General features: G+C 37.5%; 9 protein-coding genes across 12 annotated transcripts; 6 read left to right on the forward strand and 3 right to left on the reverse strand.

The window, feature by feature from the left end:
- Positions 1 to 11,496: 11,496 nt before the first annotated feature.
- Positions 11,497 to 18,362, forward strand: LOC137966168 (uncharacterized). The gene is made up of 10 exons (XM_068812712.1): positions 11,497 to 11,835; positions 11,938 to 12,013; positions 12,269 to 12,366; positions 15,823 to 15,924; positions 16,096 to 16,182; positions 16,256 to 16,372; positions 16,649 to 16,752; positions 16,993 to 17,132; positions 17,220 to 17,356; positions 17,728 to 18,362. The coding sequence occupies exons 1-10, from the start codon at positions 11,590 to 11,592 to the stop codon at positions 17,899 to 17,901; spliced, it is 1,281 nt and encodes a 426-aa protein (XP_068668813.1). The 5' UTR covers positions 11,497 to 11,589; the 3' UTR covers positions 17,902 to 18,362.
- A 2,201-nt stretch (positions 18,363 to 20,563) lies between these two features.
- Positions 20,564 to 24,786, reverse strand: LOC137965816 (serine/arginine-rich SC35-like splicing factor SCL30). Of its 2 annotated transcripts, none has more exons than XM_068812171.1 (9): positions 24,678 to 24,786; positions 23,353 to 23,514; positions 23,160 to 23,237; positions 21,971 to 22,123; positions 21,831 to 21,868; positions 21,563 to 21,641; positions 21,257 to 21,436; positions 20,895 to 21,047; positions 20,564 to 20,810 (listed from the first exon to the last, which is right to left on the reverse strand). In XM_068812171.1, the coding sequence occupies exons 2-8, from the start codon at positions 23,505 to 23,507 to the stop codon at positions 20,903 to 20,905; spliced, it is 828 nt and encodes a 275-aa protein (XP_068668272.1). In that variant the 5' UTR covers positions 23,508 to 23,514; positions 24,678 to 24,786; the 3' UTR covers positions 20,564 to 20,810; positions 20,895 to 20,902. The 2 variants fall into 2 exon arrangements, with proteins under 2 accessions (XP_068668272.1, XP_068668271.1); XM_068812170.1 differs by having other exon boundaries at positions 21,959 to 22,123.
- An 8,709-nt stretch (positions 24,787 to 33,495) lies between these two features.
- Positions 33,496 to 37,476, reverse strand: LOC137965553 (serine/threonine-protein kinase PCRK1). Of its 2 annotated transcripts, XM_068811819.1 has the most exons (5): positions 37,252 to 37,476; positions 36,776 to 37,141; positions 35,316 to 35,579; positions 34,769 to 34,891; positions 33,496 to 34,295 (listed from the first exon to the last, which is right to left on the reverse strand). In XM_068811819.1, exons 1-5 carry the CDS (start codon positions 37,252 to 37,254, stop codon positions 33,741 to 33,743), a joined length of 1,311 nt encoding a protein of 436 aa, XP_068667920.1. In that variant the 5' UTR covers positions 37,255 to 37,476; the 3' UTR covers positions 33,496 to 33,740. The 2 variants fall into 2 exon arrangements, with proteins under 2 accessions (XP_068667920.1, XP_068667919.1); XM_068811818.1 differs by having other exon boundaries at positions 36,776 to 37,476.
- Positions 37,477 to 58,070: 20,594 nt separating this feature from the next.
- LOC137965199 (elicitor-responsive protein 1-like) lies at positions 58,071 to 59,168 on the forward strand. The gene is made up of 5 exons (XM_068811567.1): positions 58,071 to 58,147; positions 58,424 to 58,489; positions 58,653 to 58,791; positions 58,888 to 59,023; positions 59,106 to 59,168. The coding sequence occupies exons 1-5, from the start codon at positions 58,081 to 58,083 to the stop codon at positions 59,166 to 59,168; spliced, it is 471 nt and encodes a 156-aa protein (XP_068667668.1). The 5' UTR covers positions 58,071 to 58,080.
- Positions 59,169 to 66,019: 6,851 nt separating this feature from the next.
- On the forward strand, positions 66,020 to 71,526 carry LOC137965200 (uncharacterized). Its single transcript, XM_068811568.1, has 10 exons — positions 66,020 to 66,088; positions 66,176 to 66,292; positions 66,443 to 66,502; positions 66,586 to 66,868; positions 67,155 to 67,593; positions 67,972 to 68,071; positions 68,196 to 68,255; positions 69,923 to 70,015; positions 70,138 to 70,245; positions 71,218 to 71,526. The coding sequence occupies exons 1-10, from the start codon at positions 66,020 to 66,022 to the stop codon at positions 71,524 to 71,526; spliced, it is 1,638 nt and encodes a 545-aa protein (XP_068667669.1).
- Positions 71,527 to 73,358: 1,832 nt separating this feature from the next.
- On the forward strand, positions 73,359 to 73,877 carry LOC137965202 (secreted RxLR effector protein 161-like). Its single transcript, XM_068811569.1, has one exon. The coding sequence runs from the start codon at positions 73,359 to 73,361 to the stop codon at positions 73,875 to 73,877; it is 519 nt and encodes a 172-aa protein (XP_068667670.1).
- Positions 73,878 to 79,799: 5,922 nt separating this feature from the next.
- Positions 79,800 to 114,249, reverse strand: LOC137966040 (AP3-complex subunit beta-A). 2 transcript variants are annotated; one of them, XR_011116176.1, is made up of 12 exons: positions 113,963 to 114,249; positions 112,742 to 112,818; positions 112,272 to 112,521; positions 111,258 to 111,878; positions 102,169 to 102,342; positions 92,779 to 92,905; positions 92,581 to 92,690; positions 92,272 to 92,472; positions 90,474 to 91,468; positions 81,507 to 81,773; positions 79,942 to 81,290; positions 79,800 to 79,861 (listed from the first exon to the last, which is right to left on the reverse strand). XR_011116176.1 is itself a non-coding variant. In XM_068812494.1 (11 exons), the coding sequence occupies exons 1-11, from the start codon at positions 114,176 to 114,178 to the stop codon at positions 80,930 to 80,932; spliced, it is 3,399 nt and encodes a 1,132-aa protein (XP_068668595.1). In that variant the 5' UTR covers positions 114,179 to 114,249; the 3' UTR covers positions 79,806 to 80,929. The 2 variants fall into 2 exon arrangements, 1 of the variants encoding a protein (XP_068668595.1); XM_068812494.1 differs by having other exon boundaries at positions 79,806 to 81,290.
- A 375-nt stretch (positions 114,250 to 114,624) lies between these two features.
- Positions 114,625 to 118,258, forward strand: LOC137966475 (uncharacterized). The gene is made up of 4 exons (XM_068813099.1): positions 114,625 to 115,028; positions 115,378 to 115,481; positions 117,546 to 117,675; positions 117,908 to 118,258. The coding sequence occupies exons 1-4, from the start codon at positions 114,927 to 114,929 to the stop codon at positions 117,944 to 117,946; spliced, it is 375 nt and encodes a 124-aa protein (XP_068669200.1). The 5' UTR covers positions 114,625 to 114,926; the 3' UTR covers positions 117,947 to 118,258.
- A 9,858-nt stretch (positions 118,259 to 128,116) lies between these two features.
- Positions 128,117 to 130,636, forward strand: LOC137966048 (rho GDP-dissociation inhibitor 1-like). Its single transcript, XM_068812506.1, has 5 exons — positions 128,117 to 128,820; positions 128,901 to 128,967; positions 129,545 to 129,763; positions 129,887 to 130,011; positions 130,218 to 130,636. The coding sequence occupies exons 1-5, from the start codon at positions 128,560 to 128,562 to the stop codon at positions 130,296 to 130,298; spliced, it is 753 nt and encodes a 250-aa protein (XP_068668607.1). The 5' UTR covers positions 128,117 to 128,559; the 3' UTR covers positions 130,299 to 130,636.
- The last annotated feature ends 13,543 nt before the right edge of the window (positions 130,637 to 144,179 follow it).

Below are 144,179 nucleotides of genomic sequence, written 5' to 3' on the forward strand. Positions count from 1 at the left end.
AAACCAAATGAAGAAATAACATCATGAAATTTTAGATACCACTGATGGAAGACTTGTTTTAGTCCATATATAGATTTCTTAAGTCTACAAACCAAGTGATCATTCTCCTTTGAAATGAAACCTTCAGGTTGTTTCATGTAAACTTCATCTTCTAGGTCTCCATTGAGGAAAACCGTTTTCACATCCATTTGATGTAACTCCATATCATAATGAACTACTAATGCCATAATTATCCGAAATGAATCATTCGTTGAAACAGGAGATAAAATATCGTGATAATCAATTTTTTTTTGTTGAATAAATCCTTTGGCTACAAGTCTTTCCTTATATCTTTCAATTGTCTAAAGAGTTTCTTTTGGTTTTACCCATTTACAACCAATGGTCTTCACCCCTTTAGGCAATTCAACAAGATCCCAAACTTGGTTTTTAGCCATTGAATCCAACTTTCCTTCATGGCATCATTCCATAATGTGGATTTATGTCCACTCATGGCCTGTGAAAACGTAATAGGATCATCTTCAGCACAAATGTCCATGTTAGACTCTTGAAAGTACACTTCATATTCTGAAGAGATTGCAGGTTTCTTAACTCTTGAAGATCTTCTTAATGGTACTACAACATTTTCAGGTTAAGAATGTTGAGGAACCTAATCTATAGGAGTATCCTCATGATGAGATGCTTCTTCAACTATTGGTTGTACTTGAATAATCGAATCCTGATGATTATCATGAACAACAACCTATGCAAAAATGTAGAAGCAGGTTGAGAACTTGTGTGGTCCTCAAATACTAAATTTCAAGGTTGGCTACTCCTACTAATCTCATCATTCTCAAGGAACCTTGCATTTTTAGATTCAAAAATTCTTGTTGAACGAGATGGACAATAAAATGTGGACAACCCTAAACATGTACATAATTAATGAAATGTCCACTAACTGTTCTAGAATCTAACTTTTTCTCATGTGGATTGTAAAGCCGAACTTCAACTGGACAACCCCAAACATGTACATGCCTTAAACTAGGTTTCCAACCTTTCCATAACCCTAATGGTATTTTATGAACCACTTTGGTTGGAACCCTATTGAGTACATAGATGGCAGTTTTGAGAGTTTCACTCCACAAAGACAATGTGAAATCAGAGTTACTAATCATACTCCTCACCATGTCCATTAATGTTTTGTTTCTTATTTCAGCTACACCATTTTGAGACGATGAGTCAAGCATTGTGTATTGTGACACAATACCTTGTTCCTCAAGAAACCTTGCTAAAGGATCGAGCAATTGTCCTCTTTTAGTGTACCTTCCATAATATTCATCACCTCTATTTGATCTCATGATTTTGATTTGTTTGCTTAATTGTTTCTCTACTTCTGCTTTATAGACCTTAAAAGCATGTAGTGCTTCACTTTTATCATAAAACAGATAGAGATACATATATCGTGTTTGGTCATCAATAAAGGTAATGGAATACTTTTGACCATTGAAACATGCATCATAAGGACCTGTTGGAAGACAGGGCCCAAGCCCACACGACCAAGGAAGGCCCACATATCAAAGTGTATTAGAAGATGGGCCCAAATCCATAAGACCAAGGAAGACCCATGGATCTAAGAGAAATAGAAGACGGGCTCAAGACCCACAAATCAAGGAGAAGACCCATAGGCCCACATACAGTGATGGCAGGATGGTAAATAAAAAGGTCATCTCATAGAGATGACATTGATGTAATTATGTTAAGTTCCAGGGTTAAAACCCTAAACCCTAAACCTTACGTTCAGAGGTATTATTATAATATTATAGTTTCATAAATCTATAAATAGAGCTTCAAGGGGAAGGTTAGGAATAATCAATTCCATAGCCCTTTTTCCTCCTGTTTTCTCCCAATGGGTTTCTTTCCTTTTTTCTCCATGAGCTAAATTCATGGAGTCCTGAAAATCAACAGGACTTGAAATATCAGTGTGTATAATTTCTAAGACATCAAAAGTCCTCCTGGCACCTTTCTTGTACTTGTCGGTTTGTTTTCCTTTAATACAATCCACACATGTATTAAAATCAGTAAAATCAAGAGCCTCAAAGACTCCATCATTAACTAATCTTTCAATTCTATCAATGGAGATATGACCTAATCTCCTATACCACAACATGGAGGATTTTTCATTCATAACACTTCTCTTAATGCCAACATTAATACCATGCACAGTAGTAAGACCGCAATCAAATGTAGGTTTTAAAAGAAGTTTGAACAATCCTTCTTCCAAAATGCCATTTCCAACAAGAACATGGTCTTTATACAATTGAAGGGAATTTCCAAAGAAATTAAAACTGAATCCAAAGGGTGAAAGTTTGGAAACTGAGATAAGGTTTTTAGAAAAAGATGGAACATAGAATGTCCTTTCTAGGTCTAAGACAAAGCCATTATTTAAGACAAGTCTATAAGTTCCAACTACCTCCACATGTGAACCCATCTTGTTTCCTGAATAGATGGAGCATTCACTTGGCGTCGGTTTTAGTTCGTTCAAGAAAACCCTGCATGGTGTTGGCAACATGGATTATAGTACCAAATTAATCCACCAAGTGTTATAAGAAGCATGAGTCATATTAGATTCAAAACACACTAAGGAACACATTTGGGTTATCAGGGTGCTTGCTAATGCCTTATCTGAATTCTCAAACTGTTCCTGAATAGCTTGAAGATAGTCCTTGGCTTTGGCACATTCAGGAATAGATCCACAAATACACTTCCCAATATGAGACTTAATAAACATCAAACTTAATCGTTTGAATCTCTCCCAAAGTTCAAATGATATGTTCTCAATTTGGGTACTGGATTTTGTGGGTTTCGGAGGTTCATCCACTCCAAGTGCCAAGTCAAGATCCATGCACCCTAATGACAAGAGAAATTTCTCCTTCCACTCAATATAATTTTCTCCATTTAGAGGAACAATAGAAGAATCAAAGTTTGGGACAGACAAAGTTTGAAGAGCTGCAAAACTAACAACAAACTTATTAAACATGTAATGAAGCCAATTTTTTTGCATATTTACCCATGTAAATAATCCAAACAAATAAATCAGCATATCATTATAATCTTTCATATGGGTTTAGATTATAACACATATGCGATTTATGCTCTTTATGATGGGACCAAAATTTTGTTTGTAAAGGAATATTCTAGGCCTGTAGGCAATCTAGAATTTTTTTTTAAAATATTTCGTTCCTATCCTGATTAATCACTTAAATATAATATTTACTCAGATGGGTTAAATTATTATATCTCCATGATGAATCACAATTTTTTTATGTCATTAACTTTATGTGACTAAACTTAATGTCACTAGACATTTGCATAATTAAGAATGTTGTAACAATTACTCAACTATTCAAATGTATACCAAAAAATAATACATAAAAATAATTGACTAAAATGAATGTCAATTAATAATCCTTGTATTTAGGTCAACATAAAATATGCATAAAAAAACTGAAGTATGCATAAAACCTAATTAATTTTTTTCACAATTGAAAAATCAACAAAATATGCACAATATGTAATTATATGTGCATGCACAATTAATCACTTAAATATAACATTTACCCTGTGGGGTTAAATTATTATATCTCCATGATTAATCACAATTTTTATGTCATTAACTTTATGTGACTAAACTTAATGTCACTAGACATTTGCATCATTAAGAATGTTGAGGCAATTATTCAATTATTCAAAAGTATACAAAAAATATGACATAAAAATAATTGACTAAAATTGATGTTAATTAATAATCCTCATATTTAGGTCAACATAAAATATGCATAAAAAATTGAAGTATGCATAAACCTAAATAAATTTTGCACAAATATTGAAATTACATAAAAATAGATTACTACAATTTAAATATATATTTTATGTGTATCCAAGGATAACACATAAAGCCAGTCGGGCTTAGTGGTTACAAGCGCCAAAACTTATTTCCAGTGCACGGGCTCGAATCCTCGCTGGCGTAAAATTGATTTTGAGAATTGAGTCAGCTTGGTCTTCACTCGGGCGACTCGCTTTAGTGACTTGGAATGGGCGAGCCAACCCAATCCACCCGAGTTGACCCGAACTGCCCGATTCATCCCTTAATGTCTGACTCATCTCAACTAGTCCGATCTTGCGCAACCTGTATGAGTCGACTTAGCTGAGTGGTTGAGTTGACTCGTTATTTAAATAAAACTTACATACCTAAGTTTAATTTTTTTTAATTTCGTGCGCTTGAGGTCGTCTTCAACCTCCAGCCACAGGCAGAGGGGACGCTCGACTTCCACTATCAACCCTCTATCAAACGTCGCATCCCGTTGGACGTCAATCGCCGTCGTCCGACGACAACGCCGGCCAACAGATCTCCATAGAGGTTCGAGAACGGACACCGAAGAGCGTACACAAAGTGTCGCTCTTCACGAAATGTTGCCATATTAGAGAGGGAAGCTCTGATACCACATGTAGGATCTTTATATCATGAATTTATCAATAAAAACATAAATGAAACTCATGAACATACCTCCTGACATGGCGTCAATTTCCGGCGTGCGCCGTCTATCGTCTTCGACTAATAGAGTGAATGGCGTTGTCTCATCTATCACAGAGGCTCATTGATGGCAACATTCAGACACACCTTTACTAGACCAGACCCCCTCTTATAGCATCCTCTCCATCAAAGGAGACCACCAAACCGACGAAAAATCGTAAGGTTGTCACTGGTGACCACCATCAATGGAAAACCGACGACGAATGGGTCACTTAAGTGACGGTTTGTGAACCATCTTATAGGAAACACTTGACCCAGATTTCTTGGGTCTAACTTCTGTTATGAAGCAGGAAGATAGGGAGACCTTTTAAAAAATCTTCTATGACATCCAACAATGGTTTTTGCAGCATATTATTGCTCCCAAAATTTGACTTCAAGAGTAATTACAAGCATTGGAGATTGCAAATGATGTCTATTTGTGTATCAAGATTGGCTAGATGTAGAAGAGAATAGCTACAAGGAACCAGAGAAAGATAAACGTCACACTTCAGAGGAGCATAAGAATCTGAGACAGAAAAGAGATATGAAGGCTCTCTACTGCATCATGCAAGTAGTAGAGAAATTCATCTTGCACATGGTACACAAGGCAAAAACGTCCAAAAGGTGAAATTGCAATCTTTACAACTTCAGTTTGAAACTAGGCAAAGAGCGTCTCCAATGCTTTAAGTATGACTAGTATCAAGAGCGTCTCTTAGTATTCTGATAGGCTCAATGTTATAGTTGATCAAATGAAGAAGGATGAAATCATTGACAATGAAATGTTAGTGGAGAAAGCTCTTACATCGGCCACAAAGAAGCTTCAGCCTAAAACTAGCACCATTGAAGAATTAAAGGATTTGAATAAGAAACTCCTAAACTCTTTACTTGGATGGTTACAATGTATGAGATTAGGTTGAAGGATAATGAAGAAGAAGAAGATACAAAAAATCCTTGCAGAGTTTGTTGACCTTGAAGAGTGATACAAGCAAGTCGCCTAGTAACTATGGAAGGTTCACGCCATAGTACGTACACTATAAATCTTCGTGTCCAAGCTAGACCAGTGAAGGTTCAAGCCAACTTGCCAAGATGGCAAGAGTAGGAAACAATGATTTTGACCTAGAAAAGGCATTGTTACTCAAATGCAATGTTGCAATGGAGGACCAAACAAATATTTGATTCTTGGACTCAAGGTATAGCAATCACATGTGTGGCCGAAAAGAACTCTTTGCATCACTAGACAACACAATTTGTTCCAACTTGAAGTTAGGCAGCTAAAGCCAAATTCTAACCATGGGAAAGGGGTACATCAATATTTCAGCCAATGATGGGTCCGCTAGAAGCATCACAAATGTTTACTATGTACCTTGGCTACATTAGAACTTAAACTCAGCACAGGGTAGTTGTAAGAGAAGGGGTATTGTCTTTGCACCATTCAAAAGGTCATAAGCAACTTACTACAAAAGTACATAGTCATCTAATAGATTTTTTCCTTTGCATATTACCTGCTCTACATGTTTGAGTAGCTATGCGAGAGATGATGCATGGTTGTGGCATTGGCAATTTGGGCATGTAAATTTTGATAGCCTAGATATGTTATCTAGGAAAGATATGGTACATGGGTTACTTCTCATTTGTTCTCCCAAGTCTATACGTGAAATGTGTGCATGGTAAAGAAAGCTAGACATGTATTCCCATCTGATAGTTTTGGTATATTTTTGTTTCTTATGATTCCATGATAATAATGTTTGTGATGTAAGGTAAAGAAAGAAGGAAGAAGGAAGAAGGAAGAAGAAAGAGAGAAGGGAAGGAAAGAAAGATAGAAGGAAAGAAGGAGAGAAGGGAAGGAAAGAAAGATAGAAGGAAAGAAGGAGAGAAGGATAGAAGGAAGATTTGGTTAGATGAGGAGAGTAGATGAGAGTGAGGATTAGTGTTGTGAGAGTAATCCCTAATCCCCCGATTTAAAATTTATTTATAGATGTCAAAAATATAATAATTATAATCACACCCTTCACCTTGGTAGGTGTGAATAAAAGACAAAAGATCATAGGCTTATTACATCAAAGACACTCAAGCTTGATTATATCTTCTAACATGTGCCAATAAACTTTTAGAGTTGATTCATTTAGATTTATGTTCACCACTAGAAATATCCTCTAATAGGGGATATAAATACTCCATCGCTTTTATTAAGGACTTTAGCAAGAAGACATGAGTTTATTTTCTTAAAAGAAGTTTGAAACTATGGAGTAAACACATGAATAGAATGTGGTAGCAGAGAGGAAGACATAACCATTATGAAGATGGTTAGTTGAATGCTTAAGGCTAAGCATATTCCAAGTCGATTTTGGGCTGAAGTGGTAGCATGTGCGATTTATGCTCTTAACAGGTGTCCCACCAAGGGACTTGACTTCAACACACCTTTTGAAGTTTGAAATCTCTGAATCCCTAATGTTAAACACTTTCATGTTTTTTGGGAGTATAGCATATGTGCATGTTTCTAAAGAGGGACTTGACTTCAAGACTCCTTTTGAAGTTTGGATTCGTTGAATCCCTAATGTTAAAAAATTTCATCTTTTTGGGAGTACAACATATGTGCATGTTGCTAAAGAGCTTCAAAAGAAGTTAGATGACAAAAGTGAGAAGTAATCCATTTAGTCCAAAAAATCAACACAATATCAGAGCATTGATTTTTAAGACTCGTAGCTATGGTGTTTTAGAATTTCTATCTTGCTATCTACTTGGATTATCACTGCTGCCCATTCTAAGTTGCTCTACCCATATTGTGGGTTCTTTAATCCTTTTTATCCGTTTAATCATTTTCTTCATGACTGCCTTGATGGATCGCAAAGATTCTTGGAATATGACAAAATTTGCATTGTCGGAATGCTCCCGAGAAGGTTGACATTCTGGTTTTTACGTGATCTAAAGTAGAGTTCAAGAGGAGCTCTCTGGTTCTCAGACTCCAACATTGGTGCCAGTATTGATCTCGTTAGCTTTTCTAGCTCACATCGAGCACCATGTAAGCATCTGAGAGATGATTGTTGAAGACCATGAATGGTGGTGGAGGTCGTTTTTATGTGGGGGATCAACTAGCTTGTCTATGTATGGTTACTATTTATATAACTACTAGCTCGGTGGGACATGGTCTAATTTCTTGCAAACGAAGTCCTTCTTCGGATATAAGGCTTGCATCTACTATGGTTTTTTTCCTATTGCTTGGATTGGTTTTGGTCACTGTTGTTGGTAATCGTTCTCTGGTCGTCAGAAGATCTTACTACTATTTTTTGTACAAACTAATTTTTGCTTTCAATTTGGAAATCCGGCTTCCTTCTCTGTTTTGGACGTTGCTGATCTCTCGGGTTAACACATTCGGAAACCATCCTGGTTGCAAGCTTCCGTAACTTGCTCTGTTACTTGGTCATTCGTCAATTCTCGTCAATCCATTTATCTTTGTACCTTGCTTTTGTAACAATCTATTGATTGTTGGACAATTGTTGTTATCTTACTTTGATTGTTGGATGATCGTTATTACTTTGCATTGCCATATTTAAACGTTCTCCGCCAGATCATTATTATCCAGCTGATCTGGCTTACTGCTTGTCAATGATCCGACCAACTTGTCCAACCTGATATTTCGTGTATCATTTCTCTCTAGAATCTTTTTGTTGCTATCGATTTCCAACTAGCATCCAACAATATTTACGTTACTACCTCTACGAGATCATTGTTCTATCTTCAGAAGGCTTATTGCTATTAATCAAGGAAAGTTTTTGCTGGTTAATCTGAGTCACATCTCTTGCTATTTTTTTTTTTTTTTTTTTTTTTGGAAACTCTGCAGGCTCGTCTCTACGCTGGAATTGGATCTGGATTGATATTCCTAGAGTTTCACTATTCGTTATTGTGAATCCACACATGCCCAACTAGAACAACCAACCTTAAGGGATAACGCCTATTCACCAAGATGTAGAAGAGAAACTATTTAAAATGAGTAGCATTCCTTACACATATATTGATGCAATCCCTTCCTCCTCATTACTTCAAACGAGGATTCATGAATTGAGAAACAACTATGCATCATGTGTTTTTGGAGTGTCTAAGCAATAAGTCACTCTTGGACATTTAAAACCATCTACCTTATGGTATCAGTGATTGAATTTGATCCTGAAATTACAAACATTCCTCTTTTATCAATTGGATAGATAATACTTTGGAATTCCTATAACACATCCAATAAAGGTAGCCTTGGGTGACTCTCTATGAGCCAAATTAATTTCTCAAGAATCTTTGATTTATTACTTTTGTTGCAAATCATCTTGATATTGTTATCCAAAGAAATACTATAATACTCACTCCAAGATAGTTGCTTTATCTTTCACTACTTAGCCTAAAAATAAATTCGACTGATTTAGAGTATGCTAAGATATGTGAAATAAAGCTAAGTGTTTTACTTCCAAGGACTTAGATCAAGAGTTGATTAATTAAGACCTTGGAAGATTAGGTGTCTCCAACCTCAAACTAAGAGTTGAAATTCAAAGCCTTGTAGTTTGAGAAACTTGAGCTAAATTGATGATTCAATAAATTTTGGAGACAAGCCAAAACAAGTTCGTTATGAGAATTAAAAAGTTAAATCACCTTACCTCATTAACCAATCTTGAAATTTGTTCTTGTGGAACTAAGCCATCTTAGTAAATTAAACCTTTCACATCAACAAAGTTTTGCTTAGCTGAGGATTGAGAAATTAGATAAATCTGGAACCTCAAGCTTAGATTGTTAAATCTATTACCCTTAGTGCTACTTGTGTGAATTTATGATTTAGAGCATATTTGAAAATTGAACGCACAACAATAAAATCAAACTTAATGTATAGTTATACCCACAACAAAGTGAATTCAATCAACTATTAATATCAACAAGTCGAAGAATTAACTACTTTCTTGGCATGAGTTTAATTGACAATCATTGATTTGCTACTTGTGCATGTCATGATATCTGACACACTTGGATAAACTATAAGTTTGCATTAGGTATTTCCCTAAAATAAGAATTGGTTGAAATTTAAGGGAAATATTAGCTTGTTAAGACATGAAATTCAAATTATGTGTCTTCATACAAATTAATCAAGCCTAATGTGATAGGAGTGGATTAGGACCCAATTAAAAAGTAATTAGAAAATCTTTAGGTCCCACTACCCTTAGAGCCTATGTACCAAAAAATAGAATTAAAAATAACATAGATATTTGGCTACATTGGATGCCTTTTGCCTATAAAGCGTGTTGAAAATCTCTTAGTTTAGGCAAATTAGGTTCATATTGCCATTAACCTTACTTATACCGTAATAGCTAATGAGTTGGGTGAATTAAAAAGAACAATATTTGAGTAAATGCATGCTAGGCATTATTACTTAGGTAGCCTTATTATGGAACAAATGTACTTGTGTTGTTTGGATCTCTATCAAGATCTTGAGAATCTCACCTCAGGGCTATGAATCACTTTTCACTTGCAAAGTTGATCCTATGCCTGATTCATATGTTTGATTCTTATGCTTGTATAGAAACCTACACATAAGAAATTTTCATTTAGTTGGGTACAATGGTGATGACAATGGGTTCAAAAATATGTGATTCAGAGAGACGTCGTCCCACAACAAGTTAAATTCGGAGACAAGATGAGTCCTAAGCCTCAAGCGGATAAATTCAAGTTCACAAAGAGGAGGAGAATGGAAGAAACTACATCTTCATCCACTGATCAACTCTCATCACTTGAGGCTATGGATGATGTCAAGGCTACCCAGGTAGCGATTCTTTCTATGGAAGAACAATTGAATGTAGGGTAGTTTAAACTTCAACAAACTCAACAAAGGATTGAGAGTCTACTAGAGACTATCCTCAGCCTCCTCCCCCCTCCAGCCTAGCTACCCCTCTTTCTAGTCTTTAGGACCACCCTACTTTTTTACTCATGCATGCTTTTATACTTGTATCTCTTTTGCTTGAAGCATTGTAATTAAGTACACATTTTGTAAAGCATTGACTATATATATGATATGACCTCGAACCACTCTTTTGCTTATACTTGTGCATTTCTTGAATATCTTTTTGAGCATGACAAAAAAGGGGAGAAAAAAATGGGAACTTGGACCGAAATCCTTAGGCACTCTAAAAATTGTAATTTGACACTTAAAAGGACGTAAACATACTATACAAAGATTAAGGGGGAACATATGTTGAAATTGAATAATTAATTTAGCTCTGAACATTAGGCATTGTATATGATTTTTATTTTTCAAAGTTAGGTTTTGTCATCATCAAAACGAGGGAGATTGTTGACCTTAGGTTGGCTCCCTTATTGATTTTGATGATAACAAAATTTAATAGAACTAACAATTTGTAAACTAAAGTATTTTAGGTACTTTACCTTCAAGAAACAATGCACCACAAGGTCTAAAGCTTCAAAACTCTCAAACAACATTGGAGGATATCTCTCGAAGAAAGAAGAAGACAACGACAAGACTAGATTGTATTATCCAATTCAAAAGTGGCAATTGATCCTCGACAATTGATTTTTTTTTTTGTGATACAAAAATTGTATTATCCAATTCAAAATGATCTTTAAACTTGGTGGAATAAGCCTAGTTGGTTTTTATGAAATTGATTCTTATAAAATTTTAAATATTCTAAATATTCATATATAATATTATATTATATTATTTAAAAATATTTTAATAATTTTTATACTTATATAGCACATTAAGTGTTATATATTGGTTAATAAATAATGTACTTTTTTAAAAGTCATATGGGTTTAAGGTTTTGCGAGTGTAAGGTCAATATTTAATAATTTTTTTCCCCTGCCCGCGTGAATGGACGAAACCTGGCCCGTGTGAGCTGGCTACGAAACTAATACCCTTTTTAGATCGTTATAGATATTTCGTTAATTCGTCAAGATAAATTCCGAGGAGCTCAAGAGGCCGGAACTGTTGCGCGCGGCCGCCCTCTCAACTACGAACTCTGTTCCCGGTGGCGACAAGGGAATCGACCGGCTGAGAGATGGTGCCAGCTTCAATGGCTCTATTTCAGCACGTGAGTACGGCACCCATAGCACGTGCCATCCGCGTTCACGCCATGGCAGTTTCCTCCTCGGCAAGCCTACCCCTCGTCCAGTCCGCAGCCGCGCTTCCGTCTCTCACTCTCCTAGACTCTAAGCTCGCTAGTTCGCCACCTCACGTAGATCCTCAAGTGCTCATTGGCATGTCTGAATCGGAGTTGCAGCAACTCGCAGTCGACTTTGGACAGGTAATACTGAAAAATAGCAACAACTGCACACAGTTTGTTTTTTCTTTTTCCCTCTTTGCTTAATTTTTATTGCTTTGTGTTTTTAATCTTTCGCTTAATCAGCAAAAGTACAGAGGTAAACAGCTGCATCACCTCTTGTATAAAGCAAAAGTCAAAGAAATTCAAGGATTCAGTCATTGTAAGTTTTTCCTACTATTGTCTTTTTATCTTGCTTGAAGTTCTTTCAGTGGGATGCCTGATTTAACTTTCAAAGAATCCATGCTGAATTTGCACTTCACTTTCATTTTTTGAAAATCCTTGCTGCTGTGTCTACCCGCTATAATGCTTGTGGCAATGTAGGGTTGGTCTCCCTCATCGTTAATTTACTAGTATTTTTTAGACATTGGAACTCTTTTTAGCTTTTTCTTCTTGTGTTGCCTTATCTGCTGAACAGTACCTCAAGCGTTTAGGAGCGACCTCCGAGATGCTGGATGGAAGGTCGGAAGGTCACCTGTTCTTCGTGCTGTTGCTGCTGCTGATGGCACTGTGAAGGTGAATTTAGATTTCATTATGCAAATGTAACTATCATGCAAAATTTGGATTGTTGATACGCTAAAAGCAAAGTGATTTGGACTCATTTTGATTCTTGAGAATGAGAATGTAACTTAAAAGTTCAATATGGTATATGCGAATTGAAGCTTATCGTACTTCTGTTTGTGTTTCGTATGGTGTACATGTGTTTGTTCTCCATATATTAGGTCAGGTTGTTTGTACATAGTATCCTACTTCCGGTATAGTAGTTTGAATGTGAGAGGTTGTTGTGGAGGAGTAGGCACAATATGGTTTGTACTTGGAAATATCATAAATTTGTTAGTTAGAAAGTGACCTCTTAAAGTTGGTAGTTACTTAGGGAGAAACTATCATCTTTAACATCTTTGGAAAAGAAAAAAGCCATGCTTAAGATTCTTGATAACATGTTGATTTATGAAGAAGTAAGTGAGAAGACGAGGAGAGGAAGGAGAGAACGAGAGAAGAGAGAGTGATACATAAGTATTTTAGGTAAAATCAGTATACAGGAGATTAGGGTTTGGATGACCCCTCTCTCCTACATTTTAAACTTAAGTTATGGTGAAAGATTACATGAATGACCTTGCTCCCCCTTTGGGCATAGGAAATAAAATTTTACAAGAAAATGCTTTCCTAGAAATCAAAGAAAAATAAGAAAACGAAAATTGCATCTTCTAACACTCTCCATCAAGCTTGTTATAAAATAAGTCACACTATTTCCTGTTCTAAACTAAAGTGAAAAATGCACATAACTAGTTTTCAGAATTTATAACTGGACTCACGGCTTGCAATCACTATGTGGCTTTGACTTTGTTTACACTGTGTCTCAAAGAAAATTTGCTGTGGAAAAAGGTCCACAGCTATGAACAGCCTCTTGAGTTTGCAACTGTAACATAATTTCTTGACAAAGCTTCATCAAAACCATAGATTCTTTTATTGTGACTCCATCAACACCAACACCCATCTAGTGTATCTCCCGCTCAAGCTAGGGAGTACACATATCATACAGACCCAACCTATTGTAATGGAAAACTTCATATTCCTCTCACTATTTATCATCTCTTGAAGTCCAACTAGGCAGTGCCTATGGCTATTAGATGACAAAACACTGACTAGAGGGCCATAATATAGGAACAGGGTAACAAAAATATGGGTAACACAAATAAGAAAATTCGAAATCACAAAAGATGTAGTATATGATTTCGAAAACAAACTAGTAATAACAATCACGTAGTATAAATACTTAGATTAGATTACGTGGAGACTGTTGTATCTCACTTAGAGCCTGTCAAGTATGAAAGAATCACCTCATAGATCCTCAAATAAAGAAATTTGTCCATGGAACTCAAACAATGGGATTGACAGTCATATACCGAAGCGAGAACCACTAAAAGTCTGGACAAGAGTTTCAAAAAAAAAAAAAAAAAAAAAAAACTCTAGAAACTGATCTCACTAGATAACAAAGAGTCTTCTTTACATTTTGAGTTGGAATGGGGAGAATGGTACAAGGGAGAACCCAAGGAATCCAAATCCTGATTTTTTAATCCTTAGAACTCCTTGGAACTTTCTTACAGTTCCCAAAACTTTAAAAATGCCAAGCATCAAGAGAGGATCCATAACAAGCAGTCTAGCACCCAAGTCAGAGAAAAATCTATTACACCAGAATCAACAAAATCGATACCAATGCATAGTCAGCACTATAGTTAGCCACCAGAACAGAACATTTAAGAGTAGCAGCAAGGAACTGAACTTGAATAAGAACCCCACATGACAACTTCAATGAGTAGTCAGTGGAGAAAGTGAGGATGATCCATCAAACAGTGCAGAGGATGAATCCATATTGCCTGCAGCCCATACTAGTCCACCGCTGCCTCAGAGTGAGTTCCTTCACTCAACAGTCATCATGACCAGCTGGGCTCCCTGGATTCAAAGGAAGCCAATGAAGAGATTGCAGAGAACAAAGCTGCTGATCAAAAGCAAGATAAAAAATGTTTCCCCTTTTTCAGAGGTTGACCATCAAAAGCAAGATCTTTAAACTTCACTCCATAGGCTCGATGGATTTGACTCAAGAAGGATCTTATTCATCAAAGAGTGCTTGTAGGCTTGAACTTTACATGTCCCAATGTGGAAGGAAATCAAAATTCTATTCTACTGCATAATGCTATTGAATGAACTAGTAACAAAGTTATGCGCTTTGATTAGGAAATAGAAAATATCAACCCCTGTTAAAAAACTACAGTGTTGTTGGTCAAGCATTGATCAATCTCTGAAATTTTTTCTTCTGTCCAAGTTTCTAGAACTAACTAATGCATAGAGCCATGTGTGCAGCAGTAGGAAGAATTGGGGAAAATGATAGAACTGATGTTTGTGCTTAAAATTACACAGAAACTAGTTACAAAGCTGTTTGCACTAGATTAATACATTGACCATGGAAGAATTTTGACAACTGTACAAGATAACCTGTGCGAAAGTAGATAAAAGAGTAATTGAAGAGAAAGGAGAGGAAAGAAGAAGAAGCAAGAGGAAATATGGCTGCATTGACAGCCTACTCGATGGGGGAAAAGTCGAATTTGTTAAGTCACTTCAAGTTGTTTTACGAAATGATTAAATTGCCCCTAACATGAGGACTTATACATAAGTCAGTAATACATCCTTTAAACTCCTCAGAATTAACACAAGGACCATACCACTCACTTAACTAATCTGGATCCTTCTGACTACAAAATTATAGATTTACCCACACATGAAATTACTAAAATACCTCTGATTTCTGACAACCTGCAATGAAGGAAAAAGAAAAATAACCCTCAAAGATTCTAATTATATTGTATTAATAAAAAATATGTGCTGTTTAACGAGATGGTTTTTATAGCCACCTCATACAGAATTTACAGGAATCCACAACTAGGACCTTTTGAAATTGTAACCTTCTTATACTAAGACACTGAATTACGTAACTACTAAGAATAAAAAGGACCTAATTTAGGACACTTCAAGGGAGCTATTGCTGCAAGAGAGTGCTTCCTCTTTTGCCTGCTATGTTGACCTGAGTCCAACTTTCCTGTTTTTTGTTAGACTGTACCACTTTTGCTCTCTATACTCATGAAACTTGTAATGAAACCTTTATCTTCTTTTATCGTAAATGATACTCATGGACTGTATTAAGCTTTTGCATTACATGCTCAAGCATAGATTACTATATGCTCTCTGCTTTTTGAACGAAGCTTAATTTCATGAAGAAAAATAGTTACTGTTGTTTCATTAGCTTAAAAGTTGGGGATTCGGATTTGAAGAGTCATGCTTGGTCTTGTTGTATTAAGATCAGAAAATGACCTAATGTCAGCAGCCAAATTTAATCCCATGCGAGGTGTTCATTCTTTCTCAGAGATTAGTAATATATGTTACTTAATGTTTCTGAAGGAATGATCTTTGTCATTGTAGATTTTGATAAAGTTGGAGGACAACAGATTGGTTGAAACTGTAGGTATACCAGTGGAAAATGACAAGGGCTCTTACCGCCTTACAGCTTGTGTCTCATCACAGGTGATAAGAAAAGGACATGGTGAATTAGGATAGTTGCTTTTGTTTCTCAACTTTGATTTAACAGATCCTCTTTCTAAGGGTATAAGTTAACTTTTATTTCGTTTCTTATCTATCTTTTGCTTCTCTTTAATAAATCTTTTTTTCCTTCTTAAAAAAAAAAATTAAAAACAGGTAGGCTGTCCATTGCGTTGCTCATTCTGTGCAACTGGCAAGGGAGGGTACTCAAGAAACCTAAAGAGGCACGAAATTGTTGAACAGGTTGTGTGCCTTTTGACTTAAATGAGTTTTTGCTCTATGCATTGGAGCATTTAAATATTTACTTCTTTTGTAGGTTCTGGCTATAGAGGAGCTCTTCAAGCATAGGGTGACTAATGTGGTGTTTATGGGAATGGGTGAGCCAATGCTGAACCTGAAATCTGTTCTGGATGCACACAGATGCTTGAATAAGGTTCATAATTTAAAGCATTCTCTATTATTCTTTTACCATCTTTTACTAAGTGAACAAGCAAAAGTGGAAACAAAGGTTAACCATAATGACATTGTAAATTCTAAATTTTTTTTGGTTCAGTTCTGCGGTCCATATCTGATATTATTTTAAACGCATCCAGATATTAACTTTGCTGTTTTTGTAATATTTTGAAACTGTTGTAACAACCTTGTCTTAGTATTTGTCGGAGAAGGCATTTTGTGCTTGTTGTTAAGATTTTCCCTTTCCTTGTTATAGGACATACAAATTGGGCAAAGGATGATGACAATTTCCACAGTAGGAGTTCCAAACACAATTAAAATGTTGGCATCTCATAAGCTTCAGTCTACATTGGCTGTCAGGTATCTTTCCGAAGGAATACTAAAGAGAAGAACTACGAGAGAAAAGATTATGATGATAAAGAAGGAGAGGAAGAATACAGATCACCCTGTATTATTATGCTAGAGTTTAATTTCACTACCAGTTACTCTTTCATTTTTCCTTTTTTCATTATGCGTTTGCAACGAACACCCAGTGCAAGTCATGAACACGTTTCTATATCTCTGAGGTATCTGACAATGTCATCTACTTTCATATGTTAGTTTACATGCACCAAATCAGAAGCTAAGAGAAACGATTGTGCCAAGTGCTAAAACCTATCCATTAGACGCTCTCATGAAAGATTGCAAGGACTATTTCCTTGGGACTGGGCGCAGAGTTTCCTTCGAGTACACCCTCTTAGGTACATTTACTTTGTTATACTTGTTTCAGTGTGAATGTTTTCCGTTTTTTGGCATAAAATATTTTACGTTTATGTTTGCTCTTGCAGCTGGAGTGAATGATGGCTTGGATCATGCTATAGAGCTTGCTGAATTGCTTCATGTATGGGGCCGTAGTTATCATGTGAATTTAATACCTTTTAATCCAATTGAAGAATCAGATTATCGCCGACCATACAAAAAACAGGCAAGTTATCTATCTCTACTTGAAAAGATAGGGTTTCGTTTGGGAAAAAAGAGGTGCCCTGGTCTAGTTCAAGATTATTCAGATACTATGAGAGAGAGAAAGTGGAGATCAGAACCGCTTTGTGTCAAAACCATTTATCTGTTATCAATGGCTTGTTGGTTGAACCAATGCCATGCCAACAATGGACCTACTTTTTTGTTTTTTTTCTCGTGCAGCTATGTCATAGTCATATATGGCTTCAAGATTATTGGCCCAAGGATTGCTGAACACCCAATAGTAATTCTTGCACGCCTAGAAGAGTTTTTACAGAATGTTAAAGAAGTTGAAAGAAAAGCTTCTGCGATCTTGTAACAAGGTTACTTTTTTAACAGGTCCTACAATTTGCAAATGCTCTGGAATCTCGGAAGATAACAGTGAGTGTCCGTCAGGCCCGTGGCCTTGATGCAAGTGCTGCTTGTGGACAGCTTAGAAATGAGTTTCAGAAGAGCCCTCTGCTTGCAGTTGTAGATAAAGCTTCTGATCCCCCCCTTCAGGATGATGCCTGATCCGTTGAACATGGCAGGCAAGGTTTGATACCATATATGGCAGTTGATCATGTGGTGGAAACATAGCTGCCAGAGGTGATTTCACATGAATGCTTCTTCTAGATTTGGAAGAATTACCAGTCTTCTACAAAACTAAGGTTGGGAGATGGCAGATATGTTTTGATGGATGTTAGAGGCAACATAATCTTAGCTTCTTTCACAGCGCACGGTGATGACAGGAAGAATTGCTGAGAGGCTGCTCGTATCATTGATGATTCTAGATGGTGATGCCGAGAAACAAAACTGTATTTGAAAGACTGAGTTGCGTTTTCTTTTTCAGCTAAAAAGGCTTTTGAAAACCTATAAATACTTCCATTTGTTACAGGTGAGGTATGCTATTAGATCCAATCTACTTGAAGGAAGCAAACTAATAACTTGTAAACATTCAGCTGAAGTTTTGCTGTTACTACATCTTTACTCCACTTCTTATCTTTATCCTGATCGATTTTAGGATGAAATGTATATATGCCTATTATGTTTTACATTTATATGATTTTATTATCTCTTAAATACAAGTGAGTATCTTTTTCTTTAATCATGTTTCATGTTGAAATGTATATGATTGAAGTTGGTATGATTTATGTATCTCAAAACGAAAAAGGAATCTGGTTGTTTGGGTGCCCAAGCAAGGATAGCAACGCTTCGGTTGGGTTTTGGGAAACTTGATCCTGTGAATTTGTCTCCTGACCACTCCTTGTAAAACCTGCAGGTCCCTACCCCATGCTCTAAGTGTTAAAAATTTTCATGTAATATCACATATAAGTAATTTTATAATTTTTTTAGGGCTGATCCAATATGAAAAGCATTTCGTGCGAAACGAAACCTAGTTCCTGGCTATTTCAGCCGTAAACGAAACAAAGTTCCTGCCCCCGGTCTCCTTTCTTTCCCTCTCTTCTTATTTCTGTGAGGCGAAACCTGTTTCATTTCGTGTTATTAATCAAGATTAGATGCTGAGATAACCGTTTCGTATGTTTTGTATGAAATCGTCTTTTTGTACTGGATGAATTACGTTTTTGGGAAATAAGTGTTTCGCATGTTTTACACGAAATTGTGTTTTCGGGGTTAACCCAATCCCCTAACCGATCGATGACAACTTTTTTATGGCAAAATCTGCTTCAAGCGGATTTTGGAGTCCATTCCTGCCTCAAGTAAGGAGGCTTGAGGCAGGTTCCCTACTGAAACAACCTTGTTGCCATCCCTACGCCCCAAGTGTATTGGTGTGCTCTAATACCATGCCTAGACACACAAGCATGGGCAAGGCCTTTGGAGAAGACCTAAGCGTGCTCAACGATGCTCTACCATGCACAGACGTGCACTAGACATGTTATGTGCGAAAGTTCATGGCCTAGGGCAGCCAATGGCTCTGCGTTACAATTGAATCTAGTTTTAACTCAAAGACTCTTGTTTTGAACCTATGCACTCTTAATTAGGTTTTTTTTTTAATGCATCTAAAGGGTTGAGATACCCTTCTCAATTGGTGTACCATGGTAGAGTCTTAATTGAGAAAATCAAGGTTGACACTATAATTAAGTTATTTCTTAAGTTCCATAAATATATAGAAGATTATTACTCCCTTTCAAGGTCAAACTGGATTGTGGAAGGAGAAGCCTCATTTTAAGGACAGGAGAGTGAATCAAAAAAATATTGAAGTTAACACTACAAAGTGTATGTTCTCTTGCCGCAAGCCAAGTCACAATAGAAAATATTTAGAACTCTTAAGACCTAGGAAAATTCAAACTAGGAGAAATCATGTGAGTTATTCTCCCATGAAAATTGTGTCTTATGTTCAAACTTTTACTCGGCGGGGTGATCGGGCACAACTTGACGTGACAATTGAAATATAGGGTTTCGAGGAAATGAGAGTGATAACTTTCGTATTGGTGAACAGATTGATGGACGACGAGTGGAGAGCGAGCATAGGTAAGAGGAAAGAGGGGAGCGAGAGGTAGAAGAGGAGAGAAATCGAGCATAAAGTGCGAGTGATGCGAGTGAAATGACAAGTGAAAATGAATTCACTGCTCATGGAGTGAATTAACTTTTATTCGGTTTTTTCACTTGAACGAGTAAGAGTGGATTGTTTGCGTAATTCACTCTCACTCTCAACTTTAACAACGCACTAAAAGTGAATTGTTTGCGTAATTCACTTTCACTAAATGATCATCAACTTTATCAATCTTCAGTTTCCTTCGTCTGATTGCCTGATTTTCTGATTTCCCTTGATTTTCTCTCAAAACGTGAAAGCAAAGATTGATTTTTCCCGTTTGCTCTCGACTATTATTCTCCCTTTTTCAAAAGTTCTCTCCAACAACCCATTCTTGGAAGGGCGGCTGACTTTCCCGGGAAGGACAATCTTCTCCTGTCTCCTAATTTCTTTTCATCCTATTTCTTCTCTCTCAACTGCACAATAATCTCTCAATTGTCTTTCGTTGAGAAGACCACAGATGTTCTCCTGTTCAATCGTTCCACCAATGAACAATCAAGAGTTTTACTTAGAAAGCTCTGAGCCTCGTTACTTTAATATGTATATATATCGCTTATCGTATTTGCTGATATGCGTTTCCATCCAGTTGTGAATCCAAAGATTGACGAAAAACTAGTCTTGTACCACGATCAGATATGTAAATTGTCCAAGAAATGATGATATTCGAAAACAGAACAGTGAAAACAGCACTTATATAAAACGATTCAAGTCTATCAAAATGATTAGCCTACCAAAGACTAAAGCAAAAACCGATCCGTTTCCAGCTTTCTATCAGAATCTGTCACCGAGTTAACAGCATAAAATGCTGCAGAGAATCCCATGCCCTATTTCTTCACTCTTACAACTGTCCCCGTGACAAAATCCCAACTCATTAAAGGACAGTCTACAACTGCAAAAACACATAGGATATATTCCAGTGAGTGTATTATGCTTTTGCTAAATGCAGTCAGCAGTTTAGAACAGAAAAAATTACCTTATGATCTATTTTCTACTACCACGCCTGGGAGACAAATCAGCTGACCTGGATCGTGATCCAGGAGGTGACCCTGCTGATGCTCGACCTGGAGAAGATTTCCAACGGCCTCGTCCTTCACGGCCTCGTCCCTCATTGCTGTCATAAGCTCTCCTGACAATTCAAGGACCATAGGAAGAGCAATAAATGTGATGCATTTAAGAAGCAAAATTTTCAGTTAACATCAAATACCAGAAACAATTCTCTAATGAGGAAAGCTCACATCTATAAGTGTTCAAAGATAAAACACATAAGAGTGCACAGTTCTCTTCTTTTTTTTTTTTTTTGCTGAAAAAATGGGCACAAAGAGCATGGGAACTTACTCAATGTAGCCATTGCCAGCTTCGTCACGGTTTCCAGCCTCATACTCAGGGGAATAAGATCTGTTATGAACATGGTGGTCTTCATCACGTACAGGAGAGCGATCATGTGGAGATCTAGCATGCCTTCTTTCAGGGGAAGGGGAATATTCGGCCCTCCTCCGAGGAGCAGGAGAATAGGATCTGGAGACCACATCAATAGCAAATGAACTCACTTCTTATTGCATAATGAGCATTGAAACAATGACAACTACTCTTCACCCCAAATTTGCAAGATACATCAGATTCTAGAAATTTTAAAGAGCTAACCTTGAGCGCTGTCGAGCTCTAGAACTTGAAGGGTAGCGAGGAGAGCGAGATCGAGAAACAGAACGAGATCGTGAACGACCTGGATGTTCATCCAAAAATTACCAAGAAATGTGATAATTGAGGGAGAGAAACAATTTCATCTTAGGCATGAACTCAATACCATGTCTAATAACAATACAGAGAAGATTTCAAAACTATTGGAAGATAATTCCTGCAAAAAAGCAGAAAAAGAAACAGAATCCTGTCTAACCAATTCAGCAAGGCTCACCATAATGTGATGACCGTCTTGCTTCATAGCCAGGTCCTCTGTAAAAAAAAAGACAAATACAATGACCAAAATTTATACGTGCCAAATGTAGCAAAGTTATATTTGAAGCAGGAAATAATTGTAAAGACCTTGTCCTAGACCTAGTACGCATTTCCTCCGGTCTTTTTCTGTTCTCTGCAGCAAGAACCACAGTTATCTCCCTTCCACCAAAGAGTTGGCCATTCATGTGATATTGGGCTTCACTAGCATCATAAGGATCAACAAACTGAACAAATGCAAACCCTCGAGGCTCCCTGCAATGGAGAAGAATCAAAACTTCATGCCAAATTGTAAATCAAAGGGTACTAACACTGGCAACCTGAAAGGAGAGAGATAAAAGAGGTTCAGACACCAAAATGGCATACTACATGGCAATCAAATCTATGCCTCTGGATAGTTGAATATGTTACCAGGTTTAGAGCACTCACACAAGGAGAGCAGACATAATATAAAATGCACCTACCAGTCTATAAGCTTAGTGGCTGACCTTTCTTCTACAATCAGTAGGAAGGAACTTGAAAAAATGTATGAAACTTCAAAATCTTCACATTCTTGTAAATACATGAAGCACTTGAAATCAACGTTGCTCCAATCTTCTCATTCTTGAAAATAAATGAAGCACTTCAATGCCAACTTCTTCACATTCTTGTAAATAAATGAAGCAATTCAAGTGTCAACTTCTATCTTCTCCACATCAAACTTCTATTTGAGGTGAATTTATATAATTTCTCTTCATAACTTCTTCCATATTGAACATAAGCTACAGCCTTGGAGCAACCAAATTGTTAGGCAACGCGAAAAGCAAGGCTTGTTTTAACTTCAAAGCAAGACACTGCCTGAGAACCAGTTGAAAAAGCAACTCACTACCAGAGAAAATAATCAATGGATGTAGTAGCAAAAGAGAGTGTCTTGCTAAAAAGCACCAGTATTCTGCACCCTGATACAAATTTGAACAAAAGCTAGACAGAGAAGGGAGAAAAAATTATTCATTGATGGTGGGAGGATTATCTCCAATACAAGGGAATTAATAGATATAAACCAGAAAGAAACCATGTCTAAAGAATTATAACATATGTATTCTTTTAAGTCTCTCAGAAACTCGTTGCCCTTAATTTGTTTGAAAACATAAAAAAATTATGCAGCAGATTAAGTTGCAGTAGTATTAAGAAAATTGTTGTTTGGAATAATTTAGAAAGTGTGGAAAAGAACAAACAGTAGAATCAATAAAGAAGTAAAAAAAATAGAAATAAAAGAAGAAAAAAAAATCAAATCTGCATTTTGTAAGCTCACCCAGTGTAATAGTCCTTAGGTAGATAGACATCTCTTACTGGTCCAAATCTTTCAAAAGGGACTCTTAAGTCATCTGGCCTGCAAATATTAAAGAGATTCAAAAAAGAATACCCGGATCAATGAGTACAGGAAAGCTGAATAAAAGGTCAGAATTCAAAGTAAAATACCACTCAGCAACTCGACAGAAGACTACCTGCAATTCAAGGGCACATTGCGAACCAAAAGACTCCCATGATTCTGCTCCTTACGCCCTCCATATCCACCATGACCTCTCCTTGGGGGACTTCTTGCTCTGCCACCATAACCTCTCCTAGGAGGACTATAGTAGGGTGGGCTATACCTCCTCATGGTAAAACTGAATAAGCCAAAAGCATAATATAAAAATATCAGCTTTTTTTAAACTCAATTATTCATAAAAAAGAATATAATAGGACAACTTAAAAAAAAAAAAAAAATAGCAGATCCAAAGGGGTATAAAACATCATGATAACAAGGGCAGCAATGAATATCACCAAATCAGTTTCTCCAGTGATGATCTTACAGATGCTTAGCCTTAACCTAGTAGGCCAAAACTTGTTACAAGAAGATAACATTTTTCTCAAGCAAAAAAAAAAAAAAAAATAATCTTAAGTCTGCCATCAGGAATCACAGCGATAGGAGGTTTCTTGATTACCAACTTGAGCAAGCTCTAAGTTTTTACAAGAACTTCATCAGATAATTGAGAATAAAATAATTCGATTATAGAGTTCTAAAAGCACAATCCCATGCAATTCTCCGGGGGGGTCACAGGCATATTCTGCATATTTCCTCTCATCAACTAGAAATTAGCACTACTCCACTGAATCCTAGAAAGAAACCAGAGACAAACAGAAAGCATTCTATACATCAAGTGACAAAGAACTATTCAGCATTTTCAGTTTATAAACAATAAGTTCCGGTTTTATCTGGGATCCAGCCACTACTAAATTTTCACCAAAAAAGAAAAAGAAAAATGGCAAACGGTTAAAGCATGTGAAATTCAATTATATATAGGTCATTCTAGTTTTCACAAACTAACTTTGAAGAGAAAAACGATTTAATTATCCCGGAGGTTCTCTTCAAAAGACCATTCAACCAAGCAGTTGAGTTACAGTAACCAAGGCAAGCTTAAAGAACCACTAAAAAAAAAAAATAATAATGGATTACCAGACAATCTCCAACGAACGAAAAGAAACAAAAGAGTACCTCCTACAAAAGCTATCCAAAGTACAGAGAACTCAAAAAAACCCTAATTACCATTAGCAACGTCAAAAAACACCTTAAAGGATGAAGAAAAGACACAACCCAGACCATAATCGCAGTACCATAAGGCACAAAAGGAAGAAACCTAGGTGCCATATATCCCCCCAAATCACGAAGACAGATCAAGGAGATGCCCCGAGGAACACCCAAAACAAAAAGTCGAAAGGGCAAAGCTATTCAAGCATTAACGATTTGAAACACGAAAAATAGTGGAACCTTTGCTCGTAGAACTTCTACCTCGGATAAAGGCAGCGAGCTGCGGACTACAGACGGCCGCGTAGGGCAAGAAGCTCTCTCAATCAACTTCGTCAGAAATCCAGCACTAGGGAAACGCAAACACGAAAGACTTTCGCGAACCAAAGATATCGAGTTATCGACTAATAAAGAGAGCCCGGACTAGATCACGGATCCAGTATCATCCGCTTAAAATAGCCAACGGTGCAGATCATCCTTGTACGAAGTTGGTCCCACCAAGCGATTTTGCGGGCGAACCGAGTTAAACAGGTTGACTCACGGCAGGGGTTTTAGCATGAAACGGTGGTTAGTGTAGGCTCTATTTGACTACGTAAAATGTTTCAAAATTACGAATTGTATTTTTGGTTATTCTTTGTGTTCTTTGCGGCAATTTTTAAAAATACAATCCTGCTAGATGTCATATTTTCAAATATAATTGACTAGATGGCATATTTGTAAAGACTATCTTATGATCCAAATATAATGAATAATTAGGATAACACCACTAATGAATAAATATGATCTTTTTGGTCATTCTCTTGAGGGTCACTTGTAAGATGGTTGGATAAGCCTCTTTTAAAGTCTTTACAGATATTGATCTCAGGAGATAATTTTGGTTATGATTAAAATTAAGATGAGTGGTAATGATTTTCACGTTAGAAATCATATGAAGCACCAAATGATGAAACATATCTATTTCGGGGTCACGATGTTTAAAGAAATAGTATATATGGAAGATGGGTTCAAACCCACAGACCAAGGAGAAGAAGGCTCATAAGCCTGCACAGTGATGGCATGTTGGTCAATAAAGAGTCATATCATAAAGATGATATTGATATAAGTAGTTTAAGTTTTAGGGGTATGATTATAATATTATAATTTTATTCATCTATAAATTAAGCCTCATAGGGAGGGTTAGGACACAAGTCCATAACCTCTTTCTTTCTCCTGTTTTCTCCCCAACATGTCGTCTCTCCCTTTCTCTATGAGCTAAATCATGGAGTCCTGAAAATCAACATACACCAACCTCATATTCAGTGCAGTTCAACACCTACTTTATAGAGATGGGACGTGAATAAAATTCACTTTAATTTGGTGCTCCTACCAGTCACTCATTCAACTTGTTTTTTCCTATTGAACCTTCGTCTTGGGATTTTCAGTCAAATAGGTTGGGTTGTCGTTGATAGTTACTCAAGTAATAGGCTTTAGTCTCATCCCCCTCGAAGCATATTGTACTTGTCTTCAAATATTTAAGAAGTCTGTCAATAGCATCCCAATAGATTTTATCGGGGTTACTCATATACTTACCCAGTCTTCCTACTATGTAGGAAATATTCGATCTGGTACAGTTTGATAAATGCATTAGACTTCCAATAATTTGAGAGTACCTCAACTGTAAAACACTATCTCCGCCATTCTTCTTTAATTTTATGCTAGAATTATATGGTGAACTAATTGGTTTACAATTCTCATATCCGAAGTATTTTAGGACTTTTCCACATAATGAGATTGACTCAAAGCAATCTCATTTTTATTATTAATTATTCTGATTCCTAATATTACATTTGTTAACCCTAGGTCTTTCATATCAAAATTATCATTAAGGTATTTCTTTACCTCTAATATTTTAATATTTTAATTTCCAAATATCAAGATGTCATCAACATCAAGACATAAAATAACGAAAGACATATTGTATATTTTTAAATATACACATTTATTAAAATTACATATTTTGAAACCATATGATATGATTACCCTATCAAAATTTTCATGCCACTACCTAGGAACTTGTTTGAGACCATATAAAGATTTGACTACCTTACACACCTTAGTCTCTTGACCAGGAGCTATAAAACCCTCTGGTTGTTCCACATATTTTTCTTCCTCTAATTCGCCATTTAGAAATGCGATTTTAACATCCATCTGATATATTTTGAGGTTATATGATGCAGCTAGTGCAATAAGCACTCGAATTTTAGTTATCCTAATAATTGGTGAATAAGTGTAAAAAAAAATTGATCCCCTCTCTTTGACAAAAACCTTTACCTACTAATCTAGTTTTGTATTTTTCTGTAGACCCATCAGGATTATGTTTCATTTTGAAAATCCATTTCCATCCAATTGATCTAGATCCTGGAGGTAAGTCTGTCAATTCCCATGTTTGGTGTGAAAGAATTGAATCCATTTTACTTTTAACTACTTTCTCCCACATGGATGTTTCACTAGATTTCATTGCTTTGGTAAATTGTTGGTCCTGGAGGTTTCTCAAGAGGGGGGTGAATTGAGATTAAAATGCAATCATGAAATTTCAAAGTAAAAGCATTGGTACACCATAAAGGATAACATAAGATTTTTTATTATCGATGTTCCCATATTGGTATTCACCGCCCAAGAACCCGTGCTTGGGAAATTCTACTATTTTAGCTCTAATAACAGGAATTTACATCAATGAGATTTTGACTCTTTTTAAGCCAAGTGTAGCTCAACTATATGCTATTAAAAACAATCTCCCAAAAGATATTGGCTAGATTCTAGCTCTAGCTAGGTCGTTTCTATTTGAATTACAATGGGTTCTAGATGAACTTTTCACAAAAGAAAAATTCAAAGAAAAGTAAAACACTTACACCCTTTATACTTGGAGAGTATATTTTCCTTGAGAGATCCAAGCACTCAACATTGCAACACAATGAAATGAATAGGACCTTGTCTAATGCAAATGCAAGGAGAGGAATGGAGGAAAAAAGTTTAGGAATTTTCAAAAGAATAGCTCTCTTCAATCAAAAGCACTTTGAGAATTTTTTTAAGTATTTGAGAATAAAGGTTCAAGGATATGCCAATAAATTCTCTATGAGAAGTTTGGTGGGGGTATTTATAAGTTCCCCAAGCCAAACTAGTCATTTGTTGCCCGTTTGCAAAAGTCGGGTACACTAATCTATCATTGTAAAGTCACCGATCGATCAATCAAGAGCAATAGTTATTTTTCTGCCAAAATGTGTCTTATTGATCGATGGTATGATCGATCAATATCTTCCCGTTGGGTCTAACATTTTAAGTTGATCTATCATTGCCAAGGTATGATCGATCAATCAGAGTTCCATTTGGTAGTGCAATTAAAGTATGGTTGATCAATGAACTTCTCATTATCGATGATGTTTTATGTCCCTGACTGGCAAGATTCTGTCTGATCCATCAATCATGTAGGTAGATTGACCATTCAATGTTAAATTCGCTTGCATGGATAGTATTGATAGATCAATCCAAGTGGGATGACCAATCATACTTTGATTTTACCATGTTTTGGATGATCGATCAATCAACTTAGGTTGATCAATCATGTTTTATAATCTTGGCCCGTGTACTTCTAGATGATTAATCATTGGTAGATGTTGATCGATCATTCCAGTGCGAAATGATCTAAATTGACTTTAATAGACGTATATGATATTTTTTAAAACATGTATGAATGAATTGAATGTCCTATAGCTCCAAGTTTGTATTGTACCTTAAATAGAAGAAATTTGGACAACTCTCTTTTACGTAAACTGAGTTTTGACATATCTCAGTAAATCCTAAACTCTACTCTTCATTTTATCTACATCTTCCAAATGTGCATCTTAAAGAGTTGAGTTTTCATGAAGTTTGATGTCTTTGAGTGACTTGATTCATTTTGAAGCTTTAAACCTTGAAATACAAGTCTCATGAAGGTAAAGTATATGAAATAATCAATTTGCAATTGTCAACTCTATTAAGTTTGATTACAATCAAAATCAAGAAGGGAGTCAACATTAAGTCGATGGATCATCCTCTATGAGGAAATTGTAAAAATCATCTCCTAGGTTATTTTCTTTCCTATGTCTATTCCTCTACCTAAGTTTAGTGTATGGCACTTATTTGGTATCCTCATTGCGGGATCTAGAAGTTTCTCCTACTTCAAATTTTCTCTTTTCTTTCATAGGAAACATATTTTCAAAACATACAACATCATCAGATTCTTTAATAGAATTTATAGAAATTTCAGATAAATCTAAATGTACCACTAAAACCCGATATCCTATGAAAATTGTATCATAAGTCTTAGGACTTAGCTTCATCTTGTTAAAGTTAATTTTAACTTTAGCAAGACAACCCCATACTTTAAAATATTTAACACTAGGTCTTCTACTTCACAATAACTCATATGGCATTTTCTGAGTGTCTATGTAAGGAATAAGATTAAGTATTTTACATGTTGAAAGTAAAAAATTTCCCCACATATTTTTGGGAGAACCAGAATTAGACAACATGGAGTTAATCATGTCTAAAAATATTTTGTTTTTCCTTTCAGCTACTCCATTAAACTGAAAATAGTAAGGAGTTGTGGTCTCATGTATCATATCATGTTCTTCACAGAATTTTCCAAATTCTATAGACCTATATTCTCCTCTTCTTATTAACCTAAGCCTTTTTTTTATTGTTTTCTGGGTTTGATTTTCTACTTCTGATCTATAAATTTTAAAATTTTCTAACACTTCATCTTTAGTCTTAATTAGATACACATAATAGTATTTTGACATATTATCTATAAAGGTAATAAAATACTTTGTTTATCCTCCAGTCAAAATATCTCTCATCTCATAAATGTCATTGTGTATAAGCTCTAGAAGGTCAAAGCTTCTACTCATTTACTTAAATGGTTTTCTAGGTTGTTTTGATTTGACACATATCTCACATTTACTTTTTAACTTTATGTTATTTTTAGGAATCAAATCTAAGTTCATCATTCTTTTAGAGTGTTCATATTTACATGTCTGAGTCTACTGTGCCATAAGTCAAAAGAGTCAACTCGCATGACATAAGATGAAGTTTTATTCTCTTTAATATTTTTGGTAGAAATTATATTTAATTTAAATAAACCATCAGAAACATCACCCTTCCCTACAAAAGACCCACCCTTGGTAATTACAACCTTATTCAATTCAAATACTAATTTTGTAGCCTAATTGACTCTGAAGGAAGCTGCTAACAAAATTCTTGCATACGTCTGGCACGTATTGTACATTGTGGAGAGTGAGTGTGTTCCCTGATGTAAACATCAACTCTAGTTCTCCTTCACTGAACACTTGAGCAACGATGGAATTGCCCATTGTTACAGTTCTCCCTTTCACCTCCTGGTAGGAACAAAAAGGGGTAATATGATAACAAATACGGATAGTTGCTCCTAACCACCAGTTAGTTAGATTAAATGCCAAATTTATTTCTAAGTTAGTTGTTACTGACTTGTTATCGGTTCCCTGAATCTACACTATTTAGCAAAGTGACCCGATTTTCTACAGACATAACATGCTCTTTTATTTTGTTCCTTTTGAATTTTCTATTTGGGCTTACCAAGGTATTTCTTGGGTCTCTTCTTTATGAATTTAGTCTTTTTTGATTCTATCAAATTTGCTCTTCCACAAACTTCAAATCTGTTACCCAAGTTTTTTGTAAGGTTGTTTCTGTATTTTTCTTGTATTTGAATTGACACCAACACTTCATCCAATGAAAGAAGTTCTCTTTTATGCTTCATTTAGATCTTGAAGTCTGACCAAGATGGAAGAAGTTTTTCAATGAGGGAAGATGCTTTTATTATATCATCTATAGGAATACCCTTGGTGATAATCTTAACAACAATATTTTGAATTTAATGTGCTTGGTCGATCATCGCTTCCCATCTGTCATCGTGTAGGTGAAATACTCTCTTGTGAAAAAAATTTGTTCAGACTTAATTTCTTGCCCGTACTTTGACTCTAAAGTTTTCTATAAACATTTTGCACTTTTAACATTAGAATACAAGTCATATAAATTGTTGCTTAGTGCACTAAGGATCAGACTATGACATAAATAATCATATTTTTCATCTTTGTGTTTAACACCTCATCTCGCTAGTTCATGGTCCTTTGGCCTAGTAACTGGTGGAACACTCTCAACTACATAGAACAGCTCTAAAGTTGTTAACCAGTATTCCATTCGTTTCTACCATGTCTCTCCCTATCCTCTCCCTTGAGAAATAATAGTAGAGAACTTAAAAATATCAATCTTTGGTTCTTGTGACTTGGCTGGAATGGAGACACATATATCATCAAAAGTCGGTTTTGTAGTGGAACTCAACATCTGTGTTTTGGCCATATCAAGATACAACTAAAGGTTGGCAAGACAAATAGTTAAAATTAGTTCTTCCCTTTGCTTTTCTTGAATATCAATATCTATGGAATATGGTTGAGCTAACTTTTACTCTTGCAAGAAGCCTTTAAGTGAGGCAAAATACTCATTTTGGTTGTTTGAATGCTTGTTGTTGTGCATTACCTGAAATACATCATAAAGTCCTTGGAGACTATCAGTGCTTGAATAAAGTTTGGAACATGTATCTCATATAATTATAGCGGTTTCAAGATGAACCATATTGATTGCCGCAGATTATTCCGTACTATTGATCAACCAATTAATGACCAAGGTGTCTTCTTTCAACCACTTTTTGTAGCTAATATCTTCTTCATCCAAGTCAAGTGTGATGAAAAATCTCTTGACACATACAGACCAAGGCAAATAATTAGGTATACCCGTTAAAGGAATAGGGTTTCAACCAAATAATTTATGAAATCTCATAAACTAAAAGGAGACTTGAAAAGCCCTCCAAGGGGACTTCTCAAAATTGGTATGGCTATCCAAAGAGACCCACAATGCTGGTTTTGGCATGCTTTAGAGCAAAAAACAAAAATTGATAAGTTTTTAGTAAGTTGAGACCGCACTTGCATGAAAGAAGAGGCTAGTGTGAGATTCTAGGGCTTAATCCATTGTGGAGGCTAGTGGTAAATGGAGAAGAGAAAAGAAGAAGATAAATAAGAAGAAGAGGAAAGAAGAAGAAGAGAAAGAGGAAAGAGAGCGTGAACAAGTTTGAGAGAGGAAAACAGAGGAAAAGAGAACGCAAGTTTGAGAGAGAGACCTTTCCGCCTTAAGTTCTAATTAGGGTTAGGTCTTCTCACCTTAAGTTATATTTGGCTTTCATGTTATGCTTTGTCATAAGGGTTTGTTTACTTAATTAATTCACTTTTTATTCTTTGTTTTTTAATGCAAGTGATTATTTCATTATTTCAATAAAAGTTCATTTTTTTCTTCTTTTCTAAATGTCTTGCCAATTTTGGTGGATCTAAATTTTTTCTACTAAATATATAAATAAATTTAAAATTCAACTAAGAAAATAAAAAATAAATCAAAAGATTGGCATTTAAAAAATTAAAACATAAATTATGAGAGTAGGCATGAAAATTTAATCATCAATGTTAGAACCCTGGTCCATGGTCCTTATCAAAAACCTTGATAAGTGACCAAGCTTGAGAGAGCCTAATTACCAATTGATCAAAGGTCCAAGCAAAAAATCACGTTAATTAAAGCGTAGAGATTTTGTCACACAAGTTAGTCAGTTGTTAAAATTAAAGATTCAGTCAAAATTTGGATTGATTATTGAGATCACCACTCAATCAATGGTTAAGATAAAACAAATTGTAGGGGATTATTGCCAAAATCAAATTAGGGGAAAATGACACCTAAGCACTACTTAAGCAAAAGGGGAGACACATAATTGTCACATGGCATTGCAAGAGAGTTTTTTCACCCGAGTAAAAGAGGTAACACATAAGTGATACATGGCATAATTGAAAAGTTCTACCTAAAGAAAAAAGCTAGTACAATTTCAAAATGATTGGGTTGAAGTGTCATGATTTCATGGGAAGAGAGAACATTTATCTCCTCTGACATGTGTAACTAGTCAAGATGACAGAGCACTATTAACATATATGTTGTATAGGCTTACGGAGGACCTTTTGGATGGAGAAGAAAATTTTTGAAGTAGAGAAAACGCTGGAGAAATTTATTGAGCTCCAAATCCCAAACTCACTAAAATGCTCATACAGTTTGTAACAAGCAGAAATCCTACGACACCTTTGTCCAATACCAAGCAGACACTCTACTACAATTTCGCCATCCATCCCACCACCTCAAACTTCAAATTAACCTATAGCGCTATCAAATTTCTGTATAAAGATAGCAATAAGTAGTCATCTTTGCCACCAAGGGCAAATTTACTCGTCAAACACCAAATGGAGAATAGATGGAAGACCGAAGCTAGTCTAATATGAGAAGTTGCAATTCACCCGTCAGGTCATTCAAGGATCTAAGCAAATTCGTGTGCACATATCGAATCAAAAGATCAAACCAGAGATAGAATCCCATATCACTTGAAATTTTATAACTTTTCTTATATTATTGTTCCCTTTGTACGTCAATAATGAGAAAAATGGATATGTAGCCACCATATTAATTTTAACCTTCCTTGCTTGCATGTCTCAAAGAGGGAGAAGGGGTCACTCCCGTATTGAGATGGACAAAGGGACCGGTTCAATGGACCCAATCCTGCTTAAAGCAAAGACGTGTGCTTCATGTACTCCATTGAGGCAAGAAAAGGTTTCCTCTAAATACCTATTATTGTGTTAGTATTAAAAGCTTGACCCTGCTCTAGGTGTAAATAAGTATATATCATACTTTAAAATTTTGGTTTCTATCTTCAACAATATAAAAAGTTTCTTTTGGTTTTTTTGTTCCTACTAGGCATAAGCTTCCCACTAGTCCACAAGCTAAAAATCAGTCAACCAGAACCAGTCTCCAACTTGGTGCTAAATTGATAGAGAAATCTTCAAAGAAAATAAGGATTAGCAAGAGACAACTAAAATGGCTCGATGAGACAAGTATGTTCCCTTAGAAAAGGAATGAGTCAGAAAAAAAGAGGAGCAAATGATAGAGCCAATTATATTCAGCAGAATGCACAGACTTAAATCATTTCATCTTTTACTTTATATGTACAAGGTTTTTCCAACAAAAGAAGAAAGAGAACAAGAATCACAAGAGCAATGGATAGAACTTGATCTTGCCATAAGAGAATGCATGCTCATATTAATACATGAACATCTTCTTCAACTTCCCAAGCTTGGAAAATCTTGCCATCACTAGAAAAAGGATCCACAGGTGGCTGCATCAATTTCCCTGAGTCTGATATCACCAAGTCCTCACTAATCCTGGTGTCCATGATCTCCAGTCCAACTTCACAGTTCTGTTTCTCAAGCTCATCATTTCCTTCAAATCAAAAACCCTCTTCAGATAATTACTACTACCTTCTTTTGAAGGTTCCACCTCTGTCACCACCTCCTCGTCTTTAACCGGCTTGGCTTCACTAATGGGTTGGGGAACAGCACCGCTCAGGCCATCAATTATTTGTCCCAGCATCAGAACCACCTCGCTCATCTTTGGCCGAGACTTGGGATGCTTCATTAGACATCTGTTAGCCACAGTAGCCAGTCTTTGGGTTGACTTCGGACAGTATTCCCCTCCAAGTTTTGGATCCATGATAATGTGGAACTTCTTGGAATCTGACATGTATGGCTTAACCCATTCCAAAAGTTTTTGTTCACACCTGGGTAGGTTTTTTTCAACTGCTCTCCTTCCAGTGATGAGCTCATAGAGAACAACCCCGAAGCTCCAAACATCACTTTTAGCAGTTAACTTACCAGTTTGAATGTACTCTGGGGCTGCATAGCCTACAGTACCCACTACCTGAAAGGATAAGTAAATGAATAGGTAAAAATAGCAGTATATAACATGATAGGTGATCATTAGGCTAGTAAGATTTGTTATCTACTATCTAATGTTAGTTGTGGTCATGAAACCTCTTTATCCCTACAAATTGAAGGAGCTAGAGATACTTCAAACTTCAAGAATAACATGTGAACAATGTTAGATGTGAAATCAGATCCCATTCGGGAGGGTGGTCTATCAGTACTACCAAGACCAAAAACTCTACAAAACACAAAGTGCCATTCTCTGGTCGATGATATTATTTTATGCAAACTGCCAACCTCTACCCTTCAAAGTTGAGAGGGTGCCCTTCTTGGCTTCCAGATTTAGGCATACTATTTTGGACGAACTGAAAGGGTATATCTACCCTACCAGTTTCCATACATCAGTTAAATACATCATTACCACAAAACCAGTTGCTTTGGCGTGTACAATAGGATATAAAATCTTACAGATGTTGAAACATGACCAAGTCCTTCTGTTGGTCCTTGCCGGGCAAGCCCAAAATCTGACAGCTTTGCATTAAAATCTTCGTCTAGCAGGATATTCGATGTTTTAAAGTCTCGAAATATTAACTGTAAAAAAGAAAGCATCCACCAAAGTTAGTTAATATCGTTCACCAGCATTTTTGTAAAGATCATAACAAATTTCTATACAAACATTATAGACAAATCTTGGTTGGTCATTAGGAAGAACTAGCCCATCTGTACAACCTATTTATGACAGGACCACCAACTGAGGCCAGGCATTATGTACGGCCTAGATGGGAAAGCCAACAGTCCAGCCATCTAATATAGGCATATAACCTAAAGCAGAAAAATCAGTTTCAAACATAGGCAACACAAGGTGTACTCTGGAACACCACTACAAGGTCAGTAGTTGCCTCAGATGTGGTTGGCGGCATGCTCCCTCTTGGATAGTAAAACAAGGATCAATGAGATACATCCAGACAAGAGACTTAAATAATTAAATACTAGTACATAAAAAAAAGAAACATACCTGAAAATCCATTTCTTCATGAAGGTATGCCAAACCCCTTGCTGCATCTTGAGCAATTCTTAACCTCATCAACCATGAAAGAGGTGATGATGGTACACGTGACAGAAGGTGATCCTCCAAGCTTTTATTACACATAAATTCATAAACTAAAAGCCGTTGAATACCCCTTTCATCATCTTCAGCACAGTAGCCCACCAGCTTGACAAGATTTGGATGCTTAACCACACCCAAAAAGTTCACTTCTGTAATCCATTCCTTGTGTCCCTGAGTACTAGAAAGTGAGGCACTAGAAAAATTCAGATCAGTTTCTTAAGATATTGACAAGATTAGACATAAAAAATTGTATGAAAAAACAGATGCGACTTAATGAGCCATCATAGAACTCTTTCATGCAAGCTGAGAACACCAAGTACTTCATGTTTCTTCCATGGAAATCATATGAATCCTTTTACCTTGGAAATCATATGAGTCCATTTTGACTTGGATAGGACGCCTTGATGACATCTTTAGCCGTTGTGGCACTTATAGCTGTATTGTTTGGTGTGTGTGTTGTTTTAGCAGATATTACAGAGAACAACTAGAAGTAAATGTACAAAGGTTCAGTAGCTTTCCATTTTTTATTTTTATCATCTGTATTAAGGTAATCCCTTCACTACTCCTTCCATTAAACATAAGAAAGAATCATTTAAACCGATAAAATCAACAACTTCTCCTTTATCTCACTAATCTCTTGTCTCTGCAGTTTACACAGTTTGTAAATAACTTCCACTTATTTGTGATATACAAAGATATTTAGGTCCTTACAGTATACTATTAGCACAAAATGAAAGGTTTTCATTAAATAAATGTTTATTAGATGATAGTATACATAGCTGAGAAGAATGGTCTGCCAGCACTGTTTGAATCACTTCAGGAAAAAAAAACTGATAAGTTTTTATGCTTTTAAATTGAAGGGATCTAAATGAGCCCTCTATCTGAGTAAAAAGCAGAATATTCAAATAAATTCATAATCGACACTTTTTTTTTTAGTGAAGAATTAATAGGAATTTGATCAAATAAACATGAAGATGCCTTCTTTTATGCCAAGATATAAATAAAAGAGGCCTTGTTTTATCCCAAGCTATAAATAAAAGCGGCCTCCTTTTATCCCAAGCAAGACTAACTTTCAAAATAAAAAAATCTGCACATATATATTTGAACTTACGGCCTACAAATCATAAGCCGAAAACATCTTCATTCAGTATTGACGGAAAAGTTTCGTACATCTTACAGTAACATAGTCAAATACAGAACTGGCTCAAAAAAAAATCCTTTTTTCCCCAGGCAAGTCAAAAGTTTTTTTTGTTAGAGAGAAGAAGCACACATCCCATATACCTCTTTGCCGATCTAGTGGCATAATAATAAAAAAAAAAAGACTTCCACAGCCAATCACTCAAATATGCAAACTGAAAGGTACTTGCCTGCAATCCATTCCTATTCAACTGCTTGATGGCCACATCCATGGTAGAAGAAGGGTCATCATCCGAAGTTCTCATCGCACCTCTATACACGCATCCAAAACCTCCTTCTCCGATCATTAATGCGCGACTGAAGCCTCTGGTAGCAGACCTCAATTCGGAGAACCCAAACATGCGAAGATCGTTTGACCTCCGCTGAGACAGAAACTCGTGAAAATCAATCGTGTCAGAGAAGTCTCTCGATTCGGACTCAAGCTCAGATCGACGAGCATCGTGGGAGCTAGAAGCGACACTGAGAGAGCGGACCCATGAAACCCTTGAAACCCTCGAAGAGGAAGCGTCATCATTTTCTTTGGCAAAATGAAAACACTTCATTGTTGCAGAGCGCGGCAAACCAACAAAAATGCTGACAGATTAAAGCCGAGAAAAAGGTAGAGAGAGGAAGAGGAAGAGGAAGAGAGAAAAGAATAAGAATGAACCATGTGTAGAATGCAAATAAATCCTCTTCAGTGTCTTCTTTATTGAAAAACAACGGAGGTAGAGAGAGTCAAAGGGGAGGGCTGCTTAGGGGGATCAACAACCTGAAACGGATGGAAAGGAAAAAAACCATTTGAATACTCGAATACTATCCATATTCCATGTAATTACAATAAAAAGTAAACAAATATAAAGAAAAGTGCTTCTGTTTATCTTTTCCCCTTCCAGTAGAGGACAGACGAGATAACCTGCACACACCAGAAGTTCACGAGAAGAGTGCAAATGAAGCAGGAAGGCCAAGGGGGGCGAATTAGTAATTAAATGCCCCCACAGTTTGAACTTTGAACTGTGAACTTTGAACTTTGAAGCGAACGAGCACATACTAACGTGCGCCGTCAGATAGTGACAGGTCATCAGAATAAAGGTAGAAAAGTCTTTTAGAAATTTTCTTTATTAAAAAAAAACAAATTTTGCTAACATGAGCCGGAACTTTTTTGCTAACATGTCCCGGGCTCCTCCAGCTCTCTCCGACACAAATTTTAAAAAAAGCTTAATAGGGATAAAAACGTAATTTCATGAAGAGGTCAATGGAAAATAGCCGGACACCTGGCCCATGTTTGTGACGTAGTCGGGCTTCACCAATGCGAAAAGACTCTTTTGACCATCATCGAGTTTTGAAAAAGACAGCGGCAGCAGAGACAAGGGAAGGAGGTGGTAGGTGGGTCTACTCAGTCATCTCTCTTTAGAAAGTGGATTAGGTGAGATTGGAGATGCATGGAGTGGACCCGTTAGATGCTATGATGGGGCCCACGACGGCCACGGCGTGGAAGTGGATTGAATGCTGGAATTGATCCTCCTCCTCCTCCGCCACCGACCTACGCAGCCAACACCCGGTTAACGCTTCCGTCAACCCCCCTCCTCGTTTTTCAACGCTTATCTTTTCGTTATTACACTTTTAGCCTTCTACATTATAATTCCCTACATATATGCTTTTAGTTTATGAGTTATTGAAGCATGCAAAGTTTGGCTGCTAGCCATTGCTTGCTATGAAAAAGCCACAAATAATCTTACTTTTTTTCCATAATGCCTTTTCAAATAAGTTATTTTTCCAAGTTACAACATCTTTTCCAAAACAAAATTCTTTTTTTTTCTTCAGAAAATCCATTCCTTCTTTTCTTTTGTTGTTGAACACAATGACAAAAGTTCGACAAGATGTCTAATCAATTTCTCCATAAAAATTATGATACAAAGCGAAGGATAAAGTATCTGAAAGTGAAAGAGATAGAGAAGTGTCGGCGAAGCTCTAATCTACCGATATAAAAAACAAAAGTAGTTTATACAAAGGTATTACATCAAAACTGACTCTACTACTAACTTTGACTCGTATAAAGTAGACAAAATAAAAGCTATAGCTTTAACCATAAACAAACAATTCAAGACTCAGACAAATCCTTAAAATAGAGCTTTTACATACATAATTAAATAAATAAATAAATAATAAATAAAATTTTAACACCCTCCCTTATATTGAATTTTGCATAAATTAGTTTAAAAGAATATCTTCAACTCTTTGCAATGCCCTCCCTTAGAATAGCACTTGAACAACTCCAAGTATACCACACAACTTCACAAATGCAACCAATTTTAGAGGCTTGGTTTGCAACCTGATCTTCACTTCAACAATAAAACAATTCAATGACTTTTTTGTAAGATCACAAAGGAAATAGTATCTTACATCTATATGTTTGATACTACCATGTAAAACTAGATTATTGGAGAGCTTAATTGTTGAACTGTTATCACAGTAAACATGTATAGGCCTTGACTGAAAACAATACAACACTTCAAGTATTCTTTTCAACTAGAAAACTTGATATACACAAGATGTTACTGCTATAAATTTTGCTTCGGTTGTAGACAAAGTAACCGCTTGTTGCTTCTTTGATGATTAAGAAACAACCCTTGAATTCATCATAAAAACATGACCAAAAGTGCTTCTTCTATCATCTAAATCTCCAGCATAATCATTATCACTAAAAGTAATAAGATATGATCTTTCTCCTTTTTTATAAGAAACACCAAAGTCAATTGTACCTTATAAATACCGTAAAACTCTCTTTGCAGCAAAGAGATGAAGCTCGGTTGGACATTCCATATATCTGCTAACAAGACTTACAACAAACATCATAGCAGGCCTAGTTGTTGTCAAGTAACTCAAGCTTCCAACAATTTTCTTGAAAAAAGTGTTGTCAACTTTCTTACCTTCAAGATCATTTGTGAGTTTCAATCTAGGTTCAGTTGGGGTTACAATTGGGTTGCAATTGATCATCTAGAATCTATCCAAAATCTCCAAAGCAAATTTCTTTTGCGTAATGATTTTTTTTGTTGTAGATTGCACTACTTCGATGCCAAGGAAATAGTGCATCATTCCTAGATCAGTCATTTCAAACTTTGCCATCATGGATTTTTTTAAATCCTCAAACATTGTTTGATCATTTCTTATATAGATCAAGTTATCCACATATAAACAAACAACCGGATTTTTTTTTTGCAAATCCAGTTTTAATGAGGAGAGTATGTTCATATGGGCATTTTTGAAAACATGCTTTAGTAAAATAGGCATCTATAAGACTATACCAAGCTCTGGGTGTTTGTTTAAGTCCGAATAAAGCCTTTTTCAGCTTGTACATCTTATTCTCACTACCTTGTTTCACATATCCAAGAGGTTGATCAACATACAGCTCTTCCTGCAATTCACCATGTAAAAGCGCCGACTTCACATCCAACTGATAGATAGGCCATGAATTCTGGACAACTAAGGACAACACCAATCAAATAGTGTCAAGCCTCGCAATTGGAGCAAATACCTCTTTGTAGTCAATGCTAAATTCTTGCTTGTAGTCTTTTACAACTAGGTGAGTTTTATACTTGTGAATTCCACCATCCTTGTTGAGCTTAGTTTGTAAGCCATTTCACGCCAATGGACTTTTACCCTCTTGGAAGATAAGACTACTCCCAAGTATCATTTTTTTAATTGATCTAATCTCCTCATTCATAGGTTTTTGCCATTTTTCATCTTTGACAACTTCTTGGAATGTTAAAAGATTTCAATCTGCAAAAAGTGCAAAATGAGCAATTTGATTATCATCAGATAAGTCATCTCCACTTTGTTGGAAGACATCCCAAAGTACAAATGTCAATACCTCTCCCACGTCAAGAGATGACAAAGGACGTAATTAAGTGACCTTTTTCATAAGGATGGTACAAGGGTGTAATTAAGGAAGAAGATGTATGTCTATTTATGTTTTTTTCTTTTACAAAGGTTGTAGCCCTAAGGGTATTGTAGTCATTGTGAACTTCCTTCCACAACTATAAATAGAGGCTAAAGGCATGGGGTAGAGCATTAAGTCTCTCATCTTCTCTTTCAAATTCGTCCCTACACTTTTCTTTTCTCCTAAGCTCTTTCTATCCATCCCTCTCTAGCCACCCCTCTCTTTCTTCTCTTTTCTCCTTTCTTCCTCTTCTTTCTTCTCCTCTTCTTTTTCCTCACATTTCTCACCACCTTGGCCAAGGACCTTATCATGGGATCCTAAATCCAACATGGTATCAAAAGCTAAGGATTTAGAATCCACACGTTAAGATGGTGCTTAAGTTGTCTTTGATGATCAAGCCTCACGTGAACTACTCATGAAGCAAGGTATCTCCTTTATTGACATGGTTTCCAAGTATTTGATCTTTGGAAAAGGATCAAGAGATGATGGTTTTCGTCTATAGCCTTTGAATGTCATATCTCTTGGCTAGTTAGAAGAGGATATGGTAATGTTTATTTTGCACTCAATTAGAAAGTTTGGTTTCTATTGATCAAGATCGGTTATGTTGTAATAATTTGCATGAAAAGTTGATTTTTATGCTTTGAAAACTATATGAAATCAACCTCCATCTTCCTCTGATTAGTATGATCGAAATTTATCTCTTTCTTGGATTTGTTGAACTGATTTAAATCGGTTATTCGTTTGCTCTCTTTACTCCTCTCAAAACAGCTTGGATAAGTTTTTTGAGCAATTGCCGAGTCCTAAGTATTTTTTGTGATAATTCCTGCATGAAAGAAGTTATCTTCCTCTCCTCCACGTTGAGATAATTGGTGGATTTACTTGCCCAAAGATTCCACGAAAAAAAGGGAAAGTTAAGTTTCCTTTTTGGATGATAGTTGGCACCTAAAACATAGAAGGAAAGTTTCCTCTTTTAAAAAAATCTTTCAGCTTACTCGAGATCCTTTATTTTTTGGTATGATTATTACTTGCCTAATATAATTTACGCAAGTGAAGATTGAGATATTTTGGTGAAGGGGCACCATCACCCAATAAAATGGAAAATTTCCTTCGTTATTTTTTAAAGTGGCTGATATAGTGGAAGATCTTCCACGTTTTGATTTAGTGGATGAGTTGATTTGATTAAATCCTTGAATATTATTCTTTCTTGATTAATAAAGACATGTGTTGAAAATTTGATCTCAGCCAACATAAGGTTTCCATAATGCATAATTGATTGAGATCCCAGTTTGGTCTAGTGAGCTTAAGCTTTGATTGAGATCTTGAGTTGGTTTGGATTTTCCCTTGGGTTGGTTAATATCTGGGTCAACTTGTTGGAGTTATTTCACTTAATCATATAAGGAGTGCATTAATACTTGATTGAGACTTGCTAAGTCTCGGTTTTTTATTCTCTTAAAAGCTCAGATATTAAGTCTTGGATTGTTCATTTTAGTATTCCATACTATAAGGTCTTCAACTTAAGGTAATGGAAGAGAGAAGAAAGAAGGAGAAGAGGAGAGGAAGAGAAGAGAGAGGAGAGAAGAGAAGACGACTAAGAAAAAGAGTGAGATGGGAGCACACGTTGAGAAGAGAGAGAAGGAGAATTAAGTTTTGTGTGTTAAGTTGTGGTGCCTAATCAACGCCCTACGCTGAGTCGGTACACGGATTGACCTTCGTTGTAAGGTCACCGTGGGGGTTGGAAGGGGGACAGGGAGCCCCTCTCCCAGGGGTTCGGGGGTGAAGCCCCCAAAAGATCTATGATCTAGTGACTATTGTTTCATTAAAGGCAGTTTGGGGATTTTATTCTTGTATTGTGATTGCCCTAATTTTCTCTTTATAGTTGAGGGGCACCACTACTATTTTTCTCTCTATAGTTGAGGGGCACCACTATTAGGTTTTTATCATCATCATGGATAATCATTTGTTGCAGCTTGAGAGAGGTTAGAGAAAAACACCTGTATGTGTGTGCGATTTCTCTCTGTAGACTATTTCATCTTCATAATGGATTACTGCAGCGGTAGAAGACAGGACATAGTCTCACCTTGAGGCGAACTTGTATAAGTTTTGTTATATTTTCATGTTTTTTTTTCCTTTCTTCTGCGATTATTATTATCATTCTCGCTAGTTTGGAATTAGGGCATCTAATTCCTAACATTGTGGGCTTGTCCAAACCCTCCCCCTTAAGTTTTATCTATAGATGCTAAAAGTACCAATATTACAAGTATGCGCTTCACCCTATTAGGAGTGAAGAAGAGACAAAAAAACATAAGATAATTGTATCATTGACACACAAGCTTTCCTATATCATCTAACACTCCCCCTCAAGTTGGTGGTGAAAAAACATCATATATCCCTAACTTGGTACATGCAGTAGAGAGAACCTTGGAGTTAACTGACTTTGTGAATATATTAACAAGTTGTCCATGATGTGAGACATGTTTAAGACTTATAATTCCTGCTTGCAACTTTTCTCTCCCAAAGTAATAGTTCACCTCAATATGCTTAGTTCTCTCATGGAAGACTAGGTTGGAGGCAATGTGGATCGCAACTTGATTGTCACAATGGAGTTCCATTGGGCCTTCTTTGTGGAATCCCACCTTTTCTAGAAGAAAGTTAATCCATAGAAGCCCGCTTACCGCATGTGTTATGGTTCTATATTTTGCTTATGCATTGAACTTTTCAACTATATTTTATTTTTTTACTCCTCCATGTAACAAGATTGCCTCCAACTAGAGTACAATATCCTGAAGTAGAATTTCTATCATATGGTGATCCAACCCAATCTACATCCTCAAAACTTTCAACATTGAAATGACCATGACACTTATATAGAAGCCCTTGCACTGGTTTCTTTTTCAAGTACTTGAGAATCCTCTCCATTGTCTACCAATGAGACATCTAAGGTTTATGTATATACTGACTAACCACACTGACTGCAAAAGAAATATTTTGCCTAGTCACAGTGAAATGAATAAGCTTTCCAACTAGCCTTTAGTATTTGCCCACATAAACTTCAACTCTCTTGCCAACACATAATTTTGTATTTGTCTCCATAGGAGTGTCAATAGAACGACATCCCATCATTCCTGTTTCTTTAAGCAAGTCAAGAACATATATTTTTATGTGATAAGATAATACCATGCCTAGATAGAAGAGCCTCAATACCAAAGAAGTACTTAAGAAGTCCCAAGTCTTTTGTGTTGAATTCATTACATAGCTTGTGTTTGACTTGACTGATGCTATCAATATCACTACCTATCAAAATAATATCATCCACGTACACAACAAGTAATACCACACCTTTCTTAGTATGTTTGAAAAATATGAAATGGTCCACAAAGCATCTTATGAACACGAATTGAAGCATTGCTTAACTAAACTTGTCAAATCAGGCCCGTAGAGATTGCTTTAAACCATATAATGATTTTTTTAGGCTACATAACAACTTCCCCTCAACCACCTATCCAGGTAGTTGCTGCATATAAATTTCCTCCTTAATATTTCCATTGAGGAAGACATTTTTCACACCTAGCTGAAAAAACAAGCCAACAAGAGTTAGCAACAAGAGATAATAAAAGACCTATCGAGTTGAGCTTGGCAACCGGAGAAAAAATTTCCTCATAATCAGCCCCATAACATTGAGAATAGCCTTTAGTCACGAGTCGGGTTTTAAGGCGGGCCACAGAGTCATCCAGATTATGTTTGATAGTGAATACCCATTTACAACCCACCAACTTTTTTCTAGATGGTAGGGGAACAATTTGCCATGTCTGATTTTCATAAAAGGTTGTCATCTCTTCATCCATGGTTCCTTTCCATCTTGGATGTTGTAGGACCTCCTGATAAGACTAAGGAATAAAAACAAAATAAATAGAGGCAAAAAACTAATAGCAAGATGGGGATAACTGATGGTTGGATAAAAAAAATTTAGCAATGGGGTGAGAGGTAGATGGTCTTCTACATGCCCTAGGCTCTTTCCTAAGAGCAATCAGTCGAGTATCAAATGAAGGACCAAAAATAGGAAGTGGAGTACGAAAACTTACCTCAGAGGTGTTTGGAGACTCCATAGGTGTAGTGTCGACTAATGCTTCAAGGGGCAAAACACGTACAACATCATGGCTATGAACTCCTGAGTCATTAATTGACACAATAGGCTTAGGAAATTCATCGACTACAGAGAAACTATGTAGAAAACTGGTGGTTTGTTGATTTTTAGGACTTTATAGATTTAGCTCATGGAGAAAAGGAGAGACAACATGTAGGGAGAAAATAGGAGGAAGAAAGAGGTTATGGACTTGTGTCCTAACCCTCCCCTAAGGCTCAATTTATAGATGAATAAAGCTACAATATTATAATTATACCCCTAAAACTTAAAACTAATGACATCAATGCCATCTTTATGAGATGCCTCTTTATTTAAAATCATGCCACCGTATGTGGACCTTCTCCTTGGTTTGTTGGCCTGAGCTCATCTTCCACTTCTCTTAGATGTGTGGGCCTTCCTTGGTCATGTGGGCTTGGGCCTATCTTCCAACATGGATGAATGAAAGAGTTGTTCTTCAAAGAATGTTACATCACTAGAAACAATTATCTTCTTGAGAGAAGGATTGTAACACATATCCTTCCTGAGTACGAGAGTAGCCCAAAAAAAAATATTTAATTGCCTTGGGATGCAATTTAGTAGTTTGTGGGGATGTAACATGAATAAAATAGGTAAACCCAAAAACTCTCAAAGGAAGAGAAAATGGTTCATCACCAGGAAAGAGATGAGAGGATAATGTCTTATTACCAAGCACTAAAGAAGATAACATGTTAATAAGATAATAGGCCTTAAGGATGGCATGTGGCCAATAGAAATGAGGCATATGCATATGATGTAGTATAGCATGGGCAACCTCAAGAATGTGTCTATTCTTTCTTTCAGCCACACCATTTTGTTGTGGTGTGTAGACACAAGAAGTTTGGTGAATGATGCATTTATCTTTGCAAAAGGATTGATAGTCCGCTAACAAATATTCCTTGGCATTATCTGAGTGAAGGATCTTCAAGGTAATGCTAAACTAAGTGGACACCATGACACAAAAATGCTTAAAGAGAGGTAAGACCTCCAATCTTTCTTTTAAAAAGAACAAATATGTAGCCTAAGAGAAATCATCAACAAATGTAACGAAGTTCTTTGAATGGGAAACATTAGAGATGTTCATGGGCCCACACATCAGTATGAACTAAAGAAAATGCAGCAACACCTTTGGTTTCACCTCAAGGTGAATAAGTATTGAGCTTGTGTTTACTTACTTGACAATCTTCATAGTTCAGACTGAAAATGGAATACAAGGAAGGAATCATCTGTTTGAGAGACCATAAGGATTGATGGCCTAACCTATTGTGCCACTGAACAGTCGTATGCTAAGCACTAGATGTGGTTGTGAGTGTTGGCAAATTGAGATAATAGAGACCCCCTTATTCATGGCCTCCACTAATAACCTATTTTGTCTTTAGATCCTAAAGCACACAAGAAGTAAGGGAAAATTAATGGAATAGTTAAATTTCTTAGTTAGTTGACTGACGAATAAAAGATTTAAGGGAAACTTAGGAACAAAAAGGTCATATTTCAAATGAAGGGTAGGTAGCAAATGTGGACTCCACCTCATTGACCTTAGTTTGGGATCCATTTGCTATAGAAATAAATTTGTCACTCAAACAAGGAGATATAAAACTCCAGAGGGTACCATTACCTGTCAAGTGCTTATAGGCCCCAGAGTTAATGATCCAGGAAAGAGAAGTAGTTAAAACCATACCTGTTATAGTAGAAGTAGCAATAGGAGAAGCCTTGTTTGTGGTATGGGCATCATATGCTTTATCTTCTGAAGTAATCCAAATTCTTTTGCAAATATGGTCTTCTTGCCTTTGGTGTTCTTAAGAGCCATTGTAAAGTTGAACTTTTGAACAAATTGAACCCTTTAAAAGGAGTTTATATCAAGTTGACAATGACCAACAAATAATGAACCCAAGGTAATCAATCAAGGATTTCCTTCTTCAATACTAATGTCTCAATCAAAGAGACAATAACAACGACTGTAATAAACCAAGGTCCAAGTAGCACTCATGCAGTAAAGAGAGTAACATGAAGTTCCTAAATTAATAGTAGATAACAATGCATGGCAGCAGATAACATATAAATAATTAAAATCCTTGTGTAAATAAGGACGTGTGAGGCAATTTTACAACACATTCAAACGAGTTGCATATCTCTATCTTCCAAAGGTGTGCTAAACTGAGAGTAATAATCTTGATAATTAAGTCAAGTACCTGAGAGCTTGATAAATAAGCATGATAATTAATAAGGCTAAGTGCTGGACCTGAATGGCGGTTGCAAGGTCTTCTCAAAAACAAAGAAGAGAATACATTTTTAGTCTGATCTTAAATCAAAATCTCTTGCAGGTTCAATTAGGCAACGTTAAAATAAGGAAGATAGGTTTAGGAAACAAGTCTTAATCAAGAAAAAGAAAAACCTCATATCTTGACAAATATATCTCCAATTCAAGGAAAGTTTCTGAAAATAAAATTGATCCTCCCCAGATATTGTTACTCAAAAACAAAAACTTTCCAAGGATATACCTTGAGATACTTTCCTGATATGATTAGGCCAATAATAGCAAATTTCCAAGAATAAAATAATAACCTTCTAAACATAAAATATTGCCAATTAATGCTTCCTTTCACAAAGGGAAAGCACAAGAGAGTTGCTAATCCAAGGGAATCAAAAGAAGAAGCATTCCAAGATAAATAATGAACACCAGCTAAGCCCGCTACTGTTCACGTCCTTGGATAAAGAATCCTTCGAAATTTTGTTCAAAAAATTTTAATATTTCAAGGAGGCCCGAGGTGAACCGATTCTATTATAAAAAAAAGAACCCAACGTTGCAATAAACACTGTTGTTGTTTTACATTGAGATTGAATCAATGCTGCTATAACCAAGGCTGTTGTTTGAGCCAAGTTTTAGCTTTATCATTGTTGTTTTGATACATGCTACATGACCTATTTAAAAGAAAATAACCCAAGGACAGAAGGAGCAATCTATACGACCACAATTTAGAACAACAACAAACAATTATAGTTTTAACTGGATCATCAACTGAAGATCATAACACATCCGTCTTACTGCTTCATTCTTGTTTTCCAAAAATGAAGAAGCACCAATCTTACCAAAGCAAATACCAGTTATAATACTAAAGAACAAATACTCTAGGCATGAAATAGATACGAAGGACAACCTGATATATCTATTGCTTCAGATCTGAAAGAAAAAAAGTTCAAAAGAGAAAACTTATCTTTTTGAATCAGCTTAGCCAGCTCCGTCAAACTGAACAACCCCATGCAATCTTCAAATCCGAACAACACTTGCGTGTCTCATAATCCTAACAGGAAAAAATAATAATTGGAATCATATGTTGGAAGATGGACTCCTACACGACCAAGGAAGGCCCACACGTCCAAGTGTGTTAGAAGATGAGCACATGCCCATACGACCAAGGAAGGCCCACACATTTAAGAGAGGTGGAACATGGACTCAAGCCCACAGGCCAAGGAGAAGGCCCACAAGCAGAGAATTGATGGTAAATAAAGAGTCATCTTATAAAGATGACATTAATGTAATTAGCTTAAGTTTTAGGGGTATAATTATAATATTATAGCTTTACTCATCTATAAATAGAGCTTCAATTGGAGGGTTAGGACATAAGTCCATAAGCTCTTTCTTTCTCCTATTTTCTCCCCAATATGTCGTCTCTCCCTTTCTCCATGAACTAAATCCATGGAGTCCTGAAAATCAACATGGTATCAAAGCATTGATTTTTAGGACTTGTAGGTATGGTTTTTTTAGAATTTGCATTTTTTTATATTGGGTGTGTGCCTCTGCATTGTCTTCTTTTTTTTTTTTCTTCAGATTCTCAGCACGGTTTTTTTTTCGAATAATTTTTTTTTTGTGTCCACCATTCCCCGAGGCATGTGTCCTCACGGGGTTGCTCACCGTCTCAAACTCTTGAAGCCGGTAGAACTTGGGAATGACATGGTACAACACAATGCAACTTGTTGTTGCATGTCCAAGCTGTTGAGTGTGCCGAACTTGAGGTTGTTGAAGGCATTGTCGGTGGGAACAAAGAGAGTCACCCCCTGGTTCAAATTATTGAACTGGTTCTGGATCTAAGATCCCACCTGGGTTGATCCGAGCAAGCTAATTAACGCCCACTGTTCTCTAGGATCCCAGTGAGATTGACTAGAGAAGGTGAAGGTGTCGAAGCCGATTGAGCATTATTGCTTAACACAACTGAGCTAAACGCCAGAAAAAGCAGCACCAATGAGGAAAGAGAGTCAGCCATTTCTTGCAGATGTTTCCACTGCAACTGATAAGCACTGAGTGAGGCCTGTTAAGAACCAGGGCAATTGTGGTTGCTGCTGGGCATTCTCATTTGTGGCCACTATGGAGGGAGCCACCAAACTAAGAACCAAAAACAGCAAGAATCTATCAACACTGTAGATTTCTCTGGCTCATAACTCTCTATCCGATCAATGTAATTTGCTCTATTACTCGGTATCTAGCCTAGAAAGTTGTCTGTTAAGTTGTGGAAACTAATCAATGCCCTAGGTGAAGTCGGTACACGGATCATCCCAGCTGTTTCATTAAGGGCAGTTTTGGAATTTTACTCTTGTATTGTGATTTGTCTAGTTTTCTCTATAAATTTGCCCCCCCTCCCCCATTAGGGTTTTTTCATTTATCCGAGGATCATCTGTTGTGACCGAGAGAGGGTAGAGAGAAACAACACCTGTAAGTGTATGCGATCTCTCTTGTAAACTATTTCATCTTCATAGTGGATTACTGCAACAGTAGAAGACAGGACATAGTCTCACCTTGAGGTGAACCTGTATAAATATTGTTGCATTTTGTATGCTTTTTTTCCCTTCTTTTGCGTTATTGAAGAGAAAATATGAAAGAGTCTTACATGACTCACAATAAGAAGTCTCACAAAGCCTAAATTATTATGGAAACAGGTCTCATAGAAGAGTTTCACTTTAAAGGTGTTTTAGTTATATTATTCTTCTATTTATGTTGAGTTATTTAATTATGCTAGGACTTATTTTTAAATATTAGACTTTGGGTGTAATTGGGATAAAGGCAGTTTAATTGTAATTGGACTCTACTATTTTCCTCTATTATAAATAGGGGTTTATGTACTCTGATTACATCAAGTCAATGAAGTTTTTCTCTTTTCCTAAATTTCAACACGGTACCAGAGTAGGTTATGTGAGTTGACTTGATCAACCCACAAAGATAATGAGATCTTTTTCTGATCTATTATCTCTAGCAGTTTAGGTTCGTATTTATCTTTTTTCTCTCTCTTTTCAATCCCTATATTCGTTATTTTCTTTGCATTATAACCTCTATACGAAGCTTTTAATATTGCATATTATATATTTAAGGAAATAAATTTGAGTCTACTTTCCAATGTAAAATGAATTTTGGAAATTGGAGTATTCTACAAAAATAAATCGATATTTTAAGCAGCAGAGGTCAAACTGTAAGAGAGGCTCGAGCAACAACATAAATTTTCAACTTCCGAGCTATTTTATGCTATCCAAAATGAGACTTTATATGGAGAATTATATATCAAAAGAAAGATCTATAAGTATATTTTCTTACCTATTCAACCAACTCCCGATCTGAGTTTTCTTATATGAAGATATTGATCTTGGAAGAGTCAATGGTTATGTTAGCAAAAGGGGAAAGAGTACTTAGTTCGGCCAGATTACATAGACCAAAATCTATCAAATTATATATCTCAATAGATGTATATTTTATGAAGAGAAATTATATTGGGTTGAAAGGTATTTAAGTCTAGTTTCAAAGGGAGAAATTTAGTGTCAATCTGATCTATATTTAAGGATATATTCTCATTAAAAGAATCAAAGGTCATATTGGTATCATGTTTCATTGAAAAATCCAAATTTACGCCGAATTTTTTGTGTTGAGTTGTTGTTATTGATAAAAAATATCAGGAAAATATCTCATTTATTTTATGCCTCGGTTATAAGTGTTCGGGTCCTGAGTTCTATACATATTTCTTCTGTAACTCGACTGTATGTGTCTGATATCTTACTCGGTTTGACTCGGTTCTCTATCTCCGATTGGATTATTACTCAGATTTGGTGCAACTTCCTTATTTACTGATGGGCTCGTTCTGAACTATTTCATGTGTCCCTTAAAGACTTCTATTATTTATTGGTTATCCGCTACTATACAATTGCACATGTGGTGCTTGTTATTTGGGCATTGGCCCATTTCCACTACTACTATTGTGTCTCTTTGATTGAGACATTATTTCTGAAGAAGAACTCATCGGTTGCTTGCCTTGGGTTCATTATTTGCTGATTGTTGTTGGCATTGGTTCGTCTATTGCGGAATTTGAATTTCTTAGAAAAATAAAGCACATGGTGGCCCAAACATCTTATCTTCCTCTTTACCCATTACCCATTGGTTATTTGGCAGCCTTTCTCCTACCATTTCGGCTAACCTCTTGTGTGTTGCTTCGGTTGGTTTACCTTTCTATATATATATATATATATATATATATATATATATATATATAGATAGATAGATAGATAGATAGATAGATAGATGTGGGTGTTTTAAGTTCATTGAGACTGTTTATATGTATTTATGGGTCTTTTATCATCATCTTGTGATTGACAGACATTATCCACTGATCACCCATTTCTACCTTTGAGAGTCGGTGCCTGAGTTGGGACACCGTGATGGAGGAACTTATTACTACATCTATATTATTTGTTTCAAGCTGAGATCACTACCATTACCTCCCTACTTGAGGGGGAGAAGTAGAAGAAAAAACACAAGAAAGAGATATTTTATTCCATATGTTGTGGTAATTTTTATGTGACCAAAATATTCAAGAAAGGGGGAGCACAAAAGACAAAGTTTTTGTATCTATGAAGAATTGTATTTGTGAAGAATTTTTTTTCAGCAAAAAAAAATTGAAGACCAAGAATACTTTTCATTTCAAGTTAAAGTTATAAACTCTAACTTGAGGGGGAGTATTGAAGAGCAAATATGGAAGATTTTCACAAGACTCTCACAATAATTATAGAGCCAAAATTATTATGGAAACAGGTCTCACAAAAAAGTTTTAGTTTAAAGGTGTTTTAGTTATGTTAGTTTTCTATTTATGTTGAATTATTTAATTATGCTAGGACTTATCTTTAAGTGTTAGTGTTTGGGTGTAATTGGGACAAGGGTAGTTTAATTGTAATTGGACTCTACTACTTTTCTCTATTATAAATAGGGGTTTATGTACTCTGATTACATCAAGTCAATGAAGTTTTTCTCTTTTTCATATATTCAACATGTGTTTATTATTATTTCTCGTTAGTTTGGAATTAGGGCGTCTAATTCCTAACATTGTTGTCCAAAGTTGTTGTCAATCTCGTCCAAAGTTGATTGATCTCTTACTATTTTTAATTCGAGTTCACTGATGCCATCGGTTGATGTTGTTGCTTCATTGCCAACTGGTGGTCACAAGGCACAGAAATGAGAGGCAACAACCGGTGGATTAAATATGCTCTTGGTAGACTTCGATCTTGGCTTCCATCCAAAGCTTAAATTGCTCTTGAACCAGCGAATTATCGTTGTTCTCGTCAATCTATTTATTTTCGAAAGTGCTGAGCTGGTTGGAAGTTTTATCTCTGGAAGTTATCTTTGGAAAACGTACTTGATATCCAACAAGTTATACGTCCATCCCGAGCAAGTCTCGTTGGTCATCTGATCATCTTGCAATTTCATTACTACCGCTCTCTGCTGGATTGATTTATTTTGGGAATTCTTTCCTCTGATCCAGCCTGGTATCACTGGAAAAACTCCCCTGGCTCGTCTTCTTTGCTGACATGCGAAACTTTCTGCTGAAAGTTGAAGTTTTTATTGCTTGGTATCTTGCGACTTCGAGTGGATGATGACATTGTTGCTCTATTTTAATCTAGCTTCTTACTTTATTAAAGGGTATATTTTAATCTATCGTGGTGTGTATATTTACCTTGTGGAGTCCACCTAGCGAACCAGACAACCAATCTCGCTACTGTCAAGCCACACCAAACATTGCTGAGACAACTCGGCCGGGTTAGCCCGACCCAATTCATTTTCTTTTTGACTCTTTACACAGGTCTGGGTCTCGAGTTCTATACCGATTCAGCTATATTGATATGATACCTGACTTGGCTTGACTAGGTCCCTTGTCTCCGGCTGGAGTAGTATCCTGAATTAATTGACAACTTACTCCACAATCAATATATTATTTGGTGCACAACCTTTTGATGGATTCACAACGGATTATTTTATGGGTCCCTTTTTAGGATTTTTATTATTTGGTACATGTTATTTAAGCCCAGGCCTATTTCAGCTATTGCTATTGTGTCTCTCTGACTGAGACATTATTATTGAAAAAGAGCTTCTCAGTTGCTGACTATTGTCAGCATTGGTTATTCTGATGAAGAAGAAATCACATAGTGGCCATAAAATATTATCTCCTAGTGATTACCCTTTACCCCCTTATTTGGCAATTTTCTCCTACCATTTGAGAGTCGATGCCTTGTGTTGGGACACCACGATGGAGGAGTTTATTACTACACTTCTGAGCAATGTTTATAGATCTAGTAACTACAGAGGATAGGAGTGTGCCCAACATCCAGCATGAGTCAAGTCTATTATTCAACCAAGAGGTATTTTTTTAGCTACCTTGAGAAAGTGGGTAGACTCTATGTCCCATAGTTGGGCTTCTTTTTTGTCTTTGAAATTGAGCCAAGAGTATTTTTTACTATGACCATTTGACTGGAGTATTGGGCATTGTCATACAACTAAGAGTGATGTTTTCTCTCACCATTATTATGCCAGTTGGGTCTCTTGACAAGAACAAAGAGGCCACCAGCTTGAGGGGGAATGTTGGAAGATATGGTGAACTACCATTTTATAAGAGAAGATCCTAGATACCATTGGCAGCAAGCTGGGTATTTAGTATATTCTCTCACCCTCAGTTTGAGGTGGAGTGTTGGAAGATGGGCCCAAGCCCACACGACCAAGGAAGGCCCACATGACCAAGGAAGACCCACACATCCAAGAGAGGTGGAAGATGGGCTCAAGCCCACAAACCAAGGAGAAGGCCCACAAGTGGTGACATGATAGTAAATAAAGAGTCAGCTCATAAAGATGACATTGATGTAATTAGTTTAAATTTTAGCCCCCCCCCCCCCCCCCCCCCCGAACATGTCGTCTGTCCTTTTCTCCATGAGCTAAATCCATTGACAACTGACAATCAACATCCTAAAATCACTACTCTGATACCATGTTGATTTCAAGATACCATAATATAAGGTCTTCAACTTAAGGTAATGAAAGAGAGAAGAAAAAAAGGAGAAGAGGAGAGGAGAGAAGAGAGGACAACTGAAAGGAGTGAGATGAGAGCACACATTGAGAAGAGCTGGAAGGAGAATTAAGGTTGTGGACTTGTCCAAACCCTCCCCTTAAGCTTTGTTAATAGATGCTAAAAGTACCAATATTATAAGTATACCCTTTACCCTAGTAGGAGTGAAGAAGAGACAAAAAAAAGATAAGATAATTACATCATTGACACCCAAGCTTGCCTATATCTTCTAACATGGATTATATCGGTTATTGTAACTACCCATATACATTGAAAAAAGTAGTGTTGTTGTGATACTTAATGGTTGAAGACCACATGGGAAATAAGAGTGACCTCCTAAAAATTACTAGCATACCCTTGAGAGGGTTATCTAATTACATGAGCTAGTTACAATAGTTTAGGAGGATTCTCATTACTCGAGACCTCTTATGACACCTAACCAAACCAGTTCCACCGATTGATCGTGAAGATAACTCTTATGTGAAATGCTCAAGAATGACACGTGGGTCATTAGTTGGCTACTTAATAGCATGAAGGAGCATGTAGCTAACAATGTTGTTCACCTTGAGAATGCAAAACAGATTTAGGACACTTGTGTTGTACTCTAGTATGAAAAACTTACAAAAGTTATATGATGTATTACAAAACATGTTCAATACCAAACAAGGGGACAATTTATATTAATACTTGGCTAGATTTAAAGGACCGATTCAAAAGTGGAAGATTGCTCAGCCCTACTACACTAACATCTCAGCTCAAGAAAATAGTGGGAGGCCTTAGCAGCTGCTATTTGTCTGTCAAATATCAACTCATATCTTGAAGTGGCCAAAACTCAACTTCTCAGCTCCTCCGCATTTCCATCATTTGATGATATAAGTGAAACATTACTTCAGATACCAAATCCTTCTTCCACCTCTCAAACTGAAGTGTCATCTGCTATGTACTCAGATAATAAGGGTACATCTTCTAACACCTAAGGGCGTGGTAGAAATTATAGAGGAGGCTGAACAAGAGTTAGTAGAATTGGCTTTGGTTTTTCAAGGTCAGATGATCGGGTTTGTACCCACTGTGGTGGACTAAATCAGCTAGTGGATACATGTTGGAAGCTTCATGGCAAACCAGACTGGGCCACTACCAACCAGGCCTCAATTAATAATAATGAGAGAAATTAAGACAAATCTGAGTTACAGAAAGGTAAGAAGATTGTAACCGATGATGATTATGAATTATTGAAGAGGATGAAGACTCTGATGGTATCCTCTCCTACATCTTCTACTACGGTTGTTACCACCACAACTTCAGGTATGATCTCTACCACTTCCTCCTCTTCATCCTGGATCATCGACTCAAGGGCCTCTGAATACCTTATAGGTAATAAGAGTCTGTTACAGTTCATGTCCCCATGTCCCCATGTTTACTAGACAAGTTTGTTAGCATAGCCAACAGATCCAAAACCAAAGTTCTTGGGAAGGGATCCTACGCTGTTACACCCTCACTTCCATTTACTGATATCTTATTTGTCCCCCAATTTCTCTTAAATTTTTTGTCTGTTAGTCAGTTAACAAAATGGGTAATTGCTCCATCACCTTAGTCATCTTTTTCTTATGTTTTCCAAGATCTAACAACAAAACAGGTGATTGGTGGAGGCTATGAACAGGGGACCTTTATTACTTGGACTTGTCTTTAGTAACTGCAATTTCCTCTTGTCAAACAAATGCAAGGTTATGGCACAACCATTTTGGACATCTATCAGCAACATCGCTTCAGCACTTATTTCCATCTTAGAAAACCTTGTCTAGTTTAAATTGTGAAGTTTGTCAGTTGAACAAACACTAGAGGTCAACATATTCTTCTCGAGCTGAACTTAAAGGTGTTACTCCTTTTTCCTTACTTCACTCAAATGTATGGGGACCCTTTAGTGTCTCAAACATATCTCAAGTTAAGTATCTTGTTACTTTTGCTGATGACTTCACTCGAGTCACGTGGCTATTTTTGTTCAAAGATCGATCTCAATGTTTTTCTATATTTAAGTCCTTTTATGTCATGGTTTACATTCAGGTGTTTCGTTTAGATAATGCCAGAGAGTACCTATCTAGTGAATTTCAATCTTTTTGTCAGGATAATGATCCATCAAATACTATGTACTAGAAAAACTATAACAAAATTCCAGACATTCTACAAAACAACATTCCCTTTAGGAAATTCTAATCATTGATAGTGTTAACCATCTTCTGCTAATCTTAATAATGTTCTCTAGGATATTTCACCACTTTTAAAAAGATTAATATGAAAATAAGCAAAACCTAACTTCAATATAAATGCATAAAAAAATAAAAAAAGGTTTGCATTAATATCACATGATATTTGAGTAAAAGATGAACTCATTTAGCATCTTCTATTGTTCTCATGAACTTTCCTTATTGGTAGACAAATGCATCCATTTGTATGAGAAAATACCTCTAAAAGGGTGAATTTATTATTTGACGCTCTTGTGAATAAGTTCTTAGTAATGTATAGGATTTTTCTGCTTTAACAATCCTCCCACAAAAATTTCAAACAAATAATTGTGCTTAAGTCCGATGAAAGAAAGAAAGAGAGACATTGTGTGTTAGCTCAGAGGAAAAAGAGATAGACAAGAAAATAAAGAAAATGATAACAATATAAAACTTAAAAAGCTTAAACCGAAAACAAGCAAAACCTAACAACAATATAAAACTTAAAAAGCTTAAACCGAAAACAAGCAAAACCTAACAACAATATAAATGCATTACAAGATACAAAAAACCATACCCTCAATCAATTTGGCCCAAACAAATATGCAGTTTTAGTCTGCCTTTGTGACAAATTAGTAGCTACTAATTGGATTGAGAAAATGGGCAAGGTAACTCAAAGGACAAAAGTCATGTGCTAATTACACAAGTTAAAGGGAAAGAGTTACCCCCGCTATGAGAAAGAGTTGTGAGATGTCTCCAATGGCAAGCAGTAGCGTCTAGGGCACTCGATTTCACTGTCCATACAAGGTGAAAAAATGAACACAATGAAAAGTAAAATAAAAGTAAAAAGTTAGGACAAAAGGCAAGGAAAATGGGGTGAAATAAAAGTAAAAAGTTGGGAAAAAAAGGCAAGGAAAATGGGGTGAACTCGATACCACAAAAATTGAGTTCACAAATGTCCAGCTTCGAAGTTTTGTCCAAACGGAAGTTTGGATTGTGGATACTGGCATCAAAGTTAGAATAAAGTCGAAGAAAGTCAGAAACAACAATGCCATCTTTGTACTCGCTACTATTGGTACCGACTTCTACACTATTTTTTCCTAAAGGCCTATTTGGAACCCACAACAAAGAAGAAAAAAAAAAGAGGAGAAAAATGTATTTTATGTTGTTTGGCAACACATAATTATTGAGAGAAAAGAAAATAAGAGAGAGATAATAAATTTTCTCTCATAAAATGATAGAATTTGGGGAGAGAAACTTTTAATCATAAAAAAAAAAAATATTACTATTTTTTTTTTTTATTTTCCACGTGTATCCATACAACAAAAACTACATTTTTTTTTTTTTCATGAGCATCCAAATAAGAGAAAATAAACCTCTTTTCTTTTCTTTTCTCCCCACTTTCTATTTTCCAAACACAACCTAACTGAAATGGGTACTAATATTGACTTGAAGGCAAAAAATTCTAAAAAAACATAGTTTGGTGGTATTTACCACGTCTTTCCTGGAGTTTTGAACCGTTAGAGTTTGTATTTTTAAAAGCGAACTAGTCAATTCTAAAAAATACCTTTTTCTTTAATCGCGACTGTTGGCACTTTCACGTCTACTGTTGGATTTAGCGCGGTAACGGGGACGATATTCTTCCACTTCTACGTCCAAAGCATCTTGACCAGTTCTCAGGCGGTCTCGACGATAAAGAAAAGTTAAATACTAAGACGTTTCGCCTGCCTTATTCATCGTTCGAGGAAGGCGATGGCTCACACGTAATTGATCAAGAAACACAGACACCCTCACGAGCACGGGAGAGATTGAAAAGAACAAAGAAGGAGAGATGCCGAGCGGAATATTGGAGGCCCAGCTCGTCGATGCGCGGGGCCTCTGCAGCACCGATTTTCTGAGTATTTACCTCTCTTCCATCTCTGAATAATTTGAACTAGTGGCTTTATCATTTTCTTCAGTCTGTTAATTAAATTGGAGCTGCCTTTTGCTTGATCCGTTTCCGTTTTTTTCTTATTTTCAAGAACTCTCATCTGTAAAAGATTTGTTCTCCATAAAATACATCATTGATGGATAATTTGCAGAGATGACGATCTTCATAATTGAAGGTCGGGGACGACCCTCTTTCTCTTTCACTTGGGTTCCCTGAAATTGGCTTTCTGCGATTGCATTTGCAGACAAGATAGACCCTTACGTGCTGATACAGTACAAAACCCAAGAGCGGAAGAGCAGCGTCGCCCGAGGTGAGTTGCAGTCAGATACAAAGTTGTCATCACGGTCCTGTCACAGACCATTACGATCTATTTGAATGAATCGTATGACGTTTTGGACGAAGAACCTCGTCTAGATAATCATTTGCGTATTTTATACAACTCATTCTGAGCATCCTTTTGCATGGTGATGTAGGACAAGGTAGCAATCCCGTTTGGAACGAGAAGTTTACTTTTCTAGTAGATTATCCTGGAGATGGCAATCAATGCAAGCTCGTATTCAAAATCATGGACAAGGACACCTTCTCGAGGGATGACTTGGTCGGCGAAGCCTCGTAAATATCTAAACTTCCAGACATTATGTCGATCGATGAACATACAAGTTTCCAATTCATCATCGTTGTGAAGCAGATCGAATGAATGAAATGCAGGATGTATATAGAAGAGCTGTTGGCGCAAGGAGTGGAGCGCGGAAAGGCGGAGCTTCATCCGGCCGGACAGAGGGTGACTCTCGCCAATAAAACTTACCACGGGGAGATTAGGGTCGGCGTCTCCTTCACTCGGAAGGTAAATGATGAAGAAACTTGGATAATGTTATATTTCTTAGTTTAGTAAAAAATTTGGTTTTGGATTTTGGGGTGAAAACCAGGATGAACCGACGGACGATCAAGAAGAATATGGAGGGTGGAAACACGGTGGAAATCGATCTTGAAAGTTCATTTTTACATTCATTTGTCCATAGATATCAAGGATCAGGACATCATTTGTATATTGTACTTCATCAGCCTTGATTAATAAATTGTATTTATGACCATACAATAGTCATTTATTAGTTTCTATGTGTTATACTACTTGGAAGGCCTTAATTTTGGTTTAATCTCTACTAACAAACTTGATTTAAATCTATAATGCTCATAAGGGGCACCACAACCTCCATAGTTAAAATTTGATGAGATTACATCAAAGTATCTATTTGTTGCAAGCTTCATGACAATTTTGGTAGTTTAAGGTGTTCTATAAGATTTGATTCTCCAAGTTCTTTTGAAAAGTTCTCCCCCTAAAATTCCCAAAAGTTCCTAAAAGGGGTACATTTATTGATAGGGTAGTGGTGGTGGGTTGGACCAACTCCACTATTTCCTCCCCCCCATGCCATCTTTTTCTTCTCTCCTTCATTTATGCCACATTTTTCTTTTAAGTGAAACCTTCCTACAATACCACATACCGCTCATGCCTTATCTCTCTACGGGTGGAGCTTTCTTATGATGCTACATTTCCCCCATCTACCAACTCTTTTTTTTTTTTTTTATGTGGCACTTAGGTAGCACCAAGAGGGCACTCCTCTTTGACTTAATCATAGTCATGGCCCATGAGATTGGCTTTATCAAGACCATCGATCAAGCCTTGATCTCAGTAATTAACTCAGATTTTGACCATTAATTGATTGTTTGACTAATTCAACTTAGACTTTCGAGAACTTTGTCTTTAACCATCAATCAATTGGCGATCAGGCTCCTTCAATCTTGATCGTTAATAAATGTCAATTGTTGGAAGATAGGGCCTAAGCCTACACGACCAAGGAAAACCCACATATCCAAGTATATTAGAAGATGAGACCAAACCCATAAAACCAAGGAAGACCCATGTATCCAAGAGATATAGAAGACTGACTCAAGGCTCACAGATCAAGGAGAAGACCCATAGGTCCACATACAATGATGACAGAATGGTAAATAAAGAGTCATCTCATAGAGAACGCATTGATGTAATTACAACCCTAAATCCTAAGTTCAAGGGTATTATTGTAATACAGTAGTTTCATAAATCTATAAATAGAGCTTCAGGGGGGAGGGTTAGGATAATGAAGTCCATAACCCTTCTTCCTCCAATTTTTTTCCCAATGGGTCTCTCTCCCTTTTTCTCCATGAGCTAAATTTATGGAGTCCTGAAAATCAACATCAATGATCTAGACTATCAATTGGGGGTCCTAATTTTGATGATAAATTTTTTTGTTTCTACAACCGACGAGAACCAGGATAGAAACCAGACAACGCAACAACAGCTTGAGCACTTGCCTTCCATGGATTGAAGAATTCATTTTTTACCTTCCAATCCCCATCGGTAACTCCATTGAATAGTGGGGGACGATTGGTGGATTGTGCTTCGGGAAGGAGCAATTTTTCTTGAGATGCCATTACAATCAAAATTTAAAATTAAGTACATTTTGATTCAAAATATGTTTTGGCCTGCTCTAATACCAATTGGTTACCTAGGTCACTTCTCAAGAAGGGTTGAATTGAGTTTTTATAATTTAAACTTAAAATCTGGAAGAATTTAAGTAAACAAAATGCAATTATAGAGATAAAAACCACACACTACAAATGAATAACAAATATTTTGTAATCAATGTTCTCCTATTGGTTTTCACCGCATAAAAAACTATGCTTGGGAAATTCCATTAACATCAGCTCTATTAGCTTAGAAGTTACAAGAAATAGATTTTGGCTCTTCTTCAAGCACGATTACTAAATAATCTCTTCAAGAGATTTTCTAGTTCAAGCAAGACTTTCTATCTAGATTGAACAAGGTTCTAGGTGAACCTATAACGAAATAAAAAATTATACAAGAAAAGAAAAACTTACACCCTTTGTTTTGAAGAGAGACATCCTTCTCTTTGAAAGGTCCAGGCTTTCAACCTTTGATGCACAAAGAGATGGATAGGAGCTTGACTAGAATGTATGCAAGGAGTTGGAATTAAGAATGGAATGGAAAAGGCTTTGCCAATATGGATTTTCTTTCTCAAAAGGGACTTAGGAATGAACTTTCAAGAGAATGATAATGAATTGTAATAGATATGCCAATAAAATCTCATTAACTTTTCAAAAAAATGTTTGGTGGGGATTTCATAAGTTTCCCAAGCCAAACTAGTCATTTTTTGCCCGTTTGACAAAAGGTGACTTTACATTGATCGATCAATCGTGTGTAAAGGTTATATTTTTGTTAGAAAATGACTTATTGATCGATGGTATGATCGATCAATAACTTCCCTTGGGTCTAACAAATTAAGTTGATCTATCAATGCACATGGCATGATTGATCAGTTAGAATTCCTACTGGTAGTGCATAACAAGTATAATCGATCAAATGATCATGCTTTATGTCCTTGGTTGGCAAAGTTCTGTATGATTGATTAGTCTCAGGAGGTTGATCGATCAATCGACATGATTTTACATTGCTTGCACAATATTGATTGATTAATCCGCTTGGATTGATTGATCATGCTCTATAACATAAATTGGTCATGTTTTGGATGTTCATTCAATCAACCTTGATTAATAATTCATGCTTTATATTTTTGGCATGTGCGATCGATCATTGGTAGATGTTGATCGATCAATCATGTGCCAGTTCACTACGTAGATTTTTAAACCATGAATGAAAGTAATTCTAAATTATTCTAACATGTATGAAATGTATTTATGCTTTGGCAATGACATGTATATATGGAACTATGTCCTAAAGCTTCAAAATTTTCGTTGTACCTCAAGTTTTGGAAGGTTTAGGATTGGTCTCTTACATAGACTAAGTTTTGAGACTTTTCAAGACTTCCTAAAGTCTAATCTTCAATTATTTGCTTCTTCTTTTCTGAGGGTGCTTCTTCAAGAACACTTTGACATGCTATGAAATTTGAGGTCTTCGAGAAGCTTATGCCAGTTCATTGCATAGACCTTTGAATTTTGTCCCTTGAAGGAAGTGCAGCTGAAGTGCTTGAATCTCAATTGTTAGATCAACTAAGTTTTGTTACAATCAAAATCAAGAATGGAGCCAACACTCGATCAACATCATATTTGAAAATTATTCCATTTAATAAAATATCATTGTATTGCAAAAAAAAAAAAAGTGAATCAAGGGTAATTCAAGAAAGCGACTTGCCCTTTCTTGAGTAATTTTTAAACCCCATAACTTTTTAAATATTTAAAATTTAATTATTATTTGTCAAATTGTGGTAACCACAAAATGAAGGTGATGATTGAGTGTTGATATGGGGATAAGGTGGGGTTAGTGGAGATTAAGTGAAGATTTATAGAATAAGTAGGGATTCTAAAGGACCTGATAGTGGGATAGCGACAAAGTTGATAATTCAAACATATTACATGTTTAAATAGAGATGAGATTGATAAAGTCAGATTTCTTGAAATCTTTTGAATTTCTGGAAAAGATAAATACTTTACTAACTTGTCGTAATTTGAGTATACCAAGTCTCTATTTACATTAGGGAAAACAAATAGAATCTAATTACAATTAAACTACCCTCGTCGCAGTTACACCCAAAGTCAAACACTAAAAGATAAGTCATCAAATAATTAAACAATATAACATAAATAGAAAAATAATATAACTAAAACACCTTTAGTTGAGACTCTTCTATGAGCCCTCCTCCCGTGAGACTCTTGTAACACTCCATATAAATTCTGATTCGGTGAGACTTTTTGTTGTTAGAATCATGTAAGATTCTTTCATACCTACTCTTCAATGCTCCCCTCAGACTGGACTTTATAACTTCAGCTTGTAATGAAAAAGATTTTTGGTCCTCAATTTTTCTTTTTTGCTAAAAAAAATCTTCATAGATGCAAAAACTTCATCTTTTGTTCTTCCCCTTTCTTGACTATTTTGGTCACATAAAATTTACCACAACATACCTCTTTTTCATACTTCTTCTACTTCTCCCCCTCGAGTTGGGGATAAAAAAGACATAGAGACCCACCTTAGACAAAACACAATATGGGAGAAAAAAATCACTCTTGGTCGTACAACAAAGTTCTATACACTGGTCAAAATGGCCATAATTTGAAACACACTCCGTTCAATTTTCAAAGGTAGAAAATGACCCAACTTTAGGGCACAACAAAGAATAATCACTTTTTAAGTGTAGCTCAAACACAAATAACCTCTTGGATGAAGAATAAAAGACTTAACTCAAACAAGATGTTGGACACACTCCAATACTTTTTAGGTAGTAGGTCTAGGTATTACTTTGAAGTGATGAAAATACAAGGTGATAAACTGAAGAAATACTAGCTAAAGGGAAACAACTTTAACTAGAAGGAGGCAACTATACAACTTTCATACTTCCAAACGAATCTAGAATGTGACCTTTAAAAAAACTAGGGGAGACTATAACGGAAAAACTTAATGAATTTGACAAAGTAATTTTTTTTTTTGGGGGTGATAATACCTTTTTCGAAGTTGATGATGCAGAAGATACAACTAAGTAACAAAAATATAAAACATGGAAATAACATCGAATCAAGATATAGCATACCTTGAACGAACACATCATGGAGAAATTAAGTTTGACAAAAACTCTTTGATTAGAAGACAAATTTGGCTATAACACTAGAATTCAGGGAGAAAAGAGAATTCAATTCATGTTAAAGCATGGGGAGATAATAGGAGAGAGAAAAGGAAAATAAGATATTTTTGGCAGAACTAACCTTTAGTACTTCTATATGACTCAAAATCACAAAACATTTATTTCCAAAGAAACTAGACTCAAAGAACTTTAATTTGAATCTTTTATGACCTCTTGATTTTTTTCCTTATGTGTCATACCGTTTCCAACTCCAATGAGAATATCTCCAGATTGGCACAAAGGGTACTCCTTTTAAAACTAGACTTTGATATATTTCATTGAAATATAATATTCTTCATGAAATATAATTATTTTGAAAGAAATAATCTGATAGATTTCAGACGAATAATCTGGCTGAACTAAGTACTCTTTCTTCTTTGGCCAGTATAACCATTGACTCTTCTGAGATTGATATCTCCCTCTAGAAAACTCATATTGAGAATTTGTTTAAAAGGTTAAAAAAATCGACTCACTGATATTTCTTTTGAGATATAAATTTTCATATAAAGTCTTTTCCGTGATGGCATAAAAGGCTTAAAAAACTGAGGCTTTCTTATATTGGTCGAACCTCTTTTATTGTCTAACATTTGCTACTTCAAATATTGATTTCTCCTTGTAAAAAACTTTGATTGTAAAAATTCTTATTGTGTTGGAATGTAGACTCGATGATCTTTCCTTCAATATATTTTAAGAGTTTAGTATGGGGGTATGAAGATCAAATAAACAATGGGTACTGGAGTAAAAAAGAAGCAAAAAGTAGAATACAAACCTAAAGTGATAAATCAGAAAAAGGATCACATTATCTCTATGGATTGATTGAGTCAACTCACAGAACTTGCTTTGATACCATGTTAAATTTTTGAAAAATAAAAATATTTCACTAATATGAGTACAATGAACCTCTATTTATAATAGAGAAAATAAGTAGAATCCAATTATAATTAAACTACCCTGGTCCTAGTTACACCTAAAGTCAAACACTAAAAGGTAAGTCCTAGAACAATTGAACAACTAAACATAAATAGAAGACTAACATGATTAAAATACCTTTAATTGAGACTCTTATGTGAAAACTCCTCCTGCAAAATTCCTATACGATTCCACCATATTAATTTAGTTCAGTGAGACTTCTTGCTATGAGAATTATGTAAAAAAATTTCATGTAGGACTCTTCCATACCTACTCTTCAACAAAATCCAATTTTGACCCTTTGTGCTTAAGATATTCTTTCCTCTTCATAGTGATGAACTTAATTGTTTAGATGAGAGAGGAAAAATGGTTTTTCCTTGTGATTCTATTCTACTATATTTTAAAAATACTATTTTATCCATTTCCTTGAATTTATAATAAAAGATAATTACACCCATCTTTATTTTGTTATTTTTTAATTTTTTTATTTTAAAAAATAGAAGAAGCCATGTCCTTCCTTCTGTATGTCCCTTAATGGAAAGTTCTAGAGGATGTCTGATCCCTTCCCAAAATACCTAATTTAAAATAGAGTAAGCCTTACTCCTTCCTCCTCTATGAAGGAAGATGCCAAAATACCTAATTTAAAATAGAGTAAGCCCTTGAAGAATAAGAAACTCCGGGTAGAACTTAGGTAGAAAATCTATTTCTTCTTTGTTTCCGGCAGGTAAACTCAAAAAAAAAAAAAAAATACTATTTAAACGAAAGCATTCAACGGCTACCAGAGCGCATGGCCGCGGCGCATTCATCGACAGTAATAGCGTACATTTGATCCCATCTATCCACTAAGGAGAAAGTGAACTCCGCCTTCACGACGTTTATCGACTAGACACTGATGGAGTGATGGAGCCGTATTAGTTCTCAATGCCGGCGCTGTTTGATGACGTTCATGGGATTCACGTCACCACTGCAACCTCTCCGTGATTTTAGTTGGGTACATGTGACCTACCGCGCGTAGTTGCCGCCACGAACCGAACTTCTTTGCCTGCTCTGCCAAACATGCTTTCGACCTCTGTTTTATCCTCTTCCTCCCATCTTTTCCGCTTCTCTGCTCCCACCGCTTTAACGGCCCCAGCAGAAGAAGAAGAAAAAGTTTTAAAAAAGTTCAATCTTCTAGTTCTTTAATAGGAAACTGATACTCGGCTCTCCGCTTTTAAATTTATCCACCGTTGTTATCGTTCAGTACAATGAAATTCGAAGACTTGCTGATGCAGCCAAGTGATGAGCAGCAGAAACGACTTGACCTGGAGGAGGAGGTTTCGTCTAAAACCCAGATTGTAATCTTTCGTTTCCTGCATCCTGGTAATCTCCTGGAAGTGCGATATTTGTTTATATCTTTTCAGGTGGCCAAGTTACAAGGATTATTGGAAATGGAGCAGGAAATGAAACGAGTTCTACGACGTGCACTGCACAGCCCGCAGGATGCTTATTCATATCGTTCGACCTTACTTCCACTTCAGGTACTTTGACAAGATGCGAGAGATCTAATCCATGTCAATGCCCCTTAATGCATCTTGAGAAGACATAAGTAGCTCGTATCCAAGTGATATGAACCCAATTCCAGTTAACCAAGCACTTCCCATCTGAATTTGCTTAAGCGTCTCGCTCAGTGTAACTCTTTCACTGGGCGAACTGTTCCTGTATTCGAAAAGCTGAACTTAGCTGCTTCTGTAAGCAAAAAGTATAATTAGCCATCGAATTGTTCATCTAATCAATATTCTATGCAAAAGGTCTTAAATATGTCTGGATGCAGATAAGGCTGCTTGTTGCAGAAGTAGCTATGATGGAGGAAGAGATCATACGACTGGAGAGAAAGTTGAACGAGCTAAAATGGTGTCTGCATCATGAGCAAAGGCAGAATCAGGGATTCAGATTCGACCAACTAAATTTTCTACGTGGACTAGGAACAAGACGGAAAGCACACAGAGATTTTGAGCCTACTCCGGTATTCCAATATGCTGATATTTCAAGGCAAAGATTGACTAGAGAGAGAGAATCTTCAGACATGACACGCTTGCATTCCAGAAAGTCGAATGGTAAGATTAGTTACGGAAAATAACTCTAAAACTTCTTCTTCCCAGGTATTTAGAGAGATTTGGGTAACTATGTAGTTGTTATCGGTCGATATTAGATGCAGATTAATGGGATTAGTTAAGAAGTTTCTAAAAACTGCACGTAATTCATGAAATTTTTTGCCAAACTATTCACACCATATCACAACCAATATAGACAGGTCTGCTCTGTCACAGCGAAGAACAAGAAATTTGATTAATTAGTTGCTGGCTTTGTATTACTGACTAATTATCTGTTCTGTTTTTGAAGGTTACGACAGAACAGAAAATGGCACTGATAGATTGGTAGCTAGAAACGAAGAGAAAACAAATCATAATGTACCAACTGAAGTGAAAAACATCCACGATCCAAACAAGCTCTCAGAAGAACTCATCAAATGCTTGATCAGCATCTTCCTGAAACTGAACCAGACCCCTCAAATTGCTTGTGAATCATCACAAGCTGCTCCTATGCTAGCAATTCCCTGTATGAGGTCAAAAGGTTTCATCACCAAGACATCACCTCCTTGCAAGACGAGGATGCTGGCATCAGGGGAGAACAAATCAAGGCTTGATCCTTACGGCATTTTGTCAGAATCTGATGGCATAACACGAGATTTGGGACCATACAGGAACTTCATTCATTTCACAACAAGCTCGTTGGACACAATTCAAATCTCTCAATGTTTACCAGAGATGGGGAAATTAAGGTGATTTTCATGTATTCCCACTCCTGCAAGCTAGCAAATGCTGGTAATGGCTCCATACAAATACATCTCAAGAAGTAGAACGAACTACAGAATAACTCTTCTAAGATTCCGTTTCATCCAATTACGAACTTCATCCATGTACATCCACAAATATAAAAGTTTTGTTTGTCTCTAATGATTTTAGTAAGTCTTGAATACCAGAGCAAAACCATCAAATTTAAGACGACCAGAATGCAAATAGGCCAAATACAACTTGCTGTTTTGTACAAGCTCAGACATATGTCCTGCAGTTTGTTGAGTATGTTTTTCTTCTAATATAGACACCCACCACATACTTAAAAAGTCTCTTGTGAGTAACTATAAAATGTTTTTTTGCAGAGTCCTGATGCATGAACTCTATTATGTGGATTTAAGTCAATTGAAGTACAAACAGAAGCTAGCATTTTGGATCAACACATACAATGCTAGCATAATGCATGTACAGTACAATAACTTCTGCGGTATCAATTACAAGCAGACCGACGTTTTCCTTCCTTAATTGTTTGAGAGGCTATAAAGAGGCTATAAAGACTGATGTACTGTTATTTTTCTAACACATACAGGCATTCCTCCAACATGGACTGCCTTCCACTTGTGACAAGTTGCTGGCATTGATGAACAAGGTAATTTTGCACCATCATACTCAAAACTGGAAATGTTATTTAAAGCAAGATTAATTGCTTCTATGCATAGGCTAATCTTAAATTTGTTCTCAGAATCTAAACCATTGATGCATTTATCATAGACTAGTCATGAAAATGGCAGTAGCAGTCTCCTACAAACTGATCTCTGTATATATATTCAAATATACACCAGTTTACTATATTCACGGCATATTGAGCTAAACCAGCTGGTTCAATCTCAAAATGGTAGTAGTCTCACCTATTTAATATAGTAAACTATAATCCTCCAGTCATTGATGTCTATCAGTGATTTGGGAATGCAGGATTTGACTTGGTCAATCATTCATTACAGTTATTTCCGTCTCTTTTATTAAGAAGTTCATATGTTCAAATTTTTTTCTTTTTTTTAAGTGAGAGATGAAATATTATTAAGAGAAAGATAGTACAAGGAAGGGCAAGTTTTAACTTTAAAGAGAATGAAATAAATAAAACACCATCGAAGGTCTAAGAAGGATCAACAGGGATGGAGTCCCAGATGACAAGGTGTTACAACCAAACTCCACCCTAAGGCTGAGTTTGGAACACAGAAAGTGGAGAGAAAATAAAAGGAAGAGAAGAGGAAGAGAAAGACAAAAGAAAGAGGTTTCTTTTCTCTTATTTGGATAGCCATGGAAAATGAGAGAGAAAATGGAAGAGAATTATAGTTTCTCTTGTTTGGATACCAGTGGAAAATGGAAAAGAAACGAAAATTAGTTATATTTTAAAATTTTATCTCAGGTTTCAATTTCTTTTGTTTTATCCAAAAATTCCATCATTTTGTAAGAGAAAATTTATTAACTAAGAGAGAAAGAGAGTTTCCCTCTTATTTTCTTTTCTTTCAATGATTCTCTACTGCCAAACAATAGAAAATAACTTTCTCTCCCCTTTTCGTTTCTTTTCTTTTCTTTTCTATGGGTTCCAAACAGGTCCTAAATGGTTGGTTTCCCTTGGCATGTGAGTCCAACACAGCATAAGCCCAAAAATTTCCTATCCATGTAACTTTGAAACTACAAGGGGAGAGCTATTTTTGTTGTCCAGCAGAGACTAATCACCTAAAGCCCTCCATTTTCAGCAAACCACAAGCACAAGCCTAACAAAATTTGACCCTTCTAACCGGACTCTAAGCTTTCAAAATTTGCTAGCCGAAAAGCTTTTTGGATGACCTTTTCAATGGCACCACTTCTAGAATGGGAATGCTCATATAAATGTTTCAATGTTTCTTTCCTTGCAAGCCCCATATAGAAAGATATCCGACAATGTATTTACTGCAAGATATGAAGTAATGTATATCTTATACTTTTAAATATGAAATAAAAGCAAACAAAGATCTTTTATTTTGAGAAGCAATACTTACCAACTATAACTAGGTGAGATTAGAACTTCTGCAGAAAAAAAAAAAGAAAATTACAAAGAAGTTCAACAAGCAAGAAATGTTTTCACCTTGTGTTTTTCATGGTGTATTAAACTTCTTTTAGCAGTTAAATATTAGAAGAGCCTTTTCAGCATCTTTAAATACTCTGCTTTCATTAAGTGATGGTCAAACCATTGTGCTTTCCATTATGCTTCCTCTCTTCTTGTCACTCTATTAGCAACAACTAGTAACTAAGACAAGCTTAACCGTGACACAGGCTGCTGTGAATGTGGGGGGCATCATGCTAAACTCACTGGCTATTGAGCATTTCATACTCCGGCATCCTTCCAATTCCCTTAACTCTGAAAAAGTAAGTAAACAACTGCTAATTGAAAAAATACTTCTTCCATTTTCGTTCTTTTTCTGCACATGCATGTATACATCTGCAAGCACATAGATATGATTTCTCATACAATTTCCAAATGACCTCAGGAACCTGCAGATGAAAGAGAAGCACTACTTCAACGTGCCTATGGTCTTAATTATCCTGAACCGAACATCACATTTGCTCTCTGTCGAGGCAGTAGATCCTCTCCGGCCGTAAGTGAACTTACACATTTAATTCATGTAGGCAAATCAAGCTTCACAACAAATGGGAGACCAGGCTTTTCTTTTTCTTCCCTCACAGTCCTTGTTGATGCAGAGAAAAGTCAATACTCAAATGATCTCACTCTCAAAAACCACCAAAAAGTAACAAGCAAACATCTCTTTAGCTGGTTTGTTTAAGCAAGAATGAAAGTGAGTCACTCACTAGTTTAATGTCATACATGCATTTTATACAGGTAAGAAAGAGAGAATATGATGTAACTCTCATGTCACATTCTCACTTAGGCCCTACCTTAAGAAAACCAGCCTCCTAACCAACAATTAGGTTTTCATACAAATACACAAGTCAGCCATAAGTGGATCAAAATCAAGGAATGAGGAAAAGTATAGGAGTGCAATTCTCCAACCAAAACATGTTAACAGTGAACATATATCTCACCTCTCTTCCATCCCCACTATTCTGAGGCAAATGATAGAGAGTTATTTAAGAGAAGGAATAGAAGATAAGTTTATCATGTTTTTCTCTCAGGACCGTACTGCTCAATTAGACCATTCTGCTTCTCTATAACATGAAGTCTCTGATAACTCTCTATAACATGAAATTAGACTAAGTCTTTAAAAAGTCAGCCCCTCACATGCCAGTTCTTGTCAAAATCCCTTTTTAGGTGTTTTCACCATGTTATTCTGACTAAGAATTGCTTATAGTCTGTTTTCTCTAAATGGCAAAAAACCCTTGCTTCTTTACATAACAAAATATTTAAGCTAAGCACCCAAGAAGCCTTTCACTTTAGAACCCAGTTACACAGGTCAAGTCAGGTTAAATGCACTAAAATGGATGCAGATATTTATAAAACAGGCTTCTAAAGATGCTCAGTACCAAAGTACTGGCAGAATTTGGTTTTGTTGCTTATGGAAGAAACTTTCAATACTTTACCACCAAATGTGTGATGTGGCCACTCTTTGCAGCTGAGGGTTTATACTTCAGAAGGAGTGGTGCATGAGTTGGAAAAAGCTAAGTTGGAGTACTTGGAGGCTTCTATAGGAGTCACAGGCAAGAAGACAATTGTAGTGCCAAAGCTTTTGCATTGGCACATGCAAGATTTTGCAGATAACGATGAGTCTTTGCTTGAGTGGATCTACAGCCAATTGCCAAGGAGAGGATCATTAAAGAGATTAATTATGGAATGCCTAAACGGTGACAACAAGATCTCTATCACTAAAAAGATAGAAGTTTCGCCTTACGAATCCGAGTTCCGTTACTTGCTACCTTTGTAAATTATCACTAATATACTCCTTTTTTGAGAATGTATTTTTTTTTGTCAATAAGAACGCAAAAATGAGATGCAAATCATCATGCATAGTGACCATGATCCTTTTTTTTTTTTTTTTTTTATAAAGGTAAATTTCGTTTAAGGCAAAGGAAATGAACAAAATACAACAAGCTAAACAAGAGGGAGTTTTGTTACAACAAGGGATTTAAGGAACACCCCTTGTTTAGTTCAGGTTGCAGCCAACAAATGGGTTGATCTTGGAACATGATGCCTACAAACAAATTGAGAGGACACATCAATAATATCATGAAAACACTGCCAATGGCACCAAGGAGCATTGGAATTACAGGAACACCATCCAATAACAACATTGGAATCCCATTCGATCTATAAGCAGCCACCACAACTTTCATTATAGACGAGGACGCCATACCTATGAGGTTGAACCTCAGCATTGGTGGACTCTAAATTGCCAAGGAGGCCAGAGTAAAAAGTGAGAATAACACTGTCATGGCTCTGGGGGGGTGTCCCCCCTGACAAGGTTATCTTCATCATATGGACATTTGAGCAATGAACTTCCAAATCTCTGTAAGGGAAAATTCATCTCAGCTGAAGACCAAGCAATGATGGCACCTGAAATCCTGCTAATGACTTCCTCAATATTGGAATTCCTGCTATAGAATTGCTTGCTACTTTTCCCTAGACAAAGTCCCCAGGGAACGTGTGCAATGTCAGTGTGACAAAGCTCTGAAAGGCTCCTTGGGATACAAAGAGAGAGAGAGAGAGAGAGAGAGAGAGAGAGAGAGAGAGAGAGATCTTGCTGAAAATGTATCAGGCGAAGTAGTGGTAGATAAGAATATGATCCACATTCTCCTCCATCAGACCACAGAAATTACCTAGGCTATACTGAATTGTATTACCTCGTCTTCTCAAGTTGTCATCAAGTTGTCAGCAGGAAGGATCTTGTTTAAAGTCGCACTCACTTGAAGAAAAAGTAGCCGAGAAGTGAATCAAACTTATTAAAGAGTAAACTAAAATAACTGATTGCAAATTTTAAGTGGCTTTTAAAAAGAAATTTTTGGCTTTTGATTACTATTGTTGGACTCTTATAAGCAAAATGAGTAGTTCGTCAAATACTTCTTAGACGAGTAATGGGATTCAAAATTCAGAAGGGAAAAGCCTTTTCATGAATCAAAATTAGTTTGCCAATATTTCATATGTTATCGTATATAAGGGACAAAATTGTAAATATCTATTTTTCTAAGGGTATTAGTGTAATTTCTGTTTTAAATCTCTATACCTATGTATCGAACAGAAAATCGAAGAGTTCCTTTGATTCTTCATTTTCGGAAAATAAACATGGATTTCGGAAACATTGTCATGGTATCAGAGCTTCGTTCTGCGTCCTGATTTTTGTTTTTCCGAGCTTTTTCGGCGCCTTTGGCGGTCTCGGTTCGGTGGTGGAGAAATCAGCTCGGCGTTGTGCTCTCAGAGGTGAGTTATCTTTCCCTCTTTCTCGGTTCTCGATTTGTAGTGGCTTTCGGAGGGTCTTGTGGGTTTTTCTTTCGGATTTCGGAGGTTCCTCTCTCGGCTTTAGTGAATTTCGGCAACTCCTCTCTCGGGCATTTCGGTTTTCTGGTGTTCGACGGGACCATCTTCGTTTTTGGTCTTGGACGGTTTGTTCTTGGTGTTCAACGGGGTCATTGGCTTCGTTTTGGCTTCGTTGGCCTGGAAGTCCATCATCGGGCCACTGGTATTTTCTTAAACCAGCATAAGTATCTTCAAGATATTATTACCTTGGCTGGTTTGGAGGACACTACTTTTGTTGCTACTCCTATGGAGGTCAATGTCCGGTACAGGAAAGATGACGGGGACCTTCTCGATGACCCTACTATCTATCGGCACTTGGTTGGGAGTCTCATCTACTTGACCACTACTTGCCCCGACATCTCCTATGCCGTTCATCAGGTCAGTCAGTTTATGTCCTCTCCTCGTCATCTCCATATTGCTGTCGTTCGGGGTATCATCCGCTATCTTCGAGGTTCTCCTACTCGTGGGTTATTCTTTCCTACAGGCTCCTCCCTTCAACTTATTGGTTATAGTGATACTGATTGGGCTGGGTGTCCGGATACCCGTTGCTCTACTACGGGTTGGTGTATGTTTTTAGGTGATGCCTTAATTTCTTGGCGTTGTAAGAAACAGGATCGTGTTTCTAAATCTTCTACTGAAGCTGAGTATCGTGCCATGTCTATTGCTTGTTCTGAGATTGTATGGCTACGCGATCTTCTTGCGGAGCTTGAGTTCCCTCAGACTACTTCTACCCCTCTTCATGCTGACAACACTAGTGCTATTTAGATTGCCACCAACCCTATTTTCCATGAACACACCAAGCATATTGAGGTTGATTGTCATTCTATCCGCGATAGCTTGGATAGTCGGGTGATTTCTCTTCCTCAAATTTCTTCGGATCTCCAAGTGGCCGATGTTTTCACTAAAGCAATGACTCGGCAGCGGCATCAATTTTTGGTTGGCAGATTGTTGTTGGTTGATTTCCCAACATCAATTTGAGGGGGGATGTTATCATATATAAGGGACAAAATTGTAAATATCTATTTTTCTAAGGGTATTAGTGTAATTTCTGTTTTAAATCTCTATACCTATGTATCGAACATAAAATCGAAGAGTTCCTTCGATTCTTCGTTTTCGGAAAATAAACATGGATTTCGGAAACATTGTCATCATATACAATAATGGTACTCAAAATTCAGAAAGAAAAGCCTTTTCCTGATTCACAGTGGTGTTAACTGAGTAAAAAATAGTTGAGAACAGCAGCCAAATGATACTTAGAAAGCAAGGAAAGATCAACAGTTACAAGCACCAAAAGAAAAAGCACATAATAAATTGTTTTGATTATTGATGATCATCCAGACCACAAGAGGTTATTGGCCATAGGAAACCAAGCACGCCACGAGTTTCATCAAGTAATAGTAAGAAACTAAGGCTAAAACTTGTCCATATTGACTCTATCACCATTCCCAACTATATTATGGTTGTGTTCTGTTTATCATTTGATTTTATCATTACTAGAGTTGCAAATGGGTTGGGTCAGGTTGGTAAACCGTAAGATCCATATGATCCAATGTAGGTCGGGTTCATTATCCACATGCGATCCATTTCTATGTGGATTGGATCATATTGCGAATTAGAATGATTTTTATACTTTATTTTTCAACTTAATCATAAATTACGACAAACATACTTAAACTTTTAATCTAAAATATTAGTCTCTGTAAACTGGAAAATATGAAGTAAAGAATGAAGAAATTAGAGGAAAGAGAGGCGAAGCAAAGGAGAGAAAGAGACTTTTGAGAGAAGTCTCGTTGAGAGTCGAGTTCGACCCCCTTTCTATTATATAAAAGACTTTGGTAAAATTATAAATATGCCCCTTATATACTTCAATGACTTAAATCCATATATCTCCCATTCTACATAACCAAACTATATGAAATTCAGTCTAGCTACATAATAAAAGATGTAGAACAAGATCTTAATGAAATGAGGAACATCTGCATATATAAGATGACCAAAATGCACTTTAGTAGCTTTTCTACTACTCACCCTCAAGCTGGAGCATATATGTTCATGAGACCCAGTCAAAATGTCATAAGTTCATGTTTTCCAATGCCTTAGTGAACACATCTCCAATATGATCTCTAGACCGAATATAGGGAGTGATTACCTCTTTCTTCATCACAGCATCACAAATAAAATGATAATCCACTTCAATGTATTTTGTTCTTTCATGAAACATAATATTGCTGGCAATAAATTTTGTTGTTCTATTGTCACAGTACATAGTCTCATTCAGTTGAAATCCCAACTTTCGTGTTGCAAACCTTACCCACATCAGTTCACTGATAGTATGGGTCATTGCTCTATACTTTGCTTATAAATTAGACTGAGCTACAATGTTTTGATTCTTGCTTTTCCAACTTATCAAGTTTCCTCCTAAAAACACAGTATTCTATGGTAAATTTCTTGTCTAGCTTAGAACTAACATAGTCAGCAACAAAAAAGGCTTTAATCTTCAGATGATCATGAGGCTCAAATAAAAGGCCCTTTCTAGGTGACCCCTTTATGTACCTCAAGATTCTCTACACAACTTCTAAATGAGCTTTTCTTGGGCATTCCATGAGCTAGACAACTACACTAACAACAAAAGAAAATATCTGGATGAGTGATAGTAGCATATATGAGCTTGCCAACTATCCGTTGCTACACAATTTAATCATTGAGTTCAACACTTTGACAATCATGAAGGTCATTTCCAACTTCCATTGGATTTTCAACACGTTTAGCACTAAATAACCCATACTCTTGTAACATATTTGTTACATATTTTTGCTTCTTGCCATTTCAATGCCCATAAAGTATTTCAATGAACCAAGATGTTTTGTCTGAAAGTGTTTTTCCAGATGTGTTTTCACCACTTCTATGTCGATCACATCACTCCTAGACAATATGATCATCCTCTACTAGCACCGCTACGACCTCTAGAAGAATTTGTAAAGCTAGAGGTGATAGGTGCAGTGCCATCCACTACCTTCACTCCTTTACCAGCCTTGGGTACAATTGTAGTTTCAACATACATAATTCTGTTAAAAGTTGTAGACAATGTAGGCACATCAACAAATGCAAGTACTTTTGTTTTAATTCTGTCAAATTCAGAATCCAGTCCATCAAGAAATTTTACTAGTATATGATTTTACTATTTCCTCAAGTCTTGTTCATCTACAGTGAACGGATGATCAACATTTATCTCCTGCCATACCCCAGGAAATTCACTGTACTATTCCATAAGACCTGTTACTCCTTTTAAGACCAAAGAAATCTATATATAATTCATATAGCCAAGATAGGTTGTTCTCTTGAGCATACAACGATTCTAGAGGCATCCACATCTCTTTTGATGTTTCACAATCCATCATTTGATTACTCAATTTTGAATCAACACTATTTATAGTCCAAGTCATAACTTAGCTATCCTCTGCCTCCCAATCATCATTCATAGGCACTGGAGGATCAACTTTGAAATATATAGATTTCCTCTTGGCTTTTAAATACATTCAGACAAACTTGGCTCAGCTAAAATATTTCTATCCATGCAATTTCTCCAAGGTGATATCAATAGTATCTTTTCCATCAAAATTGCCAATTTCCCTTTATGGAGTATAAACCTCAAAGGAATCAGTCATAATCACCACTAAATAGTCACAATTAAGAAAATATAGCTTCAGGTAACAAGTTCGCTGCACAAGGTAGGTGGGCCCCACTTCTCTTTCTTGCAATTTTTGTAAATCCTCAAATTGGCACAAATTCCACCAAATAAGTATGCACTCAAAAGTCATTAAAGTGCAATGATTAGGACTGACATCATCATCCAAGGTGATGACGTAGTCAAAATGCCATTTATTTGGCTGAAAGGGGATTTTCGCCATATTGAAAGTCCTTATAGGATTTTATCTCATAGATAATTGCAATAGCAGCAAAGATCAACAACCCTAAGGTTTTGGCAAAAAGAGAAGAAAATTCGACTTTTGCTTAATCAATAGGACACAAACCTCAAAATCTCTTCTTCTAGGATGATGCAGTCTTTAATGGAGAAGAAAAATCCAAATCTAAGGCTTTAAACAATGGTTTCGTGCTTGGATATCATGTAAAAATGGAAAATATGAAGTAAAGAATGAAGAAATTGAAGGAAGAAAGAGAGGAGAAGCAAGGGAGAGCAAGAGACTCTTGAGAAAAGTCTCGTTGAGAGTCGAGCTTGACCCCCTTTCTATTAAACAAGTGGCCTTGGTAAAATTACAAATATGCCTCTTACATACTTAAATGACTTAGATCCTTATATCTCCCATTCTACATAACCAAACCACATGAAATTCAGTCTACCTACATATAAAAGATGTAGAACAAGATGACAATGAAATCAAGAACATTTTTATATGTAAAATAACCAAAATACCCTTGAGTAGCTTTTCTAGTAGTTTATAATTTGCATTTATATAATGAGAGAGACTGAAGAAGACTATATGATATAAACAAATACAAAATTTGATATAGAAGAGCAATATAATAATCTTATATAAATGTAATCACCTCAAATATTTCATTAGTTCCAAGTAAATTTCATTAATTGCAACAAAGTCATTGAATTGACCATTATAAAACATAGTTAAAAATGTTTTAAATATAACATCCATAAAAGAACAAGAAGGACATTTAAAAAAAATTAATAAATTGGTAGTTTCAACAAACATAAATAAAAAGCTCATAAACTATAAGCTTCAACAACTTTTCCTATCATCATTGATTAAAATCTTGGCTAAGGAGATGACTCCAACCACTTCAATAGAGAATTAAGATGAAGACTTGAGGCATAAAGACTAAAAAAAGTCGAACACATACAGAGGAATTGACCCCTTATAGTTGAAAAAATGAAAAACTAAAGTAAAAAAGAGTTGATGTCTATAAACAGTGAGTTGTGAATTCAAAAAAGAGTCAACCCCTTGAGTAAGACAACTGAAGGCTTAAAGCACAAAAGTCTATAGGAGTTGACCACACTAAAAGGAGTTAACCCTTTTACCGTAGAGAGTAAAAAAGAGTTGACCCTTCAAAAAAGAGTCAACACCTTTGTAAAGGCAAAAACATCAAAAGCAAGAAAAAGAGTCAACCCTTGAAACGGTGAGTTTGGAATTAGAAAAAGGAGTTGACCCATTGTGCAAGTTGAAGAGGTGTTAAGACAAAAAAAAAAAGGAGTCAACTACATGTATCCTCTTGAAGGAGGTCAAAATTTTTTAAAAATAGTCAACCACTTCCAAAGGAGTCAACCCCTTTTTTACATAAATTCAAATTAATACAATGTCAAACCCATATTATTACTCCAAAATGTGTAACCTACCATCATGTTCAACAAAAAAAAAATGCCATTTAATGTGAAAAATGGTAAACCCATATATTTGTAAACTAACCAAAACATAGATAAGTTGATTTATAGTTGTTGAAAATTCCTTTTGCGGGTGTAGGTGCTTGTACCTAGTAATTGTTGCCAGTAAGTCCAAGTGTTGGGCAAGTAGAAAACTCATTTGAGCCACTGTAATTGATAAACTTATTCACCCAACCCATCTTGAGGTTTATCCTTGTAGAACTTAACATCAATATCATATAAAAAAACAACTTAAAAAAGATAAGATGCCACAACTTCCTACTAAATTAGTTGTAACTTTTCTTCTATCATCAAACTCTTTAAAAATAAAAAATCATGATAGAGTCCCTTAGCCCATAGTAATTTAAATAGATGGCCAGATTTATATGCTACCAATCATAACATTAGATTTAAGTAATATCAGAGAAATATCAGGGGAGTGTTTGATGGATACATGGAAATTTAGAAGTGCATAACCATTTATTCATGCTCTAAAGCATGCAAAAAAATTATCAATATGTTATATAACAAAATAAAATATCCGCAGATTGTGACAATTTTAAAAATTTTAGATCTAATACAATCCACTTCAATTTGTGGATCAAATTGGTTTGGGTTGGATTTTGTTCAAGACATTTTCATATACTGATTCATATTAAGTGCAGATCAATATTTTTTACCCAAACTATTCCAATCTATTCATTTGCAGATTGGACTGGGTTTTGTGGATAGGGGACGATTTGGATTGTGGATTTACCCAACCCATTCACAACCCTAATCATCACCATTCCCCCCATTGTAGAAAGCATCAAGCTTGTCAAGCACCACACTGATCTTCGTAGCTTCCAGATTGAAATGTTCCTTTCAAAGTCCAGTCTCAACCACAAAAACCCCAGATGCTAACCCACAATTCAAGGACATAGATGGAACTAGATAAAGCCAAAATCATCAGAATAGACACCCTTTACCAATATCAAACATCTTCCATAAATCTTATGCTTGTGCTCGACCTCACACTATTATCAAATGTGAGCCAAAAAGGGAAGATTGCCTTATAAAAAAAAATGTGGTGCACGGGGAAGCACAAGTAGAGGGAAACTAAGAGCTTGTTTGATAATGACATTTGTCACAATTACTCTTCTTTGAAACAATTATCTTTCGAAATCTCCATAGCAACTTGAGCAGAAAAGATTTAGTTGTGGATGAATTTTTTATCCTAGTGCCTATGTCACTTTTGAGCACACAAGGCCTTATCTCAATTCACTGGATGCTACTGAAGTCTGCCAATATACCCTGTCCAACAGAAATAACATTCTTTCGCTTCAATTTGGGATGCAATAGAAATGGGACATGGAACCTATGAAAAAAAATGGTTAAGAATGGTAAGGCAAAATTTACAAGAGTAAGTAAGCTGATCAATAAGCAAAAGAAGCTTACCCTTCCAACAGGATAATCGCCTCTATAACTTCTTAAGCTAACACTGCTAGGTTGGCTTCATAAATTTTACTCAACTAACACCCCAAAGAGATTGCCTAATACATCTTTGCCACACACTGCCTTCCACCTTCACTGTGTAGAGGCTATAAAAAAAATTTCCTTTTCTTTTTTGAAAAAGATGAAAAATCAAAAGGAGAATAGAGAGTACAATAGAAAAGAGGCTAAATGCTAGCTCCACCATACAAAAAATACACGACGAAAAGTCACTAATGAACATGAAAGGGAAATGAACCCACCACCACAACAGGTATTGAAGAATCAGCCATTAAATTACCCCTACACAAAGCTTGAACACGTTGAACCTGAATTCGCCAACACCAGTCCACAACTTCATCATATATGTGAGGAAATCTCCTTGTAGGGATCTTTACTGGAGCTGAACCATGATATGAACACCAAGGAATCACCTTCTACACAGTGGAACTAGAGAAGCTCTCACAAAAAAAATTTACTCCACAAAGGAAGGCATGGAGTTCTGCCTCAAATGGATCACAATGCCCACAACGCTGCAGAGTAGAGCTGGACAATCTAGTACCAAATGGTCCCTAATGACACCACTTCCAGTGGACTTGGATTTTCTCTTGAACTCCCATAAAAATTCAGTTTCAACCATCCGTTGGGACGGAACAGCTAAGAGACAACAGAGGGGATGCAAGAAGCAAGAGGAAGCGGTTATATCCTTCCAATGCATTACGAGGACCAAACTAGAAGGCATGTGAAGAGAAGACACAGAGAACAGATCTTTGGTTTTAATAATAACAACATCATCAGCTGAACAAACTCAAACATTTCCTGTTTTTTTATAAACCACCTAGGTTATGCTTCACTAACCACACCCAGGAAATGTCTACAGGCCAGAACAAAATACTCTCTACTCAGATGCAGAATGAAATCTTCATTTACAATAATATGGAATTTGTTGGGATCTTCACTCTGATGGGCAACCAAGAAAACCCACTATCCTGTTCAGAAGATTCAAACCAAAAACTGTGTCCTTGCAGTTGACTTTGACCAAAAGCTTCAGTGGTTCGGTGCACTTACCTTCAACAACCATGATGGTAACTAGGCATGGAACTGAACTGCTCAGGATCTCACCACAAAATCGTAAGCTAAGACCTGATGCATCATCAATTTTTACAGAAACTGGCATTTCCACAGATACAAGGAAAAGATTAGCGTGACTGAGCATGTTGGTCACGAGGCTCTGGCAAACCAGAAGAAACTTGTCCTCATTCATTGACTTGTGGTCTTCAAAGCTTAGCTCCTTCACATGCTCACCGAAGGTGCAACTGTCAACAGAAGTATTTTCTCATTAGTATAAAGTAGTTATGAAAAACTGCAGTAATCTGGAAGAATGTAAAACATTATTTGGAAAAGAAATTGCACCATATAATTATGTAGACCAAATGGAAATGATGGAATTTAGATAAACTTCATTAGAGATTCCAAGGCTTCACAATTGTTTCGCCAGATGGTATCAGAAAGAGGAAGAACAGCTTACTGACCTTCCAGTGTATTCGAACATCCCAGGCAGCCGTAATTCCAGGTTAATGAAAGCATCTATATCCATAGATAATGGCTTCATAAAGTACCCAATATCAGGCCACAACTTAATAGGATATTTTCTCCCATTACAAAAAATAAACATCTTTAGAGGCAACAAGTGATGATGAAAATGGACTTGAAGAATTTTCTTTGCTGTCAGTCCTGGTCCAAGAAATTCAATCTCTTCCACTGGAACCATTTTAAGGAGATCATGACTTGAACCAGAGCTGCAAGATCCACACAAATCTCAGTTTAGGAAAAAAAAGAAAAAGAAGAAGAAGAAAAAGTGTATGGGCCTCAGTCCATCACAGATAACTGCACCTAATTTTTAAGCTAGGCAATCACATGCAAATTGAGTACATTAAAACTTGATTTCATCTTATTCTACTATATACTTTGTATCCATACATTCATATTCATGTCCATACGAGTTTTTTTTCTCATTTTCATCAGGTTTTACTGATAGAATGAAAATGGCATTTATGTAAATATAATGAAGTAAATATCATTCTGCTAAACAGTATAACTTTTTAAAGGAAGAAAGTTCACTATAGCCAAGGTTGGTTAGACTTGAGTCCAACCTCTTTCCCCTCAAATATGTATATATATATATTTGAGGGGAGAGAGAGAGAGAGGGAGAGAGAAAAAATACATATATAAGTATAGATATATGTATTATAAAAATATTTATTAATACAGCTTTCCCCTTTACTAACACTAATGGGCTACAGGCCATTTGTTGATAGCAACTCTTGCACTTCATAAAAGCCATTTTGAAGTAACACTCATAATAGGTCATTTTGTTCCAATTCTATAAACATTTGACAGAAAAGTATGCATTAGATTTTGAATAAACAGAACACATGACAGAGTGTTAAAATCAACTAACAAAACCATAAAATTCAATAACAGAAGTTTAAATGAATAAATGGAACAGAAAACAGACATAAGGTTAGCAATAAGAAATGGTGAACATAAGAAATTGTAATGTTAATAAATCAGATCATTAACTTAAATAAGGGTGCGATTACGTTTAATTATTTAACTAAGTGTTAATTAGTTTAACCTAATTATAAAATGGTTAACACCAAAGTTTACAGCTCTAAATTTATAAACCTTTAGTGTTAGTAAGAGGCCTGATAAAACCCAAATTTAATAAATGGAATAATCCCATTACTAACAGTAGAGTTTAATGCGAGTACTTACAGGATTTTAAATTTTTTTTATAAAGGCAAAAATTTTATTAAAAGGAGAAAGAGTAGGAAAACCCCAAACAAATAGCAAACAGAATCAACTAACTATCAAGTAAAGCATAGGGGAGATCCCTTGCAAAAAAGAAGAAAGACTACGGTGAGAAACACTGTGGAAAATAGAAAGCTCATCTTCAGAATGTCCCAATCTAGCAAAGTGGTCTGATGCTGAGTTGGCTTTCTTAGGGACGTGAAACCAATCAATACATATGCCAGCAGCCAGTACTTCAATTTGGAGGAACTGTTGATCAAAATGTCATGCGCTATCTCCTTTCACCCAAGAGATGATAGTCTTAGAATCCCCTTCAACAACCACTGACCCATGAAGTGGTCTTTGAAAATGCAAAGCCCATGCAGGAGCCCTGAGACTTCAGCATGGGTTGAGTCTGATATACCTAAAGGGCCACGGACGAAAGAAGGATGTGCCCAATGTGGCCCCTAATCACTCCTCTAGAACCCTAGGGGCTGGCACTCCCAAATGAACCACCTTCAAAAGTTAAATTGAGGGATCCCTGAGGAGGGAGCATCTAGGTTGTTGCACGAGTTGGCTAATGAGCAGCAAAGGAAGTCACCGCCTTCCAGTTTTCTCTGATGAGAGCAGGCGCCGGTCATCAATGCCATGCCCCAGTCTAGTCCAATGCATATGGAGTGAGCTGTTTTTTCAATGGTGTAACCAATAGATTCAAAATTGGCAGAGAATGTGCGCTCATTTCGCTCAAGCCAAAGGAACCAAGACGAGGCTGTGAGGGCCATGTGCCAGATTAGTCGTCCCAGCTGGGGGAGTTAGAGAGAGAGCCCACCTGTGATGAAGCCTGATAAGGAAGCTGGAAAACATGTGAATAGCCCAAATCGTCTCTAGGAAGAATTCCAAACCTCCTAGGCATAACAACAGTGGAGAAGGGAATGGTCAATAGTTCCAAAGGAGTAACAGAACTGACAAGAGGGATCAAGGGGGATTCATACATCTGCCGATGAGCTGGTCACAAGTCAAAATTCTGCCTTTTGGAAGATACCACAGAAAGGTTTTAATGTGGCCCAGAGCAATGATCCTCCATGCCAAAGAGGGGTGAGAGGGAATCCTATCAGTATCAGGGTCAGAGTCTACAGGAAGAAGAAACTGAATAGGTACCAGAAGTCTCCCCATCCAGATCAGCCTAGCCTTCCCATTCCGTCTGATGTAGTAAGCATCAATTCTCAGAATAAGGAGCTGCATATTTTCTATCTCATGATGAAAGAGAGGCCTGTGCAGGTTGAGGTTCCAACTGCCCACATAAAGAGTTTTATACATTTGTTTAACTGAGCAGAAAGTATCTAGTGTAAGTTTGTGAATCAATGGGAAATCAACAGCCAGGGATCAATTTCCAATCCAGACATCATGCCAGAAATTGGTGTTATTCCAAATCTCACAATCAATCTGATCTGATCCGAGAACTTTTCAATCTTAGAGTTAATAGCCCTCCAGAAAGAAAATAAGCTCAAAGCCCTACTTATTGATGGCAGAATGTAATCCGGGATCAGGTACTTGGCACAGATGATTAGTCTCCAAAGACTATTGTCATCCGAACCGAATTTCCAGAGCCATTTCATAAGGAGAGTATAATTTCGTGCTTCTGATCCTTCTGATGCCCACCCCACCCCTTTGCTTGGACATGCAGACCTTTTCCCAAATCACTAGAGAAACTTCCTTTCAAGGGCCTCACTTTTCTAAGCTAACTGATGGGACATTGGAGAAGCGATAGGAAATAATTAGGGATGCCAAAGAGAGTGGACTTGATTAATGTGAGGCACCCAACTAGTGATAACAATCTGCCTTTCAAAGATGATAACCTGTTTTCAAGCTTTTTGATAATTGGGTCCCAGAGAGAAGCAATAATGTGACCATCCACTAGGAGCGCTGGAGCGCCATTGATTGGAAACGAGAATTTTTCTGAAGACGTGCAACTATTGACTCAGGATCTCCACTACTCCTCAAATCCCATCTTTTGCATAGTCTTGTCAAGATAAGCCCAATTAATCAAAGGCCTCCTAGAGAACAATTTTGCTACACAATATGGATCACATTGAATAAATGGAACCATTAGACCACTTTGTTCCTTGTCTTTTGGGACACATGACTATGTGGCCCAATTTGATTCTGGTAGGCTCAATTTGTGTCTGCTTAAGTCTGAGGCCCATCTATGTTGTCTGCATCTGTTTGTTTAGGCTAGGCATGAGGGAAATTTTTAGTGGGAATAATCCTGCACAGGTTGTTCAAAATTTTTTTGTGGTTATTAGTTGGAAAAGGGCCCCTTAACTTCCCTTGGTCATTTTAACTTAGCCCCCAGTCTAACACCTTATAAAACCTCAACTAGACTGGATGATCACCATGAAATTATCAAGATCACATATAAATTTTCTTGGTAAAATATGAATCGACCATGCTCTCTAAAAAATAAGAATCAGCCATCCCTTAATAGGCTCGATAACTGTTTCCAAAATTAGTCTTAAACCTTCTCTTGTATCATTCCCCTCGACTTATTGTGAAAAATCTGCTGTCAATAGGCTTGAATGTATACAGATCTTTTTTTTCAGAGAGGTTGCTCACACTCCTTTGGATACCACTCCATGGAGTGGACCAAATACATCATGGTTTTGTGTATCACTGAGTCGCTTTACAACTTGGCAATTTAACTAGGATTTAGACCCAATTGGTTCAGTTTAGGAGGTCTAACTCAACCAGAACCCCAACTAACATGAGATTTGGTTTGACACGAGTCTAGTCCAGGATCCTCAAGCCTCACGTGACTTGATTCAGTAAAAATAAGTCTTGTTTTGGACTTCTAGATGAGACTAGGTAGCTAAGACAAAACATATTGGCCAAGCTGCAGATATTGGGGAACCCAAGGCAAGACCCAAGTCAAAGACAGAACCCTCAGTTATATCTTCTGAAGCATCATGGATGTTAGGGTGTTTGTAAGCTGAAATAATCGTGCCAGACATACACCAAGAAGACTCCTCCAGAAACTAGCAAGATAACAAGGCCCAACTGAACAGTTTCCCAAAGTAGGACAAGTATTGGCAAATCGTCATATGTGAATGTCCCTCTACAACCAAAGAGCAGAAATAAAATTGACAAAATAATTTTAAGCCCCACGTGGGAGAGCACAGATGTCCACCTTACTAGAATCCATTGGCCTAAAGGTACGGACTACACTAAGATGACCAAACTTGATGATCTTTAAAGACTCCCCAGCTCCAAAAAGGGCCCAGATTGTCTCTTGAGGAACCATCAAAGTTCAATTAATCCATCTTGAGAAATAGAAACAAGTTGCAGAAAAAGATGCACCCATGTCAATCTGCTGCCCTCATAACAGAGTAAATCTTCATGATAGCCTAGGGCAATGATTGGCTGCACAGCATAAGATAATTTTAAGGGAACCAAAACAAAGAACAATGTCAATTAAGTGCCAATAAGCTATTAGTTATTGTGGTAATATGGTCTTAGGGATTTTTTCATGGTTTCTTCTTTCTATTGGCACATTATAAAAAAAAATAATCTTGTTTCTCATCCTGCTTCATCTCTTGATTAATCCCTATACCCCCTAAAGTAAGGTATTTTTAATGGTGTGCGACCAAGGGAAAATACTTAACCACTTATCAGCTTATTCCTAGAGGTCAAACTTTGAAAAATGTCAAATGTGTAATGTCTCAAGTGAATTAGAAGACCATATTTTTCTCCATCGCCTCATTTACTTGTCTAATTTGTCATGTTATGGTTCACAGATGTTGTTTGCCAACATATTTATTCCTGGATCTAGTGTGTTGAATTTATGGAAAAGAGAAATACTTCATTGACTTGATGTAATCAAAGTACATAAACCCCTATTTATAATAGAGGAAAGTAATAGAGTCCAATTACAATTAAACTAACCTTTGTCCCAATTACACCCAAACTCTAACACTTACAGATAAGTCCTAGCATAATTAAATAACTCAACATAAATAGAAAACTAACATAACTAAAACACCTTTAAACTGAGACTTTCCTGTGAGACCACCTTCTATGAGACACTTGTACGACTCCACCATATTAGTTTGGCTCTATGAGAGTCATGTAAGAGGCTTCCATATCTTCTCTTCAACACTCCCCCTCAAGTTAGATTTTATAACTTCAGCTTGCAATGAGAAGGATTTTTGGTCTTCAATTTTCTTTGCTGCAAAAAAATCTTCATAGATGCAAAAACTTCATCTTTTGTGCTCCCCCTTTCTTGAGTATTTTTGTCACATTAAAATTACCACATCTTTCTTGTACTTCTTCTTCTACTTGTCCCCCTCAAGCTGGGAGGTAATGGCAGCGATCCCAACTTGAACCAAATAACATAGATGTAGTAATAAGTTCCTCCATCACAGTTTCCCAACCCGGGCACCGACTCTCAAAGATAGAAATGGGTAATAAGTGGGTAATGCTTGTCATTCACAATACGACGAAAAAAGACCCACAAATACATATAAAAAGTCTCCTATATATATGTGTATATATATATATATATATATATATATATATATATATATATATATATATAAAGGTAAACCAACCAAAGCAACAAACAAGAGGTTGGCACAAAGAGGTATGTGAGAGTAAAAAAAGGATGGTAGAAGAAAGGTAACCGAAAAAGGGGTAATTGAGATATTTTCTTTATATTGTTGATCAATAATAGTATTCAAAAAGTGACGCAAAAAATTCGGCTTAAATTCGAATTTTTCAATGCAACAAGATACCATCATGACCTTTGATTCTTCCAATGTGAATATATCCGTAATAAAGATCAAATTAACATGAAACTTTCTCCTTCTGAAATTAAACTAAATACCTTTCATCCAAGTATAACTTCTCTTCATAAAATATACTTCTATTGAGATATATAATCTGATAGATTTCGGTCTCTGTAATCTGGCCGAACTAAGTACTATTTCCCCTTTTGCCAGCATAACCATTGACTCTTCCAATATCAATATCTCCATATAAAAAACTCAGATCGAGAATTGGTTGAATAGGTAAAAAAATAGACTTACAAAACTTTCTTTTGATATATAATTCTCCATATAAAGTCTCATTCTTGATAGCATATAAAATTTTTCGGAAGTTGAAGTTTTCTGCTGCTGCTCGAACCTCTTTTGCAATCTAACCTTTATTGCTTCAAATATCGATTTCTCTTTGTAGATAACTCTAATTGCAAAAAATTGTTTTTCCTTAGAAAGTAGACTCGAATATCTTTCCATCAATATATAATATGCAATATGAAAAGCTCAATATAGAGGTGATAACGCAAAGAAAACAACAGGTATAGGGACTGAAAAGAGATAAATAAGATAAGTACAAACCTAAATTACTAGAGATAATAGATCAGAAAAGGATCACATTATCTCTGTGGGTTGACTAAGTCAACTCACAGAACCTGCTTTGATACCATGTCAAATTTGGGTTTAAGGCCTATCCCAAAATGACTAATCATCTTAGGAGACCTTTTTCTCAACTAATAAACTCAACATATTTGTTCTCACTAATCCATGTGGGACTATTCCTTAACACTCAGCCTCACGTGTAGGCCCTTTGGGCTCTTACATATAGATAATTTGGGTGGAAGACCACATATAAGTACCTGCTCTGATAGCATGTTGAATTTATGGAAAAGAGAAATACTTCATTGACTTGATGTAATCAGAGTACATGAACCCCTATTTATAATAGAGGAAAACAGTAGAGTCCAATTACAATTAAACTACCCTTGTCCCAATTACACCCAAACTCGAACACTTAAAAGATAAGTCCTAGTATAATTAAATAACTCAACATAAATAGAAGACTAACATAACTAAAACACCTTTAAACTGAGACTTTCCTGTGAGACCACCTTCTATAAGACTCTTGTAAGACTCCACCATATTAATTCTGCCTCTGTGAGATTGCTTACTGTGAGAGTCATGTAAGAGGCTTCCATATCTTCTCTTCAACACTGTGATTCATTTTTTTCCAAAAAATCTTAGCCAAATCCCTACACGCCCCCTTCTTTTGGCTTTCAATAAAATCCTAGGGAAAGTTGTGCAGGATTACTATAGTGACAACCATCTATGCTTCATGGTACGAACTATATAGTAGAACTTTTTACCATTATCCAGATAAACTGGCAGGGCTATTGAGAATATAATATCTTGAATATCATAATTGTCAGCAGTATTTTAGTCACTGTGCTTATGGGTAAATGAGTAATTTAGCTACTTTCGCACTTAGGTACCTTAGTAAAGTGTTTAAATTAGTTATAATTCAATTTTTATGTACTAGGGAGTTATTAGGGATGATATTCTTGTTAGAGGGGTATTTATGTCTTTTTCTTGTAGTTACTGAATTGAGTTAATAAAAGTGATCAGAGACTGACTTCTGCCCCTAATCGAGTCTGGTTTCTCACATGGAGAACCAGAACTTTGATGCTCTCTTATTGTTCCTCTCTCTCAATTTTCTCACTCTCTCTCTCCATATCTACAATTCCTTCATAATATGTTAATTACATGAAATTCTGGGTCAGTAACTTCTCTTTTAGTGCAGTTTTGGGAAGATATAGATGGACATCCTCCTCATCTAGGTATGCTAATTTGACTTAGTGGAATCCTCCCCAAAAATGGTGGTTTAAATTGAAAGTTGATGATAGCTCAAAAGGAAACCTAGGCCCATAGGAGGGGAAGGGATCATCACAAGTCATTATCGTGCAGTCATCCGTGCCTACTATGCTCTTAGACATGCAGTTTTATTAAGACCAAGCTCCGAGCTATCCATTATGGATTCATTTTTATCGTAGTATTCTTGCCTTCTAATTGTGGAGGGTGGTTCAACGTAATCTTAGTAGGCTTTTTTCCACCTTAGCATTTGCTTCATCTTTATGATGAGATTTATAACATTTTGGATGGCTCCAGATTTCTTGGATGCATACTCCTAGAAATGCCAATTTGATAGTGAACCAGCTGCCTCTTCTCAAGGCTTTTTGCAAACTTAGTTGTGGGGGATCATTTCTGTAAGACAGTTATTCATCATGTATTATTTTTCAGTTTTTTCTTTTTCCAATGACGCATTTTTTGTTTCTTGTTGCTGGCTTTTCTAGCCGGCTCAATCTATTTGATAAATGCTCATTATCACTGATTCTAATAATTAGTTCTGTTGACTTCATTAATCCTTGTCTGTTGCAATATATATGTCAATTATCTCAAGAGGGTTTCTTTCATGAAAATAACTTAAGAACATGTAAATCTTTTGCATTTGGTTATTCAATTTATAAAACAAAAAAAGGAAGTCAGCAAGAAAAGATCCCAGACTGTAGAAGACTACTATTCTCTGCAGAGGTTGACTTCCCCCCAGGGTTGCTCCTCTTCCATCTTCTAAAAGGTTTGACCTATCTTGTAATGCAGGCAGATCCATAGATTTTCCATTTCAAAAATAAAATGATCCACAGGTTTCTGTTAATATCTTTTTCTTCTCTCTTCCTATTCTTTTATAGCTCTATATGAAGTCAACTTATACTCCTCAGATAACCAGCCCACATGATAAATAGTCAATCAGATAATCAACCAAGTCAAACAAAAATAGGTGAGAGAAATTTGATTAAAATAAAACATAATAAAAAATTTAATTTTAGTTAGTGCATTGATCACCTTATATGTGTTTCCAGAGTTTGATCAGTAGATGTCGGAAGCAAGTCAGATTCTTCATCTTCCACCTTTATATTTGTCAGTGGTTCAGTGGAGCAGTTCTCAAAGGAAATCTCCACACACACAAGTGATGAAGATATATCAGAAGTTTCAGATGAAAAAGAGTAGTTCACACTCAAACCATTTCCATTTGAAGGATCAATAAGTGTATGGGTCTTCAATTTAACCCTGACATCAATATCCCTAATTGAGATTCTAGCAGTAGACAATTTTGTATCCCTCTGCTTACGTGAGCTTGTTTCAGACAAACTAGGTTGTTCATCCAACCATGACTCAAATGCTCTATTAGGCATCAATTCTGTTAGTTGTGGGGAAAATTGAGTATTGTTGTTATCTAGAGGCCACCCATTTTTAGGAACATGATCAACAGCTGCATCAGAAAGTTGAATTAGGGGGCTACCACTATCATTATCATCACTTAAGTAACTTCCAGATCTGGTGCTTTCAGAGTCAACTCCACTATTCTGAGAATAAATTTCTTCGACCGACGATCCAGATAATGTGTCAGGGTCATTCATGCCAGAGGAATCACTATTGGAAGATCTCCGCCTGGGTAAACTTGCCAATTCCGAGGAGGCGTCAAGTTCATCAAAGGGTAAGCTGCCAGGTTTTGGAAGAGGATCATATCCTGGAGCTGCATGAAGAACTAGCTGTGAAAGAGACCCCGGCAGGTAAAATCGAAAATTATGTGGCCTATCTAAGACTGGCTTTGACTTTCCACTGAGTATGAGCCTTGCAACCTTCTGCACCAAGTCTACATTTTGATGGAAACTTGTAGATATGTCCTTGATATTAGGTGTCTGAGAAGATGTTAGAGTTCTAATAACACGGGCACGATCACGGACATCATAGTTTAGATCAAGTTTTGCCAGTTCAAGAATGTATGTTAGAACCATCTGGAATGTAGACAAACTTTCTCCATGGGCATGTAATACAATCTGTAGAGTGGGAAAAGTATGAACAATAAGACAATAGTCATATACAGAATAACCACATATTCAGAATCGTGAATTAAAGTATAAAGACTTCCTATCTTGCTGGGTACGCATATAATGATAGGAACTAGTAAATAATTATTTGACTCCATAAAGTTTTTCCTGATGTTGGGCACCACAACACTCCTATATGTGATAAGACTTGAACCTGATAAATTCAAGCAAGGTCATATTATCTTTTGGGGGCTAAGAAGAATCAATCCTACTTCTTACCAGAAAATGAGTTTCGCTTATAGTTTTGTGTTTGAAATACTCGATCTTCACAGTTATTTTGGCTTCAGATGAAAACTGTAATAATTCAGCCTTGGGTCCCCACTTCGCACTAGTTCACACAAATTGTGATCCCAGTGTGCTATCAAGTTGTTAAATCAAATATAAGGCCACAAAACACGAGTACAAACTGTTAATCCAATGCTGAATCCAGGTCAAGGGGAAAAAACAGTTATGGTCTTATTGTAGCTAAAGTGTCGTGCTTGGATTTTAAAGTGTCCATTGAATGCAATATGGACTTCCTCCATATTTGGTTCAAAATGTAGGCCCTTACTTTCTTTGAATCATAAAAAACAAACCATCAATTTGAATCACACCCCATTGACATTGTCACCAAAAATTAAAGGGGTGGCCCATCTATTCATCAAAGGTGGTGCCAAACCAGCGCCCCTCAGTTCATTTTCTTTTCACTTCACATAACAAAAGACACCTTGAATTGACTAATTAAAAAAAGTAATCATCAGGTCTAGAAGTACCTTAGCAATAGAATTAAGAATCTGAAGTTTCGTTTCCAGCCCTTCCAGAGGAAAGCAGGAAGCTAGGTACTTAGACACCAAAGGTAAAATATTGGAAATAATAGGTCCAACAGTACCATACTCTCCCATGATCCAGACAATTGTTGCACGGGCTGCAGGCACCTTGACCACATCCAAATTACGAGCTAGTTGAACTATTACCTATGGAAAATAATCTTAGTCAAAATGAATGTCTTCAACTAAAAAAAGCCAGCATTATTAGGTAAACATAACATACTGGATGATATGTATTAAGGTCATAAAAATCACCTTTTCAAATGAAGCAGGATTTTCCTTTATAATTGTTTTAATAGACATGACTGCCTGAGCCAATACATGTGCTTCTCCGCTGGTTGAGTCCCATCTATTAAAAGAGGATTCTGTATTTGAAAACGTTAGTTCAACTGGAAGGAAAAACAAAAACCTATTAAAACAGTCCTCGATGGAGAGAAATGTCCAGAAATAAACCTTGCTGAATCAAAGCTAGCAGCCCTTCCAAGCAGTTGTTTGCCACTTGTGGCAGTCTTTGTGCACATAAGCCAATTACTGCAACTGTATCAGCAGCAAATCTCTGATCCGGATCTTTGACATAATCCTAGCAACACCCTAAAATTATAAGCATCAGTTGATAACCCTAAAATCTCAATGCAGCTGAAGCAATAGAAGAAACTTAAATTTATACAACTCTAAAAGAGAACCATACCATATGACACAACTTATTACTGTAAATTGTGGATTTTAATAAAAAATCAGTTGAATGGATCAATTCTAGGAAAGGTCTGCTATATGTAAAATGGGGTTGTCTTTCGGATTGTATTTCTGTAATATCTTAATTCCATTGCTGGAATACATACTTCTAGAATATAAAATTCTACTGCTATTGTAACTAATCAACTCCATTGACATTTCTACCCAATGGCATTGTTGTTGTAATTAACTGGAACTATTGAAGAATTCAACTTGAAAATAAACAAATTTGATATTTCTTCTATAAATTTCAGTATCACATAATTAGATATTATTTACAATAATATATGAATTACTAACACAAAATAATTTAACTTTACATAAAAAACTGTTAATAATTTATCCAAAAAACAATTTTATATAACAATAAAGATCGAATATTGGCATCATGTAATCTGGAAATTATGACAAAATTAACATAGTATAAGATCTCTGGTATATCCTACATATTATAATATATTTACAAAAATTAGCTTAACAAAAAATAAATATTAAGAAAATACCAGAAACATTAATATATAGTTTCAATATATAAGATGTTACCAAATTTAATTGCATCATAATTGAAATAAAAATCTTTTATAAAAGAAAACTAAGTACATTTTAGTTAAATACATAATTTATACCACAATTATTTTTTTTGGGAAAGGTGATATTTCATTTTAGTGCCAAAAGGCAGAAAGAAGACATTACAAACAAGGCAGGAAGTACCCTTACAACGGTGGATTGGAGTGACAATCCTTGCTTAGCTAAAGAGTCAGCTGCATGATTAGCTGATCTCAGAAGTATACTACACTTATTTGATTATTTTGTTCAATTATTTTATAGATAAACATTTATGTTGTGGAATAAAACCTGGACCAGTTGAACCAGGCTCAACAGGACCCAGTCCCCAGTCCAGGACATAAAGGTAAAACTATCTACAACCCAGCTGACCCAACCAGTCACCAGGATTGTTCTCACATGGGGAATTACCCCCATATGACTCGTAAGAGGGATGGGGCAAACATCAAGGACATCTGATCATATGAGGCGTCATCAGGAGAGCCGCCCCCCCCCCCCCCCCCCCCCCCCCTCCCCCTCAAGCATCAGCGTTTGAGGAAGGGGTAAAGATCCTCAGTCACTGAGGAGACCATTGCCACGACAATGAAAGAAAAGTCCAATCTCAGAAAATCGACAGAGTTGGAGGACGGGGGGGTTTGGAGCACGGCAAGAGGAAGAAGTTCGAAGAAGAAAGGAAAACGGAAAGTATGGGACTCATCGTGGGTTTGCGGTGATTCGGAAATCTCGTTGGAACTGAAGCCAGGGCGGATCGATAAGGTTATTCGTATAACCATAAAAAAAGGGAGAAGAAGGTCGTTCATCTTGATCCCTTTGGCTGAGGTCTCAGACTTCGCGCTGTGTTTTGAGGAAGGAGAAACAACAAAAGCGCCCACACTTCGGGAGATCCGAATAGGGGAAATCTCCTTCTCTTTCTCGGTGTTCCGAAAGAAGGAGATTCAGGAGCTCAAAATCATCTAGAGAATAAGGATGCACATCATGGCTCGCATCTATCTCCCAGAAACCTTCAGATCCTCCTCCTGTTGGAAAGCGTTGCAAGAGGCGATCTACAGGAATATTCACCTGTTGTCCATCGACTACGCCTTTCGGCCTGATCTTAGGCCCTGACTCACCCTCCGTGGTCGAACCTTGCGGAGGAACCCTTAGGTTTTCGGGGCATTGGATTCTCACCAATGTTTGCGTTACTCAAGCCGACATTCTCGCTTCCGCTTCGTCCACACCTGCTCGCGCGGGTGCTTTCCTCTAAGGCGGAACGCTCCCCTACCGATGCATTAAGCATTGGTGAGAAGCATGCTGAGGTACCACCAGTGAATGGCTCAACATCTCCGACCACCCATCCCATCCCCCCCAGAAACGATGCCCACCATTTTCCACCCCTAAGCCCAAAAACTAGTCTGAAACCAAAAATAAGCGGCTTCCCCCCACCCCCCATTCCACTGCCTAGAACCCTATCATCCATTTAGTCTCCGACACTTTCTCAGCTGGAAAGATGGTGCTGAACTCAGTTTTCACCTTGGTGACCAAATCCGAAGTTTGGACCAACGCAAATCTCACACCATGGACCCTCGACAAGATCCAGCTTGCTTACTTGCCCAAAATAGCTTGGTTGGATCATCGGGAGTGGTTGGTTTTTCTAAAATCGAGGAAAGAGGTAGATGTAGCCCTGGAAGCCAGAATATGGGAACAAGTAGAGGAGATGGCCATGTCGAAGTGGGAGGAGACCCTGCTATGTCGTCCTCTTGGACAATGGATCTCGGTCAGAGGCCTACCGATCGAGCTCTGGTCGGAGGAGGTGCTAAACCGCATCTTCAGCTCTTTCAGAAACTTGTTGCAGTGGGCGGAAGACACGTCGGAGAGTACAAAGCTCGATGCTACGGTGGCGTTTGTTGCCCCAAACTCATGATGGACCGAGTCTCTTTTCTTGGAACTGATCTTTGGAGATAAGTTTGTATGGATCGAGGTCTCTTTTAGAAACATCTGCATTCTGAGATCGTCGGAGCATTGCTGAACCCGAAGGGGAAGATCCTCTCTCGAGTCCTCAACTAAAATTTCACTCCTTCATCCTCAGGTGAGTCTACCTCGTTACCTCGTTACCGAGTTCCGACTCTAACTCAATTTCAAATTTGAATTTCCTAGAGAGATTTTTTGAGACCTATCCCTTCTAGTGTGGTCCCGGTTTACGAAGCTACTCCTTCTGTGCATTCAAATTCAAATCCTTAACCTAAAAAGGAAAAGTTGGCCCTTTGTTAGGCTTCTCATCCATCCCCTCCTTCACGAATTCCAAAGCTGAACCATCTGGTACATCAGGCCAAAATTTTAAAATCTCGTCAGAAAAATCAGTGTTCTCCTCTATGCCTCTATCAGAAACTCCTTCACATGCTGCTTTCCCGAATCTCGAAATTCCCTCCTCTCTCATGTCCTCCTCTACTTTCCCGAATCCCGAAACCTCACCCTCTCCAACGTCCTCCTTTTTCTCAAACTTCCAAAACAGCACCAGTCCTATCACAAACCTTTTGTCTAATCCCCTCCTCCAGAAAAGTCCATTCACCTCCCCCCTTCTTCCCCCTCGCCCCAAGAAATAGTCCCACTGGGCCCGAGGTCTTGGGATTCGCAGCAATTGTACACTGGCCTCCAACACTTTGACTACCTCGAGAAGGCAAAATCTGTCAATCCGAATCTCAAGGCAAGTCCCCCATCCATGTTCCATCTCGAGGCCCCGAAGCAGCCCAACCAAGAGTGCCAGCTCCTGTGTCTCGACACCTTGAGAACCGCAGCTAAACCTAGCATCCCCCCCTGTCACAGCTACTTACCAAAGAAGGTGTCAGGAAAATGCTATCCCTCGGGATGATTCTAGCTTGGCCAAACCTTGAATCCCTGAGAAACATGACAGCACTCCCCCCTCCCACAAATGATAGATCTGCTCATCTAGTGGAGGAACTCCAAGTCGAACGTCATAGGTATGACGACGAGACATGGCAACAAATGATGAATTTGGCGCATCTTATGGGAGTTGTATATAGGGGTCAACTGCTTGGGGACAGCACCACGTTGGGAGTCCAGAAACAAGGTAACAAATGATTTTGCTATCTTGGAATGTTAGAGGTATTGGGGTTGTTCGGAAGCATGGCATGATTTCTAACTTCCTCTCTCAATTTAAGTCATCCATTGTAATCTTCTAAGAGACAAAATGTCAAGAGATGACAGATGTCATTGTCAAGGAGCTCTGGTCGTGTCCTTCTATAAAGTGGGTGGCGGTTAATGCGATTGGTCACTCCGGAGGCATCCTTGTTGCTTGGAACTCAGTAAATTTTGACGTTCTTGATGTGTCTAAGGGTCGTTTCTCGTTGGGTATCCAGCTCCGAGATCTTTCTTCCAGCAGAATATGGTGCGTGGGGGGAGTGTATGGCCCGACCAGATATAAGTATCACGACTTCTTTTAGGAAGAGCTTAGTGAGCTTCATCAGGCATGGAGACACCCCAGGCTATTTGTGGGTGATTTTAATGTAATTTGATACTATAATGAGAAGAAGCCACCGGCAACCTACATATCTGCCTCAATGCGAGGTTTCTCGGATTTCATTGGCGGATGTGGGCTGGATGAGATATCTCTTTCCAAAAAGAACTTTACTTGGTTTAATGGCTAGCAACAACCTATCCTCTCAAAATTGGACTGTTTTTTGGCATGTCCAGACTAGTTGCTGCTCTTCGAGAATGTCACTGGTCGTGTTCTCAATAAGGTGGGGTCGGATCATTGGCCTATCATGCTAACCACCTCTTTCGAGAAATGGGGACCCTCCCCTTTCCGTTTCGAAAACTCATTGTTAGTTGAGAAAAAATTTGATGCTCTTATTGATGGATGGTGGACTGAGGGTCCAAGCTTGGGTAGAAGGGAGTGGGCCTTCCCTCTAAAGCTACGATTCTTAAAAGGAAAGATCAAGGAATGGCCCACAAATCGTCATACCTCACTGGGTGCCGAGAAGGCTTCCCTCCTTTCTCAAATTGCAGACCTGGACCTGCTAGAAGAACAGAGGTACTTAACTCTTGCGGAGTTTTCTTCTCGAGTTTCACTTAATTCTAATCTTAATACCATCCTGCATCAAGAGAAGATCCGTTGGAAACAAAGAGCCAGATTCAAATGGCTGAAGGAGGGAGATGCAAATACAAAATTCTTTCATGCCGCAGCATTGGCAAAACAGAGATTCAACCGAATTACCTCATTATACAACAATAATGAGGTAACGTCGTGTTGGACCTCGATTACTAATGTGTTGGTTAAGTTTTTCACAGATCTATATTCGGAGGAATATCCAAACAGCCCAAAGTTTCAATACATCAGTTTCTCTCGTCTCTCTCCAGCAGCTGCCTCTTTATTAGAGCTTCCTTTTTCAACTGGAGAAATTGAGTGTGTCGTCTAGGGCATGGAAAGTGATAGGGCCTAATGACTTCAATGAAAATTTCCTAAAAAGGTTTTGGTCTCGGCTCAAGGAGGATATCATAGCAATGATCCATGGTTTCTTCAAAAATGGCATCACCTTTCACAGTATTAGCGCATCTTTTATTACTTTGGTTCCAAAGAAAGCTAATGTTGAGAAACCAGAAGTCTTCAAGCCAATCAATCTTGTTACAAGTGCCTACAAGATCATTGCTAGAATTTTGGCCCACCTCTTAAAGGTTCTTCTCCCAACTATCATTCACAGAGGGCAAGGCGATTTCCTCAAGGGGAGAGAAATCTTAGATTCCACCATGGCAGCGCATGAGCTTATTGATCATTTCCGTCGTAACAAGGACCCAAGAATTGCTCTAAAGTTCGATCTTGAAAAATCTTTTAACAGAGTAAACTGGATCATGCTTGATGAGATAATGGAAAAAATGGGTTTTAGTGAAAAATGGAGATTTTGGATCAAAAGTTGTGTAGGCACTGTCTCTTATTCTCTCATCCTCAATGGCTCGGTTTGTGGATATTTCAAAGGGACTAGAGGGATCAGACAAGGTGATCCGCTATCACCGCTCTTATTCAACTTGGTGGTTGAATTCCTCTCCTCAATGTTTTACTCGACTGTTAATCTTGGATGACTTCCTTCTACTATTATCCAATAGGCTTTTAATATCCCCATCCTCCAGTACGTGGATTATACCATCATATTTGGAATCGGAAATATTGATGGACCTAGAAGGATTAAAATGGTCTTGGGGTTTTTTGAATTAGCATCTAGGCAAAAAGGTAATTAGGGGAAACCTATCTTGGCCTTCCCTTTTTCAATGGCCGCATATCCAAAAGTCTTTGGAATCCGGTGGTTGAAAATATTGAATCCCGGCTTGCAACTTGGAAGAGGCATTTACTCAGTAAAGTTGGGAGGCTCATGCTCCTCAAGTCTTGCATTGCGAGCATCCCAAACTATGCACTATTTTTTATGCCTTATCCTACATCCATATCTAAAACCATGGATAAGCTCAAAAGAAGATTTCCATGGAGGGGATCGAGCGATGCCTTTAAATATCATCTGGTCAGATGGGATGAAGTCTGTTTGCCAAAGAATATGGGTGGTGGGGATATAGAAATCTAAGGAAATGAACCAAGCGCTATTCCTAAAATGGTTATGGAAGTTCAATACTCTTTCTTCCAATCTTTGGAAGGAAATAGTACTAGTAAAACTTGATTGTGATTCTCCTTAGTGGATTTCAGGTGGTAATCGAAGATGCCTATCTTCAATTTGGAGAGCACTATACTTACTTTTTCCAAAATTCTCCTCAGCCAGTAGATTCTTTGCTGGAAACGGCAGATCCCTCAAGTTTTTAGATGATTTGTGGATGGGGCAAAAACCACTACAGAACTCTTTTAGAAATTTTTTTCATCCTCTCTACACAAAGAGAGATATCAGTAGTTGATGCTTTTCAGGGGGGAGGTCAGAGCCTACACCCCAGAAGGGAGGGGTCTTTCCGACACAGAGGCTTTGGAAGCTAGCCGCTTGATGGATTCTTTGAATTTGGTCAAAATTAGACCTTCGGAGGCAGACAAGCTCATCTGGTGGCCGGACAAAAGAGCTACTTTCTTTGTATCATTTGCATACAAATACATCAATGGTTGGGTTTCGACTCAAAGGGAGCATGAGATCTACCTTGTATGACGTCTATGTGCACCTCCAAAGATAAAATTCTTCATGTGGAGCACTTGTGAAAGTAAGATTCTCACGATAGACGTGCTTAGAAGAAGAGGTCACCCCTCTATCGACCCTTTGTGCCCTTTTTGCAACACTGAGACTGAAACCACAAGTCACATTTTGCTACAATGCTCTTTCTAATGGAAGTTAGTCGCTCATTGGTACTCTTCTTCCTAGTCTCAGACAAGTGATGATTTTTGCATGTGCTAGTTTCATCCCGTGGGGGCTTTGAAATTAATGCAGCCTAAGGCGTTTCGATGCAAAAAGTGAATCAACGGTACGAGTCGCAGACCGAGTCGTGGGTCATATCTCCTCTTGGCTTCTAACTAAGAAGTCCTTCTCCTTTGTGGGTACCTCTATCCGTGAAAACTAGAGAAACCTGGCAATGATGCACATTGGGACAAAGGTCCAAGTCATGCAAGAATAGACCCCTCCTAAACCCGGTTACCTTAAGTTGAACTTTGATGGATCTTCTCTTGGTAATCCTGGGATTGCTGCCTTCAGAGGTGTTATTTCAGATTCTACCGATAATCCTGGGATTGTTGGCTTTAGAGGTGTTATTTCAGATTCTTCCGATAAATAACACTTCTCATATGCCGGCCCTTTAGGCGTCTCCGATTCTACATCAACTGAACTACATGGCCTCCTCAACAGGCTCCGTGTTTTCAGAGACAAGTGCAGCGGTTCCCTTCACATTGAAGGAGACTCGAAGGTGGTCATTGGTTGGTGTGAGTGTGCATCCCCTCCCCCGTGGCGCCATTGGGACATCTTTCAGGAGATTCTAGAAATTGCCTCCTTATTTTCTTATATTTGGTCTCACATTCCGAGATCCGCAAATTCGGCAGTAGCTGTGTTTGCCAAGCAAAGAGCAACCCTGCAATCGTTTGTTGTTAGGGATCTGCTCCCTCCTCCTTATAATTTTCATCTTGTTAATATAAATACATCTTTATAAAAAAAATAAAAAAATAAAAATTAGGGATGGGGCAAATGGCCCCTTCCCCTATATTTGAGCAATGGTGGGAGTACAGCACCACCCCCAACCGTTGGTAGCTAGAAGGGAAATCTACAATCCAGCTTTCCCGACTAGTAATCTGGATTGTTCTTGCGTGGTGGAGGTAACCCCATATGACTCGGAAGCAAGATAGGGAAAACAGCCAGAATTACCCCCATATATCTCGTACGCGGGATGGGGCAAACAGCCTCTTCCTCTATATTTGAGCAACTGTGGGAGTAGAGCACCACTGCCAACCGTTGACAAGTAGAACCCCACTAGCAGAAAAAAAAAGGGGAGAGAGGCAGCAGCCCCTTGTCCCTCCCCCTCTCTTAGGAAATAATAGACCGGAGGGCATCTCATTCTAAGCAACATGGGAGGAATCACCTCCATTGTGCAACAACAGGTTAGGAGCAGAATCCTTCCCCAGTCGCAAAAAATGCAAAGTGACTTCCACACAAAAAGAAGGGAGGCCGAGGCCCAACCCCACCAACAGAAGAAAGAGAGGGGCAGGCTCCACCTCCCTCTCACACATAAAATGAAGATTGGTAGAAGAAAACTTCCCCTGCTTTAAATTAAACGTTTTTATTTTAAACGTACGACATCATGATGATGTCACACCAAGTCAACCGGTAGTCAAACTGGTTGACCCAGGCTTCCTCACCAGGTCGGTGATTGGAAGATACATGGTTAGCCAACATGAGGAAGAATGACAACCCCTCATCCCACATCCAAAATGGGGGAGAGAGGCCCTCCCTTTCCTCCCCCTTCCGTTGTAGTTCAAAACAGATGAAGTGGGAGATAGGGGAACTTACCTCGCCCAATGCACACCCCCCCCCCCCCCCCATGTCAACCGGCGCGGTCAAACTGGTTGACCCAGGCTACCCTCCCCCGCTCTTCTCCTTGCATCAGACATCACGGGTAAGAAGAGCCCTACTCCCCTCCCCTTTCTATCCACAAAAGAAAGAGAGAAAGGGAGGGGAATGTAGTGGCTCCCCTCCCCCGCCATTATCATGCAATTCTATTTTCACACTCACAAAATTATATTTCACATTTCTCAGAACCATGTTGGAATTTTGGAATTTCAGAAATAGGAGAAAATTTTGGATTTCTCAAAGCTTCAATGGACAGCAATTCTGTTTGTACTAAATGTGAAATTACTGCACATCAGGAATTGAAACTCTACGAATTCCAATTCTCCAACAATTTCATATACACCAAACCCCCAAATTCCATATTTGCACTGATTCAAATTTGGCCTAGCATGACTAGCATATAAAAAAGCACAGACATTTAGATTGCCTAATTAGCAAGGTTTCTTTATCATAAACCAAAAGGAAATGTGCACAGAAGAAGTTAGTAACAAAATCATTAATAAATCTAATCCTTTAAGTAAAGTACCTGTAATTCTTGGAAAATTGATTGTATTGATGACTCTGTCACTATAGTAGATAGTATATCAAGCTTAAGGGCTTTAACTTGGTAAGAATCTGAGAAACACACATAAAAGTCTTCGGAATATGGAGCAAATAGGGAAGGCATCACCTTGGCAAATACTTGAATGTTGCAGAGGACCTGCACAACAGGTATGATCTGAGAACCTCTAATTGTAAGTCGGGTTTACTCGAATTTAAGAGAGAAGACCAAGTTGAACCACATATCCTTGAATGAAATTAAATAAGACCAGGTCCAGAAAAAAAAATTCCATGAAAACACTACCACAACCACTAACAAGTACAAAGGGAGGAATCATTTCTACTCTTCACACAAAAGTATAAAGCATAATCTCTAAAGAAAGTAAACCACCAGAGAGAATTCAAGATATATTAGGCCTCGTAAATCTATTACCCTGTAAAAACACAAGAGCCAGGACATATGGAATCAAAATGGCCCACTCATCTATCATAAACTTCACTAAATCTAACTCACTGTAATTTAAAATAAAAAGTATGGATAGCAGCAAAGAAGGTTAAACAGGGAACGTCTCCACTCCACCCAGTTTACAGAGGGATATAGTCAGATTATCACCCACAAGGCAGGAGTAAGGTTGGGAGAGGGAAAACAAAAAGAAACATTTACCAGGGAGGGAAGGTTTGGGCCAGCAAAAAACCCATGTACATAAAAGTATTTAAGTTATTTTGAAGTATATTAGAATCTAATTTTTGAATAGAGTATCTATTATAAAGAGAAAATAAATTTTTTTGTAGAATTTAAAAAAAATCTATTTGAGAATATTAATTAATTTTATTACGTTTGTTGAAAGATGTCATGAGGGGTAGTTTGGCAATTTTACCTTCCCAGAAATATCTAGTGATGACACCATCATGATCAATGCATCTTGAAGTGTCTATAGATGTATTTTCATGTAATTTTGAGTTGTAGAGTTATAGGTACGTAAGTGTCTAAGGGGCATTCTTGTCCTTTTTTACTTTTATCACTTGTGTTATAAAGAAAGGGAGGTCAGGCTCAACTTCCAAGAGACAAAGAGCCTCCCAGTGCTTTCTTCCAGAAGTTCTTCTCATCTTGTCTCATTTCCTCTCTCTATCTTCTCAAATCCTTACTTTTAACATGATATCAGAGCAATCGATCTAGATTGCAAGGTCTTGAAGGTTAGATTCCTCCTCCATTGAAGCCAGCAGCCTCTAGAAAAGTGATACTTCAGTTTTTTGGTTGACTAGTTAGTAAAAATCTGAACTATTATGTCCTTCTTCTGCTATAACCTTAGAGTTGATGGCCCCTGCTGCAGAATGAGCAATTCAATGGCAGATTACTGCCCCATGAGGGTTTATTGAATCGAGATCTCTCTGATTCATACCATGCGCACCCCATTACTGGTCCCATGCCTACATCATCAGTTAATAGACTGATTCAGCTTTAGTTAAGGTGATTTTCGTGACTTATGCTGCACTGAATGAGTAATAGGTCATACTTTACCTCGGTGGTTGCCTCACATTGAAGTTTTACTCTAACCCTAATTTTTCAAAGCAGGGTCCACCATATGGTACTCGTACAATTGTGTTGTAAAGTGATATTAGGATTGAAGTGAGTATTATTTTATTCTGACGGCTGATTCTAGTAAGATTATCACCCCCTCAAGGTAATCCAGAAGTTCTAAGGGAAAAGATGCATTTTTTTATTAAATCTGAGAAACTAAATGGTCAAAACTATCTTAGTTGGTCAAAAGTCAATTTGAATATATCTGAAGGCGAAGAGGAAGTCCCAGTTCATAGGGAAGATCCTCCGTCCTTCTGAATGATGACTGGGTAGCTGAAGATAGTCAGGTTATTATGTAAAGGGGGTTTGGATGTTAGGCTCACCAAGGATATGAATATGACCCTCCGCAAATGGATCAACACTACTGACAACAATCTTTGGAGATCAATGGTGTCATTTAAGCTTAGCTGGCATGAGGCATGGTGGACCTCGGGAGGGAGGAGAGCTGCCCTATCTCCAATTTGGAGAGCTATTTTCCTCTCCTCGCATTGTTCCGCTCGGGCATTCGTCTCCATGTTGGTCTTGGTCGCTCGATCTATTTCTGGGAAGATTGGTGGGTTAGCTCTGGGCCTCTAAAGTACTCTTTCGATAGCATCTGGCCATCCTCCACGCAGTGCTGCCTGTCAGTCATGGATGATTGGGGTTTGGGAGCATGGGATCTCCGATTACGTCGAGGTCTGGATGATTCTGATGCCCTTCTTGCTTCTCGCCTATTGGAGGTGGTTTTCGCCTCTAGGCCTCGTGATGCTTTGGATGACTCGATGATTTGGTGGCCTGAGGCTAGTGGTTTGTTCTCGGTATTCCGCGTACTCCCTCATCAAGGAATGGACCTCAGCTAGCCCCAACAATGAGGTAACTCTTATTTGGCATCTCTCTACTCCCCCAAAGGATAAATTCTTCCTATAGTGTTGGGCTTAATAGAATTCTCACTGTAGTCAACCTTCATCGTCGTGGTAACCTCAGTGTGTGCACCCCTTGACCCCTGTGTGGCCTTGAGGAGGAGACTTCTTGCCACCTCTTTGTGTCATGCCCTTTCTCTTGGTTCGTGTGGATGAGCATCCTCAGTCAGTTCGGGATTCAACTTTGCTTGTTGAATGACATTCTCTTTGTTGGGTGCTTGCTTCTCGGGGTTCCCCTCCCTAAATTGGGGAATACGATCATTTCAGCTTGTGTTGCCTTCATCCCCTGGGGCATCTAGACAGAACGCAACAACAGACGCTACAATGCCTAGCATCTCTCCCGTGATCGAGTCATCTCCTCACGTACTAGCCTCATCTCCTCTTGGCTCCACTCTAGGAAGGAGTTTTCTGCTCTTTGTGCTCTCGCTCAAGAATAACTAGAGTATCATTGCTCAGATGGGAGCCCTGCCAAAGCCTCTAGCGATGCAGGAATGGCAACTCCCTAATCCGGGCTTCATCAAGATGAACTTTGATGGCAGTTCCCTCAACAATCCTGGCTTGGCAGGCTTCCGTGGTGTCTTCCATGATTCGGGTGGTAATCAACTCATGTCCTATTTTGGACCTATGGGCATTTCTGACTCCATTGCTGCTAAGTTTCAGGCCCTCCTCAAAGGCCTCATCTTCTTCTGTGAGCATTTGTCCGGGCCGCTCCACATTGAGGGAGACTCTGCGGTGATTGTTGGGTGGTTCTCCTCTCCCTCTTCCCCGTCGTGGCATCATTGGGATGTAAATTATTCCATTGTGGATATTTTTTTAAATGACGCTGAATTTTATTAAATCAAGAGCTCAAAAAAGCAAGATTACAAGGGGGTAAGCCTTCCCAAACAATGAGAGATTGCTGGGAGATTCCGAATTTTGCCAATTTATCAACCAAGGAATTGGTTGATCTAGGAATGAGATTCCAAGTACAATGAATTATGGACACAATGTCAGCAATACATTTAGTGATAGGCCATTGGCGCCAAGGGGGGGGGGGGGGGGGGGGGGGGGGGGGGAGGGGAGCTTTCTTTTGAGCTCCAGCCGATGACAACCTTGGAGTCTCCTTCAATAAGCAGTTTGTTGTGAGCACGGTCCTTGAAAATTTGAAAGCCATAAAGAAGAGCACTCACTTCCGCAGTATTGGAGCTGGCGATGCCCACCGGCCCAACATTGGAGAGAATAGAATCTCCACAACTATCTCTGAAGACACCACCCGCACCTGCCGGCCCAAGATAGCCCAAAGCACTGCCATCAAAGTTGAGTTTGATGCAGTCACTTGGGGGAGGATCCCAAGTAGCCATGACCGGCATCCTGTGAGGACCCACCATATAAGCGAGCAAGCTCCAATTATCGTGAAGGGAAACACCTGACAGAGTAGCAAATTCCTTTCTGGTATGCAACCAACTAGAAATTAAGCCCACTGCATAAGAAGTCATACCATCCGGGGTATTGGAATTGGAATTGAATCTCCGGCTGTTACGCTCAAGCCATAGACACCATGGGACATGTGCATGGCACGCCAAGAGGATTAACTTGCCCAATCTAGGTAGGCGAGTCCCCATTACCATCTGACAAGTGCTGAAGAGGTCCTAGTGAAGCCTCATTTGGAGGCTAATTTTCTGAAAGATCGTCATCCAGACTTGCCAAGAGAACCCATAGTGTAGAAGAACATGCTAAACTGTCTCATCACACACACCACAGAGAACACAGGTGCGGTCAGAAGTGGTGAAGCCTCTTTTGCGGAGGTTATCAGAAGTAAGAATCTAATCTCTGATGGCAATCCACATAAAAAACTTGATCTTGCTAGGCATTGAAAGCTTCCATGCCAGATTTGCCTTATGCTCAGGCAGGATGGAATGGTACTCTTTGATGTGAGAATAGGCAAAGGCAACTGTAAAAAGGCCATTGATGTTGGGCTTCCATGTCAATTTATCAGTCTCATGCTCCCAGATAGTAATGTTGTTGAGCCTGGTTAGGAGAGAGCAAAAATCAGTGGCTTCCTCATCATTCAGCCCCTAGCGGAATGAAGACTCCACGAATGGTTGCTCCAAGAGTCAGCCACGGAGCAGGATAGGTCTCTAGCCACCCTAGAGAGCCCTAGGAAGTCCTCTGAGAGGGTGCAGGGGCCACACCACTCATCCGACCAGAAGAAAAGGGTCCTCCTATTTCCGGTGTAGAAAGATATCGCAGCCCTGAATGCTGGGAGAAGCTTGTGAACTAATTTCTAAATCAAGGATAATAGACAAGTGACGCCACCTTCTCTCCACCAACCCCCAGAAAACTGAAGATAGAATCGGACCATATCCCTCCATAGGCTGTTGTGCTTGACATTGAAGTTCCAGATCCATTTGAGCATTAGGCCTTTGTTCATCTTCTCCGCAGATGCCTAACCCACCCCTATTGTGAGGCAAGCAGATTTCCTTCCAGTTAACCAGATGGTATCTGAAAGTGTCTTATGATCCTCTCCAGAGAAAGCGCAGACGAATGGCGTCAATCTTGGAGGAAACCGAAGTCAGACACTGCATGAATGATAAAAGATAGTTCGGCAGCTCTGCCAAGCATGACTTAAGAAGAGTGAACCACTCCACTATAGATAAAAGTTTGCCCCTCCAAGTAGCTAATCTCTTCTCGAATTTCTCGATGAGGGAGGACCGGTAGAATTTAGGATCCCATGATAAGAACTTCAACCAAAGTAAGAAGAAGAAGGAGAAAAGAGAGAGGAGAGCTCGACTCCCAAAGAGGGAGAGAGCATGGACGGATTTGAGAAGAGAGGAGAGAACTTGATGCTCTACCTCTTAGCCAAGGGCCTCTATTTATAGTTTTTACAATGCCCTTAGGGCTACAACATTACAAGAGAAGAGACATAAATAGACAAGTAAATACAACTTCATGCCATCTTTATGAGGAGTCTTCTTATTTACCAATATGACACCTCTTGGATGTGTGAACTTTCTTCCTTGGACATGCAGACTTGAGCCCATCTTCTAACACTCCCCCCTCAAGCTGGAGGAGAAAAAACATCATAAATACCCAGTTTGCCACATATAAAAGATAGGATCTTAGATGTAACCGGTTTAGTAAGAATATCCGCCACTTGCTCTTGTGATAAAACATGTTTGAAGAGATTCCACCTGCTTGAAATTTCTCCCGTATAAAGTGGCAGTCCACCTCAATTTATTTGGTCCTTTCATGGAAGATTGGATTCGAAGTGATATGAATAGCTGTTTAGTTATCACAATATAGACCCATAGAACCTCCTTTATAAAATCCTAATTCGGGAAGAAGGGACCTAATCCGTAGGAGTTCACTAAATGTATGAGTCATAGCCCTATATTTTGCTTCTGTACTAGATCCTACAACCACATTTTGCTTCTTGCTTCTCCATGTAGCCAGGTTCCCTCCAACAAGAGTGCAATATCTAGCCCACACGTCCAAGGAAGAAAGCTCACACATCCAAGAGGTGGCATATTGGTAAATAAAAAAACTTCTCATAAAGATGGCATGAAAATGTAATTACTTATCTAGTTAAGTCTCCTCTCTTATAATGTTGTAGCCCTAAGGGCATTGTAAAAAAACTATAAATAGAGGTCCTTGGCTAAGAGGTAGAAAACAAAGTTCTCTCCTCTCTTCTCAAATCAGTCCAAACTCTCCTCTACCTTCTCTTGGAAGTTGATCTCTAAACTCTCTCTCTCGTTTATCTCTTCTTCTTCTCCTCTCCCTCTTTGGCTCGAGATCATTATGAAGGAGTCCAAAATTCTACACCACAAACATTCAAAGAAAGAATAATCATTGATCATTCATTTTCTTCTTTCACTTCTCAGATGAGTGGTTGTCTCCTGGGAGAGGCTCCGTGAAGACGGTGTTCAACACCTTGGCAAGTTCCACAATCTGGGCCTAGGTTTCTGGGTCATGTTTATGCTGCTCTGACTATAGAGCTTCCACAAATCTCTGAGATCTTTTGCCCAGTTCCGGAAAGATGAAGCTCTCCATTTCAGGATTGCAGGGGAAGCGAGTTTGAGTAGTGGGTCCTCCCTGGTGGATTGAGATAAATGGGGGGAGGGGTGTCGTGGGAGACAGGTGGGAAGGGATGTCGGGGGGTCGGTGGGAATGGCTTCAGTGCCAACTGCAACGCTGTCTGGGGGATCGAATCTGCTGGGGAGGGACAAAGACCGAAGATGCTGCTCCCAACGTATTGACTGACTGAGGGGCATCTCGAGGCTCAACTATGGTGCTAGAGATCACACTTTTGAAGTCCTCCATAGCGGCAAAGTCGATATGGATCCAAAAACGAGCATAATCCACCATAATGCATCGAAAATAATGCCCTACACAAGGACGAAGAGGGTTGATGAGAATTTGGGCCTCATCAAGATGGTCCCAGTGTTCGATGAGTGGGTGCAGGGCTATGACGAAGCCAAACTCAGAGATGATGCTCTCGAATACCGCTTTTTGCCACAGTTCAGCAGGAAGGCCAATGACAATAACCCAGTGGCCTTACTGGCTGGAAGGGGCCGAGGGGAGGCACTCCGATATCTAGGTGGTGCCCAAGGAGGTGCAGGGGGTGAGAGCAAGAGCCGCAAAAGACTCTTGTTGGGTTCCGAAATGAACAAGTTAAGTTTGGGAGTTGAGATAGGAGATTATGGGTGTGTAGGGGAGGTGGAGTTTGTCAATCAGCCATTGAAGAATGTTGGATTTTACAATGTCGAGGAATGTGTGGATTACAATGGAGCGGGCAAAGATTTTCCGTCCTTCATGGAGCAGGTTTGGAGGGATTTGGATGTTTTCGGAAGTTTCTACGTGAAAGGGAGGGTGCTAGAATGGAATTTGGGGGTGGTTTAGAGTTTTCGGGGGGGGGGGTGGCTTGGTGGTGGTGGGGCTCAGAATGGAGGGGAGGGCAGATTTGTCTAGCATCACCAGAGGGGACTGATCCCTTTGCTAGAGACGGCACCAGAGAGCTGCGGCCAGTTCCTTCCAACAAAAACCCGAGTCCTTGGCCTCAAGTATGAAGATTTTAGCTAGCACAAAGGCTCCTCGTCGATGTACGATTTGACATTCTCTTCGACCATGGAAGGTGGTCACCGATAAGAGAAAATCGAATCCTGCGACCAGAGTTTGCAGGATTTATCTACTTCGGTTGTCGCTCGTTGAAGTTGGTAGGTGAAGTTGGAGATTGCCTCTACTAGAACATAGACTAAAGAAAGTTTTGATCCGACTGTAAAGATGTGGATCACCAAGCCGGAGTTCCGGACAACCAGCTCAATTGTTACTCTACATTTTCCATAGCCGGAGCAAAAGAAGTGATTTCGCTTCTTACACCGGGAGATTTTCGTCTAGGTGGTGTCGTGATTGTCCATCGGAGACTCTAGAAGCTAGTCAAAATGATGTTCAGTGATTTTCGACCTTCTGGGTTTTCTTCCTCATTTGGAAGAAAGATCTCTTCCATTTCTACACGGCGATGCTTCATCGAAATTTAAAAATCAGTTCCATTCTAGACAATATTCCACATCTTACCTATATTTGGTCCTGTGTGCCCAGATCTGCAAATTCTATTGCAGACAGTTGTGCTTAGCAGGGGGGCTCATTCCATGCCCTTTTTGTAAGGGAGAGGTTTGCCTAATCTTGTTTGTTTTGCTTCTGGTTTAATAAATCTGTCCCTTTTCTAAAAAAAGGGGGACATTCTTGTCCTTTTTTACTTTTATCACATAAGTTATAAAGAAAGTGAGGTCGAGGTCGACTTCCAAGAGACCAGAGCCTCTCAGTGCTCTCTTCCAGAAGCTCTTCTCACCTTCTCTCATCTCCTTTCTCTTTCTATCTTCTCAAATCGTTACTATTTACAATGTTAATACATGATCAGCTTGGCTGAGCAAGAACAGAAGTGGGGTTCCAAAGGTGGGGGGAGGCAAGGTGGAGAAAAAAGTAGATGGATGGGGTTGCAAGCTTTTCGGCAGGCAGGAATTTGGTTTCCAAAACCCACCCATAACCATCCCTGCTTAATCTCTAATGAACAGCAATTTCAGGAAATTATATCAGATTAAAGGGTCGGACTTCTATAGGAATATCAGATTATACAAAGATATTTACTGATACAGGATCAGATTAGACATGTTTTAAATGCACGTCAATGATAAGGTTTTTGTTTGGATGATGAGAAATTTATTAGAAAACAAATAAAGATAGTAGAATGTAATATATTAAAGTAAGTCTATGAACCATTCTGAAATTCCCTGAAACTTCCATGAATTATGCTGCATATGTAGCATAAGACGAGCTCCTTAATCAATCACCTACCAGTCAATGCACGTCAGAAGCACATCATCAGATGATCAGAACACTAGTCCAGTGACAAATTGTATGGATGGGAAGCAGAAACCAGGTCATAAAGATTCGGGATTTAATAACTAAACATACAGTAGACATAAATTTAATCATAGACATCACTTAATAAGAAATAAGGTAAATCAGTAAGAAGTAAAATTTCAGATGGCTTGTGTCTTTAACAAAGAACTGAGAAATGACTATAGTAGTGGAATGCAATATTTATGAGAGCGTCTCCCTTACCACATATTTTGAGGCTGGAGAAGATCTTAGCAGAAATAATAGCGGCTTAACAATCTTCTTGACATCCTCTTTTGGGGACATTAACCAGTGCACTCCAGCTGCTGCCAAAACCACTCCACTGTTTCGACTCCATAACAATGGGCAAGTACATTGAAGCAAAATTTTCACATCATAATTATCAGCAGATGTAAACATCACAGAATCCAATTCAGTAACATCTTTTCTAGAATAGCTAGACTGCAACAAATATTCAGATGACCCTTCTATGTAAAAACTCAACAATGATGCTGTTAATGTGGCATCACACACCTCATTTCCTGTATAGCCACTTTTATTATCATGTGATACATCTTTGGATTCTTTTTCAGAAGCTGTAATCTGACGGGCGTAAGTAGCAGACAGAAGTGATTCTCTCACGAGCCCATGTCTTGCAACTACATAACGGAGAAGAATCCCAACCAACACAATCTGGCCCCACTCTTCCACATCTGGAAGAGTCTCACATAACCTCCTAAAATCTCTCCCAATCAGAGATAGGTTATTAGGACAAACAGAATTAAAAGCAGCTGCTGCAGCCCCAACTACACCAGGTGATTGGTCGCTTAATAGGAAATGAACAAGCTGCATAATTTATTTAGGATAATCATCAGTTAATAGAATGCCACATGCAGATGAGAAAAGTTCTTTTAAGACTCCTAAACCCAAATGGCACAAATCACCGTGTCTAATCAATCCTAGTAATTATTTTGAAAGAAAATGGTCCAAATATCTCAGTAATAAAATTTTGAAGCATCTTAACAAAGTCCCTAAAATTAGGGAGCTTTTAAACAGGGCAACCAAGATTGCCACAGCCACAGCCACAGCCATTACACAAACATTTAATTGGTTGGCTGTGGCTGCCGAAAGATACATGACTGACTAAAGAGATCATGTTTTCACCTCCCATGAGATGGTCTTCACTGATAGAACAAATTCTAGCCACCATATTTACAAACATTTGGATGGATCACTTACCTCTTCAAGAGCAGACGAGTGTTCCTCCTGATGCAAGTCATTAATCTTAGGAAGGGCATTTGCAGCACATTTTCTGACATATGGGGATGGATCTCTGGCACATTTGGTCACCGCAACTAAGACAAGTGGAGCTATTACATGTAAATGGATACCTGCCATGGCACGTAGTGCCCAAGCCCTCACTATTGGATTTGTATCTGACAAGTCCTTCTGGAAGCAGTTAATCGATAGCAATGCTTCATTTGGACGTCTGAGTTGCAAGAAATAACATGTTAAACCTTCGAAAAGGCCCCAGAGCAAACCTTAAATTTCCTTTCAACAACAATAAGTAAGCATCTTCATCAGTTCAGAGAGCAGGGTTTTGGCTATGAAAATCACAACATTAGGTTGAAGGTAGATGTAATTCATAGAGAGCAGGGTTTTGGCTATGAAAATCACAACATTAGGTTGAAGGTAGATGTAATTCATACTTTTCAGCATAATGTAGCAGATACAAGTACACAAGTTTCTTCATTTCAATTGATGGAGATGCCACGTTTTTCACCACCTGCAATTCCAAACTAATTAAAAGAGTTAGTAGCCAGCACAACTTTTATACAAGCAGTCTTCATGATATTCTACCTAAGAAGTTTCACTGAAGATTCTAATAAATCAAACGACATGTTATAAACTTGACTGCTTACAAAGGGATCCATTGCAAAGATAGACAGTCCTAGCATTGACTGTCAGGGAGAAAAAAGTCAACCCTAACCTAGTTTCAGTCTGATTTCTATAAAAACTAGTAGCATGCTTCCCTAAGTCAGCAAAAAAGTTTACTGACTTACCTACAAAAACAATCTAATTGCAACCAAGTCATGCCTTTGTTAATCTTGTTCGATAACATATTGACTACAATTAATACAGGGATAACTGTATACAATTTTACCCTCATATGTATATATACATATTAATCATCCCTTACTTTTGAAATTTACCTGGAATTTTCTTTGAATTTTATTGATTTTTCTCTAATTCTTTAAGAGTCCACTTTAGCAGAAACTCAGTTTCTTCTTAAGATAGCATGTGGATTGATAAGGCCCCCTTAAGGATAAGTATTTAAAATACCTCAAATTATTATTATTATTATTTATAATTCTTAAACATCTACTTCAAAAAAAAACTACTTAATTTCTTTCCTAAACTTGTAAAAAAATTACTTATATATGTTATTTATAATATATAATCATAGATTGATGTTTACCTTATGTTTCTAATCTATGCTTAAATTTTTGTACATGGGATCCCGTCTGTTGTCCGGGAATTATTGCTTGATACTTTCGAATGACCACTAGTACATTTTGGATTGATCAATAGATTTGCCTACACAGATTCAACAAATGTATTCAAAATGGCAGTAATTAAAACCCTTCTTCCTCCTCCTTCAGCGATCCATCCCCACGATCCCTCCAAGCAAATAAAAAGAGAAGAAAGAAATAGAAAAACCATGTGAAAATCAAGTTTTCCTGCGTCAAGGCCTAAAGATGCTACCAATTCACGGTCTCATCCAGAACATAGAAAGAACCAGTAGCTTCAGTCCGTTCTAAATTGGGATAATTATAAGTAAATAAATAAATGTAACTCCACCAACAATGAGGAGAAAATAGGAATAGTATAATCCTGAGGAAATTAAGAAACAAAAAAATGAAGGGAACCTGGGGGAAGAAATTTGAGACATCAAATCCCTGAGCAATGAGAGCAAGTAAACGCTTTAATGCCTCAGACTTTTCAGAGTCGAATTTGCTATCGAGAAGCGGAGCTATATTGACGTTCTCGGGGTCATCGTAGAGATGAGCGTCGGATCCGATGCGGAACACCAGGCTCGACGCTTTGCTCAAGCTCTCCGCAGTCGCACCGAACTGGGGAAACATGATTCCCTGGTTTACGACTGCTGATGGACAGTAAGAGGAGGAAACAGCACGCCGACAGACGGAGATCAAGCCTGAGACCTCCACCTTTGTTCTCAATGCCACCAAAAGCCACAAACGGTATTATTAGCAGCACCGCAGCATTTTCTGCGTCGGCCGAGACGTCGATTCGTCCCGTGTTCGGCTTCGGCCGACTCACAGACGAGTCCAAGCTTCTATCTTCCAACTCGGATCCGAAACTTGTTCGTTCGCTCGAACCGATACGTATACTGTGTTTAGTATTTACTATTAACCGTGAAACTTTAAAAAAATTTAAATCATTAAAAATTTACTTTGATTAATCAAATAAAAAGAATAAACAAGTGAGGCTACGCACGCACGAGGTTTTTCCACGTGCGTAAAACATGGAACATGGGGGAGCTCGTCTCCTTTGGAGGCGATAAACTACTCTCTTCGTTTAGCAGGTCTGCTGACCCGCTGACCTAGCAATTCCAGAGTTCAGATCCACTTGACAGTGGATGCTCGTTTTTAACTTTAATCAATGTAATATTTCTTGGACAGAAATTTTTGTATCTTTCGATTTCTCTGTTTCCATCGCCGTCCGCTCTGTCAAACCCTAGCGGATGCTGTTCCTAGAAGTCGTGAAGCTGCTCGATTTCGGCTGCAAATGGAGGTCATAACGAGCCTTTGATCCACACAACTCAAATAACTGCCGGTTTCGACTCTTTGATATTTGCTGATTTCCTACGCAATGAAGGAAGGGAAATCCGTTAAACACCATCTACAACATAACGGTCACGTTTCTCCGTTTAGACTTGCCAAATTATTAGATCCTGAGGCTTCCTGGGACAAGGTATTGACAAAAGCATCTCGCAACGAGTACGACACTTCTTTTTTATGGTTTGTGGCTTTTACTTGATTTGAACTAAATCTCGGGTATTGTCTGCTACCTGTGGATAACTTTCTGGACGTCGGCGGTTCGAGTTTGGTTCCCGTGCTGTTAGATATATGATTTGTTTATACCTTGGTGGAAATTTTATTAAGTATGTATGTGTTCAACAAACATATGAGTATAGTTTCTTTCGATGTTGCACGGTTATGAGTGAAGACTGAAGACTGTTAACTTGCTGAATGCAACAGTCTTCACTACGTAAGTGTTCGTAATTTATTTATTGCTTCTTTTTTTTTTTTTTTGGTTGCAGGATCAATTAGGAGATGTTTTACACTGGATTCGACAATTTGTGGCCATCGTATGTGGTTTATTGTGGGGTGCACTCCCTTTGGTTGGGGCAATATGGATTGTCCTGTAAGTTCAGAATGATAGGTTTTGGGATGTTATGAAGTCTCATACAATGCGATGCTATTATTTGCCAAGTGCCTGATTTTTCTGTCTTTTAATCTCTCGGCATTTTTAATTCTTATTCAGATACTATTACTGACTTGAGATATACCTGAGCTCTCTTGTATAGAGATGTTAGTTCATAGATTTTGAAGCTTCTGAGTTCCCGCAAAGGGAACCTAGAATCACCAACTGTTCTAAATATTCTGGATCTCCAAAATGAATCAAGCATGTATTTTTATGTACCGAGTGACAGACATTTAATCCTTGCTGGCTGGATCTTAATTGAAAAGCAAAAGGAGTGAAACGACACACCAATGTGCGCCAACATCTTTATTTGATTTAAGCATATTTTTGCTTTACAACACATCCTCTGTGGGTATGTCATAATGGGATTGAATCTTTTTTTTTTTTTTCAAATTGGTTATCAAAAACCAGACCAGATTATGGTCTTATTTTCATATGAATTTGATCAACCTTTTTGATGCATGTGGTACTGGGTTCTCATTCGTGTTTTTTCTGCATGCAGCTAATTCTACATTGGCTTTGATTGTAAGAAATTGGATTCTTCCTTATTTTCTGATACTTATTTCTAATTGATACTTTATAGAATATATTGTTCTTCAAATAATTCTTCATAATACCACTTTGGCTTGCTGCTCAAAAATTTTCTGTATGTGTCTCACATACATGTGTTTGTGAGATACCAATTTATAGATACCTGACATGCATGCTTTTGTCTTCCCATTTTGATTAGCAACTCCTGGATTGGAACTCTTTTACTCCCAACTCTTCGAGTTTGAGAAGTAATATATTATAGACATTGAGGTCAAATTATTATCCGTCAGTTTTTTAAAACAAAATGCTAAATTCAATCTAGGCACTTTTCTGGTCTTTTTTAAGATTCCATTTGGATAGTATAAGTTGGAATAATCAAGCATGGTCTATTTTCTTATTTTTTGGTTGTATGAAAAAACTTAAAGTCCCAATTGAGAGGATTGTATGCAAGGAGGGACTTATTTTTTGGCCTGTTTAGGTAAGGAGATTTCTACTACTTGTGTTATTCTACTTGTTATGATCTGGGCGAAGTTGTATTAGGATGAGAAAAAGAATCTTTAGACAGTTGAAGAGCTCAGAGAATGAAATCTATGTAACCATTGATTAGGAGGTCTGACTCAAAAACAGCTGAATTAATATGAGAATTGGCACACATGGGCACTTGAGGCTATGAATGGCGAAGAATATGAACTCTTGAAATGACATATGAAGTATCCATGGGCATTTTTATTCAGCTCTAGCGTAATGGCTGGTTTAAAATGTATTCTCCTTCAATAACTAAAGAGTTCTTGCCGAGATGAGAAACAAGAAAAGGGCTGTCAGTAGACCCTTTCTTCTGCTTCTATGAAGTTAATAAACCAGGAGGCAGAAAAACATAGGCTGAGGATCAAACATGATTCTCTTTCTCATCAGCATCATCCTATGTATCACATCAAATGTTATTCTTCATGGTTCTTTTCTAGGTAATCTGTTTGAAATAACAATTTGTGCAATGTTGTCATAGCATTAGAGAACTAGTAATCTAACAATTATCTCCTAATAAATCTGCATTTCTCAGTATAATTATTCTTTTGTTAGTACCTTTTGTTTCTTTACTACTGCCTCGACTTTTTACATATATTGTTTTGTAATTCAATGACCAGCAAATTACAAGGTTAGATTTGGCTTGAAATGACCAATCTTACGGCATATAGATAACTAGAATACTGGAGACACTTCCATGCCATAATGTTTTTTAGTGGCAGGTTTTTAAAGTGAATTCTCTTGGTTTTTACTGATAGTGGGTTGAGAATTAGCGGTTTGTGGTGGTGAATTCTCTTTTGCCTCCTATTATATTGTCTTTACTTTTAGTGATGGAAGAGTACTACATTCTTTTTTTATATATATAACGAGTACAATATTCTTTATTCTGTGTTTTGTGGGCATTGTCTGACTGAGTTACGTAGGAAATCTGATTCTGGTAATGATTCGCAGATTCTTGATGATATCTTCTGGAATTGTTTATGGGTATTATGCGGTCATCTTGAAGGTTGATGAAGAAGATTTTGGTGGGCATGGAGCACTCCTTCAAGAGGGACTCTTTGCTTCTCTTACCCTCTTTCTGGTAATTCCAAGCTTATTTTCTTCAGACTGCTATTGTTTCCTTCTCTCAAATTGGTGCACCCATCATCATTTGCCATATGGCTGCCGTGGCTCTCATCTCTTTGTTGATAACTAACTAGGGTGTGTCTTAAGATTCAGTATATGGTAATCCAATAAAGTTTATACAAAGGGGCGCGTTCTTTGCTTCTTAGTTTTAGTAAAATGTGTTACCATTCTTTTCTTGGTTTTTGCAGCTTTTATGGATCCTAGTGTACAGCTTGGCGCACTTCTAAGTTGGCCAGTTACGAGATTCGAACATCTTTGCTGTCTTCTTCTTATCACTTATTTTGGGGGGGCTGTATTATTTTGCATTTTCTGGGTCTCACCCTGTGGTCTTTAGTAATGAGAAAACCGTAATTCATAGGACCGTGTAGTCTCAGTTGATTTTTATATGTTTAATTATTTAGGGATAGTTTGCAGCGATGCAAGTGCAACGGGGAATTTCCCGTATTTCTATGTAACCTCATGTAAGAGATCAAGATAACGCTGGACATCCCTTACCAATTATTCTTGCAATTCTGCGGTAGTTCCAGCCCGGTTAGCAATTTGCTCTGAAATACGCGCAGAAGTTACGACAGTCTCCACGCGTTGCCTGTGCTGCTGAACGCTATCAGGCCATCAGGAGCTTCGGGGATTTGGTACAAAGAGACGCTACTGGCTGAAGCTTTCAAGGCAAAGGAGATCTTACCTGTTGCCATAGGAATCAACCAATCCACCTCAAAAATTGGGGAACCTGACTTTGGTCCCAATTTTGAGTTTAAAAACCTTAGGTTAATTTCCCCTAATTATTTGGTAAGAGGTGCTCACGGCTCGTTTAATTCAACATTAAATGTTTTAAATCCTTAATGACTATTTTTACACTAAACCAAATAAGTTTATTTCAGTGTATTATTTAATTCTCCTCACATATAGACTCTCTTTGTGGCTCCTAAACGTGGATAGTTTGGGTGGATGCCCATATTCAAATATGCACTTTGATGCCAAACAAAACTGAATAAAAGTCTATTTCAAAATGAGTAGTTAAGTTATAAAACCTTTTTCTAATTAAAAAGAGTTTTTGATATGGAATTTAGGTGAGATTATTATATGGAGCACGTAAGACATTCTATCAAGATATTCTTATAATTTTAATGAGATTTATCAATAGGTGAAAGGAGCTAACCCTAATTACAACCTAAGGGCGAATGCTCTATCTCACTTTAGCTCGTGCTCACTCTCTAGTTCACTCTCCTTCCTCTTTCTCTTTTCTTCTCTCTTTTTCTTCTTCTCTTTCTTCTCTCTTCTCTTCTCTATGAGTAGGATTCTACGGTTCAAGGTCTGAAGCTACTTAGAAGTTTCATGCAAAACTAAGAAGGTAATTTCAACCATACAAACATTCAATGCAAAATTGTTCAAATCAGCCATACAAGTGATTGAGAAATCTCTTCTCCAACCAAGATAAGTTTTAGTAATCCTTGTTCTAACCTTCCTTTGTCTAAATCTATCAAGTTACTCATTGATTTAAGGAATATGGTTGTATTCTTCTTTAACGTTCATGAAGTCTCGACTTACTAAAAATATCTTAATTTTTGTTTTTGGCTCTAACCCATGCCAAAACTAGCATTATGGGTCTTGCTAGACAGCCATTCAAATTTTGAAAACTCCACATGAATACCTTTTCAAGTGTCCTAGTTTGTGAGATTTCATAATTATTTTGTTGTTGAACCCTAATTTAGTGTTTGATAATTTCAACCATTGGATTGTGCTTCATGATGATTCAAACCTCTTAATTACTTATTCTCTTTCAATTATGTTTTAAGCCATTATATTTGTGAGATTAAGCTTGTCCTTTTTATTGAAAAAAATAATTTTTTTTGCTGCTCATGAGATCCACTTAGCATAGTCATATAATGTTTCCCTTTCAAGTTCTTAAGTTGTTGAAGAAGTAACTTATTCTCCTACTTGCATGTGCGCTTATATAAACTTGTTTCTTTGTTTTCAACTGAGTTTCTTCTCTTTGAATTCCTCAAGTCCAAGTTTTGATCATGCTGAAAACCCATGATTTAGGGAAATATGATTATTTGAAAAGTAATACTATTCCTTTAAAGGGTATCTCTAATTATTTGCCTTGGTCTCAATCCGTCAAGCGACTTCTCATGACACATGACTCTGATGATCACGTAGCTATGTCACATTCTTCTAGTAATGAAAAAGATATTAGCTACAAAAATTGGCTGAAAGGAAACACCTTGGTGATCAATAGTATGGAAGAATTTTTGGCAAACAATGTGGTTCATCTTGGAACTGCTAAAATCATATGAGATACATGTTCCAAACTTTATTCAAGCATTGACAGTCTCCAAAGACTTTATGATTTATTTTAGGCCATGGTAAACACCAAACATTCAGACAATCCGAAGGAGTACTTTTCACAAACCGGAGGCTTCAAGCAAGATTAGAAGTTAGCTCAACTGCATTCCACAAACATTGTTGTTCAAGAAAGCCAAAAGGAAGAAGTAATTGCAGCTATTTTTCTTGCCAATTTTTAGCCATTTTTTCAGCTATTTCTCTCGAGTCTTACGTCTATTACTCAAATCACAAAAGACTTAATTATTTATCACCTTTATCCTTGTTATTGTATTTTTTTTAGGACATCTAGACCAAATAGCTGATTGGTGGATGTTAAAACTTAGGATTTCAGATGTATAATCAAAGTAGATGAGGATTAAGGGGTGAGAAAGAAGAAAGAGAGTTGTGGAAAAAAAATAGGAGGAGAAGACGAAGAGTGACAAATTTGGAGAAAGAAAACGTGGCCGGAGAATTAGGGTTGTGGAAGCTCCTAACCCTCCCCCTAAAGTTTTATTTCTAGACGTTAAAAGTACCAATATTACAAGAAAACTCTTCACCTTAATAAGAGTGAAGAAGAGATAAAAATCATAAACTAATTACTTCAATGATACTCTAATTACATCATATCTTCCAACAAATGAGATCATGAAAGAGAAGAACTTTATTTTTTGAATAATGATATTATTTCAGCCATGCCATGACCACTACACCTCCATATATTATTTGTTTGAAGACATCTCAAAGGGGCATTAAGGTGAATACCTTCCCCACATCAAAGAGATGGCAAAAGGGTGTAAATTAGTGTCCTTCTCATAAGGATGGCACAAGTTGTATTACAGAAGATGATATATGTCTACTTATGTTTTTTTCTTTTGAGAGTTTGTAACTCTAAGGGCAATGTAGTCATTGTAACCTTCCTTCATCACCTATAAATAAAGACTCAAGACAAGGGGTAGATCAATAAGTCTCCCCTCTTCTCTCTCAAACCCTCTCTCTCTCTCTCTCTCCATCTCCGTAGCTGTCTCTCTCTCACCTTTCTCTTCTCTTCCTTCTTCCTCTCCTTTTCTTCTTTCTCTTCCTCTTATCCCGAAATTATGATGCTAGTTAATCAAGTTTTATCAACTCTCTCAGTGGAAGAGGTATTGATCAAGTTTCAGTTGTGAACCTCTTTTGGCTCACAAAAGATAAGTTCTTTCTTCTCTTCTTTTCCTTGAGATGAATGATGTTGTATATCTTAGAAATACTAAGGCTTAATAAGCATGCCTTGATAAAAAAAATATTGAGTTAATACATCTTATATATTAACTTCAGCTTGGTTAATATCGACATGTTTAATCCATGCTATCTTCGTTTAAAGAGATCAATTTTTTAGACTAATACAGCTTGTGGATTTTTGGTTCTTTATTTTTTTGAATGAAGCCTTGCTATTCCATTTATGGTTCCATGGTGTTTCATGATTGAAAGGCTATATTTACACATGTTGAAGGTTGAAGGTTGAAGGTTGATATCATAGTTCATTTTTTTTTTAACTTGCGGAGGTGCTGGCATTGGTTCAAGAATTTTTTTTTTGAAAAAAAATATATGTTGTTCTCCCACGTTGGAAGGGATTTTGTCATTAAGATTTTCTCTTGATCCTCTTTCCTAAAAGTTTAAAAGGACAAAAAGGAATGAAAAGACTGGAATTACATGATTAGTTGGCACATGACTTACGGAAGGAAAGTTCATTTTTTAGAAGATCCAAAAAATTGATTGAAATCTCTTGTTTTGTGGTATAATTTTACATGCCTTGATCTTGTCATTGGAGTATATTCCATGCAAGATAAGATTAGAAAGCCTTATCAATGTTTTTTTACAGAAAAAAAAGGCAACAAAGGCTAGTTCTTTTGGTTAGTTGTTGGCACCAAACAACTAGAAGGAAAGGTTCATTGGTATGATTACTAATTATCTCTCTTAATTGTCCCCTTGCCTAAAATATTTAAGGCAAGTCAATGATTGAGATTGATTTGATGAAGTGGCACCTAAGACAATAAATGAAGGATTCCTATTTTATTTTTGGAAAGTGGTTGATTGAAGGAAGATCTTCCTAGATTTAATTTCGTGGTGAATATTCTTTCTTAAGTGAAAAAATATCATATGCCCTATCTATTTGTTCATCTCGGCCAGCAAGTGCACTCTCCTTATTTAGTGTAGGATTAGTTGTTGCAAAGATTTCCTTGGTTTTTTTTTTTGGATTAAATCTTCCTCCTTTCCCAAATTGCTTCCAACCCGAGCTGGTTAGCTCTTTCTTTTCAAGTTGGTTCCAACCCGAGTTGGCCTTGGTCTCCTCCCTCTTGGGTTGGTTCATTTTTTTTTTTTTTTTGGTTGCCTTAGTGGCTCGATTCAAGGTGCTTCCATCACTCATATCACACTTATAAGTTCTTTTTATAAGTCTTCTTTGGTGGTTCCCTCTCAAGTTACAACTCTTCTATAAGTAAAGGTTTTTTGGTTCATCTCTAAAGGTTGAAGATCACATGGGGAGTAAAAGTGACCTTCTCAAGATTATCACTATACCCTTAGATGGGTTATCTAATTAATTGAGTTGGTCACAGTCGGTAAAAGGTTTCTCATTAGACGAGACCTCATCTCACCAAACCAACTCCACCTATTGATGAGGAGGGCAACTCCTCTATTAAGTAGTTAAAGAATGATACATTGGTAATCAACTGGATGATAAATAGCACTAGTTGATAAATAGCATGGAGGAGCATGTGGCTAATAATGTGGTCCACCTTGAGACCGCCAAACAGATATGGGACACTTCTATGAAGTTGTACTCCACTATAGAGAACCTCCATAAACTCTATGATGTTATTCAAAACATGTTCAATACCAAATAAGGGGACAACCTACATGAGTTCTTGACACAGTTTCAGGGGCTGATTTAGGAGTGGGAAATTGCTCAGCCCTACTCTGTTAGTTCAAGAAAAGCAGTGGAAAGCCCTAGCAGTTGTTATCTGCTTAGAAAATATCATATCATACCTTGAGGTGGCCAAGACTCAACTACTCAACTCCTCGGCTCTTCCATCATTTGATGACCTCGGTGTCACCTTACTTCGGATACCAAAACATTCTTTCACCTCTCACCCTAAGGTGTTATTTGCCATGTACTCTAGTAATAGGGCTACACCTTCTATCACCAGAGGGCACAATAGAAATCATAAAGGAGGCAGAACAAGAGGTGGTAGGACTAGCTCTGGTCCCTTGAGGACTGATAACTGGGTCAACAATCATTGTGGAGGATGAAATCATTTAGTGGAACCTGTTGAAACCTACATGGAAAACGAGACTGGGCCACTACCAACCATGCCTTAGTTTATACTGATAAACATAAAGACAAACCCGAGTCACATAAAGGCAAGACAACTATAACTTATGAAGATTTTGAATTCTTGCAAAGACTGAAGACTATGATGGTATCTTCTCCTGCATCTTCTTCTACTGCTACTGTCACTACCACTTTTGGTAAGCTCTCTGCCACTTCCTCCTCTTCATCTTGGATCATTGACTCATGAGCCTCCGAACATCTGACAAGTAATAAAAATCTATGACATTCCATGTCTCCTTGTTTATCACACAAATTTGTTACCTTAACTGATAAATTCTAAACCAAAATTCTTTGGAAAGGATCCTCCTTTGCTACACCTTCACCTCGCCTACTGATGTATTATTGGTTCCCCAGTTTCCCTTAAACCTTAAACTTATTGTCTGTTAGCCAGCTCAGTAAACGTTTCAATTGCTTCATCACCTTCTCGCCTTCTTCTTTTGTTTTTTAGGATCTAACAACAAGTAGGTGATTGGTGGATGCCATGAAAAGGGGGGCATTTATTACTTGGACTTGTCTCCGGTGACTGCAGTTTCCACTTCTCAGAAAGAGGCAAGATTATGGCATAACTGGTTCGAACATCTATCAGTAGCATTACTTCCACCTATTGTTTACTTTGTTAAAAACATTGTCTGGTATAAACTGTGAAGTATGTCAGATGAGCAAACACCAAAGGACAACTTATTCCCCTCGAGCTGAAATTAAAGGTGTTGCTCCATTTTCCTTAATTCACTCTAATGTATGGGGACCATCGAGTGTCTCAAATATTTCACAAGATAAATATTTTATCATGTTTGTGGATGATTTCACTTGAGTCACATGGCTATGCTTGTTTAAAGAAAGGTCTGAGATTTTCTCCATCTTTAAGTCCTTTCATGCCATGGTAAAAAATCAATTCAGTAAAAACATATAAGTTTTTCGTTCTGATAATACCAAGGAGTACTTCTCAGGTGAATTTCAATCCTTTTGTCAGGATCATGGCATAATGCTCCAGAAATCATGTGCCTACACCCCTCAACAAAATGATGTAGTTGAAAGAAAAAACAAACATCTCCTAAAGGTAGCCCATGGCCTGCTCTATTCCATGAATGTGCCCTATTTTTACTGGCCTCATGCCATTCTTACTATTTGTTTCCTTATTAATTGGTTGCCTTCCCCGGTGCTTAAACATAAAACCCCATATTCCTTGTTATTTCCTAATGAAGACCCGTCTCCATTCCCTTGAAATTTTTTGGATGCACATGCTTTGCTCATGTCACATCCTCCAAGAAGAGTAAGCTTGATCCTAAGTCTCTTAAATGTATCTTCTTGGGTTACTCTCGTACTCAAAAAGGTTATGTCTGCTATAATCATTCTCTTCGGAATGTACTTATCTCTAGGGATATTACTTTTTTTACGACACATCTGTTTACTCTTCCATGGATGCTCCTCTGGGTTTTTCATCGATTCAATCTAATCTGAGACTTGTTGTGCCACTTGATGCGGATCTCCTCCACCCCTGTAAAGCAATGGTCAATACCACAGTTATGGAGTTTACGGATCCCTCCAAGGAAAGTCCATCTTCACCTATCATATTTGGTGCACAATTTGATACTAGGCCCATAGGTCTATGAAAGGAGCCTAAGACTTGCACTAAGCCCTCCACTTCTTATCCTATATCAAAATTTGTTTATCACCATCAATTATCTTCTTCATTTTGTCAATTTCTTGCATCTATCTCCACTTTATGTGTCTCACAGACATATCAGGAGGCTCTGAGACATCCAGGATGGAAGGCAACAATGGAAGAAGAAATTAATACTTTATATGAGGATCAGACATGGAACTTGGTTCCACTTCCTTTCGAGAAGAAAATTGTGGGTTGTAAGTGGATTTTTACCATTAAGCACAATCTTGATGGTTTTGTAACTCGTCTTAAAAGCCTGTCTCTTTGCCAAATGCTACACTCAGTGCTATGAAGTTGATTACAAGGAAACATTTTCCCCAGTGGCCAAGTTAAATTCATACAAATCCTATTATCACTTGCTGCAAATTCTTCTTGGTCAGTATATCAATTCTCTTGGGAAAAAATGCCTTTTTAAATGGTGATATTAAGGAGGAGATCTATATGCATCAACCACCTAGTTTTGTGGTTGAGGGGGAGTTGGTATGCAGATTGAAGAATTCACTATAAGGCTAAAACAGTCTCCTCGAACTTGGTTTGACAAATTTAGCCAAGCTATGTTGCGGTTTGGATTCCATAGATGCTCCATTGATCATTTTAGTATTTGTCAAAAACACCTCGAAGGGAAGTGTATTATTGGCAGTTTATGTAGATGATATTGTTTTAACTGGAAGCGATGCGAAAGGAATATAATAAGTCAAAGAGAATATATACAAGGAATTCAAAAAAAGACCTTAGACTTCTAAAATATTTTTTGGGTATTGAGGTCTTTCAGTCAAAACATGGGATTATCTTATCTTAGAGGAAATTTGTTCTTGATTTTCTAGAAGACACAAGGATGATGGGATGTCGACTGACAAATATTCTTATGGATGCTAAAACCAAGTTGTGTGCAAGCTCCGGGAAAGATGTGGATGTAAAACCAGATATAGCATATGTCGTAAGTGTGATTAGTCAGTACATGCATAAACCACAAGTTGTTCATTGGCAAGCTGTTGAGAGAATCCTTTGATTCTTACAAGGAGCTCCCAACAAGAGACTTCTAACATTAAAAGATTTACGGATGTTGATTGGGCTGGATAACCTGATGACAGGAAGTCCACCTCTAGGTATTGCACCTTAGTTGGAGGGAACTAGGTTACATGGAGGAGTAAAAAATAGAATGTGGTTGCTAAATCCAGTGTTGAAACAAAATACAGGGCTATGGCCCATGCAATCAGTGAGCTTCTATTGATCAAATGTCTCCTCACTAAATTAGGCTTCCACAAAAATACTTTTATGGAACTCTATTGTGACAACGAGGTAGCCATCCACAATACTTCAAATTCAGTCTTCCACGAGAGAATAAAACATATTGAGGTAGATTGCCATTTCATACGAAAAAAATTTCAAGTTGGCATTATATCTCTCAAATATGTTTCATCTCAAGGACAAATAACAAATATACTTATGAAGTGGGTCACATCCAAGATACTGACCACTATATGCAACTAGTTGGGTATCGACGATGTTTTCTCCCCCTAGCTTGTGGGGGTAGTGTTGAAGACATCTCAAATGGGCATTAAGGTAAATAGCTTTCCCACATCAAAGATATGGCAAAGGGTGTAAATTAGTGTCATTCTCATAAGGATGGCATAAGGGTGTAATTAGAGAAGATGATGTATATCTACTTATGTTTTTTTCTTTTTGAGAGCTTGTAACCTTAAAGGCAATGTAGTCTTTGTCACCTTCTTTTATTAATTAAAAATAGAGACACAAGGCAAATGGTAGATCATTAAGTCTTCCCAATTCTCTCTCGTATTTGTACTTACAGTTTTTTCTCAAACCCTCTCTCTCTCTCTCCGTCTCCTTATTCACCCTCTCACCTTTCTCTTATCTTCCTTATTCCTATTCTTGTCTTCTTCTCTTCTTATTCCTTCTCTCCTCCCTTAGCCTATTGACCAAGTACCTTATCATGGGATCCTAAATCTAACATTTATAGTTTCTTAATGTAAATGTAATACGTTTGAAGTCTATTATTTCTTTTGAATAGAATTATCATATCTTTTTATTACTTTATATTGTATACATATGCAAGGGTGCATATGCCTTTGAATTTTGTATGTTAAGTATATGTGCAAGGGTGTATTTGTTTTTGAATATTGTATATTATGTATATGTGCAAGAGTGTATATAATATCAAGTGCTTAAATGTAGTTTGGGAATATTTAATTATATATACACTATTTAAAATTATGCACATTTTTACATGTAGGTTGAAATCGATTCTAGCTCGAGTTCAAGCTTATATTCATTTAAAATTCTTGAGTTTAAGTTTGAGTTTAATTTAAGCGTCGAAGTTGAACTCGAGCTTCAGGTGTTCATAGTTATGCTAAACTCAAACTTGCATAAGTTCAAACTTGGCTCGAAATGAACAACCAAATCCTTGGTTACATCCGGCATGGCATTCCAAAATTCTCCAAAGGTCTCTTTCCGAACTTATTCTATACTTGCTGGAATCAAATCAAACACGATTCTAGAGTAGCATATAAACATTCCCCACAAATCCCAACTAATTAAGTTTAGCATCAAGAAATGGAACTGCCGAAAGTTGTTGTGACGTGAGAAGCGGAAGAATTAAGGATGAATTGCTTAAATTTTAGAAAGGATGCCCCCATTATTGAGATCATCATCTTCCTTCAATTCAAATTCAATTCTCTTTAATGGGTTAGATTTATGAGCCTTCCACATCAATCATCTGCGGAATTATTGTCCACCCTATTTTAAGCTGTATCGAAATTGAGAAGTCCTCAAAGTCGTGGCTTGCGTAGACACCAATCTTCTTCAGAAGTGATGACCTCCACGATCTCGTCTTCTCTCTTAAACTCCGTCTCCTTTTTGTCATAAAGTCTTGTGCTCAGAAAACCGTTACTGTCTTTTTCAAGACACTCTGTCTGATTTCTCTTTCTGGAAGGACAAAGAAGGGCAAAGCTCTTCGTTTCTTGTTCAAAGAGTGAAAAGACAAAAACTATTTCTGTCTTGCCTCCGTCCTTCTTGGCTACTATGGGGGAATTTGCGGCGTTCAGAGTACCTTTTGTTTGGAAGTCTCGTGGGTTTGCTGTGGAACTTTGTGAATATCTTGCTTTCTCTTATTGATGACGAGTTAGCTTTATTTTGAACTCAGTGCGAGGCAGTCAAAAAACTCTGAAAACTAGAAAACTGTGACTAGTCTCATTTATTTTCTCGTATCCGTCTTCTAGGCTGGGACTCTGATCTTTGAGTCTTTCTTAAGGAAGTTTCCTTCGTGGGTTTCTGTGATTTTCAAAACTTTCTTTCTGAGAGAGGCCTTTCGGAAGGTTTCCTGGTTTTGCCTCTTCTCTGTTCTTTCCTCCCTTTAACTGCCTTTTCCTTACGCTCAACAATTTGCAACCACTCGGTGCTCTTCTTGAGTCCTATCCTTCTCCTTTCCCTGTTGAACACTTAGCTTGCTGGGTTTTGAAATTCATAATTTTGTGATGTCTATGGCCATTGGAGCTGTCTCTAGTTCCAAAACAATGGGATTTGTTGCAAGAGAACAGAGACCCGAAGAAGACAATGGAGCTTCGTATGGCGCAACTGCGGAAGTACTGGGTGATGAGCCAGAAATGTACGTTGGACAAATGAGTGAGGTCTCTTGTTATGCAACTGAGGAGGAAGAAGATGAGGAAGGAGAAAACAGTAAAAATTTTGTTTTGGGGCCTCAGTTCACTCTGAAAGAACAGATAGAAAAAGACAATGTAACCTCCTTTACATTTTGCTTTTTTTCCCAGAAATTCTAAATACTCTTCTCTGTTTCTAATGATGCTTGATGCTTCAGGAAGATGAGAGCCTGAGAAGGTGGAAGGAGCAGCTTTTAGGGACTGTTGATTTGAAACGGATTGGAGGTACGCGAATTCTTTTTACTTCTTTTGTTGTTTTCTTACGTCTCATTATTTGGATTTCTCTTGGGTATGTTGTTAATCTCAAGATTTCAAATTTCTATCTTGTTCTGCTTTGGCTCTCAAATGCTTTGCCATGATGTATTTGGTTGTCGTTGTTCTTGTTTCGTTGACTTGCTCTAAAAAAATAAAAATAAAAAGAAGAAGAAAAAGAAGTTTTGAAGAGGGAAACTGTCCTTTTTTATTTCACCATTATTTTCTTTATCTTCAAATAGATCCAAGCATTATCTGCTTTTGCTGATTCAATTTACAGGGATTGGGTACTGTTGGTCCTCATTAAATTATCTTTATCTTTAATATTGCTCTTCTTCTATCCTCTCTTTTCCAGAGCATGACAGTTTTTACCTCTTGGCCATGCTATTCCTTTTCTTTTGTTATCCACCATGAACTTCAGTGATTTTAAATGTCTCCTGTGCTGGTCGTCCTCCTTTTACCCAACTGTTCTAACATCTCAATCTTTCGAATTGGGCCCCGTTTGCATTTTAAGAATACAAAGCTCAGTCACCTTTTCGACATTTTGCAGGGACTCTAGAGGCAGAAGTAAAGATTCTTGACATTTCCATTCTGTCACCTTCTAGACCAGAGCTTCCTCTTCCCATTCCTGTGGCTCCAAATGTTAAGGGCTTGTGGTTTACTCTAAAAGAAGGCAGCCGTTACAAGCTAAAACTAACTTTCTGCGTCAGTAACAACATTGTCTCGGGCCTCAAATACTCCAACACAGTCTGGAAAACTGGTGTTAAGGGTAACAAAATAGATGACTCTTCCTTGCAGCTTTTTCTATTGTTTTTGTAGTTCATTGATCTCTCTCAGAATTCATAGATCTCTGTTCTGAATAGTCTGTTTGAAATGGGTTTGATTGTTGCAGTTGACAGCAAAAAAGAGATGCTGGGGACTTTCAGTCCACAACTAGAGGCTTATGTGCATGAGCTTCCTGAGGAGGTCACCCCTTGTGGCTTTTTTGCCAGAGGATCATATTCGGCAAGAACAAAGGTAAATATTTTCAGCTTCATGAAAAGATAATGTAAAAAGCACAGAAATATTTTATTGTTTTATACTGTCTGTATATAGCTGGGTTTCAGTTAAATAGGCTTGTAAGTTTCGTTTTAAAAATTTATTCAAGCTTTCATATCTGGGTTTTCTTTACCCAGTTTAGTTGAATTTCAAGAAATGATGTTAACTTATATCTCTGTTCGTAGTTCCTTGATGATGATAACAAGTGCTACTTGGAAGTCAACTATACATTCGCTATTCGGAAAGAATGGGCTACGGACAGCTGAAATTTCTTAATCCATTAAAGCAGGCGAGTAGTCGATGGAACCACGATCTATTTCAGAGGCACAGTAGAATAAGGAACACATGATAATTCCATCTGGGCAGATTTAGACAACTTGGGAAGACATATAATCTTTGGGTTTCCTTCAAATATCAGATCCCGTAGCTGTATTTGTTTTCATAATTTGTAACAAATGTCTGTTCATCTGTTCTAGTGCGAAAGCCAAAGTTTGGCCAATGGATTTGGATTTGGTCCTCAAATCTGTTTTCTTTGTTGAAATATTATGCCACAATGAACCCGACCCCTCTTAACCATGACTCCTCTCTCTTCTTCTCTCCCAACTCTTCTTCTTATTTCTCTACTTTTCTTTTGTACTTGGTCAACTCATAAACTTATGGAGCAAGACCCTATGGTTTCTAGGGCCTGTGCTCTTTTAATGAAGCAAGAGGATGTGTATATCACCAAAGGAAGAGACACACTCGGTCAGATAATTGGCATTCTTCCATCTTTGTCTTACTTGTTTCATGTTTAAATCATTTCCAAGATCTTTCTTGTTTTCGGCATGAATTTTCATTTTTAACCAAACTTTTTCTACTTGGGATATTCCTACCCAGATTTTTTCCTTATGAAGCTTGTGTTAGGAATTAGACGTACTAATTCTAAACTAACGAGAATAATAATAATAAATACAAAAAAAAAAAAAAACAAGCACGAAAATATAACAAGATTTATACAGGTTCGCCTCAAGGGGAGATTGTCCTGTTTATCACCGCTGCAGTAATCCACTATAAAGATAAAATAATTTACAATAGAAATTACACACACTTAAAGGTATTTTTCTTTAACCTCTCTCGGGCCACAACTCAAGATTCTTCTCCGATAATAAACCATAATAGTAGCACTCCAAATATAAAGAGAAAAATAGGGCAACCACAATAAGAGAATACGAATTCAAAAAATCCTCTAGTTACTCGTTAATCCATTCAAAACTTTGCCTTGTGTTTTTTATTGTTTTCAATTGTCAAAGATGGGTCCGGGTCCTTTTGATCCTTTTTTATTGCCTCCCATGATCATCCAATCCTGGTGTCAGGTTTGAGGGAATAACAACAGTTTGGTCATGTTTCTATTTTGAGTTTCTAAGTTTAGAAACTCTTGAGATCTCAACAAATCGTTGTTGAACAAGGACGCTTCTCCCATGTTGTTTCCAGAGTCTCCTACCAGTCTTTAAACTTAGAATTCTGGAGTTGTTCTTTGAATAGAATAGTAACTAAAAATTATATCCCGAGTGTTATGAAAAACAACGATGATAAAGTGAAATGTAAACACGCACGACACAAAATTTTACTTGGTTCGGCAAATTGCCTATGTCCACGGGAGCTACAAAAGATTTTATAAATCAATTGAGGAATCACAATACAATATAGTCTCTTTCTCACAGTAGAAACACAACTATTTGTCGTTACAGCAAGCCCTATATCTCACGACGGCGTCACAACTTCACACGATGGTGAGGAGCAACAACATCGTCTTCACTGCTCGGTCAAGTCCAGAGCTTCTCTTCTGGCAACAGCGCAGAGTCCCGACCTGCCTCTTTCGGCCACGGCGATAGCAACGACGTCGTCCTTCTCGAGCTTCTCTGTCTGCCGAGAGCTCCTTTGTTTCTCTCTCTATTTTTCGCACACTCCCTTCCGTGTCCCGAGGGTTTTTATTTCGGCAATAGAGCAGCAGTTCTCCTTCCAAGAGACTCTGTTAGCACACCGTCTCTATTTCGGCAACAGAGTCAAAGTCCTCCCACTGAGAGACTCTGTTCGCACACAGTCTCTATTTCGGCAACAGAGTCGTGTGGAATGGGACAGGCTCCATAGTACTCAACAACTCTCCCACTTGGAGACTGGTTCACCCATTGTATCGCCCCCTTCCTCAAACATGATATCCTCCACACCTGCAACTCATTGCCCCTGTCTTCATGCTAGAAGACTAACTGAAGTTGCGCACAACTTCAGTTTCTCAAGTGTTACACCATTTGTTAACATATCAGCAGGGTTCTTACTTCTACAAATTTTCTCAAGTACCAACTATCCGTCATCTAACAATTATCGTATAAAATGATACCTGATCTGAAAGTGCTTAGTCTTGGAATGAAATAATGGGTTCTTGGCAAGGAATATGACACTCTGTCTATCACTATAGGGAGTGCCCTTCTGATTCTTTTTGCCCAATTCCTCCAAGAAGCCCTACAGCCAAATCATCTCCTCTGCAGCTTCTTATAGTGCAATGTACTCAACATCTGTGGTAGACAAAAAAATTGTTTTCTGTAGATTTGAACCCCATGAAACTGTAGTAGACCCAGAGTATAAACAAACCCTGTGGTACCTTTTCTGCTATCAATATCTCCAACTAGATCAGTATCAACATAGCCCCTTACCTCTAAGCTCTCTCCTAAGAAACACAAGCACGTCTCTGAGGAGCCTTTTAAGTACCTCAAAATCCACTTCACAACTTCCCAATGTTGTTTTCCTGGGTTACTCATGTATCTACTCACAACTCCCACTGCATGAGCAATATCCAGTCTAGTGCAAACCATAGCATACATAAGTGAACCAATGGCTGAGGCATAAGGAACCTTACTCATGTAATCTAGTTCCTCCTTTGACTTGGGTGACTGATCTTTGCTGAGTCTGAAGTGACTGCACAAGGGTGTGCCATCTGGTTTGGCCTTATCCATATTGAACCTCCTAAGTACATTTTTCACATACTCAGCCTGCGAGAGTCTCAACATACCTTTGACTCTGTCTCTGAAAATTCTCATACCAAGGATTTGCTTCACAGCTCCCAAATCCGTCATTGCAAAGTGCTCTGACATCTGCTTCTTCAGATTATTGATCTCATCAATACTAGACCTGCAATAAGCATGTCATCCACATACATAAATAGAATAATGTAAGAATTGTCAAAATACTTGACATAGCAACAATGATCTGCCTAACATCTGATGTACCCAGCACTACACCTGAAGCTGTCAAATTTCTTGTACCACTGTCTAGGAGCTTGCTTTAGGCCATACAAGCTCTTCTTCAATCTGCAAACTGAACCTTCCTTTCCCTGTACTGCAAACCACTCAAGTTGGTGCATGTAGATGTCTTCCTCAAGGTCCCCATGAAGAAAGATTGTCTTCACATCTAACTGCTCAAGAAATAAATCTTCAGTAGCAACCATGGACAGTACTAACCTGATGGTTATGATCTTTACCACAAGAGAGAAAATCTCAGAGTAATCAATACCCTGTTTCTACTGAAAACCCTTTACAACAAGTCTAACCCTGTACCTCTTATTGCCATCAGGCTCAGTTTTCACCTGGTCCACCCACTTGTTGTGCAATGCCTTCTTCCTTGGTGGAAGTTTTGTCAACTCCCATGTCTGATTCCCTAACAGGGAATCCATCTCATCCTTCATGCCCAACTCCCACTTGCTAGAATTTTCATCTTGCAAGGTTTCTTCGTAACTCTGTGGTTCTCCACATCTGTCAACAAAATATAATTCAAAGTAGGTGAGAAACGTTGTAGAGGACGAATAGTCCTAACTGACTTGCGAATTGCAGCTACAGGAGTGGACGACTCTAGATCTGACTGCGGAATAATAGGAATGGGTGCACTGGACCCACTCTTCCCGTCACTCGTATCTCTGCACTACATTGTGGCCTCTGGTAGGTCATCCAATCTGACAAACTCGAACTCCTGAGGAGCTGCTTCAGCAACTGTACTGGACTTGTACTTGTACACAATCTTCTCATTGAAGATCACATTCCTACTTCTTATAATCTTCTGACCCTGATCATCCCAGAAACGATAACCAAATGCCTTGTCTCCATAGCCAATGAAATAACATTTCTTTGACTTAGCCTCAAGCTTACTACGAGCATCGGAATCAACAAGAACATAAGAAAGACAACCAAAAAGTTTAAGGTGAGAAAATTTGACCTCTTTCCTGCTCCAGGCCTCCTCAAGCATTCTACAATCCAATGGAACTGATGGCCCTCTATTTATCAAGTAGACTGCAGTACTGACTGCATCTGCCCAGAAAGTACGTGGTAATCCAACATGCAACCTCATGCTTCTAGAACACTCATTAATGGTTTTGTTCATATGTTCTGCAACTCCATTTTGTTGTGGTGTCCCAGGAATGGTCTTCTCCATTCTGATACCCAGAGTTGCACAGTATTCCTTGAACCCGCCATCAATGTACTCACCACCATTATCAGACCTCAAACATTTCAGTTTCAAGCCTGTCTCTGTCTCAACCATGGCCTTCCAAATTTTGAACACATTAAATACATTAGATTTACGCTTCAAAAAATAAACCCATACCTTCCTACTATGATCATCAATGAATGTGACATAGTAACGAGAACCTCCAAGGGATGCCACTGGGGAAGGTCCCCACACATCTGTGTGCATAAGGTCCAGTTTTTCTTTCTTCAGTGTTCTGCCACCTTTCAAAAAAATGATCTTCTTCTATTTACCCATAATGCAACTCTCACACATACTGAGATCAACTGATTTCAGTTTTGGTAGCTTGCCTCTGAACAACAGTTCTTGCATGCCCTTCTGACTCATATGGCCAAGCCTGCAATGCCACAAATCTGTTGTGCTTTTTGCAACGGTAGTAGTAATAGTGTTCTTCAAACCAGTAGTCGAATAGAGAGTACCGGTTTTCTTACCCCGAACAAGTACCAATGCCCCTTTGGTGACCTTCTAGGTGCTATATGAGAACACCACTGAATGGCCACAATCATCAAGTTGTCCAACATAAATGAGGTTCTTCTTCAACTCAGGAATGTGCCTGACCTTTTGCAAGGTCCATTTGTTCTTGTTATGGAGTGCAATGTCAATGTCTCCCATCCCCACCACATTCGAAGCCTGTCCATCAGCCAGATACACCTTCCAAAAATCTCTTGCAACATAGTTTTGCATTATCTCCCGAAATTAAGATATATGGAAGGAAGCCCTTGAATCCAGTATCCAGTCATCAATTGGACTATGAACTGCAAGCAATACTGCATCCTATACTTCTTCAGTTACTACATTAGCACTATCATTCTCGATCTTCTTAGGGTTTCTATAGTTCTTCTTTATGTGGCCAGCTTTGCCACAATTCCAGCAAGTTGCCTGTTGATCAGGCCTTGACTTGCTCTTGCCCCTGTTGTTTGATTTTGATCTACCTCTGTTTGAGTTCCTGTCATGTGATCTCCCCCAAGAATCAACATTCAATGCTGAACTCAAATATAAGGTCTCGCCTGAATCCCTCTTGCACACCTTCTCAGCCAAAATCAAATCATGAACATCATCATATTTCAATTTTGATTTACCGGCAGAATTACTGACAGCCATTCTCATGACTTCCCAATTATTTGGCAATGAAGCCAATAGTATCAGTGCACGTATCTCATCATCAAATTCAATTTCAACAGACGACAATTGATTTGTGATAGTATTAAAATCATTCAGATGTTGTGCAACAGACGTACCATCCACCATCTTCAAATTGAATAATTTTTTCATCAAATAAACCTTATTATTCATTGAAAGCTTTTTGTACATACCTGGCAAAGTCTCCATGAGATCCACAATCGTCTTCACCTTGCTGACGTTGTGCGCAATGGATCTCGACAGGGTTAGCCGAATAATCCCCAGAACCTGTCGATCCAACAGATTCCAATCAGCCTCCTCCAATTTTTCCGGTTTCTTCCCCAATAGTGGAAAATGGAGTTTCTTCCCATAGAGGTAGTCCTCTATCTGCATCCTCCAGTAACAAAAGTCCGTGTCATCGAACTTTTCGATCCTCGATACCTTCACTTCGTCTCCAGCCATCGTTTTCCCTCAGATCCGAACCTTAGCTCTGATACCAGTTGTTATAAAAACGATGATGATAAAGTGAAATGTAAACACGCATGACACAAAATTTTACGTGGTTCGGCAAATTGCCTTCGTCCACAGGAACTGCAGAGGATTTTATAAATCAATTGAGGAATCACAATACAATAGAGTCTCTTTCTCACGGCAGAAACACAACTACTTGTCGTTACAACAAGCCCTATATCTCACGACGGCGTTGCAGATTCACGCGACAGTGAGGAGTAGCAGCGTCGTCTTCACTGCTCGGTCAAGTCCCGAGCTTCTATTCCGACAACAGCACAGAGTCCCGACCTGCCTCTTGTTGCCACGACAATGACAACAGCGACAGCAACGGTGTTGTCCTTCTCAAGTCTCTCTGTCTGCCGAGAGCTCCTTTGTTTTGCTCTCTATTTTTTGCACACTCCCTTCTGGGTCCCGAAGGTTTTTATTTCAGCAATAGAGTCGTAGTCCTCCTTCCGAGAGACTCTGTTCGCACACCGTTTTTGTTTCGACAACAGAGTCGAAGTCCTGCTATCAAGAGACTTTGTTCACACAACGTCTCTGTTTTGGCAACAGAGTCATGTGGAGTGGGCCAAGCTCCACAGTACTCAACACTGAGTTGAGTGACTTTCCAACCTGTGTGTAATCTTATGCGTAGTTAAATTCTAAAACTCTCATGACTTTTTAATCTTCTACATTAGGAGTCTTGCATGCATGTTAGTGTTTCTATTGCTATTGGTGTCCTCCATTGTGGCCTCTATTGCATGCACATGAGGCCTTTCACCTAGCTTACAACTAAGTTCTTCATTCTAGTAGAGCTATTTGGTGATACTTTTTTGCTTTAAGTTTCATAAGGCGGGCATGCTTGAGGAAGAGGAGAACATGAGAGAAGGAAAATGAAAGAGAGAGAGAGAGAGAACGCAATGAAAGAAAAAAGGAGAGAAATTAACATGTTTTTTGCTCTAGAATATTTATTAATTGGATAAGAGTTTTTTTATAACAAAATAATTCTACTTCTCCAGTTTACCCAATTACTCCCAAAATATAACTTGCTAATTGAAACATAAAAGACAAAAAAATATAATTAGAAAACATCCTCTTAAATTCCAGCTTTTTCCTTGAAGCTTACTTCTCTTGTGAGACTTGTTTTGCAAGACATTCGATTTGGACTCCATAAAACTTTTGAGATACATTTTCCATGAGACTCATCTTAGGCTCTTCGACATGATTTCTTTAGTACTCCCTCTCAAGCCGGAGCTTGTGACTTCAACTTGCAACCAATCTTGGTCAAGGAACCTGCGAACATGAAAAGGAAATTATGATCCTATGTAGCTTGAAAAAGAAACTTAGATTGTCTTGCCTTGATTTATCTTATCCTTATTCACATCTTTTTTTTTAATCTTCACCTTGTTCTCATCTTGCTCTCATTTTGCTCTCATCTTGTTCTCCACCTTACTTGGATATTCTAGTCACATAAAATTTAATTAAATTTCGTTACCACTGTTGAATTTATGGAAAAGTGAAATACTTCATTGACATCAATAACTTCTTGTAATCAGAGTACATGAACCTCAATTTATAATAGAGGAAGGTAGCATAGTCCAATTACAATAAAACTACCCTTGTCCCAATTACACCTACACTCTAACACTTAAAGATAAGTCTGAACATAATTAAATAACTCAATATAGATAAAAGACAAACATAACTCAAACTAAAACTCTTCTTTGTCGTAACCATAAGATAAGATACTTTTGTGAGTCCTTCTTGATCTTCCAACTGATGTGATAAGGATGCTAGCTCATTTTAATCATTGTGGGTCCTACTTCTTATGGGCTTAGGCCCATCTTATAATAATCTTAGATATGTGGGTCTTCCTTGGTCATGTGGGCTTGAGCTTATCTTCCAATAACCACAACATATGGAATTCTTTATTGTCGGTTACCTCACTCTTGTACTTCTTATATTTCTCTCCTTCAATCAAGGATCTCTTTATTCTTTACCAAGAGACTCAACTTGCACCAAATGATGGTGGGAGAAGAAAAATCACTCCTAGCCCAATGACAATTCCAATTCAGTCTGAAATGACTGCACAAATTTAAAGGTGATTCAACCCATTTTCGGGCAATGAAAAGATTCTACTCACTTTTTAAGGGTAGATAAAAAATACCAATTGGGTAAAAAGAATTAAATAAGCTAGATGTTAGGTGCACTCCTAATTTTCAGAGGCAATGGATCTATAGGCATTACTCTGAAGTGATTTTAAGAAACACAAATTGAAGAAAGTACTTTGGGGAATTATGGGTGTGAATAAAAAAAATAGTAACTCTCATACTTCCAAATAAGGAGGTGCTTTTATACCAATAGATGGATCAAAGTGATCGGGTTTGACTCCAAAAGGGAGATAAAATATAATTCATCTATGAACATATATGATTTAGCAAACTAAAAAAACTCTAGTTAGGAAAAAATTTAGATGGAACATAATAATAAAAAGTTTCTAAAAATTGAATTATCATGTAAGGCAATTACTTTTTTACACAACTTGACCAACTTGGAATGAAAAATTTCATGAAAAAATTATGGAATTAGAGAGATTTAGGGACTTTGTCAAAAGGACACTACAATCATGCTATTACAAGAAGATGAAAAGAGGCTGTTGGAGGAAACTTGACTAAAATTTCTTGAATTAAAACTCAAAATTACTAATCGTAAACAAGGATTGGAATTGAAAATTTCTCAAAGACATTCAGACCAAAAAAGAGGAAAGGGTGCTAAAAATCAAATTTTCACAAGCAACATACTTCCATCTTGATCTTCGATTCTTCTAATGTTGATCTTTTTCTCTTAAAAATGGGTTGAGAAATGATATGTTGGGTTATAAAATAAACTCTCTCACATAAATTCCTGATCTTGTTAGCACAAAATGTCTCGCAAATTGAAGTTTTCTGCTACTCGAAACTTTTTTATTGCCTGGCCTTTTTAGCTTCAAATGTTGATATATGTTTGAAGAAAATTCAAATTGAAAAAGTTATGTTTGGTTGGAAATTAGACTCAAAATTATTTATGAAAAGTGTGGTAAGTGCGAAATCCAATGAAAAAGTTAAGAACTGGGAGAGAAGAAGAATAAAGGAAAAAGCCAAAAACTCCTTTTTTTTTCTTTCTTTATTCTTCTTCTTCTTTTTTCTCCCTTTCTTTTCCATCTTCTTCTCCTTTTCCATGTCAAAACCTTGCCCGCTCCGATACCATATTAATTTTCATAAGGTGGGCATGCTTAAGGAAGAGAAGAACATGAGAGAAGGAAAAGATAAGAGAAAGAGAAAGAGCATGTTGAGACAAAAGAGAGGAGAGAAATAAATGTGTGTTTCCTTCTCCTTTAGACATCTTTATTAACAGAATAAAAAGTTTCCTAATTAGAAAATAATTCTATTTTCTAGTTTGGGCAATTACACACAAAATATAACTTGCTAAGAGAAAACATAATTAGGAAACATCTTCTAAAATTTCAGCTTTTTCATTTGTGCTTCTCTTGTGAGACTTGTCTTGAATGAAATTTAGCTTAGACTCCATGAAACTTGTAAGTTATGCTTTGCATGTGATAAGAACCCACTAGTGAAAGGTCCTTATTTGTTCTTAAAAGTGTAAGAAATAGTTGAAAGAGAGAGGTTAAGAAGGTTAGAATAAGGGAGATTGAAAGAAGAGAGGAGTAGAGGAAGAGAGGGAGATAGAGTGAGAGCTAGAAGGAAAAGAGAAAGAAGAGGAGAAAAGAGACAGAAAATGCTAGGTCATGAATTTGAGGGGGGAAAGAGAGGCAAGAGAGATTTTAGGAAATGGTTTTGACCGATTTTTCCTTCAATCAACACCACTATTTATACTTTTTCCATTGTATTTTTTGGAAAACTCCTCAATCAATTACGGTTCTCTGATTACATTATTCAACGAGAGATTCTAAGAAATTTAGATTACATCAGTCAAGGAGAGATCCTAGGAATTTTAAAATTTGCATTAATTAAGAGAAAATTCTTTCTAATCTAGTAACATCCTATGTTGAAGATGTAAGTATGACTCCAGCTTTGATCAGTCCCTTGAGGGGCCATTTTTACCTTTTTGCCCTCATTCCCAATGCCTCTTGTTTCTTAGAGGTGAGGCCACCTCTGCTTTCTATTTTTTAGTGGGGCCTCCATCTCTTACTATTTTTCTTTTTCTCTTAGTTATTTGGAGGTAACTTTGGGTCTCTTTTATTCCACCCTTCTTAAGTATCAACCCTGTCCCGAAGGTTGAAAGTCAGGGAATTATAGAAGAACTTCATACTCACACGTCCAAAGTAGTGCCCCCTAGATTTTCTAGAAAATAAAATCAAATTGGCTATTTCATCCTTAAAGTGGTACCCCTTAGACTTTTTAAAAATAAATGCCCTCAAATTATAATTGTACCCCTCCCCTAGCTTGGTACATGTGTGTTTTTACATAAATTTGGATTTTCTCATTCCACCGTTCTTGGAAGCTCAACCTTGCCCTCAAGGATGAATTATTGAGAAAACATTATAAGAATTTGTCTTCAATCTCCCAAGTTGTTATTTCTTGTCGTTGTGTTTCTTTTGTTGTATAATGCTCAACAAGTAGAGGGAAAACAAAGATTGAAACCTCATTCTCCCAAAATAAATAAAAATTCATTGGAACAAAAAAACTAGACTAGAGATATTGCTCTGATACCAAATGATAGCAATATATATTAAAAAGTTCAATAAATCTGAAATCAGAAGCTAAAAAACACATACCTCCAACCATAGCAGTTAGATTTCAGGAATTTGAGAAATCCTTGTGTAGTCTATCCAAGACTTTAATCCATACAATTGATGAAGATAACACAAACTTTCTTGTTAGGCAAAAGATCCCACTTGTTTCTACTAGACCCATGTCTCTCCTCCAAAAACTCTTTTCCATTAAAATAGGAGAAGTGGTAACCGATAAGCAGTTACATAAGTATCCCACTATACCTACATCTAAGGGAAAACTAACCTAATTGTCATTTATTTAAATATTAAATAAATAATAATGAGCCAAAATAAAACGTGTCTAACACCCAACAACAAGTGTTGATTTATCTCAGGAAACTCAGACATAATAGTAAACAAGGCTCGTAAATTGCTCTCTGGTACACTTTCCAGATGCAGCTCATTGTCCATCATAGCTCCACAGTCCGAGCATGCTCTTGAAGTCTCAGTCTCTGACCAGTCTAGAGCTCTCACATTACCCTATTACCGAGGGACCAAGCAAAAACAAGTTATGTCAAGAAGAAATTGTCCCCTAAGAAAAATGGAGGCCAATGAGGCCCATTGTCATATTAGAAGACAATGTGAGTATCTCCACGGCCAATCGTTCATCTCCTTTGTCGAAATCGGCAACTAGTTTTATATTAGTCCCATGGAAGAGTTCACATGGTTTTATATTAGAATCACCTTGGTTGCTGACAAGACAACGCATCTGATAAGCCATCATCCTTGGTATCAAGTGGGTTTTGTCCTCACAACTGGAGTTAATAGCTCTTATGTCTTGGGATATTCTAATGTTATAATGGTTCTACTAGGTTGAATAGCTGTCAGAGAGGGATTAGTTTTGGTAGCAGCTATATCCCTCCATGTGACTTCTAAAGCATATGCATAAACCTATATGGGATATCAACAATTGCTATCGTGCTTCATGAATTAGTTGTTCTTCCAAGCTCATTACCTTACATAGAACCAACTAGTTTAGGGTGTGTTGTTTTTTTTTTTACTACTTTTTGTGCACTGTGGCATGTTGCTTACTTACATGCTGGCAATGCTACTACTGTTATTGGAATTAGTGAAGTTGGTTCGAGTTGTCTGTAGATTGCTCGTGGTTTTGGTAATACTGAGATCATTCTTGTTGATATTCAGGATGAAAATATTCAAAATGCAAAGATGTTGGATGCAACTCACACCATAAATGCAATAAAAGAAGTTACGGGTGGATGGAGTGTAGATGTTGACAAACCACTCATAGGTTTTTATGTTATTAATAAAAATTATTTTTTGGTTGGAGGGGAGATGGCACGAGGCCTTTTGGCTTGGGGGTCTCATCTCTAGTGTTGACTTACTTATCTGCTTTGATCGTGCATCTCCCGCATCAACTCCCACAAATTTTAGTCAACCCCCCCCCCCCCCCCCCCAAAATTCCCATGATGTCATACTTGGTCCAAGTAGTTTATAAGTTATTTTAGTTCTACCATTATAGTATTTTTCTCATTGTGGTGGTGGTTTTTTTCTCTTCCTTTAACCCCTCCATGACCCTTTTACTCAGTTATCTTTCTCCAATCATCCCTTTTTTTTTACTCCCATTTACCCTTTAGGCCAACCTCTTGGTGCATTGCTTCGGTTGGTTCCTATTTTTTTATATATGGGTGTTTTTAAGTCCATTGAGGTTTTTTTATTGGTATTCTTAAGGTGGTTTTTATCATCATCCTTTGAGTGATAGACATTACTCTTTTTAGTGATTATGATCACTATTTTTTTTACATCATATAAGGTTAGTTTCAACTCTCTTTTATCAACCTTTTTTTTCGAGAGTTTGTGTTTGGTTAAGTGCTTATCCTTGGGACACCCTGACAAAAAGATAATTATTATAGTTATTTTTTTATTTCAAGTTGAGAAAAATGTTAATACCTCCCTACTTGAGGGGAAGAATCAAAGGAGAAGTATGAAGGATTCTACAAGTTGAACCAAGCATAGTCACTTTCGTTACTCTATTGATTTATAAGTGATGTAGTGATTGTGTCTCCTTTCAATTTATTTTTTGTGTAAGAATTTTATTGAAAATTGAGTGGTGTAGTGGTTGACCCTCCATTCAAAAATGAAGTATGGGTGTTGCTATCATTTGAGAATAAGAAGTACAATCCAGAATGAAGAATTTCATGTGTTGTAGTAATCAAATTTTATCTGAAAAAAATATCTAAATCCGAGGGACTACAATATGAAGAAGTTCTTCTTGAAGACCAATAATCTTTTTCATTGCAAGTTGAATTTATAGACTCCAACTTGAGGAGTGTTGAAGAACATATATGAAAGAGTGTTACATGACTCTCATAGTAAGAAGTCTTAGGGTGCTAGAATTAATATAGTGTTGTCCAAGCAGAGTTTCATGGAAAGGAGGTCTCACAGAAGAGTCTTAGTTTAAAGGTGTTTTAGTTATATTAGTCTTTTATTCATGTTCAATTGTTTAATTATTTTAGAAATTATCTTGTTTGACTTGTAACTGGGACAAGGGTAGTGCAATTGTAATATGATTCTACATGTTTCCTCTATTATAAATAGAGTCTCATTATACTCAATTATAATCAAGTAAATAAATTATTTCTCTTTTCCTAAAATTTAATACTCTAGAAAGGAGTGCATTCATATCCTCTTGCATGGCAGCTTTCCAATTGCTATCAGCTTTCTAATTTAATACCCTTCAACATGATTTTGAAGAAAGAAAATAGAAGAAAAAGACAAAACAATTGGCAAAAAGAAGAGAAAAAAATCAAAGCAAAGAGAAGAGAGAAAAATCAAAGCAAACAAACTTGGAAATGGGATGGAGAGTACAAGCTCTTACCGTTTTTGTATTGTAATAGGAAGATAAAGATTTGAGCATATAGAAGGACCTAGATCCGATGGAGATGAAGAAAAAGGCTAGGACAATGATGAAGTATCTTTGTCACTATCCAACCACTATTCAATGTTGTCTAACATAGTATGTGGAGTTGGTTGATCGGTTGTAGTGTGGTGTCCGTAGACTTGAAAAAAACATAGCACTAACTCAAAAAATTACTATTAGCTGAGATGAATGACTTTCTAGATAATGGATCAAAGTGTTTATATACTTTTTGTAGCAAAGAGTACCCAAAAAATATGTATTTAGTGGACCGAGGAGATTGTTTATCAAGACTAGATGTAAAGTTGTGAAAAAAACAAAGACAACCTAGCACTCTAGGAGATA

Source organism: Aristolochia californica, unplaced genomic scaffold (assembly GCF_029961685.1).
Source record: "Aristolochia californica isolate CCGP_79_NKW_82.1479 unplaced genomic scaffold, dmAriCali1.0.hap1 SCAF_5, whole genome shotgun sequence".
Taxonomy (NCBI): Eukaryota; Viridiplantae; Streptophyta; class Magnoliopsida; order Piperales; family Aristolochiaceae; genus Aristolochia; species Aristolochia californica.

Coding starts and splice junctions, on each gene's coding strand:
- LOC137966475 (XM_068813099.1), top strand. CDS start 114,927: ATGAAGGAAGGGAAATCCGTTAAACACCATCTACAACATAACGGTCAC. Junction 115,482..117,545: donor GGGGCAATATGGATTGTCCT/GTAAGTTCAGAA, acceptor AATGATTCGCAG/ATTCTTGATGATATCTTCTG. Junction 117,676..117,907: donor CTTCTCTTACCCTCTTTCTG/GTAATTCCAAGC, acceptor TGGTTTTTGCAG/CTTTTATGGATCCTAGTGTA.
- LOC137966048 (XM_068812506.1), top strand. CDS start 128,560: ATGTCTATGGCCATTGGAGCTGTCTCTAGTTCCAAAACAATGGGATTT. Junction 128,821..128,900: donor AACAGATAGAAAAAGACAAT/GTAACCTCCTTT, acceptor TTGATGCTTCAG/GAAGATGAGAGCCTGAGAAG. Junction 130,012..130,217: donor CATATTCGGCAAGAACAAAG/GTAAATATTTTC, acceptor CTCTGTTCGTAG/TTCCTTGATGATGATAACAA.
- LOC137966040 (XM_068812494.1), bottom strand. CDS start 114,178: ATGTTTCCCCAGTTCGGTGCGACTGCGGAGAGCTTGAGCAAAGCGTCG. Junction 112,819..113,962: donor TCTCAAATTTCTTCCCCCAG/GTTCCCTTCATT, acceptor TTGGAATTGCAG/GTGGTGAAAAACGTGGCATC. Junction 81,291..81,506: donor ATGTTCGAATACACTGGAAG/GTCAGTAAGCTG, acceptor TTCTGTTGACAG/TTGCACCTTCGGTGAGCATG.
- LOC137965200 (XM_068811568.1), top strand. CDS start 66,020: ATGAAATTCGAAGACTTGCTGATGCAGCCAAGTGATGAGCAGCAGAAA. Junction 70,016..70,137: donor ATTCCCTTAACTCTGAAAAA/GTAAGTAAACAA, acceptor AAATGACCTCAG/GAACCTGCAGATGAAAGAGA. Junction 70,246..71,217: donor GCAGTAGATCCTCTCCGGCC/GTAAGTGAACTT, acceptor CACTCTTTGCAG/CTGAGGGTTTATACTTCAGA.
- LOC137965202 (XM_068811569.1), top strand. CDS start 73,359: ATGGAGGTCAATGTCCGGTACAGGAAAGATGACGGGGACCTTCTCGAT.
- LOC137965816 (XM_068812170.1), bottom strand. CDS start 23,507: ATGAGGAGGTATAGCCCACCCTACTATAGTCCTCCTAGGAGAGGTTAT. Junction 23,238..23,352: donor AATGTGCCCTTGAATTGCAG/GTAGTCTTCTGT, acceptor TAATATTTGCAG/GCCAGATGACTTAAGAGTCC. Junction 22,124..23,159: donor CCTAAGGACTATTACACTGG/GTGAGCTTACAA, acceptor TCTCCATTGCAG/GGAGCCTCGAGGGTTTGCAT.
- LOC137966168 (XM_068812712.1), top strand. CDS start 11,590: ATGGTGCCAGCTTCAATGGCTCTATTTCAGCACGTGAGTACGGCACCC. Junction 15,925..16,095: donor CAGCTTGTGTCTCATCACAG/GTGATAAGAAAA, acceptor AATTAAAAACAG/GTAGGCTGTCCATTGCGTTG. Junction 16,753..16,992: donor CAGTCTACATTGGCTGTCAG/GTATCTTTCCGA, acceptor TTCATATGTTAG/TTTACATGCACCAAATCAGA.
- LOC137965553 (XM_068811818.1), bottom strand. CDS start 37,147: ATGAAGTGTTTTCATTTTGCCAAAGAAAATGATGACGCTTCCTCTTCG. Junction 35,580..36,775: donor TGAATAGGAATGGATTGCAG/GCAAGTACCTTT, acceptor TCTAGTACTCAG/GGACACAAGGAATGGATTAC. Junction 34,296..34,768: donor TTGGTCATGTTTCAACATCT/GTAAGATTTTAT, acceptor TTATCCTTTCAG/GTAGTGGGTACTGTAGGCTA.
- LOC137965199 (XM_068811567.1), top strand. CDS start 58,081: ATGCCGAGCGGAATATTGGAGGCCCAGCTCGTCGATGCGCGGGGCCTC. Junction 58,490..58,652: donor GAAGAGCAGCGTCGCCCGAG/GTGAGTTGCAGT, acceptor ATGGTGATGTAG/GACAAGGTAGCAATCCCGTT. Junction 59,024..59,105: donor GCGTCTCCTTCACTCGGAAG/GTAAATGATGAA, acceptor GGTGAAAACCAG/GATGAACCGACGGACGATCA.